Source organism: Leiobunum rupestre, chromosome 5 (assembly GCF_980474605.1).
Source record: "Leiobunum rupestre chromosome 5, qqLeiRupe1.1.hap1, whole genome shotgun sequence".
Lineage (NCBI taxonomy): Eukaryota > Metazoa > Arthropoda > Arachnida > Opiliones > Sclerosomatidae > Leiobunum > Leiobunum rupestre.
Window position 1 is genome coordinate 55945621 of NC_143388.1, and position 144179 is coordinate 56089799.

The 144179-nt window shown below is 35.4% G+C and overlaps 4 protein-coding genes across 6 annotated transcripts; all 4 read left to right on the plus strand.

The window, feature by feature from the left end:
* Window positions 1-22290: 22290 nt before the first annotated feature.
* Window positions 22291-24325, plus strand: LOC149945339 (uncharacterized). The gene is made up of 3 exons (XM_090176521.1): window positions 22291-22542; window positions 22599-23864; window positions 24302-24325. Exons 1-3 carry the CDS (start codon window positions 22291-22293, stop codon window positions 24323-24325), a joined length of 1542 nt encoding a protein of 513 aa, XP_090032647.1.
* A 16505-nt stretch (window positions 24326-40830) lies between these two features.
* Window positions 40831-42055, plus strand: LOC149945340 (uncharacterized). Its single transcript, XM_090176522.1, has 4 exons — window positions 40831-41141; window positions 41203-41358; window positions 41421-41949; window positions 42012-42055. The coding sequence occupies exons 1-4, from the start codon at window positions 40922-40924 to the stop codon at window positions 42016-42018; spliced, it is 912 nt and encodes a 303-aa protein (XP_090032648.1). The 5' UTR covers window positions 40831-40921; the 3' UTR covers window positions 42019-42055.
* Window positions 42056-42061: 6 nt separating this feature from the next.
* Window positions 42062-42886, plus strand: LOC149945341 (uncharacterized). The gene has a single exon (XM_090176523.1). It carries the CDS (start codon window positions 42062-42064, stop codon window positions 42884-42886), a length of 825 nt encoding a protein of 274 aa, XP_090032649.1.
* A 23870-nt stretch (window positions 42887-66756) lies between these two features.
* spas (spastin) lies at window positions 66757-106086 on the plus strand. Of its 3 annotated transcripts, XM_090174666.1 has the most exons (16): window positions 66759-67341; window positions 68904-68990; window positions 71581-71664; window positions 76609-76752; window positions 76868-77109; window positions 78690-78846; window positions 79053-79117; window positions 80061-80138; window positions 90081-90152; window positions 100746-100821; window positions 101329-101420; window positions 101932-102011; window positions 102072-102194; window positions 103265-103335; window positions 104030-104070; window positions 104611-106078. In XM_090174666.1, the coding sequence occupies exons 1-16, from the start codon at window positions 66909-66911 to the stop codon at window positions 104740-104742; spliced, it is 1977 nt and encodes a 658-aa protein (XP_090030792.1). In that variant the 5' UTR covers window positions 66759-66908; the 3' UTR covers window positions 104743-106078. The 3 variants fall into 3 exon arrangements, with proteins under 3 accessions (XP_090030793.1, XP_090030792.1, XP_090030794.1); XM_090174667.1 differs by lacking the exon at window positions 71581-71664 and having other exon boundaries at window positions 66757-67341; window positions 104611-106086; XM_090174668.1 differs by lacking the exon at window positions 76609-76752 and having other exon boundaries at window positions 104611-106082.
* The last annotated feature ends 38093 nt before the right edge of the window (window positions 106087-144179 follow it).

A 144179-nucleotide genomic window follows, 5' to 3' on the forward strand; every position in this document is an offset into this window, starting at 1 on the left:
TCTGACAATTTCAGCAGGCGCGAGCGATTTCGTGAAGTCAAATATTTTTTTAGGTAAAATTCCAAATCGTGTAATAATCGGAATGGTAAACAATTCAGCTTACAATGGATCTAGTAGAGAAAATCCCTTTCAATTTAACCATAATAATCTCTCGTTCTTACAACTTTCATTAGACGACCAGAATATACCAGAAACTGCTCTAACTCCAGATTTTAATAAAAACCTTTACACTAGGTCGTATTATTCACTATTCTCGGCAATGGATTTAATTGGAAATAACTCTGGTAATTGTATTGATTACGAAAATTATAAAAACGGTAATACATTATTCGCGTTTGATTTAACTTACGATTCCTCGGCAAACTCTAACAACCTCTCAATTCAACGAAATGGTAGTTTACGTATGGTAATGAAGTTTTCTTCCCCCTTAACTAATATTCAAAACATAATTATTATTGGAGAATACGAAAACCGATTTGTCATTAACCAAGAGCGTCAAGTTACGTATATTACGGAATAAAATCAATCAACGAGGGCAAAGATTGGTTAGTTGTTTCGCGAAATCGTAGTGGTAAAGATGTCTCGAACTCACAGTCTCTCACCTAAACAAGAAGTAACGGTGTTAGGTTATGTAAATCCATCCATCAAAATTTACCGACTAGACACTTGCGCCGAATTTGAACTGAATTTGGAAGCCTGGCAATCTCTATTCACATTCGAAAAGGAAATAACTGATTTTTTTGAAGACCAAGTTGCTAGTTTTCACACCTGGCTTCCTCTTGAAGGTTCAAAGATAAAAATCGACTGTTTCAAGGGACAAAAGGAAAAACTCGTGGATGTACGCGCTTGTGCCAGAGGAAAAAACCATTTGTATCATCTTTTTTATTCAACAAATTATGGTTTTAATCTCAACCAAGCAGGGTGGAAAAGATTAAAACATTGTAAACATACAATCGATCAGGAAATTAATTTAATTTTGTCGGCAAAAAATATTATGCGTGACATAATTGTACATGAGCTCACGGATAAAATGTTTGAAATTACCGAAAATTGTGAGAATCCGCATTGTAAATCTTCGATTGCTCACGATGTCTCTTGTAAACTAGGATTTAGCACAAATTTTGAAGACCGAGTGAAAAATATGATATTAATAGCTATCCCCCAATTAAACTACGATCATATTGTTGTAAGATTCCAAAAGGAATTTGGTCTTGATCCCTTAATAGTAGAAAGTCAATTATATTTTGATATTGTACAAAATGTTTCAAACTTAAAATGCGATTTAATTTATTAAAATAAAACTTTTACTATAATCTGTTTTTATTATTTCTATTCACACATTTAAAGATGGTGGTGTCAAAAACAGACAAACAATTAAGTAAAGTTTATTACGATGTTGAAAGCCCATACAGTTATTCTGACAGTGTTACTTTAAGAAAAAAATTTCCCAAAATTTCGGAAAAAGAAATTAAAAATTTTCTCAGTAAACAACCAACCTACACACAACACAGAGCTAGGAGGTTAAATTTTAAACGTAACAAATTATATGTAACTACGATTGATGAGACATTTATGGCCGATTTATTAGACCTCCCTATTTTACAAACTTTTAATAAAAAGTACCGCTATACGTTATTAGTTCAGGATATATTAAGCAAATTCGCTTTTATTCTACCAATTAAAAATAAAACCTCGAGCGAGATTGTGAAGGCCTTTAGAGAGATTTTCAAAAAACGAGTACCCCTTAATTTATGTACCGACGCAGGGACAGAATTTCGAAACGCCCCATTTCGCGCTCTCTTAAAGCGTTATAACATCCACCATTACCTCACATACTCCGAGAAAAAAGCTTCTATGGTCGAGAGACTCGTTCGCACGGTAAAATCTAAAATTTTTAAATTAATTACCAAGACCGGCGATTTACACTATCTTAATAAACTACCATTAATTGCAAAAGCTTATAACGCTCGAAAACATTCAACAACGGGAATCGCCCCTAAAGATGTCAATAAAAACAATGAATCGGCAATTTGGGAAAAAAACTATGGCAATCTTAGTATGATTGGAAAGGCAAGTTTAAAAATTGGGGATAAAGTTCGATTAGCCGTTGCAGAAACAACATTTGATAAAGCATACAAGGGAACGTTTACAGCCGAAATATTTGAAATTCATAGAGTAATTACGAGAGTTCCCTGTATGTATATTGTGAAAGATTTGACCGGCAATATAATTAAAGGAGCTTTTTACGCTCAAGAAATAGTTAAAATTCAAGTGTAGAGCGCTACAGTCTTTATTCAACATTTTGTTATCCATGGGTAAAGTACACATTCTCCTGGGTCTCGCGATTGTAATATTTGGCGTGAGCGCAACAATAGTTTCCTCCGCGATGAAATTTAAAAAAAGAAGTCCCGAATACAGCTTAGATATTGGAATTTGCGACAAAGCCTTCGATTTAGGAAGAGACACGTACCTTGTAAAATGTAACGAAACTTTTGACGTGCGACATTTTAAAAAAGAAGACGGTAGTTTAAAACCATCTATCAGAGGAATCAACTTAACAAAAGATCAATATGAGAAATTATGCATTTTGACAGTGACGTGAAAGATGAATACTAATCAAATCCAAGCTATACTTAAGTGTGACCCCCGCTCGAGAGATAAATTCATCGGAGTGTTTCCCGCTAATAGATTACCAAAAGTTCCAATTAAAAAAAAATCATATTGTTTCGTAATCAACACCGATCCTGATACGCTTCCAGGGTCTCATTGGACGGCTGTTTACAAATCGGGCGACACTCTGGACTTTTTTTGTTCTCTAGGAAGATCACATCGTGACTATGGATTTTTGCTAGAGCGATATAGCAAGCGTATTCGACACAATACTCATAAATTTCAATCAAATAAAAGCCAAAACTGCGGACCACATGTTATTTATTTTCTAACCTCGAGATGTATGGGGATTTCTTACAGTAAAATAATTAACGAATTGTATATTTTGGATTTAAAAAGAAATGATAGTTTAGCGTTGTTGAATATATGTATTCATTTGATGAAAGAGTGGAAACAAAATAAATCGATTTGTTTAAAATAAAAAAAAATGTTTATTTATTTCACACATAATTATTTTTACACATTTTTATTATTCTTGCCAACGAGAAGGAGGGCGGGTCTGTCTTTTAGGCCTTGGCGATTTTTTGGGGGATGGTAATTTTAATTTTCTTTGCGGCGATATTGAAACACCACCGACAGCACCCTCCTCCAAAGACAGCTCTCGATCCCAATCATCTTCCTGGCTTAATTGACTTCCAATATCGGTATTTTCTAAGTATTCTTCAAATATTTCATTTTCTCGATTTAATCGTTTATGCATTCTATCATGGGTAATTGTCTTTTGTTGCTTAACAATCGGCGTAGATGCTTTCCTCTTCCAAGATTCTACATTTTTTAAGAGACTCGGGAATTTTCTACTCTGCTCGTTTTCTCTCTCGCTGAGATATTCTTTCATTTTGCGTGTCATAGTATTTAAACGCACCTCCGCAGCGTCGCCAGCGTTAACTCCCTCGGGCGTTTTGAAAGGTGAATAAATTTGCGAGGTGAACGGGGAATTTAATGGAGCAACAGGTCCGGGGGCTTGAAAGTTTGTAATTTCAACTTTAGGTACCGGTATCGCTTTTCTCATTTCCCGGGCCTCGCTCAGTATTTTTAGAAATTCTCGCAATTTAGAGCGGCTGTTTAAATTAGAAGTTAATATATTTTGCAACTCATTATCTAATAAGTTATAATACGTTTCCTGGGGAGAAACAAGCTGTTTATTTTCTTGAGATATTTGTCCGACACTCGAGGCGGGAACTAAAATCATTTTTTTCATTTTATCTTTTATTGAATAAATTGGCAATTAAAGGAACAATAGAGCCTAATAAAGCCGGTATGAAGAATCCCGTACCTTTCTGAATTATTAGAGCACGCTTCTTTTTTTGCGAAATTTTCGGACTGGCTAAGAACCGTATTGTTTTTTTATATTTAGAAAGTTGTTTTTTTTGGCTTTAGATAATATAATTCCACCCCCTTTCAAGTTTTTGCAAACGGTTTGTAAGGCTTTTAATTGCTTTAGAGAACTGTTAGCTAATAAATTTTTACGTATCCCTCCTTTAGATTTATACAATAAATTTAAATATGGATAGTGTGTTTTAAACCTGTCAGAGGGATTTGCAATAGGAGTAGTTTTTTACGTACTGTCTTTTTTGGTGTCATTTTCTTTAATGAACTTGATAATAATATAGTAAATTATTTATTATTGGAAAAAACTACCATTTGTGGTCCGATTTGATTAAATGTGTACGATCTTAATCGTAAGCTATCTGGAGTGGTTACAGATGTGTCTATAAATAGTGAATTGTAAGGATCTCTAGTAGACATATCGTAGGCCATTTTAATTATTTTTGTGTTATTTGGAGATATTTGATTGGCCAGATATTGGATTTGACTTAGATCTCGAGGAGATTTAAACAGATTTAGATATGACATATTAAGAGAGATTAAACGAGATTGTTTGCCTCGAGGAAATAGGGTTTGTGAGATTAATACGACTGAAATTTCATAATGATGACTGTCTACGGTAACTAATTTCGCAATTTGATCATTTTTGTAAAGTTCGTCTGCTAAATCGTCAATAATAAGTAAAGAATTTCTATTTGATTCCCAGAACTCGCTGTCCATTGGAGGAAGTCCTTGAATAAACTCTATATCGGTTAAAAACTGAGATAAATCATGGTAACCTGATTGCCAAACAGAATAACAATAAATAATTTTAATAGGAGGTTTATCAATTAATTCATTCCTCCATCTAATTAGTGAGTTCGTCCATGCTGACTTGCCCGACATAGTAGGACCTGACACCATCATTCGAAACGGTGAAAGAAATTTTATATAAGACATTACTGTTTAAACAAAGACAACATACTACGTATTTTGTTAGTACATTGCCTGTTTTATAGAATATATGAAAAAATAAACAAACACATTTTTTAAAATTTTAAAAATTATTTTATTAAAGATTAATGTTTCTTATCAAAACTATCCCTTCACCAGTTATATAAAGTTTCAAAAATAACATACAAAAATAACATTTTGAATAAAAAAATAAAATCATAATATCTCCTTCACCAAAAAATAATTAATTCCCGTTTTTTAGTAAAAATTCAATTTTGGAAGTTAAAAGTTTAAATCTTAGGTTATTTAAAAATAAAGTATTTACTCGATTTTCGGAAGAGATTTCATTTACGATAACTATGTGGTTAAATGACACCTGTTTTGCAAGTTTTTTTGTTACATGTTTTTTAGATTTATAATTAAAAGACAACTTTATTTTACAATTCATTATTTTCACATTCTAAATAGCCATAGGGGACACTGGAAATATTATCTTGTAGCACACGTTTACAAAAAGTCTTTTTGAAAGTTTTACTTAAGTTGCCAACACGTAAAAGCATTTTGTACTTATCTTTTATTACGTTAAAGGGAATTTTAACCTTAAACTCGGTATTTGGCACAAAAATCATTTGTTTGAAGGCGTCGAAATGTATGATGTCTGAGTTTTCCCTGGTAAGAGTTATTCCTTTAAGTTTTATAATTGTCCGATTATTTTCAAGTTTATAGCTGTAGCTTTTTGGTCCAGTTGATACGAATTTTGTGATATATGAATTCGGAGTCTCGCACGTAAGTTCACCTAAATTACCACCAAGGGGGGGTAGCCACTCGTGTGGTTTATGTGTAAATTTTATTCCGTCCGTGTCATAATAAATTACACGCTTCCCCAGCCTATTAATTAGCTTATGCAGATGAATACGACCGTAACTGGTGACAAAGGAAGCCACAATAACATTACCTTTGCGAAAAGTTGGGGCAAGCTCACTTTTTTTTATAGCTTACCATGGCAACATCGTTGTTGATTAAATGAAAGTCTGTTAATTTATTCGATGTGTCTGCTATAATCTCAGTTAATTGGGAGTATCTATGTATAATTTTAGTTGATGATTTGTCCATTCTTAACGCCATTCTGCCATATAACGAATTTTGCGCCAATTTCGCGGAAGTTCTTAAGGATGGGTTATCAACAATTTCCTCGGGCTCTAACCGTACTCCATCAGCTTCGTATATCGCGTCTAAATACTCTTTTTGCTCTTGATATGTTTTAATATTGGGTGGAAATCCTGAATTTTTAACTTTTGCTTTAAAAAAAATATCAATATATGTTTTGAAAAAATTTGTTGTAATACTATAGTGGTATACTTCGAAAATTTCTAACAGTTTGTAGTTACATTCTTTTATTGAATAGTAGATTTCCACCGAGGGTAAGACTACCGTTATAGCGCGTTCGTCAATACTGTGGGTACATTTGTAATCATTATTTATTACACAACTTCTGCATAAAGGATAATAAAGTTTTTTATTAAATCGGTATGGAAGAACGGGTAAGTAGAGGTCTCTGGGGGGGAGGATTCGACAGCTAATTATTCCAAAATACGCGTCTGGGGCATAATCAAAATTGTGTGTGATAACTTTAACATTTTTACAACCGTATTCCATTTTTTGTAAACAATAGGCGTACAGACTACAAAAGTCAAAATATCGGATTTGTTCTCCAAGTAAGGGTTCAATTTCATGATACAGCTTAATTGTTTCTACACGACCACCCACTAGCGAATCTCTAGGGTTAATTTTAGGAATAATTTTAATTGTATTAAAAAATACTTTCGCCTCGGCATTTTTTCTCAACAGTTCTAATATTTCACATTCAAAAATTTGAATATATGTATGGTTTGGTAAATTTTGTTCAATAAATTCTTTTCGATCTAATTCTCTTTCTCTAATTTCTTTGAATGTTTTTCCGACAATTGAATTAAAGCTCGAGCCAGAAAAATGTTTTGGACAACCGTGCCAGAAATCACCCATTACATCAATTACTATGGGTGGATTTTCACAGTAGCCATCTACAAAATACGGCCCTACAGCCTGTTCCCCAGCCGCGGATCTGACAGTTTGCAAAATTAAATTATTTTCCTTTTCATACCAAGATAAATATTTTAATGCAATCTCGCTTTGATTCTGTCTACTTGCCAAACCGATAGCAGGAATAGTACATAGTGTATATGGTTCTAAAAACTTGTCGATAAATACATTATTAAGTGCCCCGGAAAGAGAAATACCCCCTTAATTACTGATATCAATTTCAATTAGTTCTTTATATAAGATGCGAAATTTCTGCATAGCTAAGCGTAATAAATTACAATCTAAAAGACAATACGCTCTGGATTCTGATTTAATACAATAGACCGGTTCGAGCTGTTTGTGTGAATACCATTTTCTAAATTCTCGGTATTCAAATTCTTTCATTTTATTGGGTTCAAAGTATTTTTCGTCCGGAATTTTACCTGAATAGTTCAAAGTGTCTTTCGTCCAAAAAATATAGGGAAAATATCCTTTAGATTGAGGCAAAGAAAACATTTTAGGAAAATGTCTTAAAGGAGCACTAACATAGTTCAAAGAATCTACAAAACGAATGTCTACACTTTTAATATAAATAGTGAGTATCTTGGCTCCATCGTAAATAACCTCGGGAATAACATGATTAATTAATTTAGAAATAATAAACATTCCGTCGAAAGATCTTAGATTATGGGCCATTACGATGAGGTTGGTAAATTTTGGTCTAATAGTTTTTCTCTTTCGTTTCCCATCAGTAAGTAAAATAGTTTCATGTTGAAACAAAAAATTGAGAAAGTTATTTACACAATATTGTCCTTCAAAAACCGTGGTTTCCACAGGCTGATTTAAAATTTCACTTTGGGCCACTAAGAGAATTGGTTTATGTATATTATTCTCGATTATGGTTTCAATATCGAAATATACATAGGATCTTGGTTCTTTTTTAAATGTCGACTGTTTAACATAATGCTGGTTTGGAGGATGATCGATTTTACAAGACTCGCAAGTTGTTTCACATTTGTGAGTTTTTGAAGTTTCAAATTGAACACAGCATTTTTCGCATCTGTGGAAAAGCTTGCAAGTTTCATTTTTAAGGTGAAAACTATAACATTCCCCTTGTTTTAAATATCTATTGCAAAGTTTACAACGAATTAAAGGAATTTCTAAAATTTCGTGAAATTCTCGACCTAAACACCTTTTACATTTAATATTTCTAGTGTCAAAGCAGGGGTGTTTGTTTCTACGAGCGGTAGAATAAAAAATTTTTTCGCATTGCTGCTCAAATCCATACAGCTTAGATGAGGATAGACCAATATTTTTCTTATTCGACCCACCTCATCTATTAAAAACTACGATTTTCTAGATTTAGTTTATTTTCAAGCTTCGAGGGCTCCAAGGTTCGCTTGATGTATAAAAACGGCAAATATATCACTTGGTATCCAGTAAGAGAGGTTTACAAAACAGAAATGTTACAGCCTGGAGTGTTGAGAAGAGCTCATAAGTTGACATTTGAACATGTGAATTTGAATTCCTACAGCAAGATGAAGGTTCGATTTGCGACTCAAGTTTTGAGCTCCTCGGTTGCCAATGCTATAAGCGCAGTGTTTGAAACTGATGAAAAGCATAGTGAAACACTGAAATTTATACGCTTATTTGATAAATGGTTTGACATTTTCAATACTACCAACTTAAACGAGTCGTACCACAAGAGAAAAGTCAATAAGAGGCCATTTTGTACAATTAATGACTTTTATAGTTCGTTATATTTACCCACTTTACTTTCCAGTGGCTAGAAAATGACTTTTAAGGGTATTTAGACGAATGGGAGGTGGAGGTTGACGAACGCCCTGGAGACTATAGCCAAGAGGAAAGAAAGAAAATGCTGTTATCACAAGAAACTCTATCGGGATTAAGGCAAACTAGTATGTATTTTTACCAATTTATACATATAGACAAATTGATTGATAATATTTTGTTTTCCACAGCTAAGGCAATGGTAGGAATAATAAAATTCCTGCTTAGTAAAGGTGCAAAGTTTGTCTTAACAGCTAATTTCAACCAAGATCCCCTTGATGGTTCAAATGATAACTCCACTGTAGAAACATTTGGTAACAATCGCGAAAGCTTATGGATGTTGAAAAACTTCAAGATCCCATGTCACAGTGGTTTGGGAAACACATCAAAAGACTCGAAGGATGCACTTTGAAAACCAAACAAATTTATTCATGCACTAGTTATTAGTAACATTTTTTTTACCGACTAGATATTAATTCCTGAAGACATTTGTTGTAACTGCTTACGTTGCCTAGCTTTTGAATTGGCTTTCGCTTGTGAAGCTTTGGCTTTGCCTTGGTTTTAAAATCATCTTTCAACTTTTTAAGATGTCCGTTTGCTATTGTGTTTATAAAATATTGCATACAGTGATTCAGTAGTTTTAGTTTCTCTTCCTCAAGTACATTGTTTTCAAAAAATTCACTCCACTTTAGTAGTAGAACTTCATCTGATAAAATGTCAGATTTGGCACATTCCATCCTGTTTTTGAACTCTATTTTTCCAAAATATTTTACAACAATTTTATACACCATGCCAAAAAAAAATTAAAAGCTTCGGAAGTTGGGTAAAATAACCCACCACTGTCTTGAGCTTCTATCCATGAACGCAATTCTTTAGGCGTATTGTCTTTAGAGGTGCATAGACTCTTGACTAGTTTCAAACCACAATCGGATTTCCTTGAAATTGACCTTAAGACTGCGCCTATGACATACATTAATATGTCATTCGCATCTTCAACAGGAACATTGAGATCAATTGGTCGGTTTGTTTTGGGTGCTGATCCAACTTCAACAGCCTTCCTTATTAATGAGTTAATGGCCCAATCACTCCCCTGCATTTCCATATCTTTGGAAACCCTATGTGAAGAATATCAGAATGAATGACCAAAATATTTGTATAATATTGCAATATTTCACTTACAGCAGTGTGCTTCAAGGAATTTAAAACTTTTTGAACCCTTTTGTTATTTTTAATAAGCGTGTTTAATTTGATTGTAACATTATCGCCTGCAGTTTCAGTGAGTATGGGCTGAATTACCCGTTTCAGTTCATTGAGATCTTGAATGTCAAGCTTCGTGAGCCATTCACAACCCTTTTTAGCTTCTGGACAGAAGTTTAATTTTGAATTTTTCATACAGTTTTGTACTTCCATTATAATGGCACCAAATTCTGCATCATAATCATTACCTATAACATTAAATTGAATTAATAAATATCTTAATGAATGTCAGTACAAAACTGTTAAACTAAACTAACAATCAATCATGTGACTTCGTATAATGTTTTTAGCTCTTTTCCTCGGCACTTTTACATTATTTCCTTGAAGTTTTTGAATGCTGGAAATGAAATTCGATATTAAACACTCAATTTCAAAACAAGTAAAAATTAAATTTGAATTTACTTCGAGATATCCTTCAGAGGATTTGCAATTACTTTTGCACCACCTAATATCCTCTCTATCTCCTCATCATTTAATAAAACATCATCTTCACTAGAAGTATTATTGTTTTCATCTAAATCAATACAGAAAAGGTCAAACTAATTTTTGCATAAATAAAATAACCTTACAGACCTGTTGACAAGTCACTGTAGCATATCTCTAGAGGGATTACTCTTTTTCGTTTCGTCGAATGATTTATTTGCCTCTTCATTCTCATCTAAAAAGTGATAGGTTACTGAGTGATAAAAATAAGTCAAATGTGGGTACTGTACCAGAAGTAAAAACACCATCGCTACCTGACTCAGTCAATTCAGAAGATGAGTCTGAAAAATTGCCTTTATGATTTCTACTTGGAATGCCCAATTCTTCATAGGTATTCCAAAAACTCATAACGGTATAATTACTAGATAATATATGTTAGTTAAGACCAATTATATTCATGAAAATTTTAGTTTAACTTACCAAAAACCAAACAATGATAACGGAACCAACTTGCAATTTTTAGGCCTAAAAAAACCTGCGGGGACACGTGTACCGACAACGGTCAGCTGTAAAAGCTTGTTCCAGTAAACTGAAATTTTGAAATTTTTATCGCTAGATGTCGCGGGGGTCGCGCTGCGAACTTTGAGTGACGCTAAATTTCTATACGCTGTTTACCACGAAAATTCCAAGGAAGCCGCCATTACTTGACGCTAAATTTTGTTTACACCGATACGTCGTCTGCTATAACGTCTTTGCGAGTGTGTAAAAGGTCGGATTCGGGACGAGCCGATAATTCCTCGACGACACTGGACTCTTTTCGTCCTATGGGAAAGCGCGTTTCAAAGTAAGGCGTGTTTTTATAGTATCTTTCACCCCATGTTTCAGCATGCTCAAGCCTACGCTCTCCTTACGTCTAAGTATACAAGTCTTACTGATATTGGGAGCTTAGCTTCGTATGTGTTGAAAACAAGGGTGGAATAGATGTTGTACGTGTTTTGGCGGGGAAAACATTGCTGTTTGAGTTAAGCAAAATATTAAAATGGTATACCTCTTCGCTTTTTCGCGGTGTTATATGCGCCATATATTAAAAGTTCTAAATTTGGATTAAAATATATGGTCCTGGTCTTTCGAATTATATAATTTTGATAGTAAATTTATTTTAATTATTTGATAGTATATTTATTTTAATTATTTTATAGTATATTTATTTTAATTATCTGATAGTACATTTATTTTTATTATTTGACAGTATATTTATTTGAATTATTTTTCAATATATTTATTTTAACTATTTGATAGTATATTTATTTTAATTATTTGATAGTATATTTATTTTAACTATTTGATAGTATATTTATTTTACTTATTTGATAGTATATTTATTTTAATTATTTTATAGTATATTTATTTTAACTATTTGATAGTATATTTATTTTAATTATTGTATCTTACGGGCTTACGGCACTGTAAGGGCAGAGACGTTTCCAATGTGAAGCGCTGGCGAAGTACAGGACTCGAAATCTTGCCAAAACCTACGCCCGCTGCATTTCGTTATTCAGCATATTAGAAGTTTCGTAGAAATCTGGCCGCATTTAGCAGCGATTCACGCTTTCGAATGGAATTATCCTAGTCAATAATCGCGGAAAATTTAGTTTCATATTTCATTTTCCGTGTCCTACGACTAAGTTTGTATGAAGTTTCCTTTAAAGAAACAAGGTTCAAGGTTCAAGGTTTATTTTCGATCGTACAAACGTACATTCCTTCGAAACGGAGCGGCATCACCGACAAGAAAATACGGGAGCCCAATAATTAACAGCTAATGATTGTATAACGAAATAGTTTTATCTCCCAAAAGATTACAGTGCCGTAAGATACAACAACTTTAATCCAGCCTCCAATTTTTAGGTAAGCGGAGGGGCAAATCCATGGAGGGGCAGGTGGAGCCACCCCCCTCAACCTTTTTCTAGAGGGCTAACTTCCGTTGAGTTGGCGAAATGATTTCGAAAAGTCTGTCTGCACCCTCCTTAAGTTGCGAACTCTATCCCCTTCGCCAGCACCCATCTTGAGTTCCCAACAGCACCCCTCAGCTCGGGTTGGCGATAAGTAACTTTCACCCCCCCCCAATAAAACATTCTTCGCTACACGGTTCTACGCCCCTGGTTAAGTTAAAAATGTGTTTAGCTAATTTGCGAACCAATTCGGATAAGGTGCGGACATTAAATGTTAGAACCTACCTGGCTCTGCTCCGGCTGTACGATCGTTAGTACACTACTGCACATTTATGAGTGCTTATTAAAATAATAAACAAAAAAAAAACACGTTCATATTGCGTAAGTAAAAGTAGCTATATTTATTTACAATAAAATATAACAAGGCCGACCAGTTCGACACAACCTTGTGACATTGTCAAGGCGAGAATGACAATTACACAAGGTTGTGTCGAAACTGGTCGGCCTTTTCATATTTTATTGTAAATAAATATAGCTACTTTTACTTACGCAATATGAACGTGTTTTTTTGTTTATTATTTTAATCAATTAGCGTAATGTGTTTTCAATTTTATATTATGAGTGCTTATGTTACATATGATGACAGAAACTAAGCGAATTTCTAATACGGGGCTAGCGATCATGAAATATTCATCACAAAATAAACTTTAATAATACAAAGTACACATAAAACATTTGACCTGACTAGTGTTTGAATGTTTTGATTTCTGGTTTGAATTTCCACTGTTGCACCGACTTCAAATGTTGCTTCAAATCCTCGCCGTACTTGGAGGAAAAGGAACAATTTTCTTCTTTGCAACCAGGCCTCCCACACTTTTTCTTGTGCTCATAATACCAAGATTCTTTCTTACACTCGCATACCTTAAAAAAACATACTTTTCTTCGAATTCATCTCAAGTCTTAATTTTTTCGCGCCAAAAGAAATCTATTCCACCCGCTTTCCCCGCCAAAACACTTAAAATATTTTTTCCACCCGTGTTTTCAACACGTCCGAAGCTAAGCTATCCAATATCAGTATGACTTGTATACTTAGACGTAATGACATATAATAATAATAATAATATCAAATAATTAAAATAAATAAACTATAAAATAAGTAAAATAAATAAACTATCAAATAAGTAAAATAAATAAACTATCAAATAAGTAAAATAAATAAACTATCAAATAAGTAAAATAAATAATCTATCAAATAATTAAAATAAACTATCAAATAAGTAAAATAGATGTCCTATCAAACAAGTAAAATAAATCTACTATCAAATAATTAAAATAAATGTACTATCAAATAGTTAAAATAAATGTACTATCAAATAGTTGAAATAAATATACTAAAAAATAATTCGAATAAATATACTGTCAAATAATTAAAATAAATTTACTTTCAAAATTCGAAAGACCAGGACCATATATTTTAATCAAAATTTAGAACTTTTAATATATGGCGCATATAACACCGCGAAAAAGCGAAGGGGTATACCAGTTTAATATTTTGCTTAATTCAAACAGCAATGTTTCCCCGCCAAAACACGTACAACATCTATTCCACCCTTTTTAGTTCCACATCGAGACATATATATATCCACGGACTGTAAATTTTAGAGGACAGGTATTCCCGAGGTATTTTACGCCCCGTTCACCGATCAGGCTGACGGGAGTCGCTCAAGGTCATTAAAAAAAACTAAAGTAAACAAAATGGCGCGTGTCTTTCGGTCGGCCAGATTTCCAGATAACAAGTTAAAGCCCAAAAATCATACTCATACGGAGCACTTTTACTCTATAAGGTACGTATTATTAATTTCTGATAACTATATTTGTTTCTAAATGAAATTAGTTCATTTTAAAACATTCATATTAAACCTTGAGTATCATTATCATAAAATATTTTGTAAACCTTGGCCTTTGGTTTTCATTATAGACTATTCAGTTCTCAGTAGTAGTCCATAATGAGAAGCAAAGTTAGATTACTTTGATTTTGAAATAATATTATAAGCTTACGCTTTCATGCTTTGATATTGACATAAAATATAATTATATTTATAGGCCAGAAAATAAACAAGAAGAATTAGATATTGACCCTAATGTTGATTTAGTGGTAACACTACCTGAGCACGAAGGAGCAAATTGTAGTAACTCTACAAGTAACAAGTACGTCCTCAGTTCAAAATTTCAAAATCAATTGGTTCTTGTAAATGAAAATGCTTTACTGAAATCTCCAGTGAAAAAAAAAGTTAAAGCTACAAAAGTACCCAAAATAAGTAAGTTTGTTTTTCGAGTAACTTTTGTTTCAGAACTGACATTTAATAATATATTTTTAACTTGATATACTGTTTTAATTTCTAGAAATTTCTAAAGAAGAATTCCATGACAGATTGGTAGCTAGTGTCAGGGAATTGGCTAAGATGGACAAATCTACCAAAACTAGTAGACTACTTCTAGTCATTGAAGAGTTTGGCTGTGTTCTGGATAAAATACCTGTATGGGAAAAAGGCTATGATAATTTAAGTGGCATAACCACACAGGAATGCAATGGATTTTGGGGGGCTGCTCAACGTCTGCAGTCTAATGAAGAGATTATTGAAGAAACTATATGGTATTATCTACCTTTACTCCTCCAGTAAGACATGTTAGGCTAACATTATGTATTCAAAAATTAATCTGTTGTCTTTTCTATAATCCTAGATTTTCACATGTATTAATTATCACCTTAAAAAATATGGCGCTGCTGAATTGCTTCGGTGCCTGCTTAATAAGTTAGAAATCTACGCGGAAAAAGTAGAAAAAGATGGGAAAAGAGATCCAGAAAAAATTGTTGGAGTTCCTGTAAAAATTGACGCCAAAGAATCTTTAAGGAAACTACAGATCTTGTATTATGTTACTGGTTCCACAATTAATTCCATATGTAGGTGTAAACAAATTGGGGAACATTTCAATATCAGAGATAATCTTTCAATTAAGGGTTCGGGAGATGAAATAAAGCCGTACCTGAATAAAGAGTTACCAAACTTGGAAATAACTGATTGGGTGACATCGAATAACCGAGGAGGCCTTCTTTATGTTAATAAGGAAACATTCTATTTCTTTAAAAAAATTGACGAGATTGTAGATTCCTACTACAACGGGACCGCCCTAACTGAAAACAATCACCAAAGAGGAGAAAAAGCAAGAGAAAGTGTCATGGAAAATGACAATGTAAAACAAAGATGGAATTCATTGTTACAACATTCTAAGGTGCCAAATGAAAAAGAAGCTTTCATTCTCAAGAAAATTACAGAAATCTACCTGAAATTAAGGGGGAATGGTTTGCAGCTGTTTTTACGTGCAAAATATTTTGGGGCCAAACAAAAAAATCTTAGATCGCAGGCGAGTTTACGAAAAGGTTTAAAGGAGAACAAGGCCAAGAAAAACTAAAGTGATAAAACTAAAGACAAAAGTGCAATTACATTACCCCTAAAAGTAAAAGGTATAGTCCATACAGGCTGTGATATTTATTTAGCTTAAGCCATAACCAAACCCAACAAAATGCATTTAGTGAGATCTTTATTTCTTAAACCTCTACGATTGTACTTTTAAAATGCATTTGGTGATATATTGTGTTCCTAAACTCAGTAAAATGTTATTATACATAAATAATAAAAAATTTATGAATTTTAGTAAAACTAGTATTTAATTTTCAACTACTGTATTTCCAGTTTGAGGAGCTTTTACAATTCCCTCCAAATCTTTGAAACGATCAACATTTTGTGCAAAATGTAAGACATCGGGGTTTGTGTTGCCTACACACGAACCTCGTTGCTTACCAAATTCTTGTTCTAAAGAATCCTGATTCAATCTGTTGGTTAGTACAAATTTAGCTTTTTTTAGGAGAAACCGTACAATAGCCGGAACTGATTTAGCTGGAATAAAGTTTCCTTATAATTAACCAAATTACATCAATTTTTTTTAAATATAATGTTATCTGTTATTTGAAATCCCTCTATTGTTTCTCGGCTTAGGGTCATCTTTTTCTTTTCAGCTGCAGAAACGGATTTAGGCAATCTATTTACTTATCTTTGCCATTCGTTGAAATATTCCAAAAAGGGTCCTTCTAGCCACTGAATAAGAAAAAAGTTAACTTAGGTATAAAATTAATAAATGAACGCAGTAAATTGTCATACACCTCTAATCGTTCATCATTCTCGTTAAAAAAAAGGGAGCAGGTTTGGGTTACGCTTAAAAATTCCCTCCTTAAAATTTCTTGAGTTCATACAGTCAAAATATTTGTTAATTATTCTGACTAGTTTCACAGTTTCACGATACTTGTCGCCGAACTCTAATTCTAGCGCATTTGCGATTGCTTCACTAAATACTTGGGCTGCAAGATTAACCCTCATTCTAGAGTGAGAGTCTAAAAATACGTGGTCTTTAGTGAGTTACGGGACAAGTTTAATGGTACGTCGAAAGTCCGTCTCGTACAATTGTAAAATATGGTTCCACTTAATTTCCATTCCGTTCTTAATGAGGTTTTTTGTTTTCGTGTGAAAGTGGCTGTTGCTGAAGCCATTTCTCGCTGTCTTCAAAAGATGAGGAGGATCACATATAAAATATATATAACGTTCTTCATCGCAGGCGTAGATATTTCTCCAACAAAACCCATCTTGAATAAAATTGTTGAACATTTTTCGGTTCGTGCTTGCTCCATCACCGATAACACTTAAGACTTTAATTCCATAAAATTTTAGTTTTGATATGGCTTCTGAAACAATTCGGTGTATCCGTACTCATTTCCTTGCAAGGGAAGTACGCGAGCGGAAATTTAAAATTACCAGTAATATTTCGAAGCATTATATGGAGCACATGAGTTGCTACTTCAGGCAAATCATCATTCTGAAATCTTAATTTTAAAATTTCATTCCCAGTAGCGTCCAAATTGCTAAATCCGATTAATTCCCCTGTACTTGCTCTATAAATTATGTCTTCTCTGATCTTCATTTCGTCTATAATGACCGAAACGTATTGCTGATGCTCTTCTGGGCATACTTTGAAAAGCATTTCCGCTGCCTGGGCTAAACTTTCATTGGTGAACCCCGAATTTAGTCCAACGTGAGAGCTATGATTGTATAAGGTTAGTTTTGAGGGCAACTCGAACATTCCACTTTCCAGCATTGAACAAATGGTATAGCCCATTTAATGATTTTGGGATGCCATCGTCGCTGTCTTTTGCTTTTTGTTGCCATTATGGCCAATTGCTGTTCAACAAATATTCTTTTAATGGAATTTTTGGCCAAGGAGTTTTTTTGCTGTTCTAATTGTTGTACAACAAATTTACTATCTTCATCGTGGAAATACTGCCCATCCTGTTTATTATCTTTCTTAATCTTGCTCTTGATTTTTTTAATTTTCTTTCTTAGATCAATTCGCTTCGTGGTAAATATTTTATTCTGTTTTCGCCAGATTTTGTTGTAACATTTTTATGCTGTCGAATAATACTGTTTATCAAAAGTCTGCGATACTTTGTACAGGAATCACGCAAGTAATTTGTTTGCAAGTTAATTTTCTTCTGCTTCTTAGACCTACTTAAAACAATTTCGCAAGAAATGGAATGAAGAGCATCATCAAATATGTTTTTAAAGCCAGGACTTTTCTCCTTTATTTCAAAATGTTTTAAGAGGTCTTCTTGAATAATTCCAGTGCATAGAGGAAAATAATTAACCGCTTTCAGAACTTTCAGCAAGTCATCTACACATGTAATTTCAGGCAACGGCTTTAATAATGGGTGTTTTTCCGTAATTTATTTTCCATGAATCTTCAATGTACCTCGGATCTCGTGATCTTTAACACAGTATGATTTAGTAATTAGTCATTTATCTATGTTTTGAATTGTGAAGACAAGGCCATCGTCTGTAGTTGTCAATAGCCAATTTTTAGGTATACATTTTCCAAAAATTGTTTGGGCCACTGTTTGTTTACTAAATGGAGTATTGTCATTTGGTATTATAGATGAATTTACACCCAAACTCTTATCAGTAAAATCATGATTTTCAAAACTGTCATCTATTATCATGATTGAGTTTAGGACACTTTTAAACTGTTGATCTCGATTTTCACCGTCAGACATTTCGTCTTCACGTATACAAACTTCTTCCAAAGATTCAGATGGCCATGACTGACTCTAAAATTCAATTACATTACATCAATATGACTTCAACTATTAAAAAATTATAATGGTGTTTAAACTTACCATAAGATTTAAAGTTTCCGGCGTTTCTTGAAACGGTATAGGGCTTGGATTCTCAGACGTTGGTCCATCACCTCTCACAAAATGTTCATTGCAAATGTAATAAGATTTTTTTGCAACTTTTTCTCTGTCCAATTGATTATCAAACCGGCCACAGTTCGCGATCCATTCTTTGCATTTGCCTAGTTCTTTTTTTGGCCGAGGGAATGGTATGAAGTAAGTCCGAGGCTTATGAGTAACGGTGTTATTTGGGCATAAAGAATACATACACCGTTTGGTTTTTGGCATTTTTATGGCATTATACAATATATATATCACTTGGAGACTGATTGGAAGATTTTGTTAAATTAAATTTAACTAATTTACTGATGTATAATTAAAAATGGTAAGGACTGGGCGCAAACAGCGTATTACGGGGGCCATTTTGAAATTTCAAGATCACGTGGTACAAATGACCTTGACGGACTCTCTCTATTTCGAAGTGATTGATGCGCGGGGAAACCAAACTTCTACAGGGGAAGGCAACGCTTTACTCGTCCTCTAAAATTTGCAGTCCGTGATATATCGAAGTGGGACTATTGCTATGGATGGATTGTCGTTAAGTGTTGTTTGTTTGTTTGGTGTGGAAACCAACGACACGGTAGATGGAGCTGAGAAAAATAAATTATATAAATTATTTTATTGGCGGCGCTGGGACTCGAACACAGATAGCCACTCGCCGCGTTATCTTAAATACCGACGCCTTTACCAACCAAGCCACACCGCTCTGTACAAATTTTACTCGGAATTTCTAGTCTTTCTTTGCAACGCGGTGGGATTTGTCATGTTAAGTTGTCGCAATTCCCGTTCCTTTTTCCGGGTTATTTTACGTATATTTACGGCGTTTTAGGGTCAAGTTAACCTCAAACTTCGCCTCCCCCGCCCCCAACCCAGTGGAATCCCACGAAGGGGACAAGGGCGTGGCGGGAAGTTTGAATTACAGTGTGGGGCTACACAACGTTTCCCGATGGCCAGTTTCAGGTCTGCCAGGTAAACAGGGGGCACAATTTTGACCCCCCTTATCGAAACCGTGTATGGTCAGAAGTAATAAATAAGTGTGGCACTTTCTTATCGAAACCGTGTGTGGTCAGTAGTAACATATGTAACATAATTACTCATAAGTATGCCTCTGTATAACATTTCCATTAAAAAAAATTCAATGAGACCTTGTTTCACGCGGAACATACATTAAGCGGACCCAAAAATGCAAAAATGCTTATAATGATTGCGCTATTGAAAAGGTTACCATGGAAATGAAATCATGTGATCGCGAGGCACGAACTTAACTTGACATAGGCAAAGCCAGAAACTCGCGAGGAATTCTCACTAACTTCCGTTTCCCATCAGTAAAGTTGATGACGCGTATTTCGTCACGGAATTGTAAGTGACGTAATTTACGTCATATCCGTGAACAAGGTTTCATTAACGAAAATGCTTTTATGGCACACTTATGAGTAATTATGTTACATATGGTAGTAACAAATAAGTGTGGCACTTTCTTATCGAAACCGGTATGGTCAGAAGTAACAAATAAGTGTGGCACTTTCTTATCGAAACCGTGTATGGTCAGAAGTAACAAAAATAGTGTGGCACTTTCTTATCGAAATCGTGTATGATCAGAAGTAATAAGTAAGTGTGGCACTTTCTTATCGAAACCGTGTATGGTCAGAAGTAATAAGTAAGTGTGGCACTTTCTTATCGAAACCGTGTATGGTCACTGGTCAGAAGTAATAAATAAGTGTGGCACTTTCTTATCGAAACCGTGTATGGTCAGAAGTAATAAGTAAGTGTGGCACTTTCTTATCGAAACCGTGTATGGTCAGAAGTAATAAATAAGTGTGGCACTTTCTTATCGAAACCGTGTATATTCCGAAGTAATAAATAAGTGTGGCACTTTCTTATCGAAGTCGTTTATGTGTGGCACAAAATAATATTATCGCCTTCTTGGCGAACTTGTATAGTTTGTATAGTTGGTCCAGCGATTTGGTCTCATTCGATAGAACTCTTTGACGCGCACGCAGTGCCGTTATTTTCCGCCCCCTCCGAACAACCCCCTTAAAGGGAAAGTGACCGAAAAAAACAATTTGGTCTCATAGAACAATAAAAGTAAAAGATTGGAATCGTCTACGCTCGCGTCTACTTGAAAGAGTGAGACCAAAAAATCCAAAGCAGTCGAACTTAGGGCGTGTTGCAAAAGTCTGCTTTGCTAGAATCAAAAATGTTAATTTCAATGGGCTAGCACTTTGCCTAGCACTTTGGCAACCGGCCCTTAAGCTGAAAAGTATGCGACCATGGGGACAGAATCTCCGTCTTGCCATATTCTTAGTACATAAATACATTCTTGCAATAATATGATTTATGCAGTTGTTAATAATCCCTATTAAATATCTGCTCTAAGAAAATACTAATTTAATCACCGAGATAATATAAAATCACATGGCCTGAACAGCTTTTGTATTGGTTTGCCCACCCGGGTATCCTGAGGGTGGGCGGTGGCCACTCTTTAACATAGGATGGTAAATTATATATCAAACGCTAGGAAATCATATGGCCTCAACAGCTTTTGTATTGGTTTGCCCACCCGGGTATCCTGAGGGTGGGCGGTGGCCACTCTTTAACATAGGATGGTAAATTATATATCAAATGGTAGGAAATCACATGGCCTCAACAGCTTTTGTATTGGTTTGCCCACCCGGGTATCCTGAGGGTGGGCGGTGGCCACTCTTTAACATAGGATGGTAAATTATATATCAAATGGTAGGAAATCACATGGCCTCAACAGATTTTGTATTGGTTTGCCCACCCGGGTATCCTGAGGGTGGGCGGTGGCCACTCATTAACATAGGATGGTAAATTATATATCAAATGGTAGGAAATCACATGGCCTCAACAGCTTTTGTATTAGTTTGCCCACCCGCCTATCCTGAGGGTGGGCGGTGGCCACTCTTAAACATAGGATGGTAAATTATATATCAAAAGATAGGAAATCACATGGCCTCAACAGCTTTTGTACTAGTTTGCCCACCCGCGTATCCTGAGGGTGGGCAGTGGCCACTCTTTAACATAGGATGGTAAATGATATATCAAACGATAGGAAATCACATGGCCTCAACCGCTTTTAAATTGGTTTGCCCACCCGGGTATCCTGAGGGTGGGCGGCACCCACTCTTTAACTTAGGATGGAAATTTATATATCAAACGATAAGAAATCACGTAGCCTCAACAGTTTTTGTATTAGTTTGCCTACCTGTGTCTACTAAGGGTGTATGGGTTTGCCCACTCGAATACACTGATGTGGAACTAATATTACGGCCTGGGCCGACTTGTTTTCAACACATACGAAGCTAAGCTCCCAATATCAGTATGTCTTGTATACTTAGACGTAACGAGAGCGTAGGCTTGAGCATGCTGAAACATGGGGTGAAAGAGAATATAAAAACACGCCTCCCTTTGAAACGCCCTTTCCCATAGGACGAAAAGAGTCCGGTGTCGTCGAGAAATTATCGGCTCGTAATGAAGTTTTAGTTTATTTTTAGGGAAAGTTTTATTAGGGAAGGTTTCAATAAGATGGTGAAAAAGGCCACTGGAATTCGATATTGTTCGGTAGTGAATTGTACAAGTACTGATAGATATTTAAAAGAGTGGAAAAGTGGTTTTTGCGATTTACATACCGATGCTCAAGGCTTAGGAGTGCCAAGGAGATATTGTCCATGCTGCGTTCCATATTCCTTTCATCTATTCCCTACTAATGAAGCTGACAGGCTCAAATGGTTATATGCTCTTCAAAGAAAAGATTATTGCCCCCGGAAAAGATCAGTGGTGGGTTTAAACGTATTTAAATAAAGAATCAAATCATTTAAAATCTCTTTTGTTAGGTATGCTCTCTTCATTTCCTGGATGGGAGACCAACGAAGTCTCATCCGTATCCTAGCATTAACCTAGGTCACAATTTCAAATGTACTCCAGGTAGACCGTTACTCAAAAGAAAAGCAGCTGTCTTATCCTTAAGCATGTCCGAATGTACTAGCAAATCAACTTCAGATGTGTTTTTGAATTCTACTTTCAAGGAGAATGAAAGTGGCCAACCTAATTTAAGTTGTCAGTGGGAACTCAGTTTTAATTCAAGTCGGTCAGAAGAAACTAGTTTCAATACCCGCCTTGAAGTGCAAAGTAGTATGGATGTATCTGAGGAAATATTAACGAACGTGTTTTGCTCACAAAGCGCTGAAAGTGTTACGAAGAAGAGCAATACTAATGAAGTAAAACCATGTAGCTGTGAGGAGAGAGTAGAGACTTCTAGTATTGGAACACAATGGGAAGACTTGACTTTGTTAGATCATAGCTATATGAAGCAAAACGACGCAAGTTTTTGCACTTCCAAACACAGCGTTGGAACACAGCTGGATATGCACGACTGCGAAGAAAGGTTAACTACTAAGGATTGTAAATTCGTTACGGGTTTAGATATTCTGAAGTTCAACTATTTAGTAGCTATGATGACGAATTTTAATTTAGAATTAATATGTGGTTTGAAAATAGCGGATCAGTTACTTCTCGTTTTAATGAAGTTAAGGCTTAATTTGCTCTTCCAAGATTTAGGGCGACGGTTCCATATTTCGGGATCACTCGCTGGACGTATTTTTAAATTTTGGCTTGATGTCCGATATGAGCATATTACTGATGTGGTATGTTGGCTCCCTAGGGAAACTATTAGAGGTACACTTCCACACGCATTTAAAGTCAACTATCCTAACACTACTTGCATTATCGACTGCACTGAAATATTTACCCAAAGACCCAGAAAGTTAAGACCAAGGGCAATTACCTACAGTAACTATAAGAGCCACAATACTGCAAAGAAACTTATTACAATAGCTCCATCAGGTTACATAATGCATGTATCACGATGCTACGGTGGGCGAGCTAGTGATAATTTCATTACCCGGGACAGTGGATTATATAGCTTGCTCCGGCCAGGTGATGAGGTCATGGCGGACCGAGGTTTTACTATTCAAGAGGATTTAGATTTCTTACAAGTGAAATTAAATATTCCAGCTTTCACCCACAATGAACAACAGTTACAAGAAGAAGACATAACACGAACAAGAAGAATATCCACCGTTAGAATAGAAGTAGAAAGGGTAATAAACAAACTAAAATGTTATAGAATACTGCAAGGTGTTTTACCATTACATTTTTCCAAAAAAATAGACAAAATTGTATTAGTTTGCGCTGCACTGTGTAATTTACAACCATCGATAAGTGGTAAAAAAACCCGAATATTTAACTAAAAACAACGCATAACTGTACCTTCAATCAGATTTATTAAGAGTAATTAAAAATTTCTTTAAACTATGTAATGTTAATTTCCCTTTACCAAATGTATCTACCAAGTAAGGTAACATATTAAAATAAATCCTACGCATTCTCATTAATAATTCTATCATAAATGTTTCGTTGTAATTAACAAGCACCCGAACAGATTCATTAGTAGTGTAAACAAAGAAATGGCACACTTTTCGTTTTGTACAAAATAATTGAGTTTGTACTTGAATGTGGTATCCATTTTTTCCCGTAGGATGCAAATACAGATCTCCATTAGGTTTTTTCCTAACATCATATTAATTGCTATCAACGAGCTTGTTTAATTCCTGCGTGGTAGGGCATTTGGTTTCGAAGATTTCATTGTCGCCAATTAAACCATCAGTACTAGCCGACAACCATGGATCTTCTCCGGATATCACCGTTCCAACGAGATCAATTTTAAGACCATGAATGTCCTGATAAATGTTTCTCGCTGTCGGTTCCAAGGCAGTGCCATTCCTGGTAGCCTTGTTTCCATGAAAGTTTGAAAAAAACATGGTTTTTTAGAAAGTTTTCGGTAGATATAGTACTGCGCTTGGGAATGTTTTTAGCAGTTGAAGCGGTAATCCTAATTTTTCTGCATTCTTTCCATAGAAAGCTTGAGCTTTGGGAAACTGTTTCATTTTCTAACATCATAGCTTGTGCATGATCTAGCTCTACATATTTTTTATAAAATTCTCTGCAAGGCTCACAACTGATTGCGGATAAAATAATTGGTTTATCACAGTTAACTTTATGACATCCGTGTTTAATATTTTGACTAGAACAATTTAAGAAATTTTGGTTTTCCCTCAAGCCAGAAACAGTGGGTTGTGAAATAGTGGCATTTAACGTATCACAAATAATAGAGCTAGGGGTGTAAACCAAATCTCTTAATGGGGAAGCTAGAAATTTGGCATTAAAACTTTCGTGACTTTCAAAATATGTGGGTTTTTTAAATATCTGTTTTAGCTGTGAGTTTGAATTTTCATTTTTAAAAGCTATCTCCGAAAACCTTTCAAGCTCAATTTTTTTTAGTAGTGTTGTTCCATGAATTCGGTAAACTCGTGCATGAAGGTCCTTTCAATCGTTCGCTGTTCCAAAACTCTACCTTGAACATAAGGGCAGCAACATGACTACAGACTCGGGCTAAGCCTGCCATGCAGGAACATTTTCCAGTTACAATTTCACCAGCGCTGGTAGTAACAAACCAAGCCTTATGGTCACTTTTTGAATGACTTTGGGAGCGACCAACATCTCCACGACAAACAACTAAATCATTGCTTAGCTTCACAGAAAATATAGTTCCAACAAGTTCACTCTCAAAATAGTTCATAGCATCCACACTTTTTCTGGCATTAGCAGGTTGATTATCACAGGCTACGCTTTCTAATAGGTATTTTCTAATGCCGGGAATTGAAACATTTGGCCAGTGATCAGTTGATTCCACCCAGTCTTTATCCAATATCCTTTCTGGATTCTTAAAAGTCACACATCCTGTTAAAAATAATTTTTAAATGTCTAGTTTAAAAGTGACAAAAAATATGGTCTTATTAATAACATATTAATCTATCATGATCATCCTATGGACAGTTAGATAGAAGCCTCGGACAAGGCTTAGAGAAGAAACGATTTTTAAAGAAATATTTACAAAGTTATAAAGATAATTAAACTTACCAAAATGTAGCTGATCTTGAGCCATCAAAAACTATTCAAGTAGTTTTTCTAGGATAATTCATTAATGTTCAAAAGAATAGGAACGTATTTTATGAACGACTAAAATTGCCCGGCTATATAGAAAATGCATGTAGATGAGCTTTATCGTCTGCTAGGGTAGCGTCAATCAATGGTGGTTTCCAACGTGCTTATGACGTCGAAAAAAAGGGGCGGTGACCTCGTATAAAGCGTATAGTAATATATCCAGTAGTATATTCATTTATCCAAGGTAAAGCCATGGATAAGAATAAGATATCATTGAGGGAGAGAAATCAAACCGAAATTTTTTGATGATTTTGATTACGAATAAGATTTAATAACTGAAAAGTGGAATGATGACACGAGTGAATAGTAAAAATATTTTTAAGTAGTTTTGTTTAAAATAAATTTAATTTTTTAATTTCTTCAATCAGAAAAAGCTCAAAACATAGAAATCTCATAGATAACTAGAATGCTACCGTATAACTGGCAAATGGACCAAACGCCGTGGCAGACGATAGCCAGATCTCAGCCAACCAGAGCTCAAAGAGTGGTTCTGCTAAGAATTTAATGTCACCAAAGAGAATGACGTCACCCAGCTCCCACGATAGAGTGGTTCCGCCAAGGAGGATAATAATCCTCCTTGGCGGAACCACTCTATGGCCTCTCATTGGCTGAAGGTTCAAAACGAACTGGCGACAAGCTCGGCCGTCGGCGGCAGCATTCTAGTTACCTATGAGATTTCTATGGCTCAAAATTATATATTTTTTCCAATTGTTTATTGGCTGAAATCCAGGTTGACTTTACGATACTTTGCCTCCATATTTTGGGAAGTAGTGGCGACTTGTTTAACCAACAAAGACCGCCTTGCACTTCTGTAGTTTAGACTTGTAAGTGGCCCGCAGTGATATATTTCATTTGACTGAAACTGAAAAGCGTTTCAACTGCCGAGCCGTTAATTCTGACAGGATATATAACAGGATGGATACCGAGTTAAGAAGTCTTTAACATAATCAACTTATTTTGAGGTACAATTGAACCCAAAATCTCAGTTTGCGATTTTGCATTATTACTACTTGAATTTTAGCTAAGCCTTGGTTTAAATCTTCTTCACTGGTTTGTATACCAATTGAATATAATTACACTGACTAAATTTACTTTTCGGCTTTAGAGCTAACTCTTCTGGTGTATATTTCTTACGAGGCATTTACTTAATTATTTTTAGAACTTAGTTGGCGAACTTGAACCATGCTTGAACTTAACAGAGGCAAAAGTTTTGAAATATGAATAAATTAACCGACGTCTTCGGGAGTTCACGGTTTTACCGCTAGGTTAGCTGGCATCGCCAATCTGTACTATTTCCTCTGACCTTGACGTCAGATGACATAGGCCAAACGTAACAGAGTCGTTCCTGATTGGCTCATTCATTGTATAGGGGAAACAGCTCCTCATTTTTGAAGGAAACCACTAAGAAAGCTAACGAACCCCTTTTCTCCCAGACTTTCTGTTTTATATCCACTTTTGGATTTACACCTAAAGGGATATTAATTTTTTGGCGGGTAAAAATGTATTTGCTAGTTATATGTAAGTGTTTTCCTTGTTAATTACAATCTTTTAAAACACAAATAAGCCAAAAGTTGGCTTCACTTCACGATGGTCCCTTAAAAACTATAGAAATTGAAATTGCACTATTTTTGGACAACCCAAGGCAAATTCTCTCGAAAACCATTTCTTTTGATATAAGAATAAACAGTTTATAAAACTGAATGGCTGGGACCAACGGGTTTCTTATAAGTGGCGACTACTGTATATTCATTGGCAATTTTATTCCTTTGCAAACACTATTTGAATTTTTTGCAATTATAATACGTTTTTAGAAGTTTCTTTTCTTCTAAGCCTTCACATTTTAAGTGAAGCCACCGACGACAAGAAACGCAGAAAACTTGACGATTGTTCCTGCTACATGTCGTCTCCGATTCGCAGGTATTCCAAGCTTGTTGGTTTAAGCCCTTGATCCACTCGCTCATTTCGAGATCCGTATCACTACGTTCTATAGGGCACAAACTCTTTGATACTTCGATAGTTGCCTGGGGATCGCGCAGGCACGCGTTTCTTGATAAACGTTTTCTCCCGTAGTCCTTTTTTCGGTCGTATTCCTTGGGCAACAAATACAACCATTTGCGACCTCGCAAGCTACTTACTTCTAGTTTTTTAGTTCGTTTTCCCGTTACGACGCTGTAAAGGTGTAGTTGGCCGAATAAAGCGCAATCGTAATAATTTGGTTGCTTCTTGCAATCCGTACTCTTAACGCACTTCCATTTTTCAGGCTTAAATGGTACGTTAGCAGTTTGATGACACATGTGTACTATCGTACGAAGGGTTTAGAAATGTAAATCTGTTGCTGAGCAATCGCCCAACGGATCTAGTATGCAAATCTTCTTGGTCATGAAATGTACGATACCAAAGTGCATATGGACTTTCTTTTCGAATGGCTTATCTAGAATTACAGCAGCGATTATATCTTTGTTAAACGCTTCGTTAACGGTCTTTCTCGTGGTTACAACCAAACTGGGTTACTTTAGTAGAAAACTTCACCATTTCTGGATACCAATTTGATTTGATTAAGCTGGGAGACGAAGTTGCACTTCTTACGTAGCAAGTTGCCTTAAACTTTGACGCTGTAATTCTTCCAGCCCTAAATTTAAACCATTTGGAATTCAACGCTTAAAGTCTACTTTAATATTTATTTCAGATCCAAGCTTCACAAGTTCAGTGTAGGAAAGTGTCAAATTTTTCTGTGAAAATAGAGCTCGCAAATTAAATGGAACTTTATCCAATTTTGATCCTGTGACAAATTGTTCTGAGAAAGGAGAAACAATAGTAAGCACAGCAGATTTGCAATCCGAATCTTGAAGCTGCTTCAATCTATGGTAAAATTCATCTTTAGTCTGTAGCGCAAACTTTTTATCACATTTTTCATTACCACTTTGTTTTTTTATCACTACTTTTATTATCACATCTTTTTGTAGAATTTGTTAAAGCTTCACACTTTCTTTTTATGTAGAAAAATCAATTTCTTTTAACGGTACAACCAAGAATGTATATATTTATACTCAGGGAGAATAAATATGTCGAGACTATCGACGGACACGTTGAGGCCCTAACCCCGTCACGCTAAGGGGGGGGGGAGGAAAAAAGGGGGCGGTTTTATTTTTTGCGTCCTCGCAGCAGCGTTAATCTTGTCAAAAAACGTAATTTTTAAGAACCAATGAGATTGCAGTATTATTTGATTTTATGAAAGCGGAGGAGAATACCGGGGGCTAAAAACAATCTCGACATATTAATTCTCCCTGAGTATAAATAAATACATTCTTGGTACAACCCAAAATAGCAGAACCACAACATACGTACACACTTCACCAAGACCTGCCAATCCTGCCATACATGTACAATGGGCACAAGATCTACAAGAATCTTGCTGATTCAGATTTTTCATCATTGTTTATGATAACCCACGGGTCCAATAACTTTTCATTGAACGCTTGAGAGTGCAGGACCTGAAAGCCAAACAATGGTGTTAATCCTAATTGTCTGCTTCTTATTAAACTATTTACTGACTAACTTGTGCATAGTACTAAATTAAAAAATAATTACACCACTGTTACACAATAAGACGTTTATTTTAAAACGCTACAGCGGTTTCGGGACGACTCGCACATCCCGTCGCCAGGCGCTTCTTCTTCTTGCTAATAAAACAACTTGTTACTAACCTTTCCAATCACAAGGAAACAATTTTGGAAAGCCTTCTATTTAACGTCTCTCGCCCATCCTTACAAAAATTGGTTATAGGCGTAAAGTCCTTTATCCCTTTATAGGCTCTAAACTCTTTCAAGGAATAGTAACTTTTACCAAAAACAAGGTAGTTGATCAAATCAGGGTAGGTAACTTGATATAGATCGTCTAAGTTTGTTGGTAATTCATTTGAATTGATGGTGTATGGATCATAGAGATAGAAAAGAAATAGAGGCACTATTGTATCTGGCGAAGTTTACCGCGAGTTTCGATCCCCTTTTCGCCAATGTAGGAAGCCATGAGATGGGCAAATTACGTGGCGCCATCGATGCGTGGAGAAATGAAATACATTATGCCTTTTGGAAAATCAACTGTCATTTGATGTAAACAAAGGAAGGATAGATGGCGTTGCAAATTCTGCCCATCTCCGCTTTCTTACATGCGTGGGGGGGGGAGGATTTTTCCCGGTCAAAAACAGGGGTGCCTTAACGCGGTAATCTTCCCTCTATTTATTTTCTATCTCTATGGTATGGATCAATTGAATCTATTTGTATAATTTCATCTTTGCACCTTTTCAAGACACCTTCATTTAAACCTTTAACATAGCTACTAAGCCCCATAATACAATAATTCTACAGTGTTTCTACACACTGAGCCATAGGCGATGGTCCTTCGCGGTTGTCTGCTAGTTACGTCGTCTGCTATATTGTCGCTTCCCTATTAGAGGCCAGTACGCGCTCGGTCGCAGAAGGGGTAAATTTCCAAAAACTAGTTCAAACATTTCCCGACAAGCGGCTCTACTTCTTGAAATGTTTTAAAATTTGGGTTTGTTTGCACTATAGACATAATAAAGAAATAGACACAAGATTCTACAGGCGGTTAATACGGAAGCGACGCCAAGCAAACAGCCGGCAGTTGTTCCGTATTCCTGGGGTACTACGTTTAAGCATAGCCCCCTGTATTAGAGAAGGCCAGGAAATCGACATTTTTTTTCAAAACCTCCCGGGCCACTTGAATATTCTCTGACGGCGTCATCCGCTAGATGGCATTATTTGGCCTTGTATTATCTTAAGGTCAAAGGCCACTGTAGTGCGCAGTGGGACGGTTTTTTCATATTTTTCAATGTATGCCTTATTGCCTTCTAAATAACTAAATCTTTGGAACTATTAACTTTAGAATCTTATTTAAATTCGGATGATTAAGTACTATTAAAGGGATTGTTAAAAATAAGGTAAACTATTTATAATTTGTTATATATATTTTTATATTCAATTTACTTATATGAATGCAATGATTTTAAATTTATTAAGCCTTTGTCGAGATATTTAAACATGGTTTTGCCTTGTTTTAATAGGACATGTCATGAATAAATTTACAAGATAAAAGATGGATTGCCAAGCCATCTCTAATAAACGGCACAATGGTCGCATTGCTAAATTAAAGTTCCTATTATAAATTATTTTTTTGTCTAAAGTAAAGCAAAGCTACTCATATTGCCCACGGATGTGTTGCAGCTGCAAGATCTTACGCATAGCCAGCTTCGTATTTCTAAACAAGTTCCTAATCATGACCAGCTTTATATTATGCGAAAGTTCGTAAGCAAGGCCAGCTATGTATTTCTACACAAGTTCCTAACCCAACATAGCTTCTAATTTTACTGCAAGTTCCTAAATAAATAAGAATAATTTTGCTGGAAGTTTCTAGAATCAAGATAAAATATTAGCTTTAAAATGCTGTACCACTGTGTTATTGAAAGTTGCCTATCCAAGAAAAGGAATAGAAAAGGTTTGGGTAATGAAGTACAGGTTGAAGGCGATAAGATTACATATCATAGAATACCTCGAGATGAATTTTTGAAAAAGAAGTGGGAAAGTGCAATGTCATGTAAATTTCCACCTAACTCAAGGATCTGCAGCTTGCATTTCAAAGAGACTGATTACAGTATTACTACTAAACGCAAATTTTTACTTCCTGATTCTTTACCTGTGGCAAAGAAAATGAAAATGTGCAATATGTTGAAAGAGAATAACCCTGTAATTGAAAGCTCACCAAAACTCATTTGTGATAATAACAATCCTGAAGTTGAACTGATTTCTGATAATAACAATCCTGAAGTTGAACTAATTTGTGATAATAAAAATTCTGAAGTTGAACCAATTTGTGATAATAACAATTCTGAAGTTGAACCAATTTGTGATGTTTTTAAAGTTTCACGCGGTTTTAACATAAAACCTGTCCAAATGCCTTTGAGCCCCAACAATGTCAAGACTGTGGTAGTTTCGACTCCAAAAGATAAACATCATCATTTAGCTCCAATTATTCAATCTCAACCTCAATTTAGTGCCCCAAGTCAAGTATCATCAGTTGAACTTAAAACTTATAGAAGTGGTTTAAGTGTCTCTAGGCCTCAAGTTGATAAAGCCAAGAAAGCACTGTACCGTAAACGCCTTTTTCTTGAAAATAACATTAACCACAAGGACATTAATTTAAGTCCGTCCACCCAAAAAAAATTAAAGTAAATAACGACTTTTACTCGCCAGAATTTATGAGAAGCACCCCAAATGAAGTTTTAAAAAATATCCGTGAAGTTTACTCGGAAGAAATCTTTGAACCAAATATATCTATCATTGACTTAAGTACCTCCACCTCCATTCAAGAAACTACAACCTCCATTCAAGAAACTACAACCTCCATTCAAGAAACTACAACCTCCATTCAAGAAACTACAACCTCCATTCAAGAAACTACAACCTCCATTCAAGAAACTACAACCTCCATTCAAGAAACTACAACCTCCATTCAAGAAACTACAACCTCCATTCAAGAAACTACTACCTCCATTCAAGAAACTACCACCTCCATTCAAGAAACTACCACCTCCATTCCAGAAACTACCACCTCCATTCCAAAAACTACTACCTCCATTCAAGAAACTACTACCTCCATTCCAGAAACTACCACCTCCATTCCGAACAAAAATACTTCCATTCAAGACCAAAATACTTCCATCCAAGATCGAAGCAATTCCTATCGAGAACGAAATAAATCCTTCCAAGAAAAAATTAAAGTTAGTCAACATGTAAAAATCTCAACAGGAAGCAGGAAGACGCCTAAACCAAAAGTCTCAAACCAATATCGTCGCTTGTATGAATCAACCCGAAAGCAAGGCCGAAAAATTTGTAAACTAAGGAAACAATTAGATAAGGCTAAGGAAACGATTAAAATACTTCAAGTTCAAAAAAGGGAACTTAAGTCTTCAATGAAAACAGGTATGGTGGTTCAAGTCTCTAAAATACAAGCCTCTTCTCAAAATGGAAGTTTAAAAGCCAATTTTCTTTTGGAACAAATTTATGCTTTTAGCAAGAAGAAAATTTCATATTTAGAATCAACATTAAAAATATGCTCGATATGGCATCAAAAATCTCCAAGAGCATATCGATATCTTAGAGAACTCGAAGTTCTCCACTTGCCACATCCAAAGACCCTTAAGAAATTTTTAGGTCATGTTTCGGGAGAAACCGGATTTTCATCATTAGTGAAAGCTAGATTGAGGGCAGATTTTTTTAAGACTCGAAACCATGAAGAGAGGCTAGGATCAATCATTACTGATGAGATGAAAATCAAACCTAAATTGATTTATGACAAAAGTCTAGATATGTTTCTTGGTAATAACGACATCAGTGCGGAGGAAATTGGAGTCTCGGAACATTTAGCCACACATTTGCTTTGGTTCCTCTTCCAAGGTCTAGCGACAAATTATAGAATACCAGTTGCGTATTTCTTTACTGCAAAATTGGATGGTGAAACTTTGCACAAGCTATCTCTTAATGTTATCAAAGAGGTTGAAGCTGCTGGATTTCTGGTGGTACGAATGGTTACTGACAATGCGAAAATTAATGTTTCTGCATTTCTAAAATTAGGAAATGGAGAATTGAAGCCTGAAATACCACACCCAAATGATTCCAATAGAAAAATGTATTTAGCTTTTGACCGAAGTCACATTTATAAAAATCTACGTAACCAGACTCTTGAAAGGGATCTTGACTATATTGGGCTTACAATATCTTCAAAATATGTTCGTCGGCTATACCATCTACAAAAGGGGAATGTCGTTAAACCTGTGAGGTACCTCACCAGAAAACATGTTTATCCAAATAATATCGAAAAGCAGAATGTCCTTCGTGCTGTTCAATTTTTTGCACAACCAGTAACTGCGGCTCTGAAGGCTATTATAAAATTAAACATGTGTGATCCTGAAGACGTTGAACATATTGAGGCTACAATTTTCCTAATGGAGCATCTTAGGAAATGGTATGAGATACACAATATAAGTAACACAAAGCATGGAATTTTTTACCGCAACCCAAATAAACTTCCTTTTACTGATGTTGGTGATGAAAGATTCGAATGGCTTTTAGAAGAATTTTTACCAGTTATCAATATGATTCAAGACAATGCCACTTGCAAAATGGGAAAATTTAGTGAAGAGACTTATCAAGCTCTAACCCTTACAACAAAATCCACGGTTCTACTAGTAAAGTACTTGTTAGATTCTGGTTTTTATTATGTGTTAACCTCCAAGTTATCGAGTGATAGCATCGAAATGTTTTTTAGCCACACCCGACAACTGGGAGGCTATAATGACACAATGGATGCTCGTTCGTGTATAACAGGTATTGAAAGTACTTTAAAAATTGGTATTATTAAACCGTCAAAGTTTGGAAATACAATTTCAACTGACGTATTTGATTGTACCATGAAAGGAAAGTCGCAAAACTCCTCTGAAAATTTTATGCAAATCCAAAAGGTAGATGTTCCTGTAGCCACACTTACGGAGAATATAAAAAAGAAAATCCCATTTTATGTTATGCAAATTATATGTCAATTGAATTCCTTGCATCGTAATGAAGCATGTAGAGTTTCTTTAAGATCTATATCTGTTGCCATGGTTGCTGGATATATCTATCGAGTAGCATAGGAAAATAATTCGTGTGAAAATTGTCTCGAAAAACTGTTCCAACCTAAATCAAACTCTCCATTGTTGCGGCTTATTTTACTTCAAGACAATGGGGGATTAAAATATCCAAGTAACTATTTAGTGAACCTTCTATGCATAGTGGCAGATTTTGTTAAAGAAGTTCTTCCCTATCTCCCACGGCAAAAGACACTACTAGTCATTAATAACTTATTATTTCCTTCATTTTCCAAAGCTCTAAAGTACTGTTGTGATGCTTATGAAAATATGGCCAAATTAATGCTAGAAAAATTTACTAGGCCACATGACATCACTGATGTTAAGGAAAAAGTAAAAAATTTCAATGAAAAACCATTAGATAGAAAATATCTTAAGCTTTAAGGAAGTTAAAAGCAAATTTTTATAATTGTAAAAGCTCAAAAGTGTAATTTGAATTAAAAAAATATAAAAATGTTATATTATAGGTGCTAAATAAAAAAGGTTTTAAATAAACAACATTGGTATCAAAAATTTGCTTTCAAACTCGTTAAAATCAGTTTTTAATTTTACGCGTGTTTAAATTTCGCGCCTTATTTTAGGCCTCCAAACAGCGTCACCTAGTGGACAATCTTTCATCCTTTATTAGCTTTTGCCACCCCCTTGAGATTTTATATTTCCTGGCCTTCTCTAATACAGGGGGCTATGGTTTAAGCGACGCCTGTCGAGTAGGTGATAAAAAAAAATCATCACGCGTTCGTGTTTGTAATCTTTTAGGTACTCTTACGTGATTCACCAATATTTCAGCTGTGAGAATTTAAAATAATGTTAATTTTAATTCTAAGTTGTTAATAAGCCAATTCATTCTTTCGAAACCCATATAAAAAGCAGCAGATAATCTTTTAATTAAAAATAATAAAAATCTAATTGACGAAATGATATTTTTTCATAGGTCAAAATTTAAAGGTAAGAGGTTAGCATCACCGATTTTTTTCTGTTTCACTTTCAAGTAGATGTAATTTCTTTACATTAAATAAAAAAATCTTTAGAGAATTTTTACTTGTTTCAATTTTATGGAAACAAAACCTGAGTTGGAATGGCTTTTGAGTGCGCCACCTTTTGCCATTTACAATTTGTATATCCCGTTCTAAAAAAGTGATCACTACAAATTTATTATTTCCATTGAGAAAGTATTGTAGGTTTAGATAAGGGAAACCTGTAGTTATATAAAGATTTTAAATAAGAATGAATCATTATCTAAATAATATTATAATTTAATCCTACTTATGGAATGAAACATTTTGCGGTATTTTGTTTCTTGTTGAAAAGTTATTGCAATGCGTAAAAGCACAAATTTTAACCATTTTTGACAAATAAAAATAGATTTTCAGTAGAAAACACTTTTACTACTTCTTTTTAAATAAAAAATCACAAAAATTTGGGTATTTAATTATAAAACATGTTACCTATGTCATAAACGTACTATCCGTTTTTCAAATTCACCACTAAAGTTTTTGCGTCTGCTTTTAAACCCGATAAATATTCTTAAGCGTTAGGTGGAGCTTTACACGTAGTACCCCAGGAATACGGAACTACTGCCGGTAGTTATTGCTACCGTCCTGCTACCGGGGGGGGGGGCAAAATAACGAGAATGAATATTGGTGTATATAGCAATGAGCCTTCACACCAAGCGCACCCGATTCAAAATAAAACAAATGGAAAAATTAACAAACACTAAAAGCGAACAATGCAATAAAATGAACACACAAAACAAAAAATTAAAATACGCGACAAATCGAATAACAAAACCAAAAAAGAAACGAGATAATAATAGTCCGCAGAAAGTTATCAAGTCCGAACAGCGTTGCGAAGTATGGCGCAAGTGGCGGAAATAACGTCTGAAAATCCGGCGTGGACCGTTTTCAACACACCCGTCAGAGAGACGGGAAGAGCCCTCTTATGGAGACTACTAAGGAGACCTCGCCGTGCTGCAACTTGGGATGGACAGGGGAAGAGAATGTGCTCCGCGGTACAAGAATCCGAGCTACTGAAATTAAAGCGGAAGAGAGTTGCTTTCGCGGGAAGGCGTCCGCAGCCGAGACGCGCCAAAAGAGTGTCATCCCGCCTGGGGAGCTGCCGCCGCATAATCTCGCCTAGGAGGATTCAAGTAAACCTGGAGTGGTCGTCTCCCGTTTTAGGCGGGGCAGTAAAAAATTCACGGACATAACAAGTATCGCCATCTATCGTAGAACCTTTACACTTTTAATCGGTTTTTCGTCTGCTAGTTTTTCTATTCGCGTATTTCTAGTCCCGTGTTTTTAGTAGGAATAGACAATGAATTTTAATATTCGAAAACTAGCAGACGATTTTTTTAAAAACATGTAGAAAAGGTGGCGCTAAGCTCGTATGTCCGCGATTCTGGCTCGCGCTGCGTTGCCGTAGAGAGAGAGGGGAGCTCGTAGTGGGGGAATACACTTTTCTACTCCAGGGTACCGAGTTTTCATATTCCTAGATCTCGCGAGAGCCCGGATTAGGCTTCGCTTCCCTGAGCGCGTACGAGGTGGCGCGGGTCTGCCAGGAGTCCCACCAAGCACTGGTAACCACTTTACTACACGCGGATTTCAATTCAGAGAGCGTAGCCGGGAGGAAAAAGTCCACCTTGCAGGGACGCGGAAGACTGGTGACGTCCGCGAGACCGTCCGCCGTTTCATTGCCCACTACGCCGACGTGAGCCGGACACCACAAAAGAGTCACTGAGTAAGAGTACCCGTCGCATAAGTCATGAATAGCGGTGATTACCGGATCATTTGAACGCGAATGTAACATCGTAAGCGCGCTTTTGGAGTCGGAGCCGAGGACTATTGAACTTTCAAGATGAGCGGAAGCGTTTTTATCGCCTTTGCTTGTCGTTAGATGGCGTGACGGCAGTCGATTGCTCTCTTGAAAATTCCGCCATAACATAAGGCCCAGAATGAGCTATTTCAATGGTCATATTTTGACCAGTGTCACATGAGTATGTCTACGGAGCTTTAGGCTGGGAGCAGCGTTGCCGGTCTGAATCCGTATTACAACGACCAAAGAGAGATCATAAATCTTAGTCCTGTAGGCTATTACAACGCTGTTCAAGATTTTTATTCCTTGGTATGGTTTCCGACTTTACGAGTGATTGAATTTCCTTGCTTAATCAAACAAATTAATTCTTTTAGTTTTAAAATATTATAAATAGTCCGCTTTCTTGTACTTATGTTTCTTTATTTTTCATGGAATTGAATTTTATTAATTTTAAATTAGCATAATTCAACTATGACTGATGAAAAATATTTTCCGGATATTTACAAAATTTAAAAATTTTCCAGTAGCGACATCGTGTGTCGGATAGTATCGTAACCTCTCCTATGGGCGTTCTTTGGGGTGACACCCGACCGTGAAAACACAAACTATAGAGACTAGTAAGTAGCCCACCATGATATCCGCCCCGGGTGCCACCCATGCTAGCTACGCCACTGCGCACGCTCTCAAAATCTTGTACGAAATTTTAACGTTACGGGAATAGGAAGAGACGCCTCTCATAATCTTCACACGCTCTGGTGATACGAAAGCGCGTCGAAAAAAGGGGGGGGGGGCTTAACTAGGTCAAGTGTAAGACGTAACACGACATTTCAAATTCATTGGCTCGAGGTTTGACGCAAAAAGAATGCGTCGTCATGGTAACAAATAGGTGATCTTCCCGCGCTAAAAAGGCTTACAAAACAATGGATTTAAAAACCTCAATTTGTTATCGTACTTAATATTTTGAAGTAATTATAATGTTCTTCGCGAAAGAAGTGTAGTGATACCTAATTTCACGTATTTGTATGGTTATAAAAGATATAATCAGTTAAGCTGATAATAACCATGACTAGGCGTAATGACGATTTTTCGTCAAATTGACGGCTTTTAAAATTAATTTAGCGCGTGAAAATACCTCTACATGTTATGGTCAAAAAAGCACGCAAAGAAGGCTGTGTGCCCAAGACATGTACCTGTAGTGTCACGCGCTAAAACGTCATTTCAAAATCCGTCAATTAGGGTAGCGAGGTGCGAGAGTTTTTCTCGTGAGTTTTCCCGCTTAAAGACACGCCCGTTTCTATGAGCTTCATCACGGCCGTAAAAATCTCCCTTGGACATTCCAAGTGTATACCTCTATAGTTTCCTAGTAAAACTAGTCTGTACATAATTTTAGTAAATACATATTTTATAAGCTGTATTTTTTAAATATACTGAAATTTGTCTGAAAATAAATTTTGATAATAGCAAGAACGTTCTTGATAATAGGCATATTATATTCTAAATTTACAGGTAAACATAAGAAAATCAAATTACTACGTAGATGGTTAAGATTAACCAATACTCTTAGTGCATTCTTTAAAAATTGAGCCTGAGCGAACCATAGACATAATAAAGAAATAGACACCTTACGCGGAGTTTGATTTGCCAAAAATATAAGAAATTTTTTTCGGAAGTTTGTGTATCGCGCCATTTTTATTCGCGTCGTCGAGCCGCCATTACATAAGGCCCCAAAAATCAATTCATAAGGGTGGTATATAAGCTTCATTTAGTAAAATAAGACTTCAAAGTTGAATTTTAATAAGAAAAAAATTAATAAAGATAAAAGAAAACAAGAGGAATTATTCGTCAATATTAAAATCGGTAAGCAATAGCTCAAAATCTTTAAACGTAAGCCTTTCCTTGATATGGCAATTGCCAAAAATGTACCTTCTGCATATACCTATCAACCCAATTAATTTTAAAAAACTGGAAAGATGACGTAAAACAGTGGCCACCACTGCAATACGCTGACATATATCACTATTTGATAAATTCAAAAACTAACAACCATGATGAACTCAAGGCTTACAAAAGTCTCGAAGCATTTAATTACTTAAGAAGTGGATGGGTCGGCCAAGTAATGCATGTTAAAGAAAAGAAATTGACTTTCCTAATGTGCCACGTTACTCCTTCACAATGCATTTCAAACGAGAAACATTCTCCATGGGTTGCGGTAGACGAATTTGGTGTGGTTTTAGAAGCAAACTGCAGCTGTATGGCAGGCCTTGGAAAAGGGTGCAGTCACATTGCTGCATTGCTATTTAAGATTGAATTTGCAAATAAATGTGGTTTGACAAAAGCATCGTGCACGGATGAGTTGTCGAAATGGAACTCTGGAACTGAGTGCAATGTAATGCCTACAAAAGTAAAAAATATTTGATTTCAGGCTCCTAAAATATTCCCGTGCCAAACAAAAATCAGGTTGCTCTTAAAAAGTTGGCTAATGATATCCTATCACCTAAGAAGCACAATGTTCCTAGTAAAGAGCGACCTCTTATGTTTACTAGCAGGGGCGTAGGAACCAGGGGGGGCAAGGGGGAAATGCCCCCCCCTAGAATTTTACTGGGAGGGGCAAATAATGTTATTGCCCCCTCCAACGTTTTGGTCAATTGAAATCTTCGCAAGGCTCAAATTATCATTTTAAAAGCATATAAATTTTATAGAACCTCAACTGTGTTTAGATTTCAATCTTTTCCCGCCAATTTTCACAGTAGTAAAAAGTAAACATGCATTCGTAGAAGTACACTCCATTAAAAATTCAAAACCATTCTCCAGACCCCTTTTGGTTTCACTTTGCCCCCTCCAACTTCTAGAACGTTCCTACGCCCCTGTTTACTAGTCATGAAAGTATTCAAAGACATTTTAAATCTAGTCATCTGGCCATTTTTTTGGATGATAATAAATGCCTTTTTGTCAAACAATTAACCGCGAAGTTTCTGACATAAATGAAACAAGCTTAAAAACTTTGAAAAAACCAGAAAACACTTGTAAAAATGTTGATGACGCTTATGAAAACACGGAAAATGAGACTGAATTACGTTGTACAAGATGAAAAGATTTTTATGCGAAATATATCGATGTTAATTCTGACTTAAAAAGGAAGCTGGCAGATCTTACCGAAAAACAATCGGAATCGCTGATCTGGAGTCAAAGCAGGAAGCTAAGAATTACCGCTTCAGTTGCGAATAACGTGCCTAAAAGAAAAACAACAGACCCAAAAAAATTTCTTCGGGAAAATTTGGGGCTTAAGAAATTCAATCCAACAGAAGCTATGAACCGGGGCATATTACTAAAAGATACTGCACGTGAAGCCTTCAAAAACATTACTGACTTCCCAGTAACTTTAACTGGTACCGTAATTTCAAGTTCAAATCCGTGGTTATCCGCTAGTCCAGATGGGTTGATTTACGAATAGGGACTTGGCAGCGCTACGTCACAATTTTATAGATTAATAATTTAGCGCCATCTGTGGCAGTTGCTTGAACTGTAATATTGAAATCCGCCATTACGGTAGCGATTTGCCTAATTTTTTCGGAGTTTTTAATAAAAATGGTTCAAAAGTGTTGTGTGACGGGGTGTAAGAGCAAAACTGGGTATTTAAATGAAAGTGGGGAACTAATTAGATTTCATAGAATACCGAAAAAGATAGTCAATCAGTGCGATAAAACTAAAACTTTATCAATAAGTCGTAATGAACTGTGGCTTAAAAAGCTAAGGCTTAGTAGAGAAAGTGATCATCTTAGGGTATGCTCAAATCATTTTCACTCAGGTATTTTCTTTACTCTCTTTTAAAATATGTGGAATTGGAAAGATTAATGAGTTTCTGTTAGGAGCCCCAGCTTCTCTTTTTGATGAAACCAATCCAGACTGGGTCCCCTGTATGGATTTGAATGATAGTGATGGCAAAAATTCAGAAGACAACTCTCAACTTTTATCCAGATTTAAGCGATATAAAAGAAAAATTAACCGCTCAAAATCTAAAACAAGTAAAATTAATTAATCTTATAATAAACATTCAATATTTACTAATTTTGCTTTTTTATGTTAGATCGCAAACTACCAGGAGAGTCGGCAACTATATTGTCTGAGCAGCCTAGCGTTTCATTCTACCAAGACTCATTCTCAGCAATTACAACAGCTAATGAGGAACCTTTGAATTTAATTGATGGAGAGTCTTTTACTACTGATAATTATGTGGAATTACCATCTATCATTAACAACGATTCATCAGCAAATGTCTCTACTGATGTATCCCTCATTTTAAATAGTACTGTCATTGAAGATTTGGTGATGGACTTCAATGAACCAACTGATAGACAAATAAGGAAAAAAAATAAGAGTGTGTATGTTCAGACTGAATATATTTTTTCCACAGATATGGCTACACAAACTGATAATCTAAGCAAAGACTTTAGTACGCAAACTTGTGTTAATGTTTGTGATTTGATTGACTTAGAAAATGCCATCACGAATTTAAATGAAGCCAAAACATTAATCAATGATTTAACAGCCAAATTAGGAGAAAAAGAAAGGCTTCTGTTGAGTTATCAAAGTGAAATGCAAGGAAAATTTTCAGAGTTAGAGTTCATACGCAATCAGTTGCAAATGAAAAGCTATTCGGAGATTTCTTTCATTGCAGACAATGAAAAAGTAAAATTTTACACGGGTCTTGAAACGTATGAAGTTTTGATGGAAATAGTTGACGAAGTAACGCCTTATCTATTTCAAAATTCTAAACTATCAGCTTTTCAACAATGCATTCTAACACTACTGAAATTAAGGCTAGCTCTTACAAATAGAGATCTTGCTTATCGCTTCAATATATCCGAGAGAACAGTGGGGAGGATGTTTTATAACACATTAGATGCCTTGGTCATGCGACTTGCCAGATACGTTTACTGGCCAGAAAGACATATTTTGCAAGCAACAATGCCCATGTCCTTTCGCGAACATTTTGATACTAAAGTCGCCGTGATTATTGATTGCTTTGAGATATTTACAGAAAAACCATCAAGCGTACTTGGACAAGCAGAAACATGGTCAAATTATAAACACCATAATACCGTGAAGTTCCTTATTGGTATTACACCTCAAGGAACTGTCAGTTTCTTATCTAAAGGATGGGGGGGTAGAGTTAGCGATAAATACTTGACAGAAAATTGTAAATTTTTGGATAAATTAATGCCTGGGGATGTAGTATTAGCGGATAGAGGCTTCAATATTCAAGATTCTGTTGGCCTATACTATGCCACTGTCAAATTACCCACCTTTACCAAAAATAAAAAGCAATTAGATCCAAAGGCTATCGAGGAGACCAGAAAAATTGCTAACGTTCGCATACATGTTGAAAGAGTCATAGGACATCTCCGTCAAAAATTTACTATATTACATAACAAAATACCCGTTGAACTTTTACATGGTGCACCCGAGGAGAATGAAGCTAGTATTGATAAAATAGCTTTAGTAGCATGTGCCCTAGTAAATCTTTGTCCATCAGTTGTGCCATTGGAATAACCTTGAAAGTGAACTAATTGACAGAACCAAATTTTATGTACTAAAATGTTTTTGCTGTGAAATTTAAATAAATTAGAAAATGAATAGAAAGGCAATTAATATAAAATTAATGAAACATTTTATCTATGCTTAAACTCATGTTTTAAGGTTAAAATCAGGTACATTTAAATGTTTAATTAAAATCAAGTACCATAGTTAAGTTTAGGTTTCTTTTTTGATTGGCGGATTTTAATACAGTCTGGACAATACCATTTTTTTTTCTTTGCTAGAACAACTATTTTTAAGCACTGAGTGTGAAACCATTTAATTTGGCAATTTTCCTCGTCGCATGCTACCATTTTAGAGCCATCATCTTTTCCTTTGCAATAACACCATTTTTCAGAATTATCACTATCGTGGTTTTGATCAAAATGTTTACGTGGACTGAGTATATTAGAGAGGGATTGGTTTTCATTTTAATTTGGACTTTGAAAGTGTCTTGGGACATCTGTGATGCCGGGGGGCTTATGAACATTCTTCGTTGGACTGAACATTCCCAACTGAATAGCGTGATGGCTCGGATGATTCAAAATAGTTTTTGGGGAATTTGGTACAGGACTATTTGAGATTTTACTATTTATTGGGTGCAACTTTGATGGACTTCGAAAGTTTCCATTACTAGTTATTAGATGAAATTTACATGGACTCCAGTTGCCTTGATTATTTAATGGATGTAACTTAGATGGACTTGGAAGATTGCCTTGACTAACTACTTTACGTCTATTGGTTGGGCTGCTAAGGTTTTCTTGACTTGATTTCCTTTGACTACTTCGTGGTTGTTTTTTCAAAATATTTGGTAGGTTCTTTTTACTAGTAGTTGGACATGGGTTCGAAGGGCTTGATTTCCTTTGAATACTTAGCTGTTGTTTTTTCAAAGTATTTGGTAGGTTCTTTTGACTAGTAGTTGGACATGGTTTCTGAGGGTTTGGGTTACTTTGACTAGTTGGTCCCAGTGACAATGATTGACTCGGAATGCAACTTTGACTAGTTATTTCTAATTTCTCGGAAAGATTTGGAAGGCATGACTTTGGTAAACTCTGAAGGTCCTCTTGACTACTAATTTGACAAGGCTCTCTTGAGAAAAATTTGGCAAGCAACTCAGGTAGTATGGCACATTTAAAAAGTTTTTCGGCCTTTGCAATGTTGGTTTCCCAAAATTCCATGTCAGGAAGTATACGTTCTATATGGCAATCAACGAGAGTCCAAACGCAAAAATCACCATAAACAGCTCCCGTAACAAATATTTGTGTTTGAACTTGATAGTAGTAAGGGTGATTTTTATTTAATCTATACCCTTTTTCAGTTAATAACAGACATGAATTAGCAGACTTTTCGTCTAGAGAGCTATTTTTTAAACTAAAAGGAGCTTTAATTTCAAGGGCACCTTTGCCACAACAATCGCATGAAATCATGCCATCTGGAGATGCCCCTAAGTATGGATATTCTTTGGTCAAAACCAGGCCTGAATCTTGCACAACAAAATTAACATGGTTATCTTTCATTTGTTGAAAATAAACCTTTCTAGCCGTCTCTTCATTCTCCAAACCCCACCTGGTTGCTTTAGTGGAAAAACTATGATTGGCTGGATAGCATATAATTTTAAGTAATGATAAAGAAGGCATGGATGGGTCAGTATGACAAGCTCTTTTAAAATTGGATGCAGTAATCCTTCCTGCTCGGAGTCGTTGCCATAGCTTGCTTTTGGATTGTAACTTCGTTTCTCTTTCGGCTCTACTAATTTGCTTATCTGTCAGATCAATATTTATTTTTTCACATTCAACCAGAAGTTCATTGAAAGAAAGGGCTGTATGTTTTTCAGAATATAGGTCTGGTAAATAAGGAGGATTTATCTCATCAACACACTTTGGCTTGAAATTTTCAAAAAATTCTGGCAGGGTACGAAATATTGCAGCATTGGGGAATTTTTCATATAGTTTCAGATTTCTTTCGTTGAATTCTGGTAAAGTCATCTTTGGAATGTTTTTCTGTTTTTTAATGTTGGTTTTTGCACTCACGGAATTCAAATTTGAACCACTCTTGGCAGACTCTAAAGTTTCATTAAGAAGCTTTAGTTTCGCTCTTGCAGAAATTAAATTTAAATTAACAACTGGGCCATATGTAACATCTTTCATTGTAGGAACTTTCCAATACGCCTTTTTTCCTGTTACAGTTATTATTTCTCGATACCTTACAGCATACTCAATGTAAAATAACAGTGCACCAATGTGCGTACAACACTCGTCCAATCCAGCCATGCATGTGCAATGTCCGGACTGAATAACCCCATACTCATTAGCAATGATCCAGGTTTTAAGAGGCGTTTCTCTTAATCTTTGAGAATGTAAAACCTTTGGGATATTTGAAAACAAATAGATATTTTTATACCTAAACAACCAAAATAAGTCAAAAATTGATACTTACTCTACACTTAACAAGGACATTCTTAGAGTTTTCAAACACCTTAAGTGCGACTTGCTGAACAAAACCACAAACAAACTGGTTGTATGCATCCAAAGCTTTATAATTTTTAAGTTGCGCATATGTAAAAGGAGATATTCCAGATATTAAATAATTGTATAGATCAGGATACAATATTGTCGGAAGATGTTCGAAATTGGTATTGGTGCCTTGATCTTGATTTTCGACGATACAAATACACTCACTTTTTTTTAATTGGTAAGGGTCTAGACCATTTATAAAAGAAATTTTCTCAAGATACCTTTTCTTAATATCAGGCGTTAAACTTTCAAAGTAGAGTTTACTCGATTTACTCGTCGAGGGCTTTATTTCATTGGAAAACATACTCAGTGCAGTGTTAAAATGGTTAAAACTGTTACCGTAATGGCCGCCGTGTTAATTCGTAGAAGTCCCGTTAGATGTCACTTTGAAAAACTGTACGTATACCTTGACGTCATACCTATGCAACCCCCTTTCTTTCCCCAGCTGCCAAGTCCCTATTACGATGATTCAATTCTGGAATTAAAATGCCCTAATGTTACCAGTGCCAGGGAATTAGTAGAAAGTGGAAAATATCAGGTCAAGTTACGTAATGATAAAAATGGGGATAATTAAAGAATCGAGTGATTATTATTGTCAAGTGCAATTAACATTATTCTGTACTAAACGTGCCTCGTGTTATTTTTTTGTTTATGCTGAAAAGAGCCCCGTAATTGTTAATGTGGAGTATGATGAAGGATTTTGTGTGAGGAAAGTAAGATTCCTGAGCGAATTTTATTTTAAAATTATGTTACCCTTCATTGAAGAAAATGTAGAATTGGGAAATGTAAAAATTGGAAAAGAATTCGAAACATTTTTTGAATTATGATTTTTTTTTATTATACTTAAGACAGGAAAAAGCAATAAAATTTATATTGGAGGCTGTGATACTATTGGTGTTTGTAAATTACATAATGCAGCACATGTTACGACAATATCATCTAAAACCTTCAACGTTGTTACAGGCAAAACATGTTAAAATATCCTAAAGTTTTTCCATTTACCAATAACACGTTCAACATAAATCCGAACTGAGGCAATTTTTCTAGTATTATGGATGTCATTTTCTGGTAATTGTTTCTTGCCCTTGGTAAAAGCTGGAATATTTAGCCTAGTATACCGTTCACTTAACTCGTCCTCAATCAGAAAACCACGATCAGCCATTATTTCATCACCAGGCAAAATATAATCGAGAATTCCGCAGTTATTGGTTATAAATTTATCACTTGCTCTCCCACCATACGTATCAGAAACAAACATTATAAAACCGTAAAATAAGCGACACATGGTGCTTTAACAACTCCCTACTAAACGACATTCACTATGAAAACACACTAAGCATCTCTGTAAAAACTGTGTACAAGAATTACCCGAGGATGAATCAAATCTCTTACCCTGGTGGGAGAAAACAAAATTCAAAATAAAATGCGCCACGAAAGAATACACGTATAAAACCCGAGTACATGTAGATGAAACCTGTGAAGCGACACAAATATCGAATAAACTTTTAAATCAACCAAACTTACCTGAAAATGAAAAAATTATACTTTCAAAGAGACTAGAAGAAATTGAAAACACTAAAGCTGAGGGCATACTCACCAGAATTGATATAGAAAGAAATGTCGCGAGTAAATATCCATCAAAGGAGTTATTGAGACAAGAGAAAAATAAAACAATAAATACCATCAAAAGTGTTAAAAAACCGAATGGAGATTGCACCACTACACAAAAAGAACTTTTTACGGAAGTTACGAATTTTTATAGAAATGTTTTTGCCGACGAAGAGACTAATAACTGCGATGATTATGTAAAAATTTTACCCCAACTCTCGCGAGAAGATAGCAATGAGAGTAACAACCCTATATTGAAAATAGAACTAGACAACATAGTGAAAGCTTTACCAAATAATAAGTCACCGGGTAAAGACGGACTTACGAATGAGTTCTACTCACATTTTTGGCCCCTAATTGGCTTTCAGCTTTTTAGAGTTTTTAATACGATTTTAACTCTACAGGAAATACCTAGCTCTTTTACTATCGCTTTAATCGTCCTTCTTTATAAAACCGGAGATCCTAAATTATTAAATAATTGGAGACCGATTTCCCTACTTAATGTAGATTTTAAAATTATATCAAAATTAATAGCCAACAGAATACGTAAAACTATAAGCAACATAATACACCCAGATCAAACATATGGTATACCAGAACGTAATATTATGTCAAATTTAAATAACATGAGAGATATTATACATCACTATAATTTAAATTCGAGCGAGCCTTTGGCTATTGTGTCGTTAGATCAAGCCAAAGCGTTTGATCGTGTAAAGCACAGTTACTTATATAAAATACTAGACCATATCGGTTACGGCGACTTAATTAAAAATTTTATAAAATCTGTATATTCAAATGCTGAAGCTTGTATAAAAATTAATAACACTCTATCGGCAAAATTCAAGGTAGCAAAAGGAATTCGTCAGGGTGATCCCTTGTCAAGTTTCTTGTTTAATATTTCTATAGAGCCATTTTTGTGCCACTTACGCAAAAATTTAATTGACCATTCCATAAGTCTGCCCTTTTTACAAAATTCGCTATCAGTGATGTCATTTGCTGATGACGTAAACTCTTTAATAACGACAAATGAAGGTTTCGGTATTTTAAATCGAGAATGCGAACAATATAGCGCTGTAAGCAATGCGAAATTTAACGTTGAAAAGAGCAACGACCTGTGGCTAGGGAGTTGGAAACACAGAACAGATACGCCACTCAATATTAATTGGAGCAAAGACAGCGTAAAAAGTATTGGTGTCACCTTTACTACGGAAACGGAAATTTTAAAAAATCACGCGGAAAAAATTAGTAAAGACATCACTGAAAATTTAAATCATGTCGCTTTAATATCGAAAACTTTATCGTATAAAAATCGAACTCAGTTGTGCAACTTTATTTTAAGCAAATTTTATTACTTTCTGCCTATATTATTTTTTCCACTAAATTTATCGGAACTACTAGCGAGTAAGTGTGTGGACACAATTTGGCAAGAAGAGAAACATTGGCTAAATGCGGAAGACGTAAAACAAAAGATCAGAAATGGGGTCTCGGTCTACAAACACTGGCTTTAAAGTGGAAGAGCTTTGCCTTCTCAAAACTAAATAGACTGTTACAAAACAAAGGCCACCCGGCGGAAATTCAATTTGTAGCTTACTACTTGAAAAAAACCAGTGTTTATGGATTTAGCTACGAAATTTTGGGTTTTACAGACATGAATCTTAACTACGATTTCCTGCCAAAATATTACGCGGACTTGTTTAATTTTTGGCACACAATTCCCATAAAATTGAAAAAACCTCAGAAACTTAACCAAATTTTAACATTACCAATACTATATAACCCTTTTTTTAAATTGGATTTTTACCACCCAAAGTGGAAAACCCCTGGTTATCGATTAATTCGAGATATTTTTGATATTAACACTATGAATTTTAAAAACCCCTTTATTGATAAAGGTCTAAGGGCCTCAACTGAACGTTCATTGAGTAACCAATACAAAAAATTAAAAATATTATAGAAAGAGAATTTGAAATAGAAAATGATCCAAATTATTTAAATGGTGACGCAAATAGTTTAATTCCAAACTTAGAAATAATTATTTTAAACACTCTAACGCCCCTAAATAGAGTCTCAAAATCTCAATTTAATGAATATTTAATGCCAAAATCTCAAAATATACTAACCAAAATTTTTAAAACATTCACTCAAATAAAAAAAATTACTCCTCGTTTAAACGCCGTGTGGCACCCAGCTCTGTTCCCTAAAGAAAACAATATTTTATGGAGAACGGTTATGGGAAACATAACCACTCCAATCTTGGCAAAAAAACTTTTTAATGTTAGTGATTGTTGTCCCTTTTGTGAAAAAGAACTTGGCGATATCCCCCATATATACTTTAATTGTGAAATTACACAAATATTTTTAAAAGAATTGGAAAATTTTGTTTCAAAATTTAATTTAAATTTTACTTTGTCAAGAAAACTATATTGGTTCCATGTTGATGAAATTGTTTTAAATTTTAAGGTCACTTTAATTTTAGTTTTAATTTCCAAATTAGCAATATATTTTAGTTATCACACACGAATGAATGTTAAAGATGTAGATGTCCTAGAAATGTTAAAATCTTATTTTAATAAGAAATTACTACTATGCTGTTTAACAGAGTATGAATTTTACAAAAAAAATGAGAAACTAAATTTTAATCAACTGCTAAATGTGGGAATTTGCAGCTTGGATGGAAAGAAAGTTGTAATCAAAATGCGATTGTAAATTGTTACCGAATTTTAATTCGTGCTTTGTACACTTTGTTGGAAAATAAACGCTAGACTCTTGGTTTAGTCTAGCTTAAAAAAAAAATAATGAATATAAATAAATAAATAATGAATATAAATAAATAAATAATGAATATAAATAAATAAATAATGAATATAAATAAATAAATAATGAATATAAATAAATAAATAATGAATATAAATAAATAAATAATGAATATAAATAAATAAATAATGAATATAAATAAATAAATAATGAATATAAATAAATAAATAATGAATATAAATAAATAAATAATGAATATAAATAAATAAATAATGAATATAAATAAATCGTCTCTAGCTCTCGTAGCGAACAGACGTGTTTTTTTGAAGCTCCGCTCTTGTGCATAGTTTTCCTTGCTACCAAGGCCTAGCTTTGTGTTTTTCCGCTCCCTGCGACGATGTCGCAGTCTAATCAACCCCACGGTGATGTCCGCCAAGGAAAGGACCCACCAGATAAGAATCGCTACCAAAGACCAACACCTCCAGTTGTGACCAGAGATCACGCTGTCGTTTTTAATTCCATCCCAGTAATAACCGCCATAGAATACGCCATCGCCATTATTTCGGTAATTGGTAAGTCAAATGTTATATATTGTAGTAGAATATCAAGAGGCCGAGTCCAAGCCTATTTAAGAACCCCAGAGATGGCCGAAGAGCTAGCAATGTCTGGTTTCGAAATCCAAAACATGCAAATTAATGTGGAAAGAGTATCCAAATCCTCAGAAAAAATTATTATTTCAAATATCTTGCCAGAAATCCCAAACGAGTATATTAGACCTATTATTACCAAATTTGCCAAAATTACCTCTGATGTTACCAGAGTTTATACCACCCCTACGACAGAACAGGAAACTCTACTTGGAGGACTTATTTACAATTTTAAAAGACAAGTATACGTGTTATTAGAAAGAGAACTACCCGAAAGTATACAATTCAAATATGAAGGCCAACAGCAGGTAATCTTTTTTGAAAAAGCCAACAGCAAATTTTGCACCTATTGTGAAAAAAAGGGTCATAACATCGACCATTGCTACAAACGAAAATCAGATGAACGAGAAAAACAAACAGGCGAAGCTCAAATCATAGAAAATAGAACAGATAATGAAGAAATACCTAAAGATAAGGAAAATACATATGCTAACGCTGTAAATCCGGAAGTTCCAACCACGTCTAAAAAACTTCCAGAAAATGATAACACACTGTGGGCGGATTTGGTTCCCCCCAGCCTACCCACTGCACTTAATCTAAATACGTCGGATTCTGAAATATTCGAAATTTCCCAGATTGTAAAAAACACAAGTGAAGAAACACTAGTAAAATCAAACCTAGAAACATCTCCAGGAAAAAAACGATCCATCTCCGTTTTTCAAACCCCCCCGGAAAATATAGATCTTGAGGAGAGCTTTGTTAAGCGACGAAGAACCAAATCCAAAGAAAGTCCCAATCCTACACAAAATCCAACAAAAGGTCCATTGCCACCAAATAAATTAAACGAATTTTTAGAAGAAGCGAGATATAAAAAATTTCCCAAAACTTATGCGGCAAAATACACAACAAATATGATCGATCTGGTAAATCAAATTTCTGAGCGCCTGTCTAAGGAAAAAGACGGCGTAGAGAGAACTCGACTAACAAAACTTATCGAAAACCTAAAAAAACCTTAAATGATCATGAAACTAACTTAAAATAATATCGCACAATACAAAGGGTCTAAATAACAAATTGGAATTTGTCAAAGAATGCAATTTAATCTCTAATACTCAGTCAAGCCTGGCTTTTTGGCAGGAAACTTTTTTACACAAACAACCAATTTTAAATGTTCCATACAATAATTTTATTCATTTTTTTAATGGTCTTACCAACCATCAAGCTGGTGTTTCAACAACAGTTGATAAAAGGTTTGTTGAGAGAAACAGTATTCAAATAGAAAATTTAAATATCGTTCGTGGTTATTTACAATGCTGTTTTTTAAACTTTTTGAACCTAAATTTTCAAATATATATATACAATATCTACATGCCTCAATCGAATACGCAAGCTATGTTTTTATTGGAAGAAATTTTAAATCACATTGAAAAAAAATTTTTTTTTTAATTTTATACTCCTAGGAGATTTTAATTGTACAATAGATTTTAATTTAGACCGAATAAATACCGTCGAGTCTCGTACTATTATACGCAACAAGCTTAAACAAATACTAGACAAATACAAGTTAATCGACGTTCACCGCCAATTATATCCTGATAGTAAAGCCACAACGTGGCAAAGCTCCTCCGTCCCAAATCAAAAGGCACGCCTGGATCGTTTTTACGTCACGCCCACCATTTGGCCAATGGTACGTGACGTGAATGTGGTCCCAGGTGGAAGTTCTTCAGATCACATTCCCATACTATTAGATTTGAGGTTTGATACCCCGGAAATAAACAGAAACGTCAGCGACACCTGGTGTTTTAATAACGCCCTGCTTAAAGATAAACACTATGAAAATATTTTCCATTTTTTTTGGGAGAAACGATTAGACGATTATCGCCGTGAGGAAGAGAATGTATTAACCTGGTGGGAGAAAACCAAATATTTAATAAAATGCATCACAAAACAATATACTTACAAATCCAGAGTAAATATAACTGACGAAGCGAGACAAATCACTGAAGTCCTTCTGAAAGACCGTAATATACCTGGAAAAAATAAAATTGAAATGTTAAAAAGGTTAGAACTTACTTACCCGGATGAAAATTGAAAGAACTGTCGCCATGAAATATCCATCGAGAGATCTGTTATTAGAAGAAAAAAATAAAATTATCAACCAGCTATCGAGCATCAAACAATCCAATGGCGTAGAAACGACAACCCAGAGGGAATTATTTTCAGAGGTAGTAGATTTCTACAAAACGTTTTACTCGGATGAAAATACTGAAGATTGTTGCGAATATATTAAGATCCTTCCACAATTAAATCAAGAAGATAAGGACGAATGCAATAGCACACTGATTAAAACGTTAGTGGATAACGTAATCAAGAACTTAAAAACAAATAAATAACCAGGGAAGGATGGTCTAACAAATGAGTTTTACATGCACTTCTGGCCAATTATTGGAGAAACGCTTTTCAACATTTTTTTATCGATCCTAAACTCCAACTATATTCCAAGTTCTTTTACCATTGCGATTATCACCCTTATATTCAAAAATGGAGACCCGAAGACCTTATCCAACTGGAGACCAATTTCCCTACTAAATAGTGATTTTAAAATTTTGTCAAAATGCCTCGCTAACAGAATCCGACAAAAAATTAACAAATTAATCGACCCAGACCAAACTTCAAGTATTCCCAATAGGAATATTCTTACTAATCTTAATGTAATTAGGGATGTTATACATCATTTTAGCTTCAAGTCAACCGACAACTTAGCGATAATATCTTTAGACCAAGCCAAAGCTTTTGACCGGGTCAAGCACACGTATTTATTTGAAATTTTGGAACACGTTGGCTTAGGCAATACTATTACCAATTTTATCCGGGCTGTTTATAACTCAGCAGAAGCTAGGATAAAAATAAACAACACATTGCCGTCGAAATTCCGAATCGCAAAGGGAATCCGACAAGGAGACCCGTTATCAAGTTTTTTATTTTGTCTCTCAATTGAACCTCTACTGTGTGGACTTAGATTAAATTTAAAGGAACATTCAATCAACCTGCCATTTTTACCCAGACCGTTGACGGTACTGTCCTTTGCGGATGACCTTAATCCCTTCGTCACTACAAACACCGGTTTCCAGATCTTAAATAACGAATGTAAAACGTATAGCGCGGTCAGTAATGCGAAATTCAATCTAGAAAAAAGCAATGGTCTATGGCTTGGTGGCTGGAGGAATAGAACGGACTTTCCAATCAACGTGAAATGGAGTAGGGATCAAATAAAAATACTTGGAATTACCTTTACAACGAAAGAAAATAGTCTTAAAGACCATGCTGACTTTTTAGCCAACGAAATTACAGATGAACTTACTATCTTTTCGAGAACGTCCGAAAGACTGTCATATAGAACGCGTGCGCAATTATGTAATATATTTCTATCCAAAATGTATTACATTCTACCAATTATTCCGCTTCCGCTTGAGCTCTCAGACAAATTGTACCCAAGTAATTTGGGCGAAAGATAAACATTGGCTCAATGCCGAAGACATCAAACAAAAAACCCTTTGCGGAGGTCTTGGTCTTCAATCAGTAAAAACGCAGTGGCAAAATTTTGCCTTTTCGAAATTTAAAAATTTAATTGGCGGAAGGTGTCATCCAATAGAGGCCGCTTTCGTTCATCATTATCTCAAAAGTACAAACATTTTCAATTTCAGTTTCGAAGTATTTGGTATGCCGAAAATAGAGTTAAATTACGACTACTTACCCAGATACTACGCGGACATCTTTAATTTCTGGCACACTTTACCGATTCGTCTTAAAAAACCTACCGTTATCGACGATCTTCTAAATCTGCCAATTCTTTTCAACCCTTTCCTCGAAATCGATTTCTATCACCCGAAATGGAAAACTCCGGGCTTCCGTTTCCTGAATGATATTTTCAACCGCATATATATGTGTTTCGAAAATCCATTTTTAAATAAAGGCTTAAGGGCCCACACAGAACGTTTGCTAACAAATCAGTATAAAAAAATTGTAGAACTATGCACTCAAAACTTTGAATTCGTACAATCTATCGAGGATTCCAACAAAGAAATCAACAATCATTATAACCTTCAAATTAATATAAACAATCAAATTATCCCCATTGAAAAAATTTCCAAACTCACCTGGCAAAATTTTGTTACTCCCAAATCCGAAAATCTAAATTACCGAATATTTAGAAATTTTACAAACAGTGAAAATATAATTCCCAAATTAAATATCGTTTGGCATCCAAGTTTTTCCCCAAAAGAAAACAATGTTCTTTGGAAGACAGTATTGGGGTGTATAACAACACCGATTCTAGCCGAAAAACTGTTTAACCTCAGCAATGTCTGTCCCCTCTGCGAAAGAGATCGTGGAGACATTAAACACATTTATTTTAATTGTTCGATAACCCAAAATTTTCTATGTGAAATTGAAATATTTATAAAAAAATTCTATATAGATTTTAAATTAACAAACAAAATGTACTGGGTTTATGTAGAAAACCAATTCTGTATTTTAAACTAATAGTTATTTTAATCAATATATCGAAATTGGCTTTGTATTTCACATACCAAACTAGAATGAACCAAAAAGATTTAAATTCTATGGATATGTTACGAAACTATTTCAACCAAAAATTGTTCCTATGTATACTCACCGAATATGAATTTTATAAGAAAAAAGACCAACTTGTTTTTATCGAATTCCTAAAATCTGAGATTTGTACCCTTAATGGTCAGAATGTTGTTATGAAAGAATTTTTGTAAAATGCCTTTGTCAATTTTTTTTTAAATATTCTGTTTACTTTCGTATTTTAAAATTTAAATAAACGCTTACCTGCGTCGACAGGTAAGCTTAAAAAAAACACAAAAAAAAACGAAATAAATAAATGTTAAAAAACTACTTTAACCAAAAAATGTACTTATGTATCCTTACCGAATTTGAATTTCATAGAAAAGATGACGTTTCAATGTTTTGTGAATTTTTAAGTACCGGAATATGTAGTCTCGAAAATGAAAAAATTGTTATGCTTTTAAAGTTATAGAGAAAACGATGTATGCAAACTTTGTGTAACCATTGTTGTTTTCTAATAAACGCTTACCTAATTGTTTGGGTAGGCTTAAAAATAAATAAATAAATAAATAAATAAATAATGAATATAAATAAATAAATAATGAATATAAATAAATAAATAATGAATATAAATAAATAAATAATGAATATAAATAAATAAATAATGAATATAAATAAATAAATAATGAATATAAATAAATAAATAATGAATATAAATAAATAAATAATGAATATAAATAAATAAATAATGAATATAAATAAATAAATAATGAATATAAATAAATAAATAATGAATATAAATAAATAAATAATGAATATAAATAAATAAATAATGAATATAAATAAATAAATAAATAATGAATATAAATAAATAAATAATGAATATAAATAAATAAATAATGAATTTTCCCGCCATCGAGGGATCCTCCTCTACACCAAAAAAGAATAATCAAAAAAATAATGCACCCGATTGGACATCTCCTGTAAATAGTCAACCAACTTCAAACACTTCTACTACCGCCAATTCTATAAATACCTCTTTAAGTCAAACAAACAATAATAAACGTCCGGCGCCTATTTCCAAATCACCCCCTGGTCCTGCAAACCCAGAAAAAAGCATCTCTAAAAAACAATGTATCTCCAGCAGCCCAAAGAAAGGTTTCCTATCACAAAAAAAACTTGAAGAATTCTTAGCAGAGGTTAAAGCAAAAAAAGCACCAAAACAATGCGCCGCAAGATATACGACCGATTTCAAGGCCCTAGTACACCAAATACAAATAGAAAAACTATCGAAGGAAAAAGAACTCGCTGAAAAAACTCGCCTGTTAAAACTAATCGAAAATCTACAAAAAAATTGAATCCAAACGTACATAAACAAAAGTAAGACTTACCTATTGAATCATGAGTATCAATGTATCAATATAGTAAGTTTGTATTTGGTGGGGAAACCGCAAGTATAATTGATAATAGATGGCGTAACCATCTCAGGCGAATATTTAGTAAAACAACGTAGCTCCGCAAAAGACTGGCAGCACGCTGTAGATTGACAGACAATAAACATGTTACTAGAGTTTTATCTAAAATGTCGTTACTTTCATTAGACTGGTGATTATTAACACAGGTATGAAAGATTAGAGAAACGATAGATGGTGTCAGACTAACTATATCTACGCCTCAGTACCCGCGACCGTTCTTTTTTTTTCTCGGGGAAGGATGGGAGGTTTATCTGCTCCAAAAGAGCTAAGCCTTAGCGGTAACGTCGACCAAAACTGGCGATCGTTCAAACAAAGATTTCTCTTGTTCGAGGAAGCAAGTGCAACAAAAACAAGGTCAGACGGACAAAAATTAGCTTTGCTATTGCATGTCGCAGGACAAGCCGCAATAGATGTATTTAATACGTTCGAGTTCGATACGAATACCCCAAAGAACTTTGATAACACCATCGCTAAGTTTGAAGCACATTGTATCCCAAAAAAACATGAGGTACATGAGCGACAAGTATTCCGCTGGCGCATGCAACTCGACGGAGAAACAATAGAACAGTATGTAACTGATTTGAGACTAAAAGCTAAATCATGCAATTTCGCGGAAGAAGAGAATATGATCAGGGATCAGATTGTCACTGGAGTACAGGACAAAAAGCTTCGAAAATTAATGATGGCAGAGGAAGCCACAGACCTCACCGTCTCTAAAGCAATTTCCATATGTCAAGCAGCGGAAACTTTAGCTATGCAGTTGCAAACCTGGGGTGAAAATGTTCCGAACCGAGAACCGCAACAGGAGTATGTGGACGCTATACAGTATCGGAGACAGAAGAACAAAACAGCAACTAATAAAGTGCAAAAATCCTCTAAACCAGCGGTTCAGCAGCAAAAACAAGCCACAAGCACATCGAAAGATGTAATAAAAGACTGTTATAGATGCATGGGAACACACGTACGTAACAAGTGCCCGGCTTATGGTCAAACTTGTCTCTATTGCAAGGGAAATAATCACTTTGCAAAGGCATGTAGGAAAGCTCAAAAGAGTAAGGCAAAAGTCAACGTTGTCACAGCTGAAGACAGCGACAGCGATGATTACGTATTGGGAGAAGTCACCGTAAATGCGTTGAGAGTAAAAAAACCTCACGACATAATAAGTCGCAAAGAAGATCAAGTAAAGACACGAGATTGGATCGTCACAGGGACAATAGGAGCAGTAGAGGTACCGTTTAAAGTGGATACAGGGGCACAAGCAAATCTCCTTCCTCTATGCTACTACAAGTTGCTCACTCCAAGACCAGCTAAGAAAGTTTATACAAAAACTGTATCTGGCTACATGGGTGAAACAATCCCAACGTTTGGATTCATCAGAACTGAAATCCAAGTCGGCGCTGTTAGAGTTTTAACGAAGCTAGTCCTGGGACCAGATGATAAGAAACCAATCTTAGGTCTTCGAACGTGCGAAACATTGGGTTTAGTCGATTCGAGACATGGCTCAGAAAAGTCGACCATTGCTATAATCGACACTGAGAGTAAATCAAAGAAAAAGCACAGGCAACCTGAAGATTTAAATAATGTAAACAAGTTTAAGCAAGAGATATTAAACCAATATGAAAAAGTCTTTACAGGAATAGGGTGTTTAAAGACAACTTGCAAGATTACACTCAGGTCAGATGCTATACCAGTAATAACTCCTCCTAGAAGAATTCCGTATGCAATGAAAGAGAGGCTCAAACTTGAGCTAGATAAAATGGAAAATCAGCAAATCATCAGAAAAGTCGATGAGCCAACAGATTGGGTTAGTCCCTTAGTCTTGATCGAAAAGGGCAAAGAACGTTTACGGGTCTGTTTGGATCCGCAACCTCTAAACAAAAATATCTGCAGAGAACATTACCCAATCCCAACGAAAGAAGAAATAGAAGCTGAGTTAGCAGGGGCCGCATACTTCTCCAAGCTAGACGCAGCCTCCGGCTTTTACCAAATCCCTTTAGAAGCGGAAAGTGAGTTACTATCCACTTTTAACACTCCTTTCGGTCGCTATTGCTTCAAGCGCATGCCGTTTGGTATAGCCTCTGCACCAGAAATATTTTACAAAGCCTTTAGCAAATTATTGGAACACGTGAAGGGTACAAGACCGATTCACGATGACGTGCTGATTTGGGGAAAAACGCTGGAGGAGCATGATAATAATTTGCATGCTGCACTATCTAAGCTGGAAGAAGCTCATGCTACTTTAAATCCGGATAAATGTACGTTCAGAGCAAATCAAGTCACTTATATGGGCGAGATAATTTCTAAAGATGGAATGAGGCCAGATCCAAGAAAGGTCGAGGCAATCGCTAAGATGCCAACTCCGCAAACAAGAGCGGAAGTCCAAAGGGCCTTAGGAGTGGTGAATTTCGTGGGTAAATTCGTACCCAACTTATCGGCTCACACGGTCCACTTACGGTCTTTTTTGAAACATGATCTTGAACCACAGTGGTCCGCAGAACATGATAAAGAATGGAAATATATCCAGAAAGTCCTTATGAGTGAGCCTGTACTACAGTTTTACGATCCGTCCGGAACGACCAAAATATCAACCGATGCTTCTCTACATGGGCTAGGGTCAGTCCTACTACAGGAACACGGAAACCAATGGAAACCTGTAGCCTACGCGTCAAGGGCCTTGACAGACGCTGAAACTCGATACGCGCAGATCGAAAAAGAGAGTTTGGGACTGGTCTTTGGCTGTACTAAGTTTCATAATTATATATATGGAAGAGAAGTGATACTAGAAACTGACCACAAACCGTTACTCGCGATGGCAAAAAGACCCATTTCAGACATTCCACCTAGGCTACAAAGACTCTTTTTCAATCTCACGAAATACCAGTATAAGTTGGAGTTCAAACCCGGTAAGGAACTCATAGTAGCAGACGCACTATCAAGAGCTACTTTACCATGTCATACGGATGATCAAGAGTGGCACGATACAACTCAAATACACGTGAGTTCAATAGTGAAGAGCCTACCGGTGACGAGTGAGTTAATGAGTAGAATCAAAGACGCAACGGCGAAAGATCCAGAACTCAACCGTTTAAAAGACTTAATGCGAACGGGATGGACAGCGTCGAATATTGAGTCATCAGCTTACGCTTCAGTTCAATCCGAACTAAGTGAGGCAGATGGACTAATCTTGAAGGGTAGAAGAATCGTTGTACCAAGCAGTTTACGTCACGAGATGCTTAAGTACATCCATGATGGACATCTCGGTATTGAGAAATGTCGACGAAGAGCACGACAAGCTGTTTATTGGCCAAATTACAATGCGGATATCGAACGCAAATGTAAAAGTTGTGCTGTTTGTAATAAGCTACAATATACACCGCAACACGAACCTCTTATGATGAGAGAAACTCCGAGTAAAGCATGGGATCGGATAGGAACTGACCTCTTCCACGTGGCAGGCAAGGACTACGTAGTCGTAATTGACGCGTATTCAAACTACATCGAAGTTGAAGCGATACGAACTACATCTGCAAGCACAGTAGTAAGATGTCTCAAGCGAATATTTGCGCGTCATGGAATCCCGAAGGAGTTATTATCAGACAATATGCCGTTCGATTCAGCTGAGTTTAAAGCTTTTACCAAAGATTATGGTTTCAAATCCACTACCTCAAGTCCACACTACCCGAGGTCAAATGGTTTAGCCGAGAAGGGTGTACAAATAGCCAAGCGCTTACTAAGAAAAGCAGTTGCAGCGGGCGAAGACTTTGAACTAGGACTCTTAAGTTATAGAAACACTCCATTAGATAATGGCAAGTCCCCGGCTCAATTACTTATGGGTCGTACTCTTCGAACTAGGCTCCCCATTTTCGAGCTTCCTACGAAAGACAGCTCAGTCAAGAAGCACAAACAAACATCAAAGGGTCGTGCGCTGAAGTTCTTGAGGAAAGGCGATGTGATCCGAATAAAGCGTCAAAATTCTACAGAGTGGGACAGGAAAGGCAAGGTGCTAAAGCAAGTTGCGCCAAGATCGTACAAAGTGCAATTAGACGATGGGGCAATTCTGCGTCGTAACAGACATCAGATATTGCGAACTGAGGAGCCTGCGAATATCGTATCAGATTCCGAGGATGAGGAATCTAAAGATCCTCCAGAGGCAAAGGAAACTCCTCCTATACAAGAAACGGATGTACGAACAACGTCACCAGTGACAACGCCTAAGACACTTTGTAAATCACCAACGGTAAAATCAAATCCCACAACACCAGTGCAGTCCCAGAAACCAGTGGTATTAAGACGCTCTGGAAGAGTGGTTAAACCACCACAAAGACTGAACATTTAAATTGTAAGACAATAGCGTTGTTTCAACTTACCTTAAAATTAATTAAAAAAAAAGAAAGATGTATCAATATAGTAAGTTTGTATTTGGTGGGGAAACCGCAAGTATAATTGATAATAGATGGCGTAACCATCTCAGGCGAATATTTAGTAAAACAACGTAGCTCCGCAAAAGACTGGCAGCACGCTGTAGATTGACAGACAATAAACATGTTACTAGAGTTTTATCTAAAATGTCGTTACTTTCATTAGACTGGTGATTATTAACACAGGTATGAAAGATTAGAGAAACGATAGAATCAAAATCCTTTGTCACAACACCAGGGGTCTTAATAATAGAGCTAAATTTATTAAAGAATGCAATCTAATCAAATTAACGTCTACAACCTTAGCCTTTTGGCAAGAAACGCTTTTATCTATGAATCCAATTTCCGGAGTCTTTCGTAATGAGTATAAACACTTCTTTAGTGGACTTACCAACCACCAGGGCGGTGTTGCAACTTTGTACCAGAATAAACACATAGTACAAAACGACGCAAAAATTTAAATTTCGATTTTAGTCCAAGGATATCTTCAGTGCTGTCTTTTAACTAATACACGTTTTAATTTGATTTTATTTTTTTACAACATTTACATACCCCAATCCAACACAGCGGCGCTCAACCTATTAGACAAATTGGTTGAGCACATGGAAAACAACAACGTCATAAACGCAATATTACTAGGTGATTTTAACTGTACCATAGATTTTAAAATCGACAGAATTAATACTGAAGAGACTCGCTTTGTCATTCAAAAAAAACTAAACCAGATAATAAATAAATTCCACCTAATGGATGTATATCGCACGCTTAATCCAGACGGTAACGAAATGACATGGCAACGAGATTCCGATCCGAACAAAAAAGCAAGATTAGACCGTTTCTACGTAACCCCTACCATCTGGACGATGGTGGACTCTGTACAAACAGTAAACAGCGCCACCAACTCTGATCATCAACCTATACTGCTGTCACTTAACACAAGACTTCCTAAAACAAATAGCAACATAAGCGACACATGGTGTTTCAATAACTCTCTGCTCTCTGATGACAGGTACAACAATATTTTTAAAATAACATGGGAAAATCGTGTCAAGGAATTACCTAAAGGAGACGAAAATGCACTATTATGGTGGGAGAAAACAAAACAAAATATAAAAACAATAACAAAGGAATATACTTACCGTTCGAAGCTTAACCGAGTAAACGAATCCAAACAGATCTCTAACAAGCTGATTAACGAACCCAACCTTCCGGAAAATGAAAAAATTAAATTAGTAAAAAGACTTGAAGAATTAGAAAATATAAAGGTCGACGGAATACTGACCAGAATAAATATAGAAAACGCAGTCGCGGTTAAATACCCATCGAAAGAACTCCCGAGGGAAGAAAAAAACAAAGCCGCTAACACATATGTCGAGCGTCAGAATGGAGAACGGCCACGAAACTACTACCCAAGCCGAACTTTTTAAAGAGGTAACAAATTTTTACACGAACCTATTCGCCGACGAAAACACGGAGGACTGTCGGGAGTATATAAAAATACTCCCACAACTCTCCGAAGAGGAGTCTAAAGAATGCAACAGCACTGTCCTAAAATCCGAGGTAGATCAAGTAGTCAAAGCCCTACCAAAAAAGAAATCCCCAGGCAAGGACGGTCTCACAAACGAGTTTTACATACACTTTTGGCCAATTATAAGTGAAACTTTATTTTATGTTTTACTTCTATTTTAAATTTACAAAATATACCCAGCTCTTTTACTATGGCAATAATCATACTTATATACAAACACGGTGATCCTAAACTTTTAAAAAACTGGAGACCGATCTCACTCTTAAACTCGGATTTCAAAATTCTTTCAAAAGTTCTAGCGAATAGAATTCGTAAGACAATCGACAAAATTATCGACCCCGATCAAACATCAAGCGTCCCGGGACGCAGCATCCATTCAAACCTAAACATTATAAGAGACGTTGTGAATCATTTTAGCTTTAATTCAAATGAAGGCGTGGCGATATTATCCCTCGACCAAGCAAAAGCGTTTGACCGCGTCAAACACTCTTACCTTTTCAACATTATAAGACACGTCAATTTCGGAACAAAAATTACAAATTTCGTCAGAGGAGTATATTCGTCCGCGGAAGCGAGGATAAAGATTCGAAACACGCTGTCTTCAAAATTCAAAGTTGCGAAAGGAATCCGTCAGGGCGATCCGCTCTCGAGCTTCCTTTTCAATCTCTCCGTTGAACCTTTCCTCTGTCACCTACGAAAAAATCTAAATCCGTACTCCATCAACTTACCTTTCATCCCGAGACCGTTGAGCGTTATATCGTTCGCGGACGACATTAATCCGTTTATCGCCGATAATAGAGGTTTCAAAATTCTAAATGAAGAATGCGAAAACTACAGCGCAGTTAGCAACTCAAAATTTAACCTCGACAAAAGCCACGGTCTCTGGTTAGGCGACTGGAGGAACAGATCCGATACTCCGATAAATGTTGTTTGGAGTAACGAAGAAATTAAAATTCTAGGTGTTACTTTCACGGTCAGTGAAAATATACTACAAAACTACGTTAATAAAATTGAAGAGGAAGCCACGCAATCGTTTAATAACGCCATCAACGTAGCCGAGAAATTGGCGTACAAATCTAGAGCCCAGCTAGCCAACATCATCCTGTCCAGACTCTATTATATTTTGCCAATAATAGCCATGCCCGTTCGAACGTCAGAAAGAATTTTTCGAAGCTCCATCAATCTAATCTGGGCAAATAAACGACACTGGATTAACGCCGAGAACACCATGCAAAGTCTTGCCATTGGCGGTTTCGGTTTACAGACACTTTTAAATCGGTGGAAAGCTTTCTCAATCTCGAAATTATTTCGCCTACTCGACGGAAGGTGTCATCCCGTGGAGAGCGCCTTCACGCAATACTACTTACGTCAGACAAACATTTACAATTTCAGCTATGAAGTGCTAGGTATGAAGAAAATCGAATTAATCTACCAACACATACCAAAGTACTATATGAACTTGTTCGATTTTTGGCACACCTGTCCTTTCCGTTTAAAGAAACCGACGGACATTGAGACCATTATAAGACTCCCCATACTATACAACCCGTTTTATGTGATCGATTTTTACCACTCGATATTATTGGTGATATTTTTAACCGTGAAACCTCTGACTTTTATAATCCCTTTATTAATAAAGGCCTTAGGGCCCCAACGGAACGTTCTTTGTCCAACCAACTTAAGAAAATAATTGAACTTATTAAAAATAATATACTTCCTGGAAATTTAAACAACATAGACTATACAGCAACAATTCCTAAATTTGAACTAGAACTAAATTTTAAAGGCCAGTGGCTCCCCATAGATAAGATTTCAAAATACCAAGTAAAAGATTATATTATGCCCGAAACAAATTTTTTACGAAATAGAATTTTAAAACTTTTTAACATGACCGACAACTTTTACTTTCGACTAACCCCCTTATGGTACCCTTGTTTTTTCGCCAAGGAAAATAACATTCTTTGGCGAATTACTATGGGAAATGTAACAACACCTATTTTAGCGAAAAAACTTTTTGGCCTCAGTGATATGTGTCCTTTCTGTGAAAAAAACCCCGGTGATTTAATCCACATATTTATCAACTGTACTATAACTCAAACTTTTTTTAATACATTCTCACAATATATACACGATTTTAATCATAATTTTACCCTGGAAAATAAGATATACTGGTTTTATAAAAGCGATGAAATACCTTTTTACAAATTGACTTGTATCCTAATCAACGTTCTTAAACTGGCCCTGTATTATACATATCACACCTGTATGAATGAAAAACTTTTAGACCCGCTAACCAGCCTTAAAAACTATTTTAATAAAAAGGTATATCTGTGTGCCCTTACCTCCTTTGAATTTTACAAAAAAGATGATCAATGTACTTTCTTGGAATTTGTTAACACCGGGATATGTACCCGCGAAAGCGAAAGCATCGTAATGTTACGAAAAATGTGAAATTGTGAATCAAAATCATTTGTAACCTTTATTTGCGTTAAATAAATGTCCACCAGGTGTTTACTGGTGGGCTTAAATCCCAAAAAAAAAAAAAATGAATATAAATAAATAAATAAATAAATAATGAAAAAAAAAATAATGAATATAAATAAATAAATAAATAAATAAATAATGAAAAAAAAATAATGAATATAAATAAATAAATAAATAATGAATATAAATAAATAAATAATGAATATAAATAAATAAATAATGAATATAAATAAATAAATAATGAATATAAATAAATAAATAATGAATATAAATAAATAAATAAATAATGAATATAAATAAATAAATAATGAATATAAATAAATAAATAATGAATATAAATAAATAAATAATGAATATAAATAAATAAATAATGAATATAAATAAATAAATAATGAATATAAATAAATAAATAATGAATATAAATAAATAAATAATGAATATAAATAAATAAATAATGAATATAAATAAATAATGAATATAAATAAATAAATAATGAATATAAATAAATAAATAATGAATATAAATAAATAATGAATATAAATAAATAAATAATGAATATAAATAATAAAGAACATACACTAACTATTACCGTTAACCTCAGCAAATTCATGTGGGAAGGGGAAACCGAAGACCTCGGGGGGAGAGAACTTACAAACTTTATGCAGATGGAGTGGTTCCGGATTTTCACCCAGCGCCACTAGCTGGGATCGAACCCAGCTCCTCTTGCTGCGAGGCGAAAGAGCTAACCACTCCGCCACCCCACTTTCTACTGTACGTTTTATGTAAAAAGTTATCTAAGTAATGGTCTAATAATTTATTTTCTTAAATAGTACCATGCCAGCTCTAAAATTTGTATTTAAGAAAAGTGAAGGTGTTGCGGTGTTTGTAAGCATTTTAAAAGTGGTGTTTTTCCTGAAGTCTTCCTCTGTAACTGCATCTGTTGCGTTTGGAACCCAGTCTGATCTTCCAATGGCTTTGAACCATTTTTGCAACAAAGGATTCACTTTACCTGGAAACCCTTTGGTAATTTTGAATAATTTAGAATAAAAATGTCTTCTATTTTTTTGGAATATTATTGCTGCTCCTACTTATGCCAAGAAACTTTTTTGTTTCTTCCATTATTTTCGCAAGACGAAACTGCGCATTTCCTACCCATTATGCTTAAAATTTCACTCAAAATCTATTACAAAATAGTAAAGAACTCACTCGCTAATAGGTGGCGGCAGGGGCCATCGAAGAATTTTTCATTTAAATAGTTGCATTTTTCGCTCATAGGTGGCTTTTGTCGTAGTTGATAACCCTCCCATGATTTTCGTTCCTATCTTCACTAATGCTGTTATAACTGGGGCTCTAGATAGTATTATTCCCAACTCAATGGATTAATCAGATGGACGAGCGGACTGTGGCTGCGTTCAACAACTCTAAAAAAGCTTAGCGCTGAGCTCAACGTTACGGTCAGCGGTTTTTTGCTGAACGGGTTTTTTGATTTCCGGTTTTGACGTCACGTTGATCATCGGAGACTCAGCGGAAACATCGGCTGAGCGAGATGGTTTTTCCGTTGCTCATCGGTATCGTGACGTCATTCGACAAAGTTAAAGGAGGGGTAGCAGACGATATTTTGTTCGTTAAGTCAGCGAACTATAAATCGTACAGCAACTTTTAGATTTTTGGGACGTAGCGTTGACTAAAAGAACTCCACGATAACTCAACGGTTTTTCTCCGTTGATAGTTGTTGAACGCAGCCCTTATTGTTCGACACGTCACAATCGCTATCACATCGTAGCTCTAGTGGATTTCTCAAAGCCAATTTGTTTTGCTGTCTGCTCTTTTTCGAAAACTATTATTGGATAATAGGAAAGACGTACAGGATTAGTGTTAATCTGTGTCATTAAACGAAAAAATAAAACTATTGTAATTAGATATAGTCATCGTGTCGCATTATTGTTTTCCTTCCCTTTTTAATAGGAATGGAGGACGAATGCATCGCAAGTCCATTTCAAAAGGTTCTCCAAACAGGGTCAACAAACGCCGTCAGAAAAGTTCATCCAAGAATTCTGGAAGTTCTGGAAATGATAATCCATCTGTGCATTGGACCAATTTTTATATAGTGTCATTGCCTGTAATTTTAGTTTTCAATTTAATGAGACTGCTACTTTACAACGTATCTATCCTTCTGTGGCATTTGTGTTGCCTTTTAATTCAACTAGTCCGGCAAACAAAGCTCACTTTTAAATCAAAGACTGAGGCAGTAACTGCAAATGAAATTGCCGCAACTAATTCAGATTTAACTAGTACAATGGCTGCTGTACCAACTAGTGCTGAGCTCAATTTAGTGTCCCAACTAAAAGTGCATCACAAAATTGCCTTCCAATATATGTCACAAGCCCTTAAAATTGATGAAGAAAATGAAAGTAAATATAATTTAATTACTTTTTGACCTTCAAATTATGCCTTACATTAGGCGTCTTTAATATTTGCTTAATTATGAGGCACAGGATAATATCAAGCAAACAATTACAGATCTATAGGCTTAAAATTAAAGGGCAACTCATGTCTATTGCTGAATACATGCACCTTTATGCCCAATTCAAACTTTGGGGGGGGGTTTAAGATAAAGGCAAAGTTCAAATGATGAATAATTAAATCCAAATGGTCCGATGGTTATTTTTTTGTGACATTGCGCCATGTATTATTTTTGTCCGGCACTGTCGCTGTACTTCTATTTTGTTGATATTAGGTCTTCCATTGTAATCCGGCTACGTGAATTAATGGCTTTAAAAGTTGCTTGATGACTTAGGCCTAAAGTGCTGCCTTTTGTATTAGCTTAGCTGATTATTATTATAAAGAACTAATTTATGTATAAGAACAATCTAGGAGCCATATTTTCTAGGCGTCAAGTACTAGTTGTTTTTATTTTATGGGCGGAGTTTCGTATTTGGACTTTCGACATCACCATCTACTGGGGAATTATGGCCGCCTTCCACACAGGCATTCTTTACTGAGCACACGCTTCTGGCAATCTGAAGATCGTGAGTTCGCTCCCGACTCCGGACGGAACGGTTTTTACTATAGAGTTTAAAATTAAATTTTACAAAACTGAAATTTAACTCTACTAAATAGTTCATTATTATAATGCTCTAAAATATATAATGTTTAACAATGTTAAATTTGTTTTATAAAATATAAATTAATAAAACTCTATAGTAAAAACTGTTCGGTCGGGAGCCGGGCGCGAACCCACGATATTCTGATATCCATAGGGAAATGAAAATGACACAGAGTTGTTATTATTATCGCGAAACTGTTTGGAATTTCACTATTAAGAATTAACTCAACATTACATATATCACCTTTTATAAAAAGAAACGATAAAGCCGGTGTTAACAGAATAAAGGATCTACGGATCCCTCCATGTTCAATCTTGTTTAATAGTTTCACAGTGGCTCGGCAGATGGCGGTCTGTACTTAAAATTCAAAAAAGGGGTGGAACTACAACGTACATGAGTGCAGCAGGCTTCAAAGCTACAGTAGATCGTTCTTATACATAAATTAGTTCTTGTTATTATTATTACTATTATTATTTTCAATTTTCAAATGTTTAACATACTTTTAGTCAAATATACGACTACTTGTAAGTACCAATGCTGAATAGGGGATTTAGTCTTAAATTAAAAATAATCTTAGGTTAGTTAAGTTCATTACTACCTTACTCTTGTCGAGTACCCCACTTTACCCGATACAGTACAAAACATGGTAAACCAAAACCAATTCTTTAGCTTAACTAGTAAAATTTATAAATATTCAATTCAAAAAGTTTTTCAACTACTGGTTTAAATTTTGGCTAGTAGAACGCCTGATTAATAATTTTCCTTGATTTGAAGTAATTTCGAAATTATACCCCCTTTTCAACGAACGTTTTTCATTTAAGTGTAGCTTCAGGGCCGAAGTATTATTTATTCTTGTGAATTTTCAGGTAACAAGGAAGAAGCAATTCAACTTTACAGAAAGGGGATAGAAGAACTAGAGAAAGGAATAGCAATTGATTGCTCAAGAGGAAAAGGTAATGCTACCTTTCAGATGGAGCCCTCTCGAATAATAATTAAAAGTTTGCCAAAACAAAAGATTACTTTATGTAATTCTGATTGCACTAAAATGAAGAACCCACAAAAACAATCTGTAACTGTCAAATGCTGAAGCATCTCGGTATGCATCAAATAGAAACCTTAATGTTTTCTAATATCTGGGCCAAACTATGTATTCTCCTTTTGGTTAATGCTTTGGAACTTTGTTTTTTGTTGTAGGTTTGGAAATATTTTAAGTAAATGCATTTCTATAAATTATGGGAGGTTACATGCTTATTTTATTTATGGAGGTTGTGGTAAAACCAGTTTGTCTAATTTTCAATAAATTATTTAAAACTAAATAAAAGGGAATTTTTATAGTACTTTAATTTTTGATTTTTTATGACTCCAAGGGCAGATTAAATAGGCCCTGATTTAAATCTATTAGGTCTGTTATATGAAATAAAATTATTTTAGTGACCATTGCTCAATGTGATGTACGATCATACTGAACTTTTTTTTACTTATGGATGTAAATTATTCATTAGAGGTATTTGTTGGTGTCCCAATTTTGCATTACATAATTTGTTGTATTTGCTTCAGTGGCGTAAATAATGACTCCGCAATGCGGGGGCCCCTCGGCTTCAAGGGGCTCCATAATGGAGGTGGTCTCCGCTCGTACCTTATTAACGCCACTGTATATAGGGACCACCAAAAGGGTTTTGCGGGGTGGTGGCCCCGGAGACCTTAGCTACACCACTGATTTGCTTCAATAGTTTTTTTCCTCAAGTAATTTGAATTTGACCAAGAAATTTTCTCTTGGATAGTACTAGTAAAAAGAGTCAATTGCAAAAGCGCAGGAGTTAAGAAATAGTTTCTAATGGTTAATCAATTTACTACACTTTTGCGGTAAATTAATATTTATCAATAGTGGTAGAGTGCAAACAATGTGGTGTTTAGCGGTCCATAGTGTAATACTGTAGTTTTTTTTGGGTAAGAAAACCGTTTACATAGCAATGACAATTGGAAGACTATACTTTCACAAGCCTACTAGTGCGCGCTACAGTCGCAAGTAATATAGGTTTTTTAGCGCGCGTCCAAATCGCTCATGCGCAAAATATACTAATAAAGCTGTGTCTTGTGACGTAAGAGCAACATTTTAACAAGATGGGCAAGACCATTTTTATTTTATAAAATCAACTATTGGTATCAGAAGTATAAAATGTCATAGAGAGAAGTTTATTATAGAAATGAAACATGTACCTTTGAAGGATTGAGGCATTTTCCAACCATAGGGCCCCCAGAGGTCCTATAATTCCTATAAACTCTTTATTTGTTCTGTAACATCCTATATTTTTAGCAAACTCCCTAAAAAGTCCTATAAAATCCTATCATTTTGATGTTTTGCCAATTTCAAATCCTGTTGCTCAGTTAAATTGCTAGATTTAGCAAAGTCATTCTAGTCTATACTTTTGTTATTGTTTACATGGTTAGCTATTAGTATATTTTTGTAATAAAATGGATAAATGGTTTCCATTTTTAAAATGAAAATCAAAGATTTATTTCGAGGGGCTAGTCACTTGTAAAATCTTTCTACACCTGATTACTGATTTTTGAAAGTCATTCGTTGATTTCTCACAATTTCTTGGTGATTTTCAGTGATTACCTACGATTTATACACCTCATTACTAACCCGTTAATTGTCCTATTAATTGGGACGACTACAGTGGCCATTGTCTATTTCAAGCTGAACTATTTTAATTTTGCATTTTAACTTATAAAATTAATATTTAAGTGCAGAACAGCCTCTTGTTTAGTGCTTAAAATAATTTTGACAATTTTAAATTTAAAAGTAATTAAGTTATTACGTTTAACTCGGACCGCCGGAGCTGAACAAGTTGGGCAAGCACCCAAACTACCCTTTAGTTAGGACCTTATATCTCGTTAACTAATAATATTATAATTATCAAAATTATTTTAAGCACTAGAGGAAGGTTCAGCCTAATAGGAAAAATATAATTCAATTATGTAATTGTTAAAACAGAAACGTTCAGCTTGAACGAAAAAGAGGCTTTTACTGTATTCTTCCCCCTTAAGTCCTGTATTTTTAGAAATATATTCCTATTTTTCGAATAAAAAAATTAAGATTTGAGTGGGGACCCTGCAATCAGAACGATTTCCATTCTAACCTGGATGCATACACTGCATGACTCTTTAACATTTACGATGCAAGATGCTAAAACTGAACTGTATTGATTTTTATTTTATAAGCTATATTTTCCATGTGTAACGACTTTTTTCTTCTAAAAAGCATTTTGTTAAATCTGCCTTAGGCTGCGAAAGCACGTGTTTCATTGTCAGTATAAGGAGATAGATAATTAATTATCTCATAAGTGATATAAATACTTAAATAACAGTATGTAAATTAAGATTTATTCTTAGAATTTTTTAAATTTTAGGTTTTTTGTAAGTTATTTTTAATTTCTGATCAAGAATTTGTTTCTTAATTTTTTTACTTTACTGATTTAGTTTTAATGTTTTGTTTAGGTTTTACTACTTAAATTTTGTTTGTTTATTATGCTTCATTAGGTGAAATGTGGGATAGAGCCGAAAGACTTCACCAGAAGATGAAAACAAATTTGCAAATGGCTAATGGTCGCCTTCAAGATTTAGGTATAGATTTGGTAAAAAGAAATATTGATGTTGTAGTAGATGTGTGGGGTTATCCCAATGATTTAGTTTCAAGATAGTCGTTCGCAGTGTAGTATTTGTATGAATAGGTTTCATACTATTTAATGTTTAGTTTTAAATCTTTAACTGACAATTTTAAAGATGTAAAATTTTAGAACAATCATTTTAAACAAAAAATGCATTTTAAAACAATTTTAGACAAAAATGCATTTTAGAACAAACATTTTAGAACAAGATTTTAAACCAATATTTTAGAACAAATTAAAGAAAACATTTCAGAACAAGTTTTAAAACAAACATTTTAGAACAGATTAAAGAAAACATTTCAGAACAAGTTTTAAAACAAACATTTTAGAACGAGTTTTATAACAAACATTTTAGAACGAGTTTTATAACAAACATTTTAGAACGAGTTTTATAACAAACATTTTAGAACAAGTTTTATAACAAACATTTTAGAACGAGTTTTAAAACCCACATTTTAGAAAAAACTTCTATTCTAGAACAATAGGCTGGAAAAAAGAACTATTTTAGAACAATAGTCTGAGAATAAAAACGTATTTTAAAACGAAAAAAACCTTTATTTTAGAACAAAACGTTTTTGAAAAAAACCCTTATTTTCGACAATTTATTTTAGAAAAAAACCCGTATTTTAAAACCAAAAGGTTTGAAAAAAAAAACATTTTAGAACCAAAAGTTTCAGAAAAAAACCCATATTTTAGAACCAAAAGTTATAGAAAAACCCGTATTTTAGAACAAGAAGTTTTTGAAAAAACCCTTATTTTAGACAATTTTTTTAGAAAAACCCGTATTTTAAAACAAAAGGTTTTAGTAAAAACCCGTATTTTCGAATAAAACGAAAAGTTTTTGAAAAAACCCGTATTTTAGAACCAAAAGTTATAGAAAAAAAACCCATATTTTAGAAAAAGTTTTAGAAAAAACCTTTATTTTAGAACCAAACGTTTTAGAAAAAACCCATATTTTAGAACAAATTTTTTTAGAAAAAGCCCGTATTTTAGAACCAAAAGTTATAGAAAAAACCCGTATTTTACAACAAAAGGTTTTAGAAAAAACCTTTATTTTAGAACAAAACGTTTTTGAAAAAACACTTATTTTAGACCAAAAAAATTTAGAAAAAACCCGTATTTTTTAACTAAAGGTTTTAGAGAAAACCCGTATTTTAGAACAAAAAGTTTCGAAAAAAAAACCTGTATTTTACTACAGAACATTTTAGTATTAATGTTTTAAATCCAAACATGCATTTCAGGCAAATGTTTTAGAAAAAAAACCCTCATTTACTCTTATAACACCATCGGTCGAAGAGTTAAGTAGAAGAATGCCAAATTCACAAAAATATTATGTGCATTTCAGCACATAAGAAAGCTTAAGAAGGATATTTGGGCTCCAAATTTAAAAGAGATTATTCTCTGAGACTGTTAAAAGGGAATATATGGTTACCTATTTATGGGGATCGCCCATTTAACATTGTTGCCATGCAGCTGGTCTAACTGGCATTAGTTACTGTAAATAAGTTGTAGAGTTTCTTGTAAGTGAATTTTTCAATTCTAAATATACTCCCTTTAAGGTGCAAATATTCCTTTTCCTTAAAGGAAAAGTTTATTCTAAAAACTTTTCACTATTTGAAAGACATTGAACATAAATCCTAAATGCAAATGATTTTTTTTTAACTATAACCTTTAAATGGATGTATTTATTTCATATAAGGCATACTTGCATCTTTTCAAGGTTCGCTGCTTAAAACGCTGCAAGACATGATGCAAAGTTGATGGTGCCTTGAGGGTATTTAAAATGCTCAATGGGCGAACCTAGCACACAGGGCTTTATAGAAAATGTAAATCATTATTACGCTTTCATTGTTATTGATAGAAACCAAATTGAAATTGCGTTTATGGTTTTTTCCAGATATGTCTGATGGCAAAAAGTTTTTCTTAGCCTGAGCCTTTACTTTAAATGTTTCTATAGATCTAGTTTTAGCAAAAGTAAATGAACATAAGTTATCAGACTGTTATACTCCCCGTGTTGGAGTCGTTTTCCATATGAAGTTACATTTTCACGTCGAATTAGAAATTTTGCGTGCTCCTAGGCTGAAAAAAGTTTTCGTTTTTACGAAACCATTTTTTATGCCTAGAAATAGCAATACCCACAATTCCCAAGTGCCATTTATCGTTTCAAAAGACGGGGATGGAAATTAGCTTTTATTTAACACGTTTTTCTCATCATTTTCACAAGGAAAAAGCCCTCTGTTTCTGAGCGCTATTTCGATACAGTTCATTTACGTCTAGTTTTAGTAGCAAATTTTAGATTTTCAAATCGTATAAATAAACTTTGGTCCAGCACTTAAATTAACCATGTTAATTATAATAAAATAATGAAATGGTAGATAAGAAGCGGTATTCTCCTAAAACTACCTTTAAATTATGGATTTATTTTATCAGTTACTAAAAATAGTAAATCTTAATGTTGGATCAGGACTAGACTGCTATTTTTAAAAATAAAATTTCTTAAATTTATAAGCAACAAAAATCCAGTTTACATGTACACTGTCGCATTTGTTGAACACTATAGTCAAATGGTTTTTGAATTGCTTTGTGTCATTGCGTCTACCAGCTGCTTCAGTGTTAATCAAAAGTTTTTTCTGTTGTAATGAACACTCTTCACGTTAGAGATATTACACTACTATTTTATCATTATTAAAGTGAGGGACACTTCAGTTTAGGTTAACAAAGGTAATTTTATTTCTGACTCACAATTCCTCCTTCAAGCAATCCTTTCATCTACTTTAGACGGGTCCCCTAGCTCTCTCTCTCTCTGCTCTGTTCTGCCACCCGTCTCTTACAGGGGCTCTCTTTATATATGTTTTTTGTTTGATTATACTTTCGGCACCAGGGGATTTACTCTTTCTAACGGCGCCCTCTATCGAGTCCCTTACACTGTAAATGTGCAAGTTTATTTCCACAAGCTTCGGTCACATGCACATGAATTTTCCATTATAGCATTATTGCTTGTATTCTACTGAACATTTTGGGAATTTGTGTTATAACTTTCAATTATAAAAGTATTCTACAATCATCTAAATGAGGATTTTTCAGGAACTTCAAAATACACTGCCATCACTCTCAATATCATCCTTAAGATAATTATCTGGTAATTTGGGGTAGATATACAGCCCAAAATCATGCCTTTGCATTCCCAATTCCTGCATGTCGTTTAAAAGAAAACATTTTGAAAGGATGAAAAATTCGATTTTACGCTGAAATGTACTTTTGTAATCCAGCGATGATAAATATACGTCATTGATGGGTAAATGTACACGCATCTTATCTCAGTATTTTTACTTTATTTTTACGTTAGGCCATAGGGCATCCCCCTGAAATTAATATTACCTCAGGAAACTATATATTTTCTCTAAAATTATTAAAAACCATTTATTGTACAACAAATGGTTTCTAATTATTTTAGAGTATTCTATGTACAAGTGCTGCCATTTACTAACAATTATTATTATTAACTATATATTTATTAACTTGGAGTGACTTAGGAATGGCCACTGTGCTGGGAAAGTGGCTCGAGATGCAGCTAGTAGGTCTTAAATTATGTCGAATGTAAGATGTAGCTCGTTTTTTTCATATTCATTAGGTGGCCGCTGAAACTAAGAAGTTGCGCTTCGGGAAGAAAAAGGATACTCACTTGGAAAATATACTTACTAAAATTTGTCATCTTCATGAAGCGGGTCTAGTTCCGTGTAAAATCACATTTAGATAGAATATAACGTATCTTCCGTGTATTATTAGAAACAAAGCTTATTATCAACACCGCACAGAGTTTTATTTAGAACATCGCAAATTGCAAATGAAAATTTTCTTTTGTAAACCACTTCCATTTGTTTGATAATCATTTGTGTCACCACAGTCTTCCTTAGACATTCCTAGTGTATACAACATATATAGTTTCCTAGTTATGCAGGGTGTTTTGGATAAGCATGTTGTAAACTCAAGGGTGTGTACTTCGGGTCCTGATGAGTCGAAAATGTCTAAAGAACGTGGGTCCTACAGTGCTTCGGTTCAGAGATATGGGTCCCCTAAAAGTACTGTCTCAAACAAATAAAATCGCTCAAATGTATGAATGATAATCTGCCTTGAACCAAATGGTTTGCATTAAATAAGCATTGGTGCTTTTTTGATGAAACGATCAAATTTTTAGCAAGTGCCAAAAGTTGATTAGTGAACTGTTAGAAGTATGTTTTGTTTTATAATGATAATAGTAATGCCAACCTAATTTAAATGACTCGATACCATTCAAAAACCAAGTTGTTAATTTTATTTTTGCCAACATTCATATGGTACAAATTAAATTAAATAGATTTAAAGATACAATTAACAAAAATTACAGGAATTGTTAAAATAACCACCGCCAGCTTGAATGAATGCTTCACGAACTCTGGCTTAAATTCCTGGTGTTTTGAACTGTCTCACACCCTTTAATTATGCTTTGTCGCAGGTCCTCAATGTCTCGTACTTCCGTTTTATACACTAAGTCTTTCAATTGATAACAGAGAATAAAATCGCACGGTTTTAATCTGGGTGATTGGGTCAGCCAGGCAACTGCTCCACCTCGTCCTATCCACCTCAAGGGGCCCACATCTCTGAAATGAAGCACTGTTAGGACACATGTTCATCAGACATTTTTGACTCATCTGGACCCAAAGAACACACCCTAGAGTTCATGACATGCTTATCCGAAACACCCTGTATATGTATTTCTCTGATAGTGTTAACTGATTCTTTACATAATTGGCCTAAGAAATGTCCTTTAAGAATATTAAATTTGCCCTTTACAATTTTTATTTCTTAAATGTTTTATAATTGCACTGCATGTTTCTTTATTTCCAATTTATTACTGTCACAGCTAAAAAGAATTCTCAAAATGTCACTGAAGAAAGTAGAGCTAGAAAAAAATGGAACCAGCAGAAACCATTTCAAGTTGATTCTATGTTTGAAAGTTACTCAAATAAAAAGGAACCAACTAATGCTGATAGAAAAAATGTTCAAGGTAGCAGCCAATTTAGATTAATTTTCATTTCCATGGTCCTTATTTGCTTAGAATATACATAAGTTTTTGTAATACCTCATTTCTTAAAGAAATTTTTTTAAATTTAAATTTTTAGAATCTGGTAGAAAGTATTCACCAAGCATGCGTGGAGGATCCATTGTTAAAAGTCAAACACTACCTCGAAATATGAATTCTACCAAACCTCCGACGTTTTCTGTGCCAGTAGTTTCTCAGCTTAATTCTAACAATAGACAGAGACCAGCCACACCTCCCGGACTGAGAAGACAAGCTTCTCAACCATTACCTGGTAATTCAGGATATCAGCCTTCGTTATCCAATACAAGCTCTCCAATTCGGGTAACTGTCTAAATTTTTTAATTGGTATCGTTATTTTATTTGAATGCTTATTAACACTTGAGGGTTTATAATAGCTATTTTCGTAATTTTTTTAATAATTTATCAATAATAGTCTACTGTATGTATAATTAATTGTCAAATTATATGCATGAAAGTCATATTATCTTACATTGCTAGAAGCAAGAATCCCTAAATATACATAGAACCTGTTAATAGTAAGGTTTCTGGAATTGAGTTTTCGGTTTTGGAGGCAAAGCTACATTTAGCTAGCTGTCTGCTCACTAAGCTTAGATCTTGGTATATGTCTGATCATATGAATGTTTGGTGCTGTGTTTAGGACTAGCAGATACTTAACTGAAAGAGAATGTTACTGTAGTATATTAAACAGTGGGCTTAAGGCTATGGGCTCGAAACGAGGATAGAGTTTGGTCAGGGGCTCTAATAAAGCTGAAACCTATTGATTCGTGGCACAGGGTAGTTAAGCCATGTTGCTGCAAACTGCCTAGGTCAGATTAAAATTTGGCACATGAATGATTTGTAAATAATGGAATATATTTACCAAATAACTTCCAGTAAATAGATTTTCACATTTCTTACGTGTAAAACCGAATTGGTGATAAATTGAAAATACTGATGGGCAAAAGATAATAATAAATTTTAATTGAAAGACAAGATACTTCAACGTGGCTAAAATCTTTTATTTACATTATAACTGATGGGGTTTTCAGCTTTAATTTTGAACCAAAATTATTTAAGAGCCTTGCCCACCTACGTTATATAAACCAGTTCAAAACCTTAGGTTAGCATAAATCATTTCTAATCGTATTTAAGAAATGACAATTTAAGTTTGTAAATCTGTGCATAGAAGAAATAACCACTAAGGACAGTTAGTTATAAATATATTTCTTTAATTAGAAACTCTCTAATTTCTTTATACAGCAATAAAATAATTAATTACCATAAATTCCATGTTTGATGGTTCCTTCTGATTCCGCCGGCAAGTCGAGAGTTGATCTAAAATTTGAGTGTGTTCTCAGCTGGTAGTTATATGACTTTTATACTCTTTACCGCGTGAGTCATATATTCTCGAAGCAAAAGGAAGAGCTCGTTGAGCCATCTGGTTGAAATATTGCCATCGGTTGCAACATGATAAAATGGCGAGCTTTTGAACAGTGGTTCATGGTTCCAAAGCTCGCCATTTTATTATGTATATAAAAGATTTTAGTTATATCTTGTCTTTCAATTGAAATTTATTTATTTATTCCATAGCTTATAATAAGTTTGAAATTTATGAATAAGATACCTATTGAATGAAGGAAGGAAAATAATTGTAAAAACTATGTTTAGAGATTCTTTGTACAGTTTTGGATTCTTGCTATAACAAGTTTCTAAAGTTTTTAGGCTACAAACAATTTTCATACATTTATTTTTATTGTTCATATATTTAGCCTTTTTTAAAAACTTTTTTTATGTATTGGAAACGCTCTGACAATTTCAAAGCACTCAAACCTTTATATTCAAACTAAAATTTTTTAAACCATTTTAATAATTTTGTTGTTTGCCATTGTTAAATATTTTAGGCTAGAACTAAAGGTGGTGCAGCATCGAAAGTTAGTGCTCAAAAACCAAGCGTTAAACCTAAAATAAATGCTTTAAAAGGTGTTGATTCGAGGCTGGCCAAGCAAATATTGGATGAAGTTATAGATTCAAGTCCCCCAGTAACATTTGATGATATTGGTAAATATTTTTCGCTTATTTTAAATGTTTCCATTAATTAATTATTAATTGGAATTTGGTGTTCAATTCAACAAAGTCTATTTTTTGACTTCTAAGTTATCTGTTAACAGTAGAAGTTTAAATCTTCCAAAATATAGTAAATGTTAAGAGGCTTAAGAGTTTGTTTTTCATTTTATCCAAACCAACCTTTCCCTTTATTTTACAAGCCGGACAAGAAAAAGCAAAGCAAGCACTAAGAGAAATGGTTATTTTACCGGCGTCCAGACCAGATGTAAGTTTTTATGAACCTCTACATTGTTTGTTACAAGGAAAACATAGCACAAAATTTGCATAAAGTGATTTTACAAAGTGCATGAATTGAAGTTTGAGGCTCACAAATTCCTTAGTATATTTCACCACAGTTCTCTGATTTAAACCAGCGTTTTAAGTTGAATAATTTTTTTAACAAAAATCATTGATTTAACTTGCTCAATTTATTTATGAAAATATGCAAAGAAATAGTCGCCTATTCAGAGCAAATAATTACAAGTACTAATTAAATTTAAGTAAATTCATGGTTGCCACGGTACCTGGAAAACCTGGAATTCGTGGAAAAGTCAGGGAATTTCAATATGGGTCTAAAAATCAGGGAAATGTCAGGGAATTTAATTTCGGTTGCAAATAGGAAACCTTTATTAAAATTTAGGGTAAACAAATACAAAATTTAGCCACAAAATAAGTCAGGGAAAATCTCCGGAGATAGTCAGGGAAAACCTGGAAAAGTCAGGGAATTTTAATGAAAAAAAACTGTGGCAACCCTGGTAATATTTATTTAAGTTTTCATTACCAAAGGTATTTTATTTAATGAAACCTTGTTCATAGGATATGATGTTAATTACATGTCTTCCAACTCCATGATGAAAAACGCGTTTTAAAATCTCTCGCAATACCTCGAGTTTCTTGCTTTGATTATCTGATTTAGCTCATTCTTCAGGATTAGGAGATTTGCTTTTCCATCGTAACTTTTTCAATAGCACAAGGAAAATAATAAGGTCTCATTTAATTTTTTTCTGTGGCAATGTTATGTAGAGGCATACTTATGAATGTTTGTTAGATATGATGCACTTTATCAAAAAATTTTCCGAATTAAAAAAGGCAAAATATGGTTAAAAATCAATATCGCAAAATCAATGAAAAATATAAATATGTAAGACTTATTTCAATTTCATTTTCAGCTATTCACTGGCCCTTTACGTTCCCCTCCTAGAGGGCTCTTGCTCTTTGGCCCGCCTGGAAATGGAAAAACTATGCTGGTAAGGAGAACCATGTAAATAATAACCTAAATAGGTGATATTATTGGAATCATTCCTGATTGTCTTGCTCCCTGTCGAGCAGCAGCGGAAGTTTAAAGATAAAATTTTTGGCTTTGAAGAAAAATCAATAACTTTGAAGGTTTTAATGAAGCATGTATTGGTTGAGTTGACACACTTTTGGGTCTTATGTCGCTTTTAGTATAAGCAAATCCCTTTTACTTTAACAAAATATTTATTTAGTATAAAGATAATGGTTTTCCTAATCCTAGTAAGAGAGTAATTCCATGACAAATGGTAACAGCATGTCAACCGGACCTCAACCAATTTGGTTCAAATTTTGTAAAGGGGTTTTTCCAATACCGTAATAAATGAATTCTCGATATTTTTTTAAATCGGATCAGCGGTTTCGGAGATATGGCAGGTCTAAATCTTTCAAAATGACCTTGACCCTTAATGTTGAGTAAGATATAAAATGACGAGTTTTCAACCGATTTTCAAATTTCCTACGCCATTTTCAAGCTAATATGCAACGTTCTTTGTACATCAATAAACCAAAAAAATATTTGACAAATTTTAATGGTCAATATTAAAGGTTAAACATTTTGACCTTTGACCTTTCGCTTTAACAGAACTTTTATTTTAAAAATAATGGTCATTTTCGAATTCCCTGCCCGTGATTTACCTATTAATGTTAAAATCCCAAAGTAATATTTCTAGATCTCGAGATATTTAATTATGAAATTAACACCAGAAAATAAGAATTTAATATAAATTTAATGGAACTCACGTTTTGCAGTACCATATTTATTAAAACTTAAAAACTGTTTTTTTTGTTATTAACATTACTATTAGAAATGTTATATGAATTATTAGTCTTTTCAGTGAATTTATTATTTAAAATCTCATTATTTGTATATATATTGTTTACATTTTTCGTTTATTTCGTCGTCAGTGCTACCATATCCAAAACGTTTATCTTTGAAACTTTTACGCAGAGCCCAGGGAATATGGCTCAAATTACCTGCGAAAAACGCAACAATCGTTCATCATATGTTCAGCCCCTGGTATTTATATAGTCATCTGCTTTTTGTTCTACCATTCTGTCATTATTATAGGCGATTCGCGATGGATGCGTGTTCTTTTAAAGGCGTTTCTGGTAATTGTCACCGCACCATTTCATAAACTGCAACCTTGTACCTTTTCGTGGTGGAAGGGAGTAACATTTGGAGGGGCAACCCTTCATGCTGGCCAACTAAGGCTCTGCTTCTTCCTTAAGCTAAGGTGTGAGGTATCGTGCTGAGGGCTGAGTGGTACTGGGGAAGCGAAAATATGGTATCGTGAACGATCCCCTCGGGGAACCAGGCGACACCCCGTTGTATTTTAGCCTTCCGCCCGGACAGAGGATTAAGGGCGGTGACTTTTTACTTTCCTCTTTTCTCGTGGGATCTTTTATGAATTCCAGTAACAAAAATAAAACCAAACAAAAAACCATCGGGCAAGGGTCTGTCTCTGACAGCACCCTGCTCTAGCCAGGGGAAGGGTGTATCTCAGGATACTACCCTCCCTTCCACATGTTCAGGTTGTGGGTCTGTCTTGGAAGAGCCCATGGTGCTAGGGTCTGCCTCCGGTAGTACCCAGCATCAGAAGCCGGAGTCTACCAAAGACAGTACCCCAACGGAGGGAAGCAAGGTAAGTGCTTCTAATGCCTGTACTCGCAAGAGGAACAGGCGTCGTAAGACAAACAAGAAGGAGGTAGACGACTCTTCAAAGGGTAACTCCTCTTCAAACAAGAGAATAAGGGAGTCGGACCAAGACTCTCCAAGTTCTCAACAATAGGCTGCCAAAAAGTCCAAGCCACTGACCTTCAGCGAAGCTGTGGGTTCGACGCGGATGGCCATCATAAAAGAAGGCTTTCCCTCGAACGGCTTAACCGAGGCAGAAATGGGCGCCATCCAGCTTGGAGTTCTGGAGAGGATAGACGGGATACCCTCGGGTAACCCTCTTCCTCAATTCCTGCAATTCCAGCTGAAAGGAGGTGCCCTGGTTTACCTGTGCAAGGATGACTTCACAGGTAAATGGTTAAGTCAGGAGTTCGACCGTAACGAACAGGTTCTCCAGGGAACAAGGCTTTTGGTAACAAAGGCCAGTGATCTGCCGAAACCTTTTAAGGTCGCTCTCCGTACGAGGGACGTCTGGACGAAGGACCCTAAAGTTCTTCTAAGGCGTCTTCAAACTTTCAACGGTGCGCTGAACACAAGCTGTTGGAAGGTTCTGGGCACGTCCGAGGAACTGGCTGCCATCCGTTGGATTTTTCTGATGGATTGCCAAGGGTAAAATCCTTGGTCTTAATAGTGCAGGTTATGTCTATTATGACTATAATTCCGTCTCACCTAGAGCTTGTGTATTGGTACGTAAGGAAATTCATGCCCTTCAGCTTTCAATCTATCTCTCTAGGGACACTGCCGTGGTTAATATCATTTCCCCTATCGCTGGTGGGAATGATGAATTGACGCTGGCTTCTGCTTACTTTCCTTATGATGATGCTCTGCCCCCACCATCACAGGAGGTAACCAATCTGGTAAACCACTGTGAGAGGTCGGGAAAGAAACTCATTATAGGTTGTGATGCGAACGCTCACCATGTTATCTGGGGCAGCAGTGACTGCAACGATCGTGGTGATAAACTAATGGAATATGTGGTTAGTACAAAACTTCATATTCTTAATAGGAACAATGAACCAACTTTTGTTACTCGTAATAGAAGTGAGGTCATTGATCTCACGCTGTGCACAGAAAATGTCGCAGCTCTAATTAATGATTGGCATGTGTCCAGTGAACCATCACTGTCGGATCACAGACACATCTGCTTTAAAGTCCGGATGAATGTGGTTCCGGTTTACACCGAACTTCGCAATCCCAGGCGAACCAATTGGCCTGGTTTTAGGGATGATCTAAATCTTCATCTGAAGGATGATAAGCCTAGGCTGTCATCAGTGCTGGATTTTGTTTTGGCTGTTGATCGCATGCAACATGCCATTATCGACTCCTACCACCGCAACTGTCCGGTGAAGTCTGCCAACGAACCAAGGTTAGTTCCTTGGTGGAGCCACGAGATTGGCAAACTTCGCAAAGAAACTAGGAGGCTTTTTAACAAAGCTAAAAGGTCGGGTGATTGGGTTGCCTACAAGCACACCCTCACTGCGTACCATAAGGCCATCCGCGAGGCCAAGAGGGACTCGTGGAGGAATTTCTGTGAAAATATCTCTGATATTCCCAGCACGGCAAAGTTAATGAAAATTATGGCCAACGATAAGACTTCACATCTTGACACTATTAAGTTGAAAGATGGTAGCCATTCTTCGTCGGGTAAGGAAACTCTAACTCATATGTTAGATGTACACTTTCCTGACTCCAGAATTACAAACAGTACTGATTCTGACCCCCTTCCCTTTAGGATTGCACGTACCAAAAGGGAGGATTGGGCGGTGGCCAACAAAATTGTCACGCACTCCAGACTTATCAGGGCAATAAAGTCTTTTAAGCCCTTTAAGTCTCCGGGGCCGGATGGGATAATTCCCATTCTGCTGCACGAGAGCATTGATATTATCTGCCCGATGTTGAGTAGAATCTATAGGGCTTGCATTGCCCTTGGAGATATTCCTAGCACCTGGAAACTTTCTAGGGTGATTTTTATACCAAAGCCGGGGAAATCTAATTATCTCGAGGCTAAGGCCTTCAGGCCAATCAGTTTGACTTCCTTTTTTCTAAAGATTCTGGAAAAATTGGTAGACAACTATATCAGGGGGGAGGTTATTCCTCATTCTCCTCTCTCAACGGCTCAGTATGCCTACCAAAAAGGTAAATCTACTGAGACTGCCCTTCATGGCATAACTAATTGCATTGAAAGGGCTATCAACTATAAGGAAATAGCGTTAGCAGTTTTCCTTGATATTGAGGGTGCCTTCGATAAGGTGTCCAGCGCAGTCATCATGAAGGCTGCAAAGCGCTTTGGTATTAATGACACTGTGTCTCTGGATCAAAGCTATGCTGACGAATCGTGTGGTGGTATCCTCTCTGCTTGGTGAATCCCTTATGATCGCCACTAGCCGTGGTTGCCCGCAGGGTGGTGTTTTATCACCTCTGCTGTGGTGCCTGGTTGTGGATGAGCTTTTGGTGAGGCTAAACAGGGATGGGTGTCGCTGCTTAGGCTATGCCGACGATATCGCCATCATCTTCACGGGTAAGTTCCCCAATACTATTAGCGATTTAGTGAGAAGGGCTCTTGCATCAGTAGAAAACTGGTGCAGGGAAGTTGATCTTACGGTTAATCCTAATTAAACGGTTCTTGTTCCTTTTACTCGTAAAAGGCTGCAAAACTCTTTTAATAATATCTCCTTATTTGGGACTATTTTGAGCGAAAGCACGGAGGTGAAGTACCTCGGTGTTTTTCTTGACAACAAACTAACATGGAAGCCCCACCTTGACTCTATAGTTAAGAAGGCTAAGATGTTACTTTGGAGGACCAGGAGTGCAGTCAGCAGGTCATGGGGTCTTAGCCCTTAAGTGGTCTTCTGGCTGTACACCATGATCATCAGACCATTGCTCTCTTATGCTGCAGTGGTCTGGTGGCCTAGAGTCCAAATTAAGAGTGATCTGCGCACCCTTCAAAGGCTGGCTTGTGTCAGCATCACAGGAGCTATGAGAACAGCCCCAAGTGCTTCTCTAGAAATTCTCCTGAACATTCTTCCTCTTCATCTTTTTATAGAAGAAGCTGCTGCCATGGGAGCCTACAGGCTCAACCAGAATGGTTGGTGGAAGGCGAATATTTGGGTTAATAGCCACACCAAGATCTATCGGGACATTTCATGTCAGTTACCTGTCTACCTAATGGGTTCTGATATGGCTACGAAGCTGCATTTTAGTAAGTCTTTCAATACTTATTATCCAAGCCATACGGAGTGGGCCAACCATAGGACCCTCGGGGCCAGAGGAGAAATCGTCTGGTTTACCGATGGGTCTAAGACCCGCTCTGGATCTGGTTCGGGTATGTATTGTCTTACTAGCAATCTCGGCTTCTTTGAAAGCCTTGGTGTTTATGCTAGCGTTTTTCAGGCGGAAATTGCCTCTATCTGCTTCTGTGTTGACTTTTGTCTCAAAAAGAAGCTTCATGGCAAGGTTATCCAAATTTATTCCGATAGTCAGGCAGCCCTCAAGGCTCTCAACCAGTTTCAGGTTTCTTCAAAACTGGTGTTCAGCTGTTTGAATCTCCTCTCGGAGCTAGGTACCAACAATAAAGTTCAACTCTATTGGGTTCCTGGCCATCGGGGGTACTATGGTAATGAGAAGGCTGATGTCCTGGCCAAGAAGGGGGCAGAGGCTGGGTTCTTTGGTCCCGAACCTGCAGTTCCTATCCCGTCTGGCATAGTTCGCGGCCTTATCTCTAACTCCATGTCAGACCGTCAACTCAAGCTTTGGCTTGAGATGGATGGCCAAAGGCAGGCTAAAGAGTTTATCTCTGGCCCCTCTTGGCAGAGAGCTAAGGAGCGGCTCTCGCTCTCCAAATCTAATATCAGGCTGGTCGTTGGCCTACTTACAGGTCACTGTCTCCTTAACAGACACCTTTACCTAATTGGTATCAGTGATGATCCAATCTGTAGGGCTTGTCAGGTTGAGGAGGAAACCGCCTCTTATGTGCTTTGTAGGTGCGATTACTACGCGGCCCAAAGATTCGAGCATCTTGGTATGCATCAACTGGAAACTTCTGATTTCTACAATATACCGGCCAAAAGGATTCTCCGTTTTGTGTCGGATATCGGGCTTTTTAAATCTTAAGGTTCGGGGTTGCACAATGGACCTCTGGTCGAAGTGCGCGAATGGGTCCTTAGCCCTTCAACCCTTTCACTAATAATAATAATAATAATAATAATTGTCACCGCAAAGTGTTTACTAAAAATGCAAATTTAAGAGAAGTTACTAGTAAAAGAGAAAAAACTACTAAGTTTACGAACTGGAGTCTCGAGAAAAACAATTAAAACGATTTGTTTGCACCACAAGGAGTTACACTTGAATAGATTTTCTCATAGACAATTTAAGTCTTTAAATATTTTTAAACACCACAAAAAACCACGCAGTAAGAGCCTGAAAATACTCACGTTTCAAGACTACAAACTTAGTAAAGGAATTATTGATGGTATTGTTCCTGGCCAGAAACTTTGTTTGCAATGCTTCGTGAAATTTCGAGAAGTAATTGACATAAATATGAAGGTGACACCCAGCACTAGTCAAAGTACCACAAGTTTTCTATCGTCAATTATTAACTCTCAATCAAATCCATCTAGTGCGCCACAAACTACACCACCAATCGGAAAAAATCGGGATATATTTGAAGACCAAATTAATACAACTTTATCACTCCTTGATCAATCACCAGTTAAGAAAAGTGAGAGCGTTTTTGCTTTTTTTATAGGGTGTTTGTTATATTCTGTAAATTTTACAGAGGGACTAAACTCAAGAGACTTACAACGCATGGCGAAAAATAAATACTATTCGGCAGCTGATAGTTTAAAAGGAAATTGGAAGAAACTTGCGAGGTGTCTCTGCAGGAGGTTGAAGATCCTAAGAGTTTAGAACTTAAACTTGGAGAACATGCTTTATATGGAAAAATGATGGTTGAATTATTAGCTAAGTTCAATGCCGAAAAAACTACATATTCGGAAAAGTTGCAAATTTTAACAATATCACCCTTATGTATAACCACAACTGCAAAAAGATTTGGTGCCTCAAGATACTTACAAGGAGAGTACCTGTGGTGTTTATTGCCGATTTGGTTCAAAGTCGGGCGTAATGTAGACCTATATGAGATATGAAATTTCCCATTCGATTTGCTATGGCAACCGAAAATGTTTTTGATCAATAAATAAAATCTCCATTTAAAAAAGCATGGGATTTTCTCGGTTTCACAGCTCCGAAAATTTTGAAAAATTTTGAAAATCACGAAATGTGTAATTTGGACCACGTTTAGGTAAATTTCATCAAGTTTGGGTAAATTGAAACATTTTTAGGGTAAATTTGTAACAAATTTTGGGTAAAATAAGGGAAAAATCTTATTTTGGTTGTAAGTGGTCAAAAACATTTTCGGTTGCCATGGCAAATCTAATGGGTAGTGCAACGTCTCCTTTTAGGAAATTTCATATCTCATATAGGTCCACATTATGGCCGACTTTGAACTAAATCGGCAATAAACACCTCGGGTACTCTCCTTGTTAGTGAAAAGAAGCCGACAGTTAAAATATGAAAGGGGATTTTAAGTGTCCCTGGCTATCAATCAAAAGGAAACAGATTAAGCAACGAGGTGAAAGATGTAGTTTCTAATTTTTCGAAAGCGACGAGTATAGCAGAATGACCCCTGGTCAAAAAGACTATGTTTCAGTGAGAAACCAAAATACCGGAATTAAAGAGCAAAAACAAAAAAGACTTCTATTGCTAAATCTAAAAGAAGTAATCCAGAAGTTGGTTTTTCTTCTTTCTGTTCACTGCATCCCCCTTGGTGTATTTTGGCTGGTGCTAAGGGTACACACACGTGTGTACTAGTCATCAGAATGTGAAATTAATGGTTTTAGCATTACCAAACGGAAATAATATGAAAGTTTCCGATATAATGGCCCTTACTGTTTGTAATCTTGACGACAGACAGTGCATGATGAGATGGTGCAAAAAATGTCCTGGAAAAAACGGAATACTAAATAATCAAACCGTTCGCGCAATGCTGGACGATGTTGAAGAAATTGGGTATAAACAATGGATTTCGGTCGACAAAACGAACCTTATATCTATATCAGAATCGACAGAAGAGTATATGCATTGTTTTTCCAATAAAATAGTAGAACTTTCACGTCATATCATTTTACATCTAAAGCCCAGTCTCAATATTTGAAGTCGCTAAATGAAATTGTAAAACCTGGAACCGCAATTGTTCTAGGAGACTTTTTGGAAAATTATTCATTTGTGGTGTACTATTTCTAATGACACTTTGAGACACGTAAACGTGTGTATAATAAGTGACGCAAAGTCTCATTCTACAAGTACCTTCTACAGATTTCAGACTAAATTAATTACGTATTTAAAAAGCGTAATATCCAATTTTCTCTATCTATTTCTCTGACGGGTGCACGGGACAATATAAAAATAAATTTAATTTTTCAAATATTTGTCATCACAAAGACGACTTCGGTATAGATTGCGAGTGGCATTTCTTTGCAATGGCACACGGAAAAGGCCCGTGCGATGGCATTGGGGGAACGGTTAAAAGGTTAACGGCTTAAACAAGTCTTCAACCTCCAGTCTGGCCAAATTTTGACACCAAAAGAAATGTTTGAGTTTTGCTTTTCAGCTTTTCAAAATATAAATTTTTTTTATGTTACAAATGAAGAAATTAATGAAAAAATCAGTTTTCTCGAAGAAAGGTTTTCAAAAGCAGTTACGATCAAAGGTACTCTGAGATATCATAAATTTGTTCCAATCAGCACTACTAAAATCAAAGCAGCACCCCTTTCCTCGATGAGCGAACTGACAACTTTCGATATTTCGTGTGCTGTACTGCATGACACTCTTGAAATATTACCCGAAACATTTGTAGCATGTGTATACGGGAGAAAAGTATACATTGCTATAGTGAAGGAATATTCAAATGAATGTGGCGACTACTTAATTTCCTTTATGTATCCACCATTTAGTTCTTCGAATTATTTTTGGCAAGTTATTAAGGACGAATGTTGGGTATTACCAGAAAATGTATTGTGTAGAGTTGACGATCCTATTGTGTCACCAATAAATAGCTCAAAATATTTGTTGCAAAATAGAGACAAGGTGAAAGTTGAACTAGCTATTGGAAAACGTGAGTTCCATTAAATTTATATTAAATTCTTATTTTCTGGTATTAAATTCATAATTAAATATCTCGAGATCTAGAAATATTACTTTGGGATTTTAACATTTTTAGGTAAATCACGGGCAGGGAATTCGAAAATGACCATTATTTTTAAAATAAAAGTTCTGTAAAAGCCAAAGGTCAAAGGTCAAAATGTTTGACCTTTAATATTGACCATTAAAATTTGTCAAATATTTTTTTGGGTTTATTGATGTACAAAGAACGTTTCATATTAGCTTGAAAATGGCGTAGGAAATTTGAAAATCGGTTGAAAACTCGTCATTTTATATCTTACTCAACGTTAAGGGTCAAGGTCATTTTGAAAGATTTAGACCTGCCATATCTCCGAAACCGCTGATCCAATTTCAAAAATAATCGAGAATTCATTTATTACGGTATTGGAAACCCCTATACTAAATTTTAACCAAATCGGTTGAGGTAGGGTTGACATGCTGTGACCATTTGTCATGGAATTACCATTGAGTTGGGAATATTAATCTAGAGGTCCAATCAAAACGTCGGATTTCAGTATTTCGCGAAACAAGCTTTTAAAAATAAGAATACTGTCGTCTGCTTCCATCGGCGTCCCAAATGACGAGAAAACGTTATCATTCTACCCGTGGCACCGTCTATCTCTCAATGGTTCGTTCAAATAAGACGCGTTTTCAAGCAAAAAGATTTTTTTTCTTCAAAATAATGGATGGCGCCACGGGTCATATGATAACGTTTGCTCGTCATTTTAGAGCAGACGGCACATTCGTATTTTTCAAAAACTTGTTTCGCGGGGAGCAGATTTGATTGGATCTCTAGATTAATATTCCCAACTCAATGGGAATTACTCAAGAGTTATATGCTGTGAATTTTGCATTAACCTTATGATTTAAAATAATGTCATGCAGAAAATAAAATAGCATAAAAAATATTTATCTTCAAAAATTTTTGTTTAATAATTAATGGTGTGACTTTTTGAAGTATTGTGTCAGGTTTGAAACTAATTTCACTCTTAATTAATTTCAGGCCAAAGCAGTTGCTAATGAATGCAATTCATTATTCATGAACATAAGTGCTGCATCATTGACTTCTAAATTTGTGCGTAATATTTTTCTATTAAACTAAGGATAAATATACCATGATTATCTTGCATGTAATGCGTATTTTATTGTATCAAATATATTACTATTTATCGAATTATTTGGTTAGAAATATGAAAGGTAAATGCCTCCAGAAGTTTATAATCGATTTCGTACTGGAGGAGTATCCATCTAGACCATAAATATTAAACATTACCTTCCAGGCACAAGGCAGATTCAATTAGGTGTTAATTTCCCATGAAACTGCAGTTTTGTTCACCGTATCACAACCCAAAATTTACAGTGTGTATCAATTTTCCTAACCATGTAAAATTACACTGCATAGGAATGTGTACAAATTAATAAATCATTTTAGAAACTTAATTGTGGTATGAAGATTTTCACCCCAAAAAATGCATTTTGAAAAATCAGCACGAGCCTGTGGGCAGCGAAGGTACACGTTTCAAGTGTTTAACATAGGCATCATAGGGAGATGAATACTTTTTTTTAAGAGATAAATGTGCTTCTGATGCCTCCTACTTTGGTACCTGTTGAGTATAATATTAATTTGTCTTTGATTAAAGAGATTAGGTTTGTTTATCAGATAAGATAAGATAAGATTTGTTTTTTGAGTGGGTCATGTGACCTTATTTCGTGGAAGGGTTTTTTTGTTGTCTGGTCTGGCAGACATGTTCTGATTAGATTGTTATTGGAATGGCGAGGTAACTAGTTTTGAGATGATGCCTCTTAGCTTAGTTCGTTTATCTTAGTCTTCTGTAAATAATGAATATAACTTTTAACTTATTTACTAAACATGTTTTATGTAGTATCCTTAGTCTGCTCCACATATGTCTAGCCCCTTGGAGACGAAAGTGTCGTCTGCTAGGGCGTTTGCTTATCCTTAGTTCATAATGAATGTAAATGTGCAAGTGTGAATGATTAAAACTTTAGTATGAATGTTGAAAGCAAACAGAGAGCTTGTGTCATTATTATTATTATGTTTAATTAAGCCTGAGCCAGTCATTTATAGCTATAAGCAACAAAGATTAAGAGTCTCCTGTTCTAATGATCAATGACTGAAGTGATATATAGGAAAGGCTTAGTAGATGAACATGGCATCAAGAAGTGAAGATATATTCACATTTCGGAAATTAGACGGCACAAATTATGCTGACTGGAAAATTGATGTTAAGATGGCCTTGGCTGCCAAGGGTTTGGACAAATTTATAGATTCCACAGTAGTAGCTCCAACCACTATACCTTCGCTGACTGCACACAATGAGAAGAAATCACAAACAATGGGATTTCTATATCTGACTCTGGAACCCCAAATTAAGAGACTACTTCGAACTGCGACAGATCCAGCAGTTGCCTGGGATTTACTTAAGCAAACTTATGAACCAGTTTCCAGAGCTAGGAGAGCGATGCTTAGAAGAACATTCATAACATATGTACCCGCGAAGGGAGAAAGAATAGAATTGTATTTGAACAGAGTTACCGAAGCTGCGGCATCTCTCGCTGAAGTTGGGGCACCAATTCCAGATAGCGAAATAGCCTTTCAGATGATCTACGAGTTACCAGCGGAATTTAATGGAATAGTTCTCAATATTAATCAATGGAACGATGCTGACTTTGTTCCTGACAAAGTAAAGATGGCGATCATTGCCGAAGCGGATCGTTTACGGATGAGAGAACTAGGCGATGGAAATAATAAACACTCGGATATAATGGCAACTCAGGGGTTTACAAAGGGATATACCCAGATGAAAAGAAAAGAAACAAGGACTTGTTTCAATTGTGGAATGATAGGGCATTTAGCGAAGATTTGCAGAAAACCAAGGAAAACATACAATCACCCTTTTCGAAAAAAAGAAACTTTTGATGTTGCTACAGTATCAAGCGCAGAAGAATATATGTCGGAAACAAATGAATGGATATGGGATTCGGGAGCTGGAGCGCATCTATGTAATAACAAGAAATGGCTTACCAATTACCGTGATGTGTCACCAATAACGATGAATTCATATTATGGAACGTTCACTATCACAGGCTTAGGAGATGCTGTTATCAAACACGAAGTAGATGGACAAGATAGAGTCCTACTGCTAAAGAATGTTGGGTTTGCACCAAATGGAAGACGAAACCTAATAAGTGGTTATCAGAATGATAAAGCCGGACATCATTGGACTGGTGGAAATATGGAACTTGTAGTTCAAAATAGTAACCAAGAGAAAATATTATCATTCAAAGGATCAAATGGCTTATATAGAATGAAGGGGGATGTCTACACTGTCGAAATGCCAGATGTTACGATGCATGAATATAACCTTGCTGATGATACTAACGCAGATTTATTGGATTTATGGCACCGACGACTAGGTCATCACAGCATACATACCATTATCAATATGGCAATTAAAGGCAGCGCTCGAAACTTACCAGCTTTCAAGAAGCAACAAACGTTTACCTGTGATATATGTACTGCAACGAAGACGACTCAATTACCAAGAAAACCAATGTCAGGGATAAACACAAAGAAAGTGTTACAATTGGTACACACAGACGTGTGGGGACCATCCGCATATAAGTCCGGATCTGGCAACCTATATTTCATCTCGTTTATCGATGACCACACACGATGGGCCGAGGTCGAAGCGATGACTCATAAGTGGGAAGTGTTTGACAAAATGAAACAATATATTACAAAAATGGAAAGACAAACTGGGGAAAAAGTAATTAGTATCAGAAGCGATAATGGGATGGAGTATTGTAGCGGAAAAATGCAAACCTTCCTCAATGATATTGGTATTCAACATCAACGGACAAACATCTACACCCCACAACAAAATGGAATAGCGGAACGCTACAACCGCACAGCCTTAAATTCAATCAGAGCTATGCTCAAAGACAGCCACCTGCATCCTCGATTCTGGGTGGAAATGTTGTACACATTCAACTATTTGAAGAATCGTTTGTCACAGCAGAAACTTGAGAATAAGACACCTTTCGAACAAAGATTTGGACGAACTCCCTCACTGAAGTATCTGAAACGAATCGGAAGCATAACTCATTATTTTATTCCGAAGGGGAAGAGGGAAAATAAATTTTCGGATACAGCTGGAAAAGGAGTGCTGGTGGGTTACGCACGCACAACCCAAGGCTACCGAATATGGAACCCGGACACAAACAAAATTATTGAGTGCGACAACGCCAGATTTAATGAAGACCAGACTTTCGATACGTATACCGGTAGTAATTCTCACGTCCGATTTGCTGTAGAAAACGACACCCTCAAGCAACCCTTTACACGTGCAACAGTTGCAGCTAGACTAAATAGCACGCCAGCTACATCAACTAGCAACCATCCAGTACCAGTTTCACCACAACCCGGCAAATCAGGAATAGCTGCAACGCCAGTGCAGGTACATCCTCAAACTCCTGTACGAGGATCTTCGGAAGTCGAGAGAAGACAAGTACGACTAGTACAGGAAGGCAAGTTAGAGGAACCCAAATGGTCAAGAATAAGACGGCAAAGGGAATCGGGAAAAACTGCCGGTAATTACGACATTTATTATAAATATGGCGACAGGAAGAGAGAATTCAGAAGCACAAGAGAAGTCACTGATTTCTGTAAAATGAATAATATTGAAATAGATCCCGATCTCATTAATTTCTCTACCAAGGACCCATTCGAGGGAATCTGTAATCTGAAACAAACAAGTAGTGCAACACCAAATGAGGAAACCCCTGACATTAATTTAATGTCACGATTTGATGGTTTGGATTTTTGTTTCGCGAACTGTGATGATCCTTCTACTTATGGAGAAGCTACGACTGCAGAAGATAAAGACGATTGGGGTAGAGCCATGGACGATGAAATCGCGACACTTCGGGAACGAGAAGTGTTCACCCAAGTCAAAAGACCCACTGACCAAAAAATCATCGGAAGCAAATGGGTGTACGTACGAAAAAGGGATGAAAAGAAAAATATAGTCAGTCACAGAGCAAGAATTGTGGCGCAAGGATTTAAACAAAAGAAAGGGATTGACTATCACGAAAGCTATTCACCAGTTGTCGACTTGGTTATTGTCCGACTCTTGTTATTTGTTCTGGTGGTAATTCTACAGTGGTCCTACAAGCATGTAGACGTCAAATGCGCTTACTTGTATGGCGATCTCGATGAAACCACATATATGGAAATTCCGCAAGGATACCAGGTGAATAATGAATACGTATGGCGGTTGCACAAAAGTCTCTACGGATTACACCAATCCGGTAGATGTTGGTATTACAAGCTGGATGAAGAACTAAAGGAATTAGGCTTTGTCAACCTCAAATCATGCCAGTGTGTTTACCGATTTGCTTGGGATAGTATACTTCTTGTTTACGTCGATGACATTATCGTCCTCGCAAGAAATGACAATATTATGGCCAAAGTCATGCAATTACTAACTTCGAAATTCAACTTGAAGGATTTAGGAAAAATCAAAACATTCCTCGGAATCGATATTTCTGAAGACCAAAAAGGATTAACGATGGCGCAAACGAGATATATAGAGAAATTGCATGAACAGCTGGACTATATTCCATTTAAAAGATGTTATGAACCATTGAAACATAAATCCATCATCAACCCTCCAACACCAGGAGAAGAAATACCAGATGTACCTTATCGCAATTTGATTGGCGCATTGTTGTATATAGCAAGACACACTCGTCCAGACATTCTGTACGCAGTGACAACGTTAGCGCAATATTGCAACAACTATAACGAAGAAACATGGTGTCATCTTGTTCATTTATGGAACTATGTCATCACGACTAAAGACAAGGTTTTGAGGATGGAACGCAATGGTTCTGTGGCCGTACAAGTTTATTGTGATGCATCATTTGCATCAGATAGAGAATCTAGAAAGTCCATATCCGGTTACATCATTACATGTGGAAAGAACCCAATCGCTTGGAAATCCGCAAAGCAATCATTAATAGCGTTATCTACGATGGAAGCGGAACTAATGGCAGCCGTAGAAGCAACTAAGGAGATCTTATTCATCCGTAGAATCCTGTTAGAGTGTCATAGCATGTTCCCAGACAGTATCGGACCTGACATTCAACTCAACATCGATAACAAGGCCGCCATACAGTGCATTCAAAACCACGTAGACAATGCCAGAACCAGATATCTAGATTTAAAAGTGAAGTTCCTTCGCGAGAAATTAGCTGAAGGACTTTTTCGGGTAGAGTTTATATCATCGCAATTTAACTTAGCAGATATTTTTACTAAAGCTTTACCAAAATGTGTACTGTCTAGATTATCTACTTATTTGAAATAATGTTTCTGTATTGTTATTCTAGAAATATGTGAAGCGGGGGAGTTTGTAGTATCCTTAGTCTGCTCCACATATGTCTAGCCCCTTGGAGACGAAAGTGTCGTCTGCTAGGGCGTTTGCTTATCCTTAGTTCATAATGAATGTAAATGTGCAAGTGTGAATGATTAAAACTTTAGTATGAATGTTGAAAGCAAACAGAGAGCTTGTGTCATTATTATTATTATGTTTAATTAAGCCTGAGCCAGTCATTTATAGCTATAAGCAACATTTTAACCTCTACATGGCCTCGTTTTTGCCCCAACAAGTGGTAGCAGAACGTTAGGCATTTTCGCAGCCTTTGTATCGTATTCAGTCGCCGAGGCCCGTCTTGCGTCAACGTGTTTTCTTGACCACATGCATCTCCCGTGACTTGCAGTATGGCGGATGCTTCTAATTTCGTAAGAGCATTTACCCAATTAACCACTGATAATTATAAAAGTTGGAGCTGGGAGATTCAAGAACGATTAAAAGAAAAGGAATACTGGGGAATTGTTAATGGCTCTGAGCATATGCCGAAGGGTGAAGGAGTTAGTGAAGATGATAAGAAGAAATTCAGAACAAAAGTGGTCAAGGCCTATTCCATGATCGCCTTATCTCTCAGTGAAGAAGTTCGATGCCTGATTGTAGAAACAACTAGTCCACGTGAAGCTTGGGATGCTTTACGAGATGCCTTCCTCCCGAAGTCAAGGGCACGTATTGCATCTCTACGGGCGGAATTTTATACGATATGCTGTCAACCTGGAGAATCTATCCCTGCCTTCATAGGGCGATTATACGATGTTAAACGACAATTAGTTGGAGCGGGTGAGACAGTTAAGGAAAGCGATATCTCGTATCAGTTAATTAACAAATTACCAAAGGAATATGAAAATTTAGTTCAACAAATTTATCATTATGATGATGCACAGTTCACTCCGTTGAATATTAAGAAGACGTTACTAGCGGAATATAGTCGGCAACTACAGAGGGAAGAATCTCACATGAAATCAGATGCACTAACTGTTCAGACTAAGACTTGAGAAAGACGATCGCAGCCCGTGTTTCGAGGTGGGACCAATCACAGTTCTATTTTTGGAGGTACCTGTTTTAATTGTCACAGGCCTGGCCATCGAGCTAATGATTTTCGAGGCAGAGCTCAAACCAGAGCACAATATCGTGGACGAAGCAGCAGTTATGGTAACAATCGCCGAGGCTCATACAATCGGGAAGTCTTATTTGCATCTGCCCAATGTTCTTCAGTAACGTCCAGTGAATGGATCATTGACACGGCGGCTACACATCATTTTTGCAATGACAAGTCCTTATTTCAAGAATTGAAGGGGAAGGTGACATACGCATACAAGTTGGAGGTTACGATGGTGATATACATCTTCTAACCAATGTCATGTACACGCCTGGTATGAGACGAAACCTTATTTCCGGTAGGATCATAGATCAAGCAGGTCTAAAGTCAGTCGTTTTTAATTCCGAGTATACCGTTTACGATAAAAGAGGTCAGTTCCTGTTCCAGGCTGAATTGTCAGATAATTTCTACACGATGAAAAATACGAGAGTTCTAGTGGGAGAAGCGCATACTAGTTCTTCACCTGATCACATTGGGTCCAAAGATATTGACATTTGGCATCGCAGACTTGGACATGTCAATGAGAGAGATTTAAAATATATGGCTTCACATCACATGTTGACAGGACTGAGCCCACTCACCGGAGAGTTAACGACTTGCGTACCATGTCATTTGAGTAAAAGCACGAAATCCAGTCATAAAGGCTTGGGCGAAATTAGAAGTAAAAGAATCCTAGAGCTTATACATACCGATGTGTGGGGACCATCTCCGGTTGCATCATTAGGAGGTGCTCGCTATTTCATTACCTTCATTGATGATTTCAGTAGACGAATCTGGGTCTACACGATGGCTCGTAAGGGCGACGTTTTTGAGATGTTTAGTAAATTTCGGAGGTTGGTGGAGAATCAATCTGGCTTCAAGATTAGCGCAATCCGAACGGATAATGGCCTTGAATATTGCAATCATGAGTTTGCACATCATTGTGAAGAAAGAGGCATAATTCACCAGCCATGAACGGTGTGGCTGAGAGGGCCAACAGAACTTTACTTAATATGACCCGAACCTTTATGGAAGATAAGTCCTATGGGCTGAGCTGGTCACAACAGCCGCATACTTAAAGAACAGGCAGAAGCATTCCTTGGTTGGAGATCGAACACCACATAGTTATTGGGTGGAAATGGTGCCTAGTGCAAATCATTTACGCAGAATCGGCTGTCTCGCTTTCACCAATATTCCCAAGCAGAAACAACGTAATCAATTTCAGAACAGAGGGAAGATGGGAATATTAGTTGGTTATGCATTCCATTCCAAGGGCTACCGTATTTACTTTCCATCTGGAAGGAAGATTTCCGAGACTATGCATGTCCGTTTCGATGAACGTATCAAAGGGATGGAGTACATTACTAACTCTCGCCGGGGAGAAGGACTAGTTTTTTATTGGCCGCAAGACGACTCTGACGATGAAGATACCCCAGCTCCTGTACCGACTCCGGGTCAAGCATCAACACCCTCACAAGTTCAATCATCAACACCCTCACAAGTTCAATCATCAGTCGCTGTTTCACAAAGCTCAGTTACTTCACAATCACCGATTGGGGGAACTCCGGTTCCGAACTTACCAGCGGGTTGGCGGCGAGATGTTGTTACAAGGAAAAGTGGAGCATCAAAGGGGACAGTTGATATCTATTATTACAATACAGATGGTGACAAGTTTCGATCAAAGGTAGAAGTTCAGAAGTATCTTACCGACAATAATTTGAATCATGCTATCGACGCTTGGGATTTTTCAAGGAAGAATCAAATCGCATAACTTTTCTCATCTTTAACCGATGAAGATATTTCTGAAGTTTATGAGAATTACTGCACAGAGTTGGTAATTCCAAAGACATATCAGCAAGCCATGACATCTCCTCAAACTGAAGAATGGGGATTAGCCATGGACGCCGAGATGAACACCTTGAGCGAACGTAAAGTTGCAGAGTCATCGAGAAGCCAGATAACAAGAACATTTTAGGTTGTAGATGGGTTTACACAATAAAGAAAAATCATGAAGGCAAGATACTACGCTACAAAGCTAGAATAGTGGCTCAAGGGTTCAGTCAGGAAGAAGGCGTTGATTACGATTCGACGTTCTCACCTGTAGTCAATTTTACTCTAATAAGGTTCTTTATTTCGTTATTTGTCATGATTTTGGGATGGGTCCATTGCCATATGGATGTAAAAAACGCATATCTATATGGAAAATTAGATAGAGAGATTTTCATGAAGCAAATACCTGGGTATGAAGTCGCAAGCACTAGTACTCATTATCTGAAATTAATAAAGTCACTCTACGGTCTTCAGCAGAGTGGCCGCCATTGGTTCGAAGAGTTGGACAAAACTTTCAATGAGCTAGGATTCAGGAAGTTTCTGGGCACGAATTGCGTTTACTATATACCGTATCAAGCAATTGTTTTAGTATACATGGATGATTTAGTGGTATTAGCCAAAACAGATGATATCATCCAAGAGATTTACAAGTTACTGTCGGTAAAGTACGATTTGAAATTACTGGGACCCATTCGGAAACTGCTCGGAGTTTGTTTTGAGACATTAAAAGATGGTTCACTCAAGTTACATCAATCAGAGTATATAGAGACGATTGCCAAGAAATTTAACATCATTAATGAGGATCGAGTCAGTATGCCCATGAGCACTGGGATTATTCTAACTCGTCAAGATTGCCCTACTACTGAAGATGACAAGAAGCAGATGTCCCGTTTTCCATTTAAATCTTTAATTGGATGCCTATTATTTGTGGCACAGAGGACAAGGCCAGACATCCTGTATACGGTAATCGCCTTGTCTCAGTTCAGCAGTAACCCTGGCCTAGTACATTGGCAGCGTCTATGTCAACTGGCAAGGTACTTGATGACTACATCCAGTCATGGTCTCGTCTACGAGAAGCAGCATATTCCGGTCCTACGTATCTTCAGCGACAGTGACTGGGCGGCAGATCGAGATACTCGCAAATCAAATTGTGGCTATGTGGCCTTCATGGGGTCAGCACCCTTCTCATGGAGATCCGTTAAGCAGAAGTCAGTTTCTTTATCTACGATGGAGGCCGAGTACGTTGCGTTGTCAGAGTCCGTTAAAGAACTTTTGTGGTTGTCACCAATAATTAAAGAACTCAAACTGTTCGATGTGAATTTAAGTAAGCCCACAATATTTTGTGATAATGAATCTGCGATATGTTTTGCTAAAAACTCGATTGAAACTCAGAAATCTAAACATATAGACATTCGGTATCATTTCGTTCGTGATGAATTTAATGGCGGTTTATTTGATTTAAAATTTGTTCAGTCTAAATCTAATATAGCAGACATTTTTACTAAAAATCTTAATAAGAGTAATTTTCTAAATTGTTTAACTTTGTTGAATTTGAAATAGATAGTTTTGTTTATGTTCTTTGGAATAATTTTTAGATATGCCAAAGAAGGGGAAGTGTTGAGTATAATATTAATTTGTCTTTGATTAAAGATATTAGGTTTGTTTATCAGATAAGATAAGATAAGATTTGTTTTTTGAGTGGGTCATGTGACCTTATTTCGTGGAAGGGTTTTTTTGTTGTCTGGTCTGGCAGACATGTTCTGATTAGATTGTTATTGGAATGGCGAGGTAACTAGTTTTGAGATGATGCCTCTTAGCTTAGTTCGTTTATCTTAGTCTTCTGTAAATAATGAATATAACTTTTAACTTATTTATTAAACATGTTTTAACCTCTACATGGCCTCGTTTTTGCCCCAACAGTACCTAATTTTCCCTTTAGTTCAATTATGCAAAATCATAGGGCATTTGTAATGTTATTTGGTCTGCATTGAATTTGGAATTTGATGTTAGTTATGGCCTGCTTGAATAGTTATGTGGGCTCTCGTTGTATTTCTGATGGCCCATGGTTTGGTGAGTGTAAGTGGACCATCATTTTATTATAAACCGTGTGGTTTTTATGGGTACTCATCGTAATTTCTTAGAGAGTTAAAATTTTGGTAAATAATAAGAATAATTATAATTTTAACAATTTGCACTGTCTTTTTAGTTTGGTTTTAGGTCAAATAAAAGGATGTTTATTTATAGGTCTCAGTTCAAATTGTTTAAACTCTTTCGTATTATTTTATCACTAATGTATGAATGAAACTTTCAGGTTGGAGAAGGAGAGAAAATGGTCCGAGCTTTGTTTGGTGTTGCGAGGGAGCTCCAACCAGTCATAATATTTATTGGTGAGATTTTTTATTTCAAAGTTTATGGGGAAGGATAGCAACCTTCTTTCATTTATATGGCCTAGTATTGAATTTTTATTTAATATACGGAAAATACATCATACAATAACAAAATGTTTATTATCCACATAATAATATTGAAAAATTGCACTAGTATATGATTTTCATAAATCCATATTATTCTTATCGTATAAAAATGCATTCTTTACAATTTGTTTTCCTGGACATTGGGATACTGACATACTCTAGTAATAAGCAGAGGCTTAATGTTATTAATATTTTTAGCAATTAATATTGGTCCTCAAAATTCAACAGTGTCTGTACATCTAAGATATGCAGAGCTACAAATACATTTTTTTAGAATTTTAATTTTTTTCATTTAAAAAATGTTCATAATACTCTGAAACATTATCTTTTCAAATTACAATGACATCACTGATCATGTAACTGGGTTCAAGTGTTTCTTTTTCATTTCTTCATATATGTTGTTCATTATTTCCTTATCAGATGAGGTTGATTCCCTCTTAAGTGAAAGGAGAGAAAATGAACATGAAGCTAGTCGGAGATTAAAAACTGAATTTCTTGTTGAATTCGATGGCGTAAGTTTTTATTTTCTTGTTCTATACACTACATGTAACAAAGAACAAAAATGAGGATTGAGGCATGTTTTGGAGTTCAAATAATATTCATATTTTGTTCAGTGTTACTTTAAATCCATAAGTTAGATTGACCATTAGTTGAACAGAGGTAAGAGGAGGACAGTGTATGACTGCAGTTGGCCAGCTGACTTATTGAGGATAATATGACACCATCTAGTTGCTGTGACCTTAACTAGGGTTATATGTTTATATTTTATATAAATTATATAACAAAATTGTTAGCAACATTTCACAAGGACTTAATGTGCGCGTGTAACACTACCAAAATGCAAAAACTAAATCTAATCAAATTTATTTTAAAACAGCCTATGTAATATTTTTATACTTCAGCCTAAACTAAACATAATAGCCCAAACTGTCCTGTAAAATTTAGTTAGGTAACTAAACAAAATAAATTTATAAAAAATATTTGCATCATTTAAACTCAAATTTAATATTCATTTTTTATTAGCTTCATTCTAGTAGTGAAGATAAGATTTTGATCATGGCGGCAACAAATCGTCCTCAAGAACTTGATGATGCAGCCTTAAGGTTTGATAACCTTTCCATTAACCTTAAGTAATTTTTATTAATAACAAAACGTTTTTGTAGGCGTTTCACTAAGAGAGTGTACATCACCTTACCAGATCTTGAGACTAGAGTGGTACTTTTGGATGGTTTACTAGCAAAGCAAAATAACCCCATTCCTAAACAACACCTCAAGCAACTTGCCAGGTAAGTCATAAAAGTTAAGCTTCTGTATCACTTATGCCATTGTAGAAATGTTCGTAATTAACCAATATGATTGAAATTTGGGGTTAGGCCATTGAAATGATTCTTTTCAATATCCAAAAATTTGAAGGCTTAGTATTTTATACTATTCATTTTATTTTCTGTCCATTTTGGGGTTAAACCCGAGTTGGGTATAAATGCACTTTTTAGAAAAACTACTTGAACTCTATCGTGAGGAACAAGAGACTCTACTCTTTCAAAATAAATTTTTCTTAACTAAGGTTGTGTAAGTGCTGTGGAAATTTAGAAAAAACTTGGGTATATAATTTAAAAAACTGATCTGGCTATGGGAACATAGTTTGTCGAATAAAAAACTTGGCCCTTTTTACATAGAAATTTCATTATTGTAGATTCTACAGTGGCCTCATACATGTAAAACTAACACGTGTGATAACTGAAACAAACGGTTAGTAACAAACCGTGGTGTAGGCGACAACACGACATAGTACATAGTAAAAGATGTTAAACATTAAAATTAAATTAAGAAATGAAACCTTTATTTGCATCCAAAATTAAAAATACCCTCGCTATCAACGTGATAAGGTCTACATTATCCGCAGCAAAAAATAACAAAAAAAATGAAGCCGCTGTAGTTAACTTCACCCGAAACGGTTATTAATTGGAGAAGCACAAGTCCATTTGCTTCATGTTACTAGATACAACCTGATTCTGGAAGTTATGTATGGAACATTAAAAATTATATGTCATAAATTGCCATGAATTTATTTTGAAAATGTTAAATAACTTTTATGGTTACAAATTTTTTACTTAAATCACATTTTGAGGAAAGGCTAGAAATACCTAAAAAATTGATCTAACAGTTTTGAAAATATAATTAACTAGTGCGTAGGCCTTGAACAATGTTTCACAATATTTTCCTACACAAAAGCTTTTGAGGGGTAGGGATTAAGGAATTTGAAAAGGGATAACACAAATGAGTGCATTTAATTTTTTTTGAAGTTGGTGGTTGGTAGTTTTATATATTTTTTTACAGTACTTTCTACTTTTTTTAGACTTACAGAAGGATACAGCGGAAGTGATTTAACGGCTTTGGCTAAAGATGCTGCCTTAGGTCCTATTAGAGGTAAGTAATATTGTATGCAAAGCATTTCCCAGGGGTAATGAGTATAACCAAATAAAATACCTTTAGAAATATACAACAAAAAATAATAAAAGAGACTACCATCACACTATCAGTTTGTTTCAATATAGTGTTTAAAAATAACTATTTAAAACAAATTTATTCAAAGTAGTTGATGCAAGCCTTATATATTTTGCTAGTAATTGTCAGGATGAAGTGCTTCTAGTTTAATGTGCAGCCTGGTACACAATGACGAAATATTAACAATGAACATTAGTGCTATGGCTTTTTACCATTGCTGTTCTTTATTCTTCATTACTCTAAAAATGCTGGTAAATGTAGCCCAAATTACTATGTTTTTAAACTAAGGTAATGTTATAAAAAAAGTTATCAAGCAAGTCCTAACTACCCGCTGAAGCCTCATGTAGTTTCATGAACCAGGGTGCACAAATCTTTTTGAATCTTGTAAATTGTGAACCTGTTTTGATCCCATGATGACAGAAATCGGTTACTATTTTATTAGTATATTTTAACTGTTGTGTAGCTTGTTAAAAGTAGAGACCGGATTATCAATATATCTGTAGATATGCAAAATTATCTTCTAAATAACATTGTTGTGTGTTATATCCTGAACTATTTTCGCAATGTGAATTCACCCGTAATACATGTTATAAAATATAGATTTTCTCTCCTTAAGAGTTGGCGCCTGAGGAAGTTCAAAATGTGGATCCACACAGGGTAAGCTCTTAAATTTCTTCTTGCACTATGTTAATACTTAGACCAAGAAATTAAATTACATGATAACGCGGTTAGAAATAATAATCACCCATATCCCCTATTGTATTTTGTCACTTGGTTGTGGTTAAATGACATAAAACTCTGATATTGAATCTATCCCCTTACATTTTTCATCCAGCAGTGTATCAGATCACTATTTTCTACTTACATGTTAAATTTTTCCCTAGAGCCATTTGTAGAATGACTTCTCCATTTTAGTCGATTTCAGAGTAAGTCATTAGGCGTAATACAGGCTTATTGCTTCATCCTGGTGAGTGTATGCGAGGAGCTGTGCTGAGGTTGTAAGACAGGCGCTTAATAATTTGTTTGGAAAGGGTGTATTTTTTTTGCTTAAGGCGCTTATTTTTTTTGGATATGAAATCAAATCCATGTCATTCTCCATAGCTAACTATCTGACACACTTCTGGAACCAAATTACAGACTTATAATGAAAGATACTTGGCTTAGGCATCCTAATAATGTTGATTAATTATTTTTCAGATGAGACAAATTAGCATTAATGATTTTTTGGAGTCATTGAAAAGAATTCGCCATAGTGTAGCTTCAGAAACTCTAACTGCTTACGAAAAGTGGAATGAAGAGTTTGGTGACGTCAGTGCAATGAAACGGTGACAAGAAACCAGTTTATTCCACCCTCTTTAAAGAAATAACCTTCAAAATTACATGTTCATTATTTGTCCCACTAGATGTGTTTATTACTATTTTTTACATTTAAATTAACCCTTCGTATAAAATTTTGGTATTATGAAATAATAATACATATTTATGCAAGCTCCCAGTACATTTATTTTATTTAACATTAACTAATAAGTCTTTAGCTGATTTTTTTTGCATATACTGAAAATTTTTAAGAATAATAAACAGTTGACAAAATTCGATGTTAGAAAGTTACACTTTAGTGATAGGCTTGAATCAAACGCACATATTTTTATATTGAAAGAATTGTGCACATTTTGGGGAATTTTCTAAATGTGTATAGTTCCGTTTTGTAAGCTGTTAAGAGCTTGAAGTAATTTTCCATAAAACGACACAAGTCGTAATTACACATTCAACAAATGTGCTAAAATGCAATTATTTGAGCATATTCTAGAAAATATTTTCATAAATACAGTTATATAAAATATTTACAAAGGTTTTCAAGCATTCAACCACTATTCCAGCTGTTCAAGTATTATAAATATGTAGAGACGATAGTTGTGATATTATTATAAACAAAATACACTGGTAGCTGTTTTGGCTATTAAGCTTCAACATTTCATAGTTTTTCTGCTCAAAGCTGTATTTTTAATAGTACCAGTTTCGTTGGCTGAGAGCATAGAACAAGCTAATGTTTGCAATAAAAACCTCATTTTTTTAGGGTTGAACCCACTTAAAATCCCACCTTAAAAAGAAAATTTTCAAGGAGGTTTAAACATAAAACTTGTGTTTTTAATTCGTCAAATCTTTTTCCCATGCCACACTTTTATTTTTGCATTTAGACTCCAATAATAGTCATATCATATATGCGTACTAAAGCCACCACTCACAGTTAGCTATCTTCTACTCAACTTAAATGTTCAATTAACTATTTTAGGTTTAGAGTGTTTGATCTACGTAGATAAATAGTTTTTGGGTGTAAATCTCAAATAAAATGTGTGGTAGTAAGCGGTTAATAATGGAAACCTCAACCAATATTGTTTTGATTCACCTAGGCCATATCTTTAATCCTTGACAAGTTTTTGAGCTTAGTCTCTTTCGAGCTTGGATCAAACCTGTTAAATTATATTTGTAGTGGATAAATTTACCATAGTAATATACTGAAAAAACTTAACCCTGGGATGGGCTTTTTAAAAAACTTAGAAAAGGTTGCATTTTGCTTTGTTTAAAAATAGTTTCTTTGCTAAAACTTCATTTTACCTAATTTTTTGTGATAATTGACTTTCATTCCAGAGAGCCAAGAGATTAATTACTGTAAATTTAATGTTTAATTTATTTGTACATAAAGAAACTGGGTCTTTAAATAATTTGTGCTACTAGTTTTAAGTATTTTATATGAAATTGTACTGAGCGGAGTACATGTTCAATAAATAAGATTAACCTCCGAGGTGTTAGTTTGATTTCTTAGAACAATTATTTACAGGAACAAAAACTACTATTGTGACAAGAATTTTGCAACCTTTTTAGGAATTTCGTCGTATGATTGACAGAAATATTCCTAACCCTTGCTCAAAGATATTAATTCACTAAGGCGGGGAAAAATGATGACAAAATGCAGAGTCGTGGCCTTATCGTGGAGTGAATTCAATCCAAGAGAGGGGGTTACATACAGGGGAAAGAAAAAAAGGGGGGGGAGATTCGAATTCTGAATGGAAACTCTTGGTCTTTAATCAATCACAAAATCTTTATTTAACACTTAATTTTATAAAAACACTAAAATACAAAATGAACATAATGAGGGAGAGGACTGAGGGAATAATTCTACTTGACAATAGTGATGGTTAGGCCATCTCCACTATGGTTCTTTTAGCTTTTTCAAAATTAGATGGGGGAATTTAAACATAAAAATAATACTCTTTTTGACTTTAAATTTGTTAATCAAACTATCTCTTACTGTTTTCAATGGGATCGGTTCCGGTGTCCCTAATCTCAGGCATCTTAGGTTCAGAGGATGGGGGGGGGGCTGAAATAAATATGTCAAGACTCCTCCGCGACCTTATGGCGGCAGCCTTGGAAAACATGCTCTTTTCTTGGGATCTTGCTACCTGATGGTGGGCTAGAGGCCCGCGAATATGATAATAATTCTATAGGATCACGGCGAGCTGAGGGGATATTATTGGTCTGGTTCGGAAAGTTTGTAATAAACTCTCTTTTTAAATACTGAAACTACAGAGAGATTACACGTCTTATTTAAATTTAGAGAAGACCCATTGATAGTTATATGAACCCGGCCCTCGCACCTTCCTTAGCCAAGGCGTCGGCCCTTTCGTTCCCAAGATGCCCCTTATGCCCAGGTACCCAATAAAGTTGAACTTTATTGTGCAACCCAAGAGCACAGAGGAGATCTAAGCAGCTAAAAAGCAGTTTAAAAAGAATACTATACTGGCTGAGAGCTCTAAGAGCGGCCTGGCTATCCGAATTAATCTGGATATCCTTCCCATGATACCCCTGATGTAAACAATAAGCAACACAGGAGCAGTTGGCAAAAATTTCTGCGTGGAATACACTAATAATTCTATAGGATCACGTCGAGCTGAGGGGATATTATTGGTCTGGTTCGGAAAGTTTGTAATAAACTCTCTTTTTAAATACTGAAACTACAGAGAGATTACACGTCTTATTTAAATTTAGAGAAGACCCATTGATAGTTATATGAACCCGGCCCTCGCACCTTCCTTAGCCAAGGCGTCGGCCCTTTCGTTCCCAAGATGCCCCTTATGCCCAGGTACCCAATAAAGTTGAACTTTATTGTGCAACCCAAGAGCACAGAGGAGATCTAAGCAGCTAAAAAGCAGTTTAAAAAGAATACTATACTGGCTGAGAGCTCTAAGAGCGGCCTGGCTATCCGAATTAATCTGGATATCCTTCCCATGATACCCCTGATGTAAACAATAAGCAACACAGGAGCAGTTGGCAAAAATTTCTGCGTGGAATACACTAGTGTGTATCCCTAGGCTTTCTTAAAAGCCAAAATTATTAGTAAGGCAATACATCCCCACACCAGTGCCATAGTGGGCCTTAGACCCATCAGTAAACCAGACAATCTCTCTGGTACCGAGGGTCAAGTTACTCCACTCCGCACGGCTAGGGAAGTTGACCTCAAAGGGTTTACTAAAGTGTAGTTTAGTAACCATCATATCAGAACCCATTGTCAGAATCGCCATGCAGGGCGGTCTCAGTAGACCTGCCTTTCTGATAGGCATGCTGAGCAGCCGACAGAGGAGAGTTACAAAGAACCTCCTCTCTGATATAGTTGTCCACCATTTTCTCCAGAATTTTTAGGAGAAAAGAAGTAAGACTAATTGGCCTAAATGACTTAGCTTCCAGGTAATCAGATTTACCAGACTTGCGTATAAAGATTGCTTGAGACAGCTTCCAGGTGCTAGGTATATGCGCTAGAGCAATACAAGCCCTGTAGATTCTCAGCAGCAGAGGGCATAGAATATCACTGCCCTCCTGTAAAAGGATAGGAAAAATCCCATCCGGTCCCGGGGACTTATAGGGTTTAATTGACTTTATAGCCCATATAAGTCTAGAATGCATGATGACCTTATTCGCCACAGCCCAATCTTCCCTCTTGGTTCGATTGATCCTCAAAGGAAGAGTGTCAGAGCCACCATTGCTGGTGACGTTAGAGTCCGGAAAGTGTACATCTAACTTATGTGTCAGAGTGTCCTTACCGGACGTCGAAAAAGTACCATCTTTCAACCTAATGGTGTCAAGATGCTTAGTATTATCGTATGCCAAAATTTTCATTAATAGGGCCGTACTGGGAACATCCACTATGTTCTTACAGAAGTCCATCCACGAAGCCTTCTTGGCATCGCGGATAGCCTTGTGGTAGGTGGTGAGGGTGCGTTTATAGGCAGCCCAATCACCCCCCCTTTTTGCCCTATTAAAGAGCCCACGAGTTTCTTTGCGCAGCCTGCCAATCTCGTTGTTCCACCAAGGAACTAACCTTGGCCGGTTGGCAGGCTTTGCCGGACAATTGCGGTGATAGGAGTTGATAATGGACTGTTGCACGCGATCAACAGCCAAATCGAAACCCAACACCGATGACAGCCGTGGCTTATCACCCTTAAAGGGGCTGGAAAGCGGGGTTTTGAAAAACGTCATCCGTGACGTCATTAACGAAATTTGGCGCGTAGAACTACTTTTTCTCAAGTTCGCGAAGACGTAAACAGGCACCGCTGTGTTGGGATTTTTGTATGACGAAATCCAGTGTGGTCTTGGTTAGTGTTAGCTGAGCTCGTAGGAAGTTTTAAAATTTCGTTAATCGTTAATGAGATTTAGTTTAGTGAACAACAAATGTTTAACGAAAAATTCATTTGAGCGATAAGGTCTTTTGGTAGTAGTGTGTTCGTAATTTTTTTATTTGCGAGTTTCATCGAATTTTATAAAAACACGCTAGATGAATCATGGACGAATTAATTAGTTTTTCTAAGGGCCTTGGTTTCACTGGAGCATTTTGATAAACCTTAGAACTCAACCACAGTTCTTTTGAGATATTTTCGTATCATCACGTTTCCATTTTTTATTTGAATTAAACTCGTTCATAATAATTAAATGAATATTAAAATACTAGAACCAAAAGCACGTCCACGAAGGCGTATGAATATCTCTCACTAGTCTCTCTCTCTCTCGGGTCGCTCCTCACTATTTTCAAAACATCTCCGTCAGAGCCAAATTCCTCAAGCTGGGAAAAAAGAAAATAAAGCGGGGTCCGGATTTTTTTGGAGATACCACGTCACTGGACGATTTAAAACCCCACTTTCCAGCCAAGCTTAAGTCTTCCCTGTAACCGGATAAATCTGTGCCCCATAGGGTTACGAATAGCGGTACAAGCCCATACAGGTTTGACCAGAATATTAAAGCAAATGTGTCTGTGATCCGACAAAGACGGTTCGTTAGACACATGCCAGTTCTTAATTTTGTCTGCGACATTCGCTGTACACAGTGTAAGATCAATGACCTCACTTCTGTTAGAAGTAAAAATAGTTGGTACAAAGTTCCTATTCAGAATGTGAAGTCTGGTACTAACCAGATACTCCATTTAGTCATTACCACGCTGGTTGCAGTCTGAGCTGCCCCAGATTTCGTCATGAGCATTAGCATCACAACCGATGACAAGCTTCCTCCCAAGCTCTCACAGTAGTTGACCAAAGTGGCCATCCCCTGCGAGGGGGGGAAGAGCATCGTTGCAAGGGCGTATTTAAGGGGGGGGGGTTTGGGGGTTCGAACCCCCCCCCGAAATGCTGATGACGGGGGGGGGGGGTGCCTAATAAAAATCAGTGAAACTTCCGTCAGCACCCCCCCTCTTGACATTTTTCCTCAAAAAACCCCCTGAAATGAAATCCTGGATACGCCCTTGCATCGTCGTACGGTAGGTATTATTATCAAGTGATGGGCCAACTAGCAATGTCAGGTCTGAAGTGGTGTGACTTCGCTGTTTATTTTCCTAATCGATTGATAATTAACCGAATTAGGTTTAATAGTGATATCTGGTGTGATATGGCGCTCAAATTAGATAGCTTTTATTTTGAAGAAATGTTGCCACGCCCACGCTTGGCCCTAAAATAGTATTTGTACAGTTTTGGAATAATTAATTATATTTTTGAATTTACAAATGTTTTGTTTTATAATTAGAACCAAGTACGTATTAACGTTAACAGAAAATACGCAGGCACAACTATAGCCTCTGCTATTGCGATGTTCAGACAATTTTATTTTCTTCCAAGCAGAGCGAGAGCCTATAACTGCATATTCTCAGTTAACATAAAAATGCCGTTCTCTTTCATTTTATTATTAGGAAGGTTTAAAAATTTATTTAAATTTACAAATCTTTCATTTTATAATTTGGAAGGTTTACAAATTTATTTAAATTTACAAAATCTTTCATTTTATAAATATAAAGTTTTAGAAATGTATTTAAATTTACAAATCTTTCATTTTTTAAACGTTTAATATGATATTTCATAGCCTGTTGTCTTTGCTTACATGGGACAAGTTAGAAGTTAACTAATCTATTCGAAATGTTAAAATAGTCAATGTAGTGGAAAGTTAAACCTTTAAACATGAAAATCACTTTAAAATGCAATACTCGAACCGATGGGTCTTCTAGGAGAAAACAGATGCGAAACTGGAACCAATAGACCCGAGAGTCGAAAATTATTCAAAAATGAAAAAATTTAAATAAGATAATTTATTAATTTTCCAACCGAGGACTAACATTTAAAACTTTAAATTGTACGTTGCCTAGCAACGCAAAATTAAAAGGGAAGAGAGTGGTGTAATATACAGGGTGTTTTTTTCTCGAAAAAGTGATTGTTTTCTAGAAAGTTGAAATTTGTACTGTACATTATACGTCCCGGGGGACACTTTCTACCAAAATTGCATCTAAATCGAAAAATATTTTCACGTTTTTTGGAAATATAAATTTTAACCGCTAGGTGCTATAATAAAATTGTCAATGAGAAAATTGTAGAGCGTCACCGAAAACGTACAAATAGCGTTAGCGCGAAAAAAATAGACGTCTTTTTTACTGAAAAAATACGAATTGAAAAAGTGAAAAGTTGGGCAAGCTAAAATAACTTTTTTTGAATTCCATTGGGGAGTAGTGTAACTTTATGAAAATCAGAAATTTGTTAATCGGGTGTTCAATTTTTTGAGTTTCTTCAATTTCAGCCCCTGTGAACTGTCCATTGTCTCGCAAAAACGGGGCAATATTCAGTTTTGCATTTTTCTTAATTGAATCAAGCAGGTCTTGTATCTTGAAACCCTGCTCTGCCATAACAGAGTCATTTTCATCAAAATGGGTTATTTCTTTATCAGATATACAACCTGTGTGAAGGCTCGAAACAAATGTCACATAACCATTTGGCCTAATTCCCAACAATCCTTTATATGTGTTTGTTGCAGTGGCGTAGACAACGGGGGGGGGGGTTTCCGGGTGAACCCTCCTTGGGCCTACCTTTGACTGTACTAAATTTCCACCCCCTTCTCGACTCCTTCTTAACATTCACGTACTTTGACCCCCCTTGACGAATTTCTGGCTACGCCACTGGTTTGTTGACTTACAGTTTGAAAACGTTCCGGATTGTACGACGAAAGACTGAGACGTTTCACACTTTATTTCTGTTGCACCGATGATCACTCACGTTGATGGATAGGTTTCTTGAAAGGAAGCAGGAATATACTCCCGAAAAGGCCAAAGGCATATTTGAGAAAGTTGTAAGTACATAAAATTTATCCAAGTTATTAATGTCTTACTGACAGTTGACATAGATACTCCAAATGTGTTGGCCAAATCTCGCTCAAAGAGACCAAGGCGGAGTTTCATTAACACCATTAAAAATTGATTAGAGGTTGACAATTTCCTCTTGCGACCTCTCTTTACACCTACCAAATTAGCCTGATTTGAAATTTTCTTTTCTTTCCATGATTGTTTTGATGTTGAGTGCCACAATTTTATATTTTCTCCAGGATTTAAGAAATTGTACAATGACATAAGTTTCTGATAAGTTGGTATTCAAGTGTAGAAATTTTCATCCATTTAAATCCATACTAGTTATAGGTTTAAGCTGATTTGTTAAATCTTCATTGGTGCTTTGCAAAATTTTAATTTTTACATCATTAGCTAATGACGCTCCCTTTAGTGAAAAAATTCTTTTTCATAGACACTAATTTCTTCATTAGTTTGAGTTAGCTTTTTAACTTCTTCGCTTAGCTTCAGACTACTTTGTTTGACCGTTGAAATTTCTTCATCTCTTTCTAAATAAGCAATTCTTTCCTCTAGCAATTTGATTTGAGTGTCTCTTTCTACTAACATCTATCTTTGAGCTTTATTTGTTGTGTAACTTTATGGTGTCTATTTTCCTGAGTCTCTTCACTATCATTAGGGTGTATCGTAGCTATCGTATCTAAATAGTCTTCTTTACGTTGATTGTCAGATTCATCGATAAATACACGTAAAACTACTGGTGTCTCAGGCTCTTCCAAAGACATTACTTCACAACGTTCAGATTTTGTGGTGGAATACAAATAAAAATGTTTCTCAACATCTCTTCTAATATTTTTTAACCAAACTTTTTGTAGTTTCTGTTATAATGTGATTATCCAATATGACAATCATACTTGTGTTAGACCTCCGTTATGTGGCACCACTTAATGTAACAAGGGACCTGAGCGTTTGGGAATTTATTATTTATTATTATTTAAAATTCCCGCCACTTCTCTTAAAATCGACAACAAGAAGTCACAATAAAACATTTTCCGCTTTTAACTCAGTATTAAATCCTTATAATTAATTAATTATCACATTAATCAAACCTTTACCTGGTGTCAGAAGTATGGGTTCGTCTCCGTTCTAAGTATTCGTTTTTCCCCTTTTCCTGCTTCTTTCGCACAGTTGAATTAATATAGTCGCGATTTTACTTAAGCCTCAGTGCTAGGCCTTTCCCGGACCAAATGGCCGCCGCTACCACTACTTTTGCTGGGCCCTACGGTTTCGCTCCGGACGCTCGTAATCCCGCTGCATCGTGGGCTGATTATGCGAAGAAGTTTCGTAATTACGCCACCGCCACACGTTTGACTGAATCATCAAATGCCGTCCAGGTAGCTACGTTCTTGCATTTTGTGGGCAATGAGGCCCTTACCCTTTATGAACCTTTCAACATTCCTGTTCTTCCTGGCGGTGACTTGACAATCGACCTCTTATATTTGACGCCTTCACAGCGCATTATGCACCCTACAAAAACCTGATTGCAACGCAATTTGATCTATTCACCACAAAACAAGTCCTGCAACAACCGTTTGATGACTTTCTAATTCTTATTAAGACCAAGCTCGCCGCTGTGAATTGGGTACCGCCCACGACTCCCTTCTCACGACCTTGGAAAAAGTCAAAATATCTTTGTTTTCAATCTCAAATTTCACCTTGAAGATAATCCTTGACCTCGACGCTTGACCCCTGTCCACAACCCCTAAGCCTTGGTCTAGCACCCCAACAAGTTTGGACACGATCGGACAAGCTCGGACCGAGATATCGGCGGTAATATTTGACCCCACCAAATACTTCAACTTATTTACTTTTGATATCGTTTTTTTCGTTTTTTCGTTTTTTAGCCATTTAAAACGCTAATTAGTTAATTGCGAGATGGGGAAACGAATTCGCGACCTTCGCTTTATAACCTTGACAACTTTTGGCCCCACCCAAAATACTAATAATAATAAACTAATAATCGAATCTAAACTGTCGATAAAAACTATTTCTATAAATAATAATTCTTTTCACATTTAAAAGCCAAAGGATATGTGTAAGCGTAAGACGTCTCAAAAATAGAGCTCTTTAAAGGTTAAAAAAATGAAGTTATTTATGGGAAAACCAGAAGTTAAATGCAAATCTCCTACCGAGAACCCTTGTTATTACGAGGAGCTATGTCGCAAACACGCTTTTAATTTCTTTGATAATTTAAACTTTAGTGTTAAATGCTGGATTTGTCAAGAACAATATCTTGACAAGACAATTTTTAAACAACACTTAATGGATCACTTATCGAGTAGTTATAAAAATCAATTTAGTATTGATGTTTGCGATTGTCTTCATTCAAAGAAACCAGAATATACAACCAAAGAAGAAATATTAGACGATCAAATTATTGATTATTTGAACGAGTTTAACGTAAAACACCGAGAATGGTTAAACGAGTTTGTTAATGATAATGGAACTCCAAAGAAAATTCAAAGTAAAAAAAGACAATTGCTATTAAGAGTGAAGAAAGTTTAAATTCAACAATGAAACCAAATGTTGTATTTCCGCCGGACTTTGTCATGCCGTCTGATGAGCAGATGGAAGCTATTATCTTTTTTCAAGAATATTTAAAAAAAAAAATTTTAAGTCTTAATCATGTTGAAACGCCCATTGAGGTTTTGGAAAATCTTGAAAAAACTTGTCAAATGATTGAAAATATGTGAATAAAGCTGTTTTTCTAATAAACATATTGTTCTTACTTTTCCTACGTAAAAATAGATATTTTAACTCTTTCGTGTTAAGGTTTAGCGTGGTAGATCGGTAGCGTTGCAGGATGTTAATCAAATAGTTTAAAGTTCAACTCCCAAGCTTTTCGATCTATCACGCTAAATCTTTTATTAATATAAAACGAGATGTCGCCCAACTAAACTGTCATTATAAAGATGTCAAGTTTCGTAGTATTTCTACCTTCGAACGCATCACCCGATATATATCCAGAAAATACACCTTCTGCCTTTAAAGTACAGTTATCAAAACCTTTAAATTTTAACAATGAAAAATGGACTTGCGCATTAGCAGAGATAATTCTTCCTGAAACTTATTCAAATATAACAAAGGAGTATTCGCATTTCCAAGTAGGGCACGTGTCAGATGCTATTTCACCCGAAGAAAATCAATGGGATTATATTAAAATTGAAATTCCACACAAACGTTACGAGGGTGATCTAGACCTAAATAAGAATACTATTCCAACATCTCTTCAAAATAATATACTTAACGAGTTTGCTAAAACTATTGAGGCCAATCAAACACTTAAAGGAAAAATCCAAATAAATACGGTAAAAGTAGATGAAAACGAAGATAGTTCAAAATTAAAAATACAGTTACAAAAAGATGTGCAAGTAAGAATACCTCAAGCATCGCCCCTAGCTTCTGTTTTGGAATTTCGAGAAAATGATTTTGTCGACAGTGATTATCTTTCTTATTATCCACTCTCAAATCACGCCAAAACTATTTCTTTAACTTACGCAACAAATTTTATCGAAGTACGAATAAAAAAGCGTTAATTGTGAATAAATATCAACAAAAATATTTACCACGACAAATTCCCGTGGAAGAAATCCAATCACAACCCAGGAGGAAGAAACAGAAAATTAACAAGAAACCGAAACTAAATCTAGAAGTGAAACAAGAAACAAAACCAAAACTTGAACCAAAACTAAATTTAGAAGAAAAGCCAAATCTGAAACCAGAAGAAAATCTTAACAACATTTTACCAACAGATCCTTTAATTCCAAATATTAATGGAGACGTCAACCAACCAGAAGTTTTAAATCCTTCCAAAGAAAATAATTTGCCAAGTTCTCTTCCAATAGCAATTAATATACCGTCTCAACCTGTTATTAAACCAATACAATGGAATGATTACGCGATTGTGTTTGAGGCGGGCAGATATGAGGGAGAAAGACAATATAATAATGAAATTCAACTGTTCACATTACACTTAATTATACGCGATTTATTAGAAAGATGTAAACCGAGACAGTTTGATGGATTAAAAACCGCGATATCGTCCGATGATGAAGATAATTTATATTTTAATTTAGAAATACCGGTAGGTATGGAAATTAAATTTCAAAATCCATTAGCAGATCTTTTTAAAATCCCACCAGACATTTATTTTACGGGTATTCAAAAATTTGGCCCGTTAAATAATTTAAATAATATTACTTATAGTTCGCGCAACAATTTTATCGACATACGTATTGAAACTACAAAAATAACGCAATTTGAGCAGGGAGATTGGGCTTTCTACTCTGTATCAATTATCCAACCTTTTTTATTTGAAGGTCAGAGAGATGATTTTGGAAATATTATTCCATTATCTTTGCATAGGCAATTAAAAAACGAAATTCAACAAGCGACAAACTTCCCCCCTTTAAACCGGTTCGAAATTCATTACGTAATCGAAGAAATAAATCGAGGTCATTACTTAAGAATTTCATTCCCTCGAGACCTACAGGCGGCCTTCACCCGGGCCTTAGCAAATATTTTTAATATAAACGCGCCAGAATTTCAAGATGGGGTGATTAGCAGTCAAAATCCTTTAAAAGTGTATGAGGAAAAATTTTATGTCAGATGAGGATTCGGTTATAGATTTTAGATATAATAAAATCATTCCAATTGAACCGCCTAATTGGGAAAATGACAGTTATACGTTTGAGCGTAATTATTACGAGGCTGATAAGGATTCAAGCGGGAATTTTGAACCGTTATCCCTTCATTTTAAATTTTTAAATGAACTTCAAAGATATTTTGATTCGCATGTCTCGCTTAAGGCTGGATTTTTTATTTTCAAAGAAAATGGAAAATATTATTTTCCAATCGAGTTAATGAGTGGGTTGGAAATTAAAATATTCGGTCCTCTAGCAGAACTCTTGCAAATTGAGTACAAAGTAGATTATATCTCCTCAGTTTATAAAAGCAAAGCATTAGACCCTCTTCAAATTAGATTAGAATTAGATAATACGGTTAATTTTATAATTTTTCGAAACGATTTAAACAGAGTTGAGGTTAGTCGACGACGAAAACATGATATTGATTTCCCCAATAACGAACATGGTAAAAATAATAAAATAAATGTTGTAGACAAATTCCATTGTCGAATTCCAAGTGGCGTTTATCACACTATTGAAGATGTTTTAATTGCGATGAAACACTCATTACCACAACAAAGCTGGGCTAAATTCGAGTTTAATTTTAATTCAGATTCGACAGTTTCAGTTTAAGGATTGGGCGGAAACAGTTTTTTAACCTTTCCAATAGATAACCCCAAACTCGGACAAATGTTAGGATTTTCTACCAATCAAATTGAAAGACCTCTTTTTAACGAAATCAGTATGTACCCCGCAGATCTCAACCACGGAATATCCGGAATTTATGTTTATACAAATATTATACAACCTGTAATTACAGGTCACACCAACACACCCCTGCTGAGAATTATCAAATTAAACGAAAATAAAAATAGCGCCAAGGTTGAAAGATTTCATTTCTTAGACTATTTTCCAGTTCTCTACGATCAAATACAAACCATAGAAATCTCTTTAAGGTCGGATTACGGTGATCTTCTCCCATATAAGACAGGAAAGACTATTGTTAAATTAATATTCAAAAGACTGGATTCTTAGTCTAAAGTACACTTAAAACAAGCTCATCATGGAAAGATATTATACACATTACCTACAAACAGGCCGCGGCTATAACGTCTTTCGAGGAAGTCAATATCAAGCTGGTCGTGGATTTGGGTCAATTTTTAAAAGTTAAGCAAGATTCGTAACGCCTCTTTTTCGACCCGTAGCTAAATCACTCGGTATGCAAGGGTTGGTTATGGGGAAAAGAATAATGGACGATGTTGTTGCGGGTCAAAATTTTAAGGAGTCGTTAAAAAAATAGTAAAATTGCTGGAACAAATCTTTTAAATAGTCTCGGTGATACCATATTAAATACACAGAAAGGATCTGTAGTTCGGAGAGGACACAAGCGCAAATCAAAATTACGCAATAAAACAAAAAAACGACCCAGAACCCAATCCGATTTTCTAGACTAAAGCATTATGCCTCAATTTGAATCAATGGTTTCTGAGTTGGAGCTTTTTAACGAACCCTTGGTTAATGGAAATATTGAGGGGAATAAATTTGTAGATTATTTTCCTATAGCTCCCTTGTCGAATGCTACACAGATTGGTTTTTCTATCCCCGGGGGAGATTATTATATTGACATGTAGAACTTGATGCTTAAAATTCGAATTCGTGTTAAAAAAGAACAAAACGGAATTTTAATAGATATACCTGCAGCCGAAAAAAAAGTTTCCCTATGTAACCTTCCACTGCATTCTATTTTTAGTCAAATAGATGTATTTATGAATGAGACTTTAGTACAGTCTGGCAACAACTGCTATCCGTTTTTAGCATATTTAGCAACAGTTTTAAATTTTGATAAAGGAGCCAAACAATCTTACAAATCCGCGGAAGGCTATTACGAAGACGGGTTTTGCGACCCAGCGTTAGCTTTTGATGATGTTAATAAAGATAAACAAAACAATCGAATTTTAAAAAGAAGTAAAGATATTGCAGGATTGAAACTTTGTGAATATATGGGTAGACTTCATGTTGATTCTTGTAAAATAGACAAATTTCTTTTAAACAAAGTGAATTTAAGAATTCGACTCTTGAAACATTCTGATGAATTTATAATTATTTCCCAAGAACATGTTAATAATAAATATACACTATGTATCGAGGACGCGATTCTTACTGCTAAGCATATTCTCGTAAATCCAGATCTCCAGCTGGCACATAATGTGATACTTCAGAAACAAAGAGCTTTGTACGATTTAACAGAAACCGTCGTTAAAACTCTGACAATCTCAGCAGGCGCGAGCGATTTCGTGAAGTCGAATATTTTTTTAGGTAAAATTCCAAATCGGGTAATAATCGGAATGGTAAACAATTCTGCTTACAATGGCGCCAGTCAAGAAAACCCCTTTCAATTTAACCATAATAATCCCTCGTTCTTACAACTTTCTTTAGATGACCAGAATATCCCAGAAACTGCTCTAACTCCAGATTTTAATAAAAACCTCTAAACTAGGGCGTATTATTCACTATTCTCGGCAATGGATTTAATTGGAAATAACTCTGGTAATTGTATTGATTACGAAAATTATAAAAACGGAAATACATTATTCGCGTTTGATTTAACGTACGATTCTTCGGCCAATTCTAATAATCTCTCAATTCAACGGAATGGTAGTTTACGAATGGTAATGAAGTTTTCTTCCCCCTTAACTAATATTCAAAACATAATTATTATTGGAGAATACGAAAACCGATTTGTCATTAACCAAGAGCGTCAGGTTACGTAAATTACGGAATAAAAAACAATCAACGAGGGCAAAGATTGTTTAGTTGCTTCGTGAAATTGTAGTGTTAAAGATGTCTCGAGCTCACAGTCTCTCGCCTAAACAAGAAGTGACGCTGATAGGTTATGTCAACCCATCCATCAAAATTTACCGACTGGACACTTGCGCCGAGTTTGAATTGAATTTGGAAGCCTGGCAATCTCTATTCACATTCGAAAAGGAAATAACGGATTTTTTTTAAGATCAAGTTGTTAGTTTTCATTCCTGGCTCCCGCTTGAAGGTTCAAAAATAAAAATTGACTGTTTCAAGGGACAAAAGGAAAAACTCGTGGATGTACGAGCTTGCGCAAGAGGAAAAAATCATTTATACCATCTTTTTTATTCAACAAATTATGGTTTTACTCTCAACCAAGCAGCGTGGAAAAGATTGAAGCATTGTAAACATACAATTGATCAGGAGATTAATTTAATTTTGTCGGCAAAAAATATTATGCGTGACATAATTGTACACGAGCTCACGGATAAAATGTTTGAAATTACCGAAAATTGTGAGAATCCACATTGTAAATCTTCGATTACTCACGATGTTTCTTGTAAACTAGGATTTAGCACAAATTTTGAAGATAGAGTGGAAAATATGATATTATTAGCCATTCCACAATTAAACTACGATCATATCGTTGTAAGATTCCAAAATGAATTTGGCCTTGACCCCTTAATAGTAGAAAGTCAGTTATATTTTGATATTGTACAAAATGTTTCAAACTTAAAATGTGATTTAATTTATTAAATTAAAAACTTTTACTATAATCTGATTTTATTATTGCTACACATACATTTAAAGATGGTGGTGTCAAAAACCGACAAACAATTAGGTAAAGTTTATTACGATGTTGAAAACCCATATAGATATTCTAACAGTTTTACTTTAAGAAAAACGTTTCCCAAAATTTCGGAAAAAGAATTTAAAAATTTTCTCCACAAACAACCGACTTTTAAATTTTAAACGTAACAAATTATATGTAACAACTATTGACGAAACTTTTATGGCAGATTTATTAGACTTACCTCTTTTACAAGTGTTTAATAATAATTACAGTTTAACGCTCTTAGTTCAGGACATCTTAAGTAAATTTATTTTTATTCATCCAATAAAAAATAAAACTTCGAGCGAGATTATTAGGGCGTTCAAAGATATTTTTAAAAAACGGGTACCCCTTAATTTATGTACCGATGCGGGTTCTGAATTTAGAAACGCTCCATTTCGTTCTCTCTTAAAACGTTATAACATTCATCATTATCTCACGTATTCCGAGAAAAAAGCCTCTATGATTGAGAGACTTGTTCGTACGGTAAAATCTTAATTTTTTAAAATAATTACCAAGACCGGCGATCTACATTATCTTAATAAACTACCATTAATTGCAAAAGCTTATAACGCTCGAAAACATTCAACAACGGGAATCGCGCCTAAAGATGTCAATAAAGACAACGAATCGGCAATTTGGGAAAAAAATTATGCCAATCTTAGCATGATTGGGAAGCCAACTTTAAAAATTGGGGATAAAGTTCGGTTAGCCGTTGCAAAATCAACATTTGATAAAGCATACAGGGGAACGTTTACAGCCGAAATATTTGAAATTCATAGAATGATTACGAGAGAGCCTTGTATGTATATTGTGAAAGATTTGACAGGCAATATAATTAAAGGGGCATTTTACGCTTAAGAAATGGTTAAAATTCAAGTGTAGAGCGCTTCAATCTTTATTCAACATTTTGTTAACCATGGGTGAAGTACACATTTTCCTGGGTCTTGCGATCGTAATATTTGGTGTTAGCGCTACAATAGTGTCATCCTCGATGAAATTAAAAAAACGAAGTCCCGAATATACCCTAGACATTGGAGTTTGTGACAAAGCATACGACCTAGGAAGAGATACGTACCTCGTAAAATGTAACGAGACTTTCGACGTGCGACATTTTAAGAAAGAAGACGGAAGTTTGAAGCCATCTATTAGGGGAATCAACTTAACAAAATATCAATATGAAAAATTATGCATTTTGACAGTGACGTGAAAGATGAACACTAATCAAATTCATTCTATACTTAAATGTGACCCACGATCGAGAGATAAATTTATCGGAGTGTTTCCAGCTAACAGATTACCAAAAGTTCCAATTAAAAAAGCTATTGTTTCGTAATCAACACCGATCCTGACACTCTTCCAGGGTCTCATTGGACGGCTGTTTACAAATCGGGCGACACTCTGGACTTTTTTGTTCTCTAGGAAGATCACATCATGACTATCGATTTTTGCTTAAACAATATGGCAAGCGTATTCGATACAACACTCATAAATTTCAATCAAATAAAAGCCAAAACTGCGGACCTCATGTAATTTATTTTCTAACCTCGAGATGTATGGGGATTTCTTACAGTAAAATAATTAACGAATTGTATAATTTCAATTTAAAAAGAAATGATAGTTTAGCGTTGTTGAATATATGTATTCATTTGATGAAAGAGTGGAAGCGAAATAAAAAGATTTGTTTAAAATAAAAAAATATATTTATTTCACACATAATTATTGTTACACATTTTTATTATTCTTGCCAGCGCGAAGGAGGTCGTGTTTGTCGTTTTGGCCTGGGAGACTTTTTAGGTGATGGTGATTTTAATTTTTTTTTGCGGTGATATTAGAACGCCACCAACAGCACCCTCCTCAGAATCTAGCTCTCGATCCCAATCACCTTCCTTGCTTAATTGACTTCCAATATCGGTATTCTCTAAGTATTCTTCAAATATTTCATTTTCTTGATTTAATCGTTTTTGCATTTTATCATCAATAGTTGTTTTTTGTTGCTTAACAATCGGCGTAGATGATTTCCTTTCCCAAGAATCTACAGTCTTTAAGAGACCCGGGAATTTGGGCTCTCCCCTAGTCTGTTCGTTTTCTCTCTCGCTGAGATAGTCTTTCATTTTGCGTGTCATAGTATTTAGACGCAGCTCTGCGGCTTCCCCAGCGTTAACTCCCTCGGGCGTCTTGAAGGGTGAATAAATTTGCGAGGCGAACGGGGAATTTAATGGGGCAACAGGTACGGTTGCTTGAAAGTTGGTAATTTCAACTTTAGGTATTGGTATTGCCTTCCTCATTTCCCTGGCCTCGCTCAGAATTTTTAAAAATTCGCGTAATTTGGAGCGACTGTTTAAATTAGAAGATAATATATTTTGCATCTCATTATCTAATAAGTTATAATATGTTTTCTGGGGAGAAACAAGCTGTTTATTTTCTCGAGATATTTGTCCGACACTCGATGCGGGAACTAAAATCATTATTTTCATTTTATCTTTTATTGAATAAATTGGCAATTAATGGAACGATAGAGCACAGAGGAGATCTAAGCAGCTAAAAAGCAGTTTAAAAAGAATACTATACTGGCTGAGAGCTCTAAGAGCGGCCTGGCTATCCGAATTAATCTGGATATCCTTCCCATGATACCCCTGATGTAAACAATAAGCAACACAGGAGCAGTTGGCAAAAATTTCTGCGTGGAATACACTAGTGTGTATCCCTAGGCTTTCTTAAAAGCCAAAATTATTAGTAAGGCAATACATCCCCACACCAGTGCCATAGTGGGCCTTAGACCCATCAGTAAACCAGACAATCTCTCTGGTACCGAGGGTCAAGTTACTCCACTCCGCACGGCTAGGGAAGTTGACCTCAAAGGGTTTACTAAAGTGTAGTTTAGTAACCATCATATCAGAACCCATTGTCAGAATCGCCATGCAGGGCGGTCTCGGTAGACCTGCCTTTCTGATAGGCATGCTGAGCAGCCGACAGAGGAGAGTTACAAAGAACCTCCTCTCTGATATAGTTGTCCACCATTTTCTCCAGAATTTTTAGGAGAAAAGAAGTAAGACTAATTGGCCTAAATGACTTAGCTTCCAGGTAATCAGATTTACCAGACTTGCGTATAAAGATTGCTTGAGACAGCTTCCAGGTGCTAGGTATATGCGCTAGAGCAATACAAGCCCTGTAGATTCTCAGCAGCAGAGGGCATAGAATATCACTGCCCTCCTGTAAAAGGATAGGAAAAATCCCATCCGGTCCCGGGGACTTATAGGGTTTAATTGACTTTATAGCCCATATAAGTCTAGAATGCATGATGACCTTATTCGCCACAGCCCAATCTTCCCTCTTGGTTCGATTGATCCTCAAAGGAAGAGTGTCAGAGCCACCATTGCTGGTGACGTTAGAGTCCGGAAAGTGTACATCTAACTTATGTGTCAGAGTGTCCTTACCGGACGTCGAAAAAGTACCATCTTTCAACCTAATGGTGTCAAGATGCTTAGTATTATCGTATGCCAAAATTTTCATTAATAGGGCCGTACTGGGAACATCCACTATGTTCTTACAGAAGTCCATCCACGAAGCCTTCTTGGCATCGCGGATAGCCTTGTGGTAGGTGGTGAGGGTGCGTTTATAGGCAGCCCAATCACCCCCCCTTTTTGCCCTATTAAAGAGCCCACGAGTTTCTTTGCGCAGCCTGCCAATCTCGTTGTTCCACCAAGGAACTAACCTTGGCCGGTTGGCAGGCTTTGCCGGACAATTGCGGTGATAGGAGTTGATAATGGACTGTTGCACGCGATCAACAGCCAAAACGAAACCCAACACCGATGACAGCCGTGGCTTATCACCCTTAAAGGGGCTGGAAAGCGGGGTTTTGAAAAACGTCATCCGTGACGTCATTAACGAAATTTGGCGCGTAGAACTACTTTTTCTCAAGTTCGCGAAGACGTAAACAGGCACCGCTGTGTTGGGATTTTTGTATGACGAAATCCAGTGTGGTCTTGGTTAGTGTTAGCTGAGCTCGTAGGAAGTTTTAAAATTTCGTTAATCGTTAATGAGATTTAGTTTAGTGAACAACAAATGTTTAACGAAAAATTCATTTGAGCGATAAGGTCTTTTGGTAGTAGTGTGTTCGTAATTTTTTTATTTGCGAGTTTCATCGAATTTTATAAAAACACGCTAGATGAATCATGGACGAATTAATTAGTTTTTCTAAGGGCCTTGGTTTCACTGGAGCATTTTGATAAACCTTAGAACTCAACCACAGTTCTTTTGAGATATTTTCGTATCATCACGTTTCCGTTTTTTATTTGAATTAAACTCGTTCATAATAATTAAATGAATATTAAAATACTAGAACCAAAAGCACGTCCACGAAGGCGTATGAATATCTCTCACTAGTCTCTCTCTCTCTCGGGTCGCTCCTCACTATTTTCAAAACATCTCCGTCAGAGCCAAATTCCTCAAGCTGGGAAAAAAGAAAATAAAGCGGGGTCCGGATTTTTTTGGAGATACCACGTCACTGGACGATTTAAAACCCCACTTTCCAGCCAAGCTTAAGTCTTCCCTGTAACCGGATAAATCTGTGCCCCATAGGGTTACGAATAGCGGTACAAGCCCATACAGGTTTGACCAGAATATTAAAGCAAATGTGTCTGTGATCCGACAAAGACGGTTCGTTAGACACATGCCAGTTCTTAATTTTGTCTGCGACATTCGCTGTACACAGTGTAAGATCAATGACCTCACTTCTGTTAGAAGTAAAAATAGTTGGTACAAAGTTCCTATTCAGAATGTGAAGTCTGGTACTAACCAGATACTCCATTTAGTCATTACCACGCTGGTTGCAGTCTGAGCTGCCCCAGATTTCGTCATGAGCATTAGCATCACAACCGATGACAAGCTTCCTCCCAAGCTCTCACAGTAGTTGACCAAAGTGGCCATCCCCTGCGAGGGGGGGAAGAGCATCGTCGCAAGGGCGTATTTAAGGGGGGGGGTTTGGGGGTTCGAACCCCCCCCCGAAATGCTGATGACGGGGGGGGGTGCCTAATAAAAATCAGTGAAACTTCCGTCAGCACCCCCCCTCTTGACATTTTTCCTCAAAAAACCCCCTGAAATGAAATCCTGGATACGCCCTTGCATCGTCGTACGGTAGGTATTATTATCAAGTGATGGGCCAACTAGCAATGTCAGGTCTGAAGTGGTGTGACTTCGCTGTTTATTTTCCTAATCGATTGATAATTAACCGAATTAGGTTTAATAGTGATATCTGGTGTGATATGGCGCTCAAATTAGATAGCTTTTATTTTGAAGAAATGTTGCCACGCCCACGCTTGGCCCTAAAATAGTATTTGTACAGTTTTGGAATAATTAATTATATTTTTGAATTTACAAATGTTTTGTTTTATAATTAGAACCAAGTACGTATTAACATTAACAGAAAATACGCAGGCACAACTATAGCCTCTGCTATTGCGATGTTCAGACAATTTTATTTTCTTCCAAGCAGAGCGAGAGCCTATAACTGCATATTCTCAGTTAACATAAAAATGCCGTTCTCTTTCATTTTATTATTAGGAAGGTTTAAAAATTTATTTAAATTTACAAATCTTTCATTTTATAATTTGGAAGGTTTACAAATTTATTTAAATTTACAAAATCTTTCATTTTATAAACATAAAGTTTTAGAAATGTATTTAAATTTACAAATCTTTCATTTTTTAAACGTTTAATATGATATTTCATAGCCTGTTGTCTTTGCTTACATGGGACAAGTTAGAAGTTAACTAATCTATTCGAAATGTTAAAATAGTCAATGTAGTGGAAAGTTAAACCTTTAAACATGAAAATCACTTTAAAATGCAATACTCGAACCGATGGGTCTTCTAGGAGAAAACAGATGCGAAACTGGAACCAATAGACCCGAGAGTCGAAAATTATTCAAAAATGAAAAAATTTAAATAAGATAATTTATTAATTTTCCAACCGAGGACTAACATTTAAAACTTTAAATTGTACGTTGCCTAGCAACGCAAAATTAAAAGGGAAGAGAGTGGTGTAATATACAGGGTGTTTTTTTCTCGAAAAAGTGATTGTTTTCTAGAAAGTTGAAATTTGTACTGTACATTATACGTCCCGGGGGACACTTTCTACCAAAATTGCATCTAAATCGAAAAATATTTTCACGTTTTTTGGAAATATAAATTTTAACCGCTAGGTGCTATAATAAAATTGTCAATGAGAAAATTGTAGAGCGTCACCGAAAACGTACAAATAGCGTTAGCGCGAAAAAAATAGACGTCTTTTTTACTGAAAAAATACGAATTGAAAAAGTGAAAAGTTGGGCAAGCTAAAATAACTTTTTTTGAATTCCATTGGGGAGTAGTGTAACTTTATGAAAATCAGAAATTTGTTAATCGGGTGTTCAATTTTTTGAGTTTCTTCAATTTCAGCCCCTGTGAACTGTCCATTGTCTCGCAAAAACGGGGCAATATTCAGTTTTGCATTTTTCTTAATTGAATCAAGCAGGTCTTGTATCTTGAAACCCTGCTCTGCCATAACCGAGTCATTTTCATCAAAATGGGTTATTTCTTTATCAGATATACAACCTGTGGAAAGGCTCGAAACAAATGTCACATAACCATTTGGCCTAATTCCCAACAATCCTTTATATGTGTTTGTTGCAGTGGCGTAGACAACGGGGGGGGGGGTTTCCGGGTGAACCCTCCTTGGGCCTACCTTTGACTGTACTAAATTTCCACCCCCTTCTCGACTCCTTCTTAACATTCACGTACTTTGACCCCCCTTGACGAATTTCTGGCTACGCCACTGGTTTGTTGACTTACAGTTTGAAAACGTTCCGGATTGTACGACGAAAGACTGAGACGTTTCACACTTTATTTCTGTTGCACCGATGATCACTCACGTTGATGGATAGGTTTCTTGAAAGGAAGCAGGAATATACTCCCGAAAAGGCCAAAGGCATATTTGAGAAAGTTGTAAGTACATAAAATTTATCCAAGTTATTAATGTCTTACTGACAGTTGACATAGATACTCCAAATGTGTTGGCCAAATCTCGCTCAAAGAGACCAAGGCGGAGTTTCATTAACACCATTAAAAATTGATTAGAGGTTGACAATTTCCTCTTGCGACCTCTCTTTACACCTACCAAATTAGCCTGATTTGAAATTTTCTTTTCTTTCCATGATTGTTTTGATGTTGAGTGCCACAATTTTATATTTTCTCCAGGATTTAAGAAATTGTACAATGACATAAGTTTCTGATAAGTTGGTATTCAAGTGTAGAAATTTTCATCCATTTAAATCCATACTAGTTATAGGTTTAAGCTGATTTGTTAAATCTTCATTGGTGCTTTGCAAAATTTTAATTTTTACATCATTAGCTAATGACGCTCCCTTTAGTGAAAAAAATTCTTTTTCATAGACACTAATTTCTTCATTAGTTTGAGTTAGCTTTTTAACTTCTTCGCTTAGCTTCAGACTACTTTGTTTGACCGTTGAAATTTCTTCATCTCTTTCTAAATAAGCAATTCTTTCCTCTAGCAATTTGATTTGAGTGTCTCTTTCTACTAACATCTATCTTTGAGCTTTATTTGTTGTGTAACTTTATGGTGTCTATTTTCCTGAGTCTCTTCACTATCATTAGGGTGTATCGTAGCTATCGTATCTAAATAGTCTTCTTTACGTTGATTGTCAGATTCATCGATAAATACACGTAAAACTACTGGTGTCTCAGGCTCTTCCAAAGACATTACTTCACAACGTTCAGATTTTGTGGTGGAATACAAATAAAAATGTTTCTCAACATCTCTTCTAATATTTTTTAACCAAACTTTTTGTAGTTTCTGTTATAATGTGATTATCCAATATGACAATCATACTTGTGTAAGACCTCCGTTATGTGGCACCACTTAATGTAACAAGGGACCTGAGCGTTTGGGAATTTATTATTTATTATTATTTAAAATTCCCGCCACTTCTCTTAAAATCGACAACAAGAAGTCACAATAAAACATTTTCCGCTTTTAACTTAGTATTAAATCCTTATAATTAATTAATTATCACATTAATCAAACCTTTACCTGGTGTCAGAAGTATGGGTTCGTCTCCGTTCTAAGTATTCGTTTTTCCCCTTTTCCTGCTTCTTTCGCACAGTTGAATTAATATAGTCGCGATTTTACTTAAGCCTCAGTGCTAGGCCTTTCCCGGACCAAATGGCCGCCGCTACCACTACTTTTGCTGGGCCCTATGGTTTCGCTCCGGACGCTCGTAATCCCGCTGCATCGTGGGCTGATTATGCGAAGAAGTTTCGTAATTACGCCACCGCCACACGTTTGACTGAATCATCAAATGCCGTCCAGGTAGCTACGTTCTTGCATTTTGTGGGCAATGAGGCCCTTACCCTTTATGAACCTTTCAACATTCCTGTTCTTCCTGGCGGTGACTTGACAATCGACCTCTTATATTTGACGCCTTCACAGCGCATTATGCACCCTACAAAAACCTGATTGCAACGCAATTTGATCTATTCACCACAAAACAAGTCCTGCAACAACCGTTTGATGACTTTCTAATTCTTATTAAGACCAAGCTCGCCGCTGTGAATTGGGTACCGCCCACGACTCCCTTCTCACGACCTTGGAATAAATCAAAATATCTTTGTTTTCAATCTCAAATTTCCCCTTGAAGATAATCCTTGACCTCGACGCTTGACCCCTGTCCACAACCCCTAAGCCTTGGTCTAGCACCCCAACAAGTTTGGACACGATCGGACAAGCTCGGACCGAGATATCGGCGGTAATATTTGACCCCACCAAATACTTCAACTTATTTACTTTTGATATCGTTTTTTTCGTTTTTTCGTTTTTTAGCCATTTAAAACGCTAATTAGTTAATTGCGAGATGGGGAAACGAATTCGCGACCTTCGCTTTATAACCTTGACAACTTTTGGCCCCACCCAAAATACTAATAATAATAAACTAATAATCGAATCTAAACTGTCGATAAAAACTATTTCTATAAATAATAATTCTTTTCACATTTAAAAGCCAAAGGATATGTGTAAGCGTAAGACGTCTCAAAAATAGAGCTCTTTAAAGGTTAAAAAAATGAAGTTATTTATGGGAAAACCAGAAGTTAAATGCAAATCTCCTACCGAGAACCCTTGTTATTACGAGGAGCTATGTCGCAAACACGCTTTTAATTTCTTTGATAATTTAAACTTTAGTGTTAAATGCTGGATTTGTCAAGAACACTATCTTGACAAGACAATTTTTAAACAACACTTAATGGATCACTTATCGAGTAGTTATAAAAATCAATTTAGTATTGATGTTTGCGATTGTCTTCATTCAAAGAAACCAGAATATACAACCAAAGAAGAAATATTAGACGATCAAATTATTGATTATTTGAACGAGTTTAACGTAAAACACCGAGAATGGTTAAACGAGTTTGTTAATGATAATGGAACTCCAAAGAAAATTCAAAGTAAAAAAAGACAATTGCTATTAAGAGTGAAGAAAGTTTAAATTCAACAATGAAACCAAATGTTGTATTTCCGCCGGACTTTGTCATGCCGTCTGATGAGCAGATGGAAGCTATTATCTTTTTTCAAGAATATTTAAAAAAAAAAATTTTAAGTCTTAATCATGTTGAAACGCCCATTGAGGTTTTGGAAAATCTTGAAAAAACTTGTCAAATGATTGAAAATATGTGAATAAAGCTGTTTTTCTAATAAACATATTGTTCTTACTTTTCCTACGTAAAAATAGATATTTTAACTCTTTCGTGTTAAGGTTTAGCGTGGTAGATCGGTAGCGTTGCAGGATGTTAATCAAATAGTTTAAAGTTCAACTCCCAAGCTTTTCGATCTATCACGCTAAATCTTTTATTAATATAAAACGAGATGTCGCCCAACTAAACTGTCATTATAAAGATGTCAAGTTTCGTAGTATTTCTACCTTCGAACGCATCACCCGATATATATCCAGAAAATACACCTTCTGCCTTTAAAGTACAGTTATCAAAACCTTTAAATTTTAACAATGAAAAATGGACTTGCGCATTAGCAGAGATAATTCTTCCTGAAACTTATTCAAATATAACAAAGGAGTATTCGCATTTCCAAGTAGGGCACGTGTCAGATGCTATTTCACCCGAAGAAAATCAATGGGATTATATTAAAATTGAAATTCCACACAAACGTTACGAGGGTGATCTAGACCTAAATAAGAATACTATTCCAACATCTCTTCAAAATAATATACTTAACGAGTTTGCTAAAACTATTGAGGCCAATCAAACACTTAAAGGAAAAATCCAAATAAATACGGTAAAAGTAGATGAAAACGAAGATAGTTCAAAATTAAAAATACAGTTACAAAAAGTTGTGCAAGTAAGAATACCTCAAGCATCGCCCCTAGCTTCTGTTTTGGAATTTCGAGAAAATGATTTTGTCGACAGTGATTATCTTTCTTATTATCCACTCTCAAATCACGCCAAAACTATTTCTTTAACTTACGCAACAAATTTTATCGAAGTACGAATAAAAAAGCGTTAATTGTGAATAAATATCAACAAAAATATTTACCACGACAAATTCCCGTGGAAGAAATCCAATCACAACCCAGGAGGAAGAAACAGAAAATTAACAAGAAACCGAAACTAAATCTAGAAGTGAAACAAGAAACAAAACCAAAACTTGAACCAAAACTAAATTTAGAAGAAAAGCCAAATCTGAAACCAGAAGAAAATCTTAACAACATTTTACCAACAGATCCTTTAATTCCAAATATTAATGGAGACGTCAACCAACCAGAAGTTTTAAATCCTTCCAAAGAAAATAATTTGCCAAGTTCTCTTCCAATAGCAATTAATATACCGTCTCAACCTGTTATTAAACCAATACAATGGAATGATTACGCGATTGTGTTTGAGGCGGGCAGATATGAGGGAGAAAGACAATATAATAATGAAATTCAACTGTTCACATTACACTTAATTATACGCGATTTATTAGAAAGATGTAAACCGAGACAGTTTGATGGATTAAAAACCGCGATATCGTCCGATGATGAAGATAATTTATATTTTAATTTAGAAATACCGGTAGGTATGGAAATTAAATTTCAAAATCCATTTGCAGATCTTTTTAAAATCCCACCAGACATTTATTTTACGGGTATTCAAAAATTTGGCCCGTTAAATAATTTAAATAATATTACTTATAGTTCGCGCAACAATTTTATCGACATACGTATTGAAACTACAAAAATAACGCAATTTGAGCAGGGAGATTGGGCTTTCTACTCTGTATCAATTATCCAACCTTTTTTATTTGAAGGTCAGAGAGATGATTTTGGAAATATTATTCCATTATCTTTGCATAGGCAATTAAAAAACGAAATTCAACAAGCGACAAACTTCCCCCCTTTAAACCGGTTCGAAATTCATTACGTAATCGAAGAAATAAATCGAGGTCATTACTTAAGAATTTCATTCCCTCGAGACCTACAGGCGGCCTTCACCCGGGCCTTAGCAAATATTTTTAATATAAACGCGCCAGAATTTCAAGATGGGGTGATTAGCAGTCAAAATCCTTTAAAAGTGTATGAGGAAAAATTTTATGTCAGATGAGGATTCGGTTATAGATTTTAGATATAATAAAATCATTCCAATTGAACCGCCTAATTGGGAAAATGACAGTTATACGTTTGAGCGTAATTATTACGAGGCTGATAAGGATTCAAGCGGGAATTTTGAACCGTTATCCCTTCATTTTAAATTTTTAAATGAACTTCAAAGATATTTTGATTCGCATGTCTCGCTTAAGGCTGGATTTTTTATTTTCAAAGAAAATGGAAAATATTATTTTCCAATCGAGTTAATGAGTGGGTTGGAAATTAAAATATTCGGTCCTCTAGCAGAACTCTTGCAAATTGAGTACAAAGTAGATTATATCTCCTCAGTTTATAAAAGCAAAGCATTAGACCCTCTTCAAATTAGATTAGAATTAGATAATACGGTTAATTTTATAATTTTTCGAAACGATTTAAACAGAGTTGAGGTTAGTCGACGACGAAAACATGATATTGATTTCCCCAATAACGAACATGGTAAAAATAATAAAATAAATGTTGTAGACAAATTCCATTGTCGAATTCCAAGTGGCGTTTATCACACTATTGAAGATGTTTTAATTGCGATGAAACACTCATTACCACAACAAAGCTGGGCTAAATTCGAGTTTAATTTTAATTCAGATTCGACAGTTTCAGTTTAAGGATTGGGCGGAAACAGTTTTTTAACCTTTCCAATAGATAACCCCAAACTCGGACAAATGTTAGGATTTTCTACCAATCAAATTGAAAGACCTCTTTTTAACGAAATCAGTATGTACCCCGCAGATCTCAACCACGGAATATCCGGAATTTATGTTTATACAAATATTATACAACCTGTAATTACAGGTCACACCAACACACCCCTGCTGAGAATTATCAAATTAAACGAAAATAAAAATAGCGCCAAGGTTGAAAGATTTCATTTCTTAGACTATTTTCCAGTTCTCTACGATCAAATACAAACCATAGAAATCTCTTTAAGGTCGGATTACGGTGATCTTCTCCCATATAAGACAGGAAAGACTATTGTTAAATTAATATTCAAAAGACTGGATTCTTAGTCTAAAGTACACTTAAAACAAGCTCATCATGGAAAGATATTATACACATTACCTACAAACAGGCCGCGGCTATAACGTCTTTCGAGGAAGTCAATATCAAGCTGGTCGTGGATTTGGGTCAATTTTTAAAAGTTAAGCAAGATTCGTAACGCCTCTTTTTCGACCCGTAGCTAAATCACTCGGTATGCAAGGGTTGGTTATGGGGAAAAGAATAATGGACGATGTTGTTGCGGGTCAAAATTTTAAGGAGTCGTTAAAAAAATAGTAAAATTGCTGGAACAAATCTTTTAAATAGTCTCGGTGATACCATATTAAATACACAGAAAGGATCTGTAGTTCGGAGAGGACACAAGCGCAAATCAAAATTACGCAATAAAACAAAAAAACGACCCAGAACCCAATCCGATTTTCTAGACTAAAGCATTATGCCTCAATTTGAATCAATGGTTTCTGAGTTGGAGCTTTTTAACGAACCCTTGGTTAATGGAAATATTGAGGGGAATAAATTTGTAGATTATTTTCCTATAGCTCCCTTGTCGAATGCTACACAGATTGGTTTTTCTATCCCCGGGGGAGATTATTATATTGACATGTAGAACTTGATGCTTAAAATTCGAATTCGTGTTAAAAAAGAACAAAACGGAATTTTAATAGATATACCTGCAGCCGAAAAAAAAGTTTCCCTATGTAACCTTCCACTGCATTCTATTTTTAGTCAAATAGATGTATTTATGAATGAGACTTTAGTACAGTCTGGCAACAACTGCTATCCGTTTTTAGCATATTTAGCAACAGTTTTAAATTTTGATAAAGGAGCCAAACAATCTTACAAATCCGCGGAAGGCTATTACGAAGACGGGTTTTGCGACCCAGCGTTAGCTTTTGATGATGTTAATAAAGATAAACAAAACAATCGAATTTTAAAAAGAAGTAAAGATATTGCAGGATTGAAACTTTGTGAATATATGGGTAGACTTCATGTTGATTCTTGTAAAATAGACAAATTTCTTTTAAACAAAGTGAATTTAAGAATTCGACTCTTGAAACATTCTGATGAATTTATAATTATTTCCCAAGAACATGTTAATAATAAATATACACTATGTATCGAGGACGCGATTCTTACTGCTAAGCATATTCTCGTAAATCCAGATCTCCAGCTGGCACATAATGTGATACTTCAGAAACAAAGAGCTTTGTACGATTTAACACAAACCGTCGTTAAAACTCTGACAATCTCAGTAGGCGCGAGCGATTTCGTGAAGTCGAATATTTTTTTAGGTAAAATTCCAAATCGGGTAATAATCGGAATGGTAAACAATTCTGCTTACAATGGCGCCAGTCAAGAAAACCCCTTTCAATTTAACCATAATAATCCCTCGTTCTTACAACTTTCTTTAGATGACCAGAATATCCCAGAAACTGCTCTAACTCCAGATTTTAATAAAAACCTCTAAACTAGGGCGTATTATTCACTATTCTCGGCAATGGATTTAATTGGAAATAACTCTGGTAATTGTATTGATTACGAAAATTATAAAAACGGAAATACATTATTCGCGTTTGATTTAACGTACGATTCTTCGGCCAATTCTAATAATCTCTCAATTCAACGGAATGGTAGTTTACGAATGGTAATGAAGTTTTCTTCCCCCTTAACTAATATTCAAAACATAATTATTATTGGAGAATACGAAAACCGATTTGTCATTAACCAAGAGCGTCAGGTTACGTAAATTACGGAATAAAAAACAATCAACGAGGGCAAAGATTGTTTAGTTGCTTCGTGAAATTGTAGTGTTAAAGATGTCTCGAGCTCACAGTCTCTCGCCTAAACAAGAAGTGACGCTGATAGGTTATGTCAACCCATCCATCAAAATTTACCGACTGGACACTTGCGCCGAGTTTGAATTGAATTTGGAAGCCTGGCAATCTCTATTCACATTCGAAAAGGAAATAACGGATTTTCTTTAAGATCAAGTTGTTAGTTTTCATTCCTGGCTCCCGCTTGAAGGTTCAAAAATAAAAATCGACTGTTTCAAGGGACAAAAGGAAAAACTCGTGGATGTACGAGCTTGCGCAAGAGGAAAAAATCATTTATACCATCTTTTTTATTCAACAAATTATGGTTTTACTCTCAACCAAGCAGCGTGGAAAAGATTGAAGCATTGTAAACATACAATTGATCAGGAGATTAATTTAATTTTGTCGGCAAAAAATATTATGCGTGACATAATTGTACACGAGCTCACGGATAAAATGTTTGAAATTACCGAAAATTGTGAGAATCCACATTGTAAATCTTCGATTACTCACGATGTTTCTTGTAAACTAGGATTTAGCACAAATTTTGAAGATAGAGTGGAAAATATGATATTATTAGCCATTCCACAATTAAACTACGATCATATCGTTGTAAGATTCCAAAATGAATTTGGCCTTGACCCCTTAATAGTAGAAAGTCAGTTATATTTTGATATTGTACAAAATGTTTCAAACTTAAAATGTGATTTAATTTATTAAATTAAAAACTTTTACTATAATCTGATTTTATTATTGCTACACATACATTTAAAGATGGTGGTGTCAAAAACCGACAAACAATTAGGTAAAGTTTATTACGATGTTGAAAACCCATATAGATATTCTAACAGTTTTACTTTAAGAAAAACGTTTCCCAAAATTTCGGAAAAAGAATTTAAAAATTTTCTCCACAAACAACCGACTTTTAAATTTTAAACGTAACAAATTATATGTAACAACTATTGACGAAACTTTTATGGCAGATTTATTAGACTTACCTCTTTTACAAGTGTTTAATAATAATTACAGTTTAACGCTCTTAGTTCAGGACATCTTAAGTAAATTTATTTTTATTCATCCAATAAAAAATAAAACTTCGAGCGAGATTATTAGGGCGTTCAAAGATATTTTTAAAAAACGGGTACCCCTTAATTTATGTACCGATGCGGGTTCTGAATTTAGAAACGCTCCATTTCGTTCTCTCTTAAAACGTTATAACATTCATCATTATCTCACGTATTCCGAGAAAAAAGCCTCTATGATTGAGAGACTTGTTCGTACGGTAAAATCTTAATTTTTTAAAATAATTACCAAGACCGGCGATCTACATTATCTTAATAAACTACCATTAATTGCAAAAGCTTATAACGCTCGAAAACATTCAACAACGGGAATCGCGCCTAAAGATGTCAATAAAGACAACGAATCGGCAATTTGGGAAAAAAATTATGCCAATCTTAGCATGATTGGGAAGCCAACTTTAAAAATTGGGGATAAAGTTCGGTTAGCCGTTGCAAAATCAACATTTGATAAAGCATACAGGGGAACGTTTACAGCCGAAATATTTGAAATTCATAGAATGATTACGAGAGAGCCTTGTATGTATATTGTGAAAGATTTGACAGGCAATATAATTAAAGGGGCATTTTACGCTTAAGAAATGGTTAAAATTCAAGTGTAGAGCGCTTCAATCTTTATTCAACATTTTGTTAACCATGGGTGAAGTACACATTTTCCTGGGTCTTGCGATCGTAATATTTGGTGTTAGCGCTACAATAGTGTCATCCTCGATGAAATTAAAAAAACGAAGTCCCGAATATACCCTAGACATTGGAGTTTGTGACAAAGCATACGACCTAGGAAGAGATACGTACCTCGTAAAATGTAACGAGACTTTCGACGTGCGACATTTTAAGAAAGAAGACGGAAGTTTGAAGCCATCTATTAGGGGAATCAACTTAACAAAATATCAATATGAAAAATTATGCATTTTGACAGTGACGTGAAAGATGAACACTAATCAAATTCATTCTATACTTAAATGTGACCCACGATCGAGAGATAAATTTATCGGAATGTTTCCAGCTAACAGATTACCAAAAGTTCCAATTAAAAAAGCTATTGTTTCGTAATCAACACCGATCCTGACACTCTTCCAGGGTCTCATTGGACGGCTGTTTACAAATCGGGCGACACTCTGGACTTTTTTGTTCTCTAGGAAGATCACATCATGACTATCGATTTTTGCTTAAACAATATGGCAAGCGTATTCGATACAACACTCATAAATTTCAATCAAATAAAAGCCAAACTGCGGACCTCATGTAATTTATTTTCTAACCTCGAGATGTATGGGGATTTCTTACAGTAAAATAATTAACGAATTGTATAATTTCAATTTAAAAAGAAATGATAGTTTAGCGTTGTTGAATATATGTATTCATTTGATGAAAGAGTGGAAGCGAAATAAAAAGATTTGTTTAAAATAAAAAAATATATTTATTTCACACATAATTATTGTTACACATTTTTATTATTCTTGCCAGCGCGAAGGAGGTCGTGTTTGTCGTTTTGGCCTGGGAGACTTTTTAGGTGATGGTGATTTTAATTTTTTTTTGCGGTGATATTAGAACGCCACCAACAGCACCCTCCTCAGAATCTAGCTCTCGATCCCAATCACCTTCCTTGCTTAATTGACTTCCAATATCGGTATTCTCTAAGTATTCTTCAAATATTTCATTTTCTTGATTTAATCGTTTTTGCATTTTATCATCAATAGTTGTTTTTTGTTGCTTAACAATCGGCGTAGATGATTTCCTTTCCCAAGAATCTACAGTCTTTAAGAGACCCGGGAATTTGGGCTCTCCCCTAGTCTGTTCGTTTTCTCTCTCGCTGAGATAGTTTTTCATTTTGCGTGTCATAGTATTTAGACGCAGCTCTGCGGCTTCCCCAGCGTTAACTCCCTCGGGCGTCTTGAAGGGTGAATAAATTTGCGAGGCGAACGGGGAATTTAATGGGGCAACAGGTACGGTTGCTTGAAAGTTGGTAATTTCAACTTTAGGTATTGGTATTGCCTTCCTCATTTCCCTGGCCTCGCTCAGAATTTTTAAAAATTCGCGTAATTTGGAGCGACTGTTTAAATTAGAAGATAATATATTTTGCATCTCATTATCTAATAAGTTATAATATGTTTTCTGGGGAGAAACAAGCTGTTTATTTTCTCGAGATATTTGTCCGACACTCGATGCGGGAACTAAAATCATTATTTTCATTTTATCTTTTATTGAATAAATTGGCAATTAATGGAACGATAGATCCTAGGAGGGCCGGTATGAAGAACCCAGTGCCTTTCTGAATTATTAAAGCACGCTTCCTTTTTTGTGAAATTTTCGGACTGGCCAAAAACCGTATTGTTTTTTTATATTTAGATAATTGTTTTTTTGCTTTAGATAAAACAATTCCACCCCCTTTCAAGTTTTTGCAAACGGTCTGTAAGGCTTTTAATTGCGTTGGAGAACTGTTAGCTAATAAATTTTTACGTATCCCTCCTTTAGATTTATACAATAACTTTAAATATGGATAGTGTGTTTTAAACCTGTCAGAGGGATTTGCAAAAGGACTCGTTTTTTTTTACGTACTGTCTTTTTTGGAGCCATTGTCTTTAACGAAGTTGATAATAATATAGTAAATTATTTATTATTGGAAAAAACTACCATTTGTGGTCCGTTTTGATTAAATGTGTACGATCTTAAGCTATCTGGAGTGGTGACAGATGTGTCTATAAATAGGGAATTGTAAGGTTCGCTAGTAGCCATATCGTAGGCCATTTTAATTAATTTTGTATTATTGGGAGATATTTGATTTGCTAAATATTGAATTTGACTTAAATCTCGAGGAGATTTAAACAGATTTAGATATGACATATTAAGAGAGATTAAACGAGATTGTTTGCCTCGAGGAAATAAGGTTTGCGAGATTAATATGACTGAAATTTCATAATGATGACTGTCGACGGTAACCAATTTAGCAATTTGGTCATTTTTGTAAAGTTCATCCGCTAAATCATCAATAATAAGTAAGGAATTTCTATTTGATTCCCAAAACTTGCTGTCCATCGGAGGTAGTCCTTGAATAAACTCTATATCCTGAATTTTTAACTTTTGCTCTAAAAAAAATGTCAATATATGGTTTAAAAAAATTAGTTCTAGTACTGTAGTGGTAAACTTCGAAAATTTCTAACAGTTGGTATTTACACTCTTTTATTGAGTAGTAGATTTCCACCGAAGGTAAAACCACCGTTATAGCTCGTTCGTCAATACTATGGGTACATTTTTCATCATTATTTATCACACAACTTCCGCATAAAGGATAATAAAGTTTCTTATTAAAACGGTAGGGAAGAACGGGTAAGTAGAGGTCTCTGGGGGGGGGAGGATTCGACAACTAATTGTTCCAAAATAGGCGTCAGGTGCATAATCAAAGCTGTGTGTGATAACTTTAACACTTTTACAACCATATTCCTTTTTTGTAAGCAATACGCATACAGACTACAAAAGTCAAAATATCGGATTTGTTCTCCAATTGAGGGGTCTATTTCATGGTACAGCTTAATTGTTTCTACACGTCCTCCAACTAAAGAATCTCTAGGGTTAATTTTAGGAATAATTTTAATTGTATTAAAAAAAGCTTTAGCTTCAGCATTTTTTCTCAACAAGTCTAATATCGCACATTCAAAAATTTGAATATAGGTGTGGTTTGGCAAATTTTGTTCTATAAATTCTTTTCGGTCTAATTCCCGTTCTCGAATTTCTTTTAATGTTTTTCCTATAATTGGATTAAAGCTCGAGCCAGAAAATGTTTTGGACAACCGTGCCAGAAATCACCCATTACATCAATTACTATGGGTGGATTTTCACACTAACCATCTACGAAATACGGACCTACGGCCTGTTCCCCGGCCGGGGATCTGACCGTTTGCAAAATTAAATTATTTTCCTTCTCGTACCAAGATAAATATTTTAATGCAATCTCACTTTGATTCTGTCTACTTGCCAAACCGATAGCCGGAATAGTACATAGCGTATATGGTTCTAAAAACTTGTCGATAAAAACATTGTTAAGTGCCCCAGAAAGAGAAATACCCCATAATTACTAATATCAATTTAAATTAGGTCTTTATATAAGATGCGAAATTTCTGCATAGCTAAGCGTAATAAATCACAATCTAAAAGACAATACGCTCTGGATTCTGATTTAATACAATATACCGGTCGAGCTGTTTGTGTGAATACCAATTTTTAAATTCTCGGTAATCCAACTCTTTCATTTTATTGGGTTCAAAAAATTTTTCGTCCGGAATTGGTCCTGAATAGTTTAAAGTCTCTTTTGTCCAAAAAATATAGGGAAAATATCCTTTAGATTTAGGCAAAGAAAACATTTTAGGAAAATGCCTTAGTGGTGAATCAATATAATTTAAAGAATCTACAAAACGAATGTCTACCCCTTTAATATAAATAGTAAGAATTTTGGCTCCATCGTAAATAACCTCGGGAATGACATGTTTAATTAATTTAGAAATAATAAACATTCCATCAAAAGATCTTAAATTATGGGCATTTACGATGAGGTTTGTAAATTTCGGTGTAATTGTTTTTCTTTTCCATTTACCATCAGTAAGTAAAATAGTTTCATGTTGAAACAAAAAATTGAGAAAGTTATTTACACAATATTGTCCTTCAAAAACCGTGGTTTCAACAGGGAGATTTAAGATTTTACTTTATGCCACTAACAAAATAGGCTTATGAATGTCCTGCTCGATTACAGTTTCAATATCGAAATACACATAGGATCGCGGTTTCTTTTTAAAGGTCGACTGTTTAACATAATGTTGATTAGGAGGATGCTCAATTTTACAAGAGTTGCAAGCTGTTTCACATTTGTGAGTTTTTAAAGTTTCAAATTGAACACAGCATTTTTCGCATCTGTGGAAAAGCTTGCAAGTTTCATTATTAAAATGAAAACTGTAGCATTCACCTTGTTTTAAATACCTATTACAAAGTTTACAACGAACTAAAGGAATTTCTAAAATTTCGTGAAATTTTTGACTTAAACACCTTTTACATTTAATATTTGGAGTAGCAAAGCAGTGGTGCTTGTTCCTACGCTCGGTGGAATAATTTTTTTTTCCACAGTCTAAGCACGAAGCTACGCCACCCCAAATAGAATGTAGATTTTAGCTAAATGAACGTGCGTGCCAATTTTTACAAGTAGAATTTTGTTTTCGGAAGGTGGAAAACTTTTGAAATAAATCTGAAAATTTTCCGTTGCGTTAAATATTATTATCTGATATTTTGGGCCTAAAAATGTTTGAAATTTAGCTATATCACCAATTTCTACAGCTCCTTGTGCAATTCCTACATCCTCATGCAATTGTTTAGCGGCTTTAGTTTGTAATTTACTACGAAAGAATGTTAAGGCTCTATATTCTTTAAGAACATTTGTTAATGGAATTTTTTTCTTTTTGTATTCAGCGATTTGACAGTTTTTGTCCGACTACGAGAGCTCTCGCCACGCATAAATTATCGATGTTGTTTATATAATAAAAATTGGTTTTAGTTTTTAAAAAAGCATCAAGATCAATAATATCTTTGTTTTTTAAGGCTAAATTTTTTTCCCATTTTCTGTGGGATTTTAAAAGAATCATACTGAATTTAATTTCTCCATCTAGTAAGAAATCTTTTTTCGATTGAGCAATGCGAGCTATATGGCTAAATATTCGAGAAACAGTTAACTGATCAATTTTAATAAATTTAATGTTAATTGGATGTTCTAAATTTTCCGATTGAATTGCAAATCTGAGGAAATCGAAACCTGGCGTTTCTTTTTTCCGTATTTGATAATTTTGGACAAAATCTTTTCAAATACTGTAAAAAATAAATGTGTGGGGATTTCGTTTAAATCTATTAGTTCTAATTCAATATCAAGTTGTTTACATTTCCACTTTTTTGAATTTCTAGGGATTAGTTTTTTAATTTTATAAATTTTTTATAATTAAAACTGTTTAAAGATGAAAAGTCTAATTCACTGTCCGAACCGTAATCACTGGAGTCTTCCATATTCTAATTTCTTTTCCAGGTCTAAAATGTTATTCTAATTACTATTACGAATAATTAATTAATGAGTTTAACTTACATTCGAGGGTGGGCAAGCAATTTTTCCTTCCGTCTGGTCAATTATTTTATCAGCCTGTTTGTTGGGTTTATGATTCGAACAACGTCCAGGGATAGGGTGTTGGCTAAGAATTTCACTCTCTTATAATCTCCTTTCCAGATCTCATCTTGAGGAAGATGCTTAATGTTTTTATACGAATATATCTGAATATCTAGATATATGCCCTTGTCGCTCGCCTTCTTTCTCGGAGTTTTAGTTTCGTAAGAAAGTCCACTTTTCTTCACTTTCACTGATTGCTCAATACCGACTTCTTCGATATTTGACATGCGACGTACTTCTTGAATAAACTCTACATCGGATTCGTCCCAATCTAATAGCATCTCCTCTTCAGGCCTATCAAAAACTGAAACTGCTTGACTCGCGGAGATTTGACTATCGCTTGTGGAAGCCAGTTTAGGCTGTTATGTTTTAATAGTAAAATTTTGCCCTTTTATACCAAAAGTAATTTATTTTTTCATTAATTTTTTCAAAATATAAAACCTTGAATATTAAAGTATTTAATACTACAAGGATAGAACCTGGTTATAATTTATCGATATGTAAATGGTATTTAAAATTGCTTGTAAATGTCAATTTAAATATAGATATGTATGAAAATATAAAATTATTTAATTATTTTTTTAAGGACTTTATATTTAATCAGTTTTTTATCATTGAATCAAATATTTTCCATGATAAACAAGAAAACGCCCTAAGATTATTAATATTTTTGCTTTAAAAATCGATTATGGATGTAAGAATTTTGTTAATTACCTGGTTAGATGTTTTAAAATTCTATGGGAAGAAATATATTTCTGCGAGGTATAAAATTTAAGCGAAGGGATAAATTATATTTCTGCAGGGTGTATTTGATAAAAAATTGTTTTTTGACTTGATTTTAAACAGGTTAAAACAGGATGTAAAAAATTAAATATTTCTAAATTTTTCTTATAAAAGAGTGTCTTTACCGTATACGTTTTATAAACCATGGGATCTCGCGAAGTTTTGACTTTTTCCGGTAAGATTTCTCATTCTCTCGCTATTAACCCTTTTTCATTTAAATACTTAGCTTTACGCAAAGTTAGGAATTATAATCTTTTTAAAATTAACGATGTTTCGATTAGACTTGAAAATTACTGTATGAAAACAGTCTTTCTTGAGTGTCAAGCATTAGTAGAACCTTTTAAAAAAATCGTTTTTGCGTGCCCCTTTATAAAAAAATCTTTTAAATTATCACCATCTGTGTTTGCTTCAGTTTTTTCTAGAAGAATTAATAACAATTCTTGTCTATTTGACGTTCATTCGAATATTTTTTCTGTCCCCACGATGGTTTTGAGTTTGACGGTTTGCTTTTCCACACTCAAGCCACTCTTGAGGGCTGGTTTTCTTACGAAATTTTACGTTTAATTGGAAAACATATGCGATTATATCAAAATTTAAATAAGATCCCATGGTTTCGACAGCATAGAAATAGTAGGAACCTTCAACACGACCTTTTAATTCGCTATCAATTACAACAACTTTCTTTCTTTCGAAAAATTTTTTAACTATAGCTAATGACTTTCGCCTAACAAGATATACTATCCGTTTAGAATTAGGAATGATAGTTATCTTTTTTATTAATGATTTGGATCGACAATAAGTTAAAATAGTTACAACTTTAGAGTAAGGAATACTAATTTTAAAAAATAATTACAATTTTTAAGATAAATATTTTTATTTAGTTGCAAATTATCTCCTCCAAATCCCAATTTAAACGATCGTTGGCGAATTTTACAACTACGACTCAAGGTATTTGCAATATTTTTTTATTTATTTATTTTTTTAAAAATTAAAACTATTTATTTTTTGAAATATGACTCAAATCTTATAAAGTTTTAATTTTGTGAATTAGTGCTTAGACATTTTTTTATTTAAAAACTTTATTTGTGTTTTTTTATTTTTTTATTGTTTATTTTGTAAAGGTTAAACAATTTAAAAAATATTAAACTTATTATTTACCATGGTGAATATTAGTAGAAATTATGTTTAATTCAGAGAAAACGGCATGGTATTAGAAGATAAAACTTATTTTATACAAGACGTTTCGAGCCGAGGCTCTTCTTCAGTC

Bases quoted from the DNA above. Each gene is read 5' to 3' on its own strand.
- LOC149945339 (XM_090176521.1), top strand. From the start codon at position 22,291: ATGGTGAAAAAGGCCACTGGAATTCGATATTGTTCGGTAGTGAATTGT. The intron at 22,543-22,598 runs GTGGGTTTAAAC...CTCTTTTGTTAG, and splicing joins GCCCCCGGAAAAGATCAGTG to GTATGCTCTCTTCATTTCCT. The intron at 23,865-24,301 runs GTAATAAACAAA...TTTTTCCCGTAG, and splicing joins TTAGAATAGAAGTAGAAAGG to GATGCAAATACAGATCTCCA.
- LOC149945340 (XM_090176522.1), top strand. From the start codon at position 40,922: ATGGTTCAAAAGTGTTGTGTGACGGGGTGTAAGAGCAAAACTGGGTAT. The intron at 41,142-41,202 runs GTATTTTCTTTA...AGTTTCTGTTAG, and splicing joins CTCAAATCATTTTCACTCAG to GAGCCCCAGCTTCTCTTTTT. The intron at 41,359-41,420 runs GTAAAATTAATT...TTTTTATGTTAG, and splicing joins CCGCTCAAAATCTAAAACAA to ATCGCAAACTACCAGGAGAG.
- LOC149945341 (XM_090176523.1), top strand. From the start codon at position 42,062: ATGGAAATAGTTGACGAAGTAACGCCTTATCTATTTCAAAATTCTAAA.
- spas (XM_090174666.1), top strand. From the start codon at position 66,909: ATGCATCGCAAGTCCATTTCAAAAGGTTCTCCAAACAGGGTCAACAAA. The intron at 67,342-68,903 runs GTAAATATAATT...GTGAATTTTCAG, and splicing joins AATTGATGAAGAAAATGAAA to GTAACAAGGAAGAAGCAATT. The intron at 77,110-78,689 runs GTAACTGTCTAA...TAAATATTTTAG, and splicing joins ATACAAGCTCTCCAATTCGG to GCTAGAACTAAAGGTGGTGC.